The 144,179-nt window shown below is 42.6% G+C and overlaps 2 protein-coding genes and 1 non-coding gene across 10 annotated transcripts; 2 read left to right on the top strand and 1 right to left on the bottom strand.

Annotated features, from left to right (window-relative positions):
- The first annotated feature begins 12,133 nt into the window (after nt 1-12,133).
- Nucleotides 12,134-12,263, top strand: Gm25038. Its single transcript, XR_003951988.1, has one exon. It is a non-coding gene; the product is annotated as a small nucleolar RNA SNORA75 (small nucleolar RNA).
- A 46,548-nt stretch (nt 12,264-58,811) lies between these two features.
- Nucleotides 58,812-76,133, top strand: Btg3 (BTG anti-proliferation factor 3). 2 transcript variants are annotated; one of them, NM_001297747.1, is made up of 5 exons: nt 58,812-58,825; nt 62,570-62,748; nt 66,743-66,880; nt 70,984-71,191; nt 75,455-76,133. In NM_001297747.1, the coding sequence occupies exons 2-5, from the start codon at nt 62,576-62,578 to the stop codon at nt 75,692-75,694; spliced, it is 759 nt and encodes a 252-aa protein (NP_001284676.1). In that variant the 5' UTR covers nt 58,812-58,825; nt 62,570-62,575; the 3' UTR covers nt 75,695-76,133. The 2 variants fall into 2 exon arrangements, with proteins under 2 accessions (NP_001284676.1, NP_033900.1); NM_009770.3 differs by lacking the exon at nt 58,812-58,825 and adding an exon at nt 59,183-59,392.
- Nucleotides 76,134-76,207: 74 nt separating this feature from the next.
- Nucleotides 76,208-134,767, bottom strand: Cxadr (coxsackie virus and adenovirus receptor). 7 transcript variants are annotated; one of them, XM_006522884.4, is made up of 9 exons: nt 134,441-134,532; nt 134,119-134,338; nt 110,670-110,836; nt 106,835-107,039; nt 102,476-102,631; nt 101,702-101,824; nt 101,033-101,171; nt 99,622-99,805; nt 76,208-76,782 (listed from the first exon to the last, which is right to left on the bottom strand). In XM_006522884.4, exons 2-9 carry the CDS (start codon nt 134,159-134,161, stop codon nt 76,741-76,743), a joined length of 1,059 nt encoding a protein of 352 aa, XP_006522947.1. In that variant the 5' UTR covers nt 134,162-134,338; nt 134,441-134,532; the 3' UTR covers nt 76,208-76,740. The 7 variants fall into 7 exon arrangements, with proteins under 7 accessions (XP_006522947.1, NP_034118.1, NP_001020363.1 ...); NM_009988.4 differs by lacking the exon at nt 134,441-134,532 and having other exon boundaries at nt 134,119-134,322; XM_030248956.1 differs by lacking the exons at nt 76,208-76,782; nt 134,441-134,532 and adding an exon at nt 134,652-134,767 and having other exon boundaries at nt 95,238-99,805.
- Between the last annotated feature and the right edge of the window lie 9,412 nt (nt 134,768-144,179).

Here is a 144,179-nt window from a genome sequence, read left to right as displayed (position 1 = left end):
CACAAATCCCATGGGAAAGCTCGTAAGGACTTACATTGTGCAACTGATAGAGCAATTCAAAATCCGACTTCCCCTTTTTAGATGGTGCATTCTATCCTCGGGTACCTGATCTTCTAGTACAGTTCCTATGACAACGTCTCTCTGCAATGTTTTTCTGCTCTTTCCAAATATCAACGGTACTGTGTTTCTTCCTGTTCCCAAACAAATAAACAAAAATATAGCAAGTAAACTCTTAAGTGAGGGGCTGCTTATCTTTAGAAAGGAAAAATCTCAAAATGGATCCACAATGCCTCATGAACCAAGACAGGAAATCCCTTTGGAGTGTTTCCTTAAATGTTAGAAAGCCTCATTGTCACGCACTCAATTTGCAGCACAGTTATTGGTAACATGTACAAAGATTAGGTGATCATAAGGCACAGTTTAATGCAAAAAAAAAAAAAACAAAAAGAGAGAGAGAGAGAGAGAGAGGTACATTTGAATGCTGAAGCTTGAAGTATTTTCCTTGACATTTCTTTTGTCTTTACTATCTGCTTCAATTTTCACAACTGTATTGTAACATGTCAACAAAGGGAACTTTCTGTGCACAAAGGAACTCTAATTTATAGCCAAGGGATGCATTGGCATATGAAATGTGCTAATGGAATTAATATTTTAAGAACTGAATAGACAGTATTCAAAGTTATTTTTCAGAATGTACACACACACACACACACACACACAGAGGGAGGGAGGGAGAGAGAGAGAGAGAGAGAGAGAGAGAGAGAGAGAGAGAGAGAGGGAGAGAGAGAGAGAGAGAGAGAGGGAGAAGGATTTCTAGATTATATGGTATGTCTTTTAAATAATAAATTGTATATCTCAAAAAATGTCGGTATTTTTAAAATCAAAATCAAACTTACTACATAGCATTTAGAGGAATTTTAATTGGGAAAATCTATGGGCTTAAGTTATGCAATATGAGAAGTTAGGTGTCTCTATTTTTGCAGAAGCCACATAAGCAAACCCCTGCCTGGGTCAATTGTCCAGACAGAATGTGTGTTGGCCCTCCTCATGCACCTGTCTCTTCACTGAGATTCCTCCAGGAAGATGCTCCTCGAGGTTTCAAATGAAAGGTCCAAGTATTTGGAATACCCGATGGTGTCAAATTCCTGTTTGCTCAATGATACAGCCTGGGATGTGTCTTTGCTATCACTTCCGTGTAGCACTGATGACAGATAGCCATGCAGAGCTCCAGTGGTTAGAGCATCCCAGTGTGGTCCACACCTAGTGACATTTGCAGAGCAGTCACTGCAGATTCTCACTCTGCTCTTTTGCACACTTACAAGGAGACGTGTACCTAAATGTCCTTCTGCCACACTGGCGTGTGTCTTTATTGATGTGCTCATGGATTTGTACGCAAATATTTGTACTAACTTCCAGGCTCATCTTCCCCACCCCACCTCCCAATGTTGAGTAGACTTGAGGGTTTTTTTTTTTGTTTGTTTGTTTGTTTTTGTTTTTTAGGGCAATTTAAAGTTCACATTCAAACTGAGTAGAAACTGCATCATTCGCCTATGTCCCTTACTTTCCTATTTCCCGTTATCTATATTCTACTGTCTGTATATTCTATTATCTATATTCTACCTAGAATATAGAACTATCTATATTCGACTGTAAGGAGGTATACTTGTTAAAACTGGTAAGTCTACATTATTCATTTAAACTCCTGGTTTAAAAAAGGGGGGGTTGGTCACCACAAATGTAAAGACATCGTGGGCATTCATTTGAGGTTTCAGAACTGGGTAATGCCCCATTCTATAAAACAGAGTGTTGTGGTGAATAGAGAAAAGGGGGGTTGTCTTCATCTGCAGAAAGGTACTATAGAAAGAAGAAGCAGGGACACAGAATAGTGGCCATATAAAATTCACCTTCTTAATAGCAGACCTCTTAATCATGCTGACTGATAATGACTAGAATCTACCGTTATTTGGGAAAACTGTCTTATTTTAAAATTTAGTTTCATTATGTTAAACACTAGTGCTGAACTCTGGTTTGGTCTGGTCTGCTTGGGCTTAGGATCTTCATCCAAAGTAATGTTTCCTTTAAACTTAAACATGACTCACTGTCTATGGCTTGCAAGACGGTCCATTCAATGGATGAGCATTCTGAGTATTTTATGACCTAAATCCAAGAGTAATGACAAACCGAAAGTTCTCTCTGCTTTGCTACAAATATTGCGAGCTTTTCCTAGTCTGTTTTTTTCTGCTCATCTCCTGGCAACCCCTGATCTTTCTATTACTTCCTTTATAACTTCACAGAATTAATCTGCAGATAGCTCCCTAATTTTGATGGTTTAACCTACAATTTTTGAATTTACAGTGTTCTGAAAAATTGTGCATTCAATAAAGACAAAATTTTGAATTCTGACCTTTTCCTGGGCTATTGCACATGAGGCCATGTTCTCTCTTGTTGTGGTAGCAGCTCGTGGGCAGGCACACACCATTAAATAAAACAACTGATACTCTTCAGTGTGCTACGATAATAAATGGAGATAATTGGTAGGTGAGGTAAGGTAAAGGCGATTTCACTGTATGATATTTTCAGCTCACAAGGGCCTTATTGGGTCATAAAGCAAGGAGCACTCATAGTTAGAATCAGGATGGAACATCTTTTGATTAGTTCAGTTTGCTTAATGATACACATCTGCTTTCTCCATGTCTTTTTATGGCTGGATAATTCTTGCTCTCAGAGAACAGTTTGCCTTTCAGCTCACTGTTCTCTGATTCTTGTTTATTCTGAATAAAGATGCTATTAACATTTGTGTGCAGTTACGACATGGACAAAAGGTTTTGACCCAGGTAGAAATGCAAAAGCAAGACTGCTGGACTGTGTGGAGGGAACAGTTCCCTCTAAGATTGCAGTGCCATTTTTTCATATCCACCTCACCCCCATCAATAATCAATAGCTCCTGTTGCTCCAATTCCGTTATTAGTGTTCTGGGGTTTGGCCGTTCTAATAGATATCCATTGGTGTCTCATCGTTTTACTGTGCACTTCCCTAATCACACAGGAAAATCAACATTTTCAAAGATGGTGGCTGTCCTACATATTTGCCTTTTTAATGGGGTAATTTGTTTTCTCACTGCTGATTCTTATAATCATTTGTCTTTTGAGATAATAGACCTTTATAAGGTCTATCTTTTGCAAAGATTTCCTCATAGTCTGCAGTTTCCCAATCTTTTGTTTGTGTTTGGGTTTTGTCTTTGTTCTTTGAGACAGTATTTCTCTTTGTGGCTCTGGCTCTGTAGATCAGGCTGACCTCTAACTTGGAGATGCACTTGCCTCTGTCTCCCAAGTACTGGAATTAAAGGCATGCACCACCACAGCCCAGCAGTTTCTCATTCTTATTGACCACATTGATCCCTTTTTCCCCAATGTTGGAGTGTTTTTCTCACGATGCACCATATGTGCACCACATGTGCCTGTTGCCTACAGAGGCCAAGAATGGGCATCTCGAAACGAGAGCTACAGACGGTTGTGAGCTGCCATTTAGCTCCTGGGAACTGAAGCCAGGTCCTCTGCCAGAGGACCAGGCTGCATCCATTTCCAACGCAAGAAGGTGACATTGCTTGTGTATCTGAATTATTCATTTATTTTCTCCATTTGTTAAATGTGTCTTTACTGAGTAGCTGGTAATCTGTAAGACTGTGCCAGAAGAATAGACGACAGCATAAGAGATGTGCATTTGCCTCCAAGCCAAATGGCCAGAAGTGTCATGTCACCGGCCTTCTCTAAATTCACTCAACTACTTGGTCTGACTAAAGCAAAGCACTGATGTCTCTTCAGTGTTCTAGTTGACTTTCCTGTTGCTGGGATAAACTACTCCTAACAAGAGCAACTTGGAAGGAAAGGATTTTGTTTTTTGTTTCTGTTTTGGTTTTGTTTTTGTTTTGTTTTGTTTTTCAGCTTATACATCCAGGTCATACTCAACCACGGAAGGAGATCAAAGCAGGAACTCCAGTAGGAACAGAAGCAGAAAACATGGAGGAACACTGCTTCCTGGCTTGTTCCCTGGCTGATGTTCACTAGCTTTCCTGTACCATCCAGGTCAACCTACCTGTGGATGGTACCACCCCTTCAGTGGGCTGGACCCTCCCACATCAATCATCAAGACGGCCCCTCATGTACAAGGCCACGGGCTGTTCTGATTTGAATAATGTGTCAACTGAGATTCCCTCATCTCTTTGACCTTTTCCTGGGCTATTAAGCATCAGGACATGTTCTCTTGTCATGGAAGGGAGCTCGTGGACAGGCACACATCATTAAAATCAGACAACTCATGCTCTTCGGTGTGCTACGATAATGAATGGAGATAATTGGTAGGTGAGGTATGGTAATGGCGCTTTTGCTGTATGATATTTTCAGCTCACAAGGGCCCTATTGGGTCACAGACTCTAGACTGTGTCAAGTTAACAGTAAAAAATTAAACCAACACTCCCCTGCCCTCAGCTCTTGCCACATACAACAGGCAGGAGAGCTGGCCCTGCCCCTCACCTGCTGCAGCACTTGGGGGAAATGGGCCCTGCTTGTGGGTGTTTCAGGTGAAATGGCCTGAGGACATGAGCGTAGGAGAGCTGGCTCTGCCTCTTGTCTGCAGTGCGGTGGCCATGATGAGGGAGAGACACCCTCCTCCCCTCCCTCATTCCTTGTCTCCTATGGCAGACAAGAGAGCTGGCCCCTGGGGTCATGAGAGTGGAAGAACTGGCCCTGTACCTTGCCTGGATAGTAGGGTTGAGCTAACCCTGGTTGTTGAGTGAGCCAGCCCCTAGGGTGTGAGAGCAGGAGAGCCAACAGGCCGACCAGCCCTGATATCTCTCAGACCCAAATCCAGGGCTTTTAGCCCGCCCACCTAACATCTACCCCATCAATGAAGTACATGAAGGGGTTGGTTTTACAGATGCAAGACTGTAGGAGAGGAGTCCCAGTGAGGTCCTAGAATTTACAAAGTAGCAGAAGCCAGAGGCCTGGTACCAGACCAACAATTCACTGCAATGACCACTTGCAAGCAAAGACATATGGACAAAAAGATACACTGTAGGACACACCATGACACAATATGGCTTCCACAACTGGTTTTTCCCCTCTGTAGTGGGGGAGGTTGCAAGAGTGGAGGGAGGGTACAGGGGTAGAGGGAGATTAGTGGGACTAGAGTGTATGATGTGAAATTCACAAAGAATCAATAAAACGTTTTTTAAAGAATACTTTGAGATTCATAGCTCTATTAAACAGACTATTCAAGAATAGCTCTCTCATGTTCTACTACAACGTACCCTCCTGTTTTTTAACCTTGACTTTATCTGTGTGGCTCTATGAAGGAAGATGACTAGAGATATTTGAGAATTGCTCAGAAAAAAAAATTAAACAAGATGTAGGGCTGGACAGATGGCTCCGCAGTTAAGAGCACAGGCTGCTCTTCCAGAGGACCTAGGTTCAATTCCCAGCATCTACATGACTGTTCACAACATTCTATAACTCCAGTTCCAGGGGATCTGAGACCCTTACAGAGTCCTATATGCAAGTATAACACCAAGGCACATTAAAAAAAAAATCATTTAAAACATTTTCTAAAGATCCTACGATATAGAAAAATAAAGGTTAGGAAACTTTTAATGAGTAAAATAAAAATACGTAAGCAGTAAAACAAATTCACTGATTAGTCTTTCAAGTTTTCCTGCTTGGTGCCGTGATTCCCAACTCCTTGGCATGACTACTTAGACACAGCTACCCTGTTGCCGCCCTGTTACCTGCTGCAGTCGGTGCCCACTGGCTCTTACCAGGTAGGTGCTGGGTTCTTATAGGCACGTTTTAGATAGAGCCATTATTAAAAATAAAATGACGTAAATGTCCCCTGCTGACCTGGCATGGTGCTGCACACGTTTAACCTCAGCACTCAGGAGGCAAATGCTGGCTGAGCTCTGTGAATGAGACGTTAGCCTGGTCCATTCAGTGACTGGCCAGCTATGGCTGCACCCTGCACGGTGAAACCCTGACTCAAAACACCAAATCAACAAAATAATAAACTTCCATCATTTCCCTTCATCCCACTGGAGAAATCCTATCCCCATTGGAGATCCCAAAACATTTGCAAGGAGATGTGATACACCGAATCGGCCACTGCTCCTGTTTCGTGGCCCCTCTCCAGTTCCGTCTTGCCTGCCTATGGGCTCATCAATAAGTTTTCTTATACTTAGCTGCCTCTCTTGCTAGCTGGAGGCTTGGCAGGCGGTAGAGATTCAATAATAATATTGTGAGTGAATGGAGGCTAAAACATTTTCCCTTTTTGATCTCTTTACATCATCCCTCTACCCAGAAGCACTCAATTTTTTCCACGCATCACCCCTTCCTCCACCCCCAAACCTTTATACTCCTAGAAACCTGAGACCTTCCATCCTTTGATCAATCACTATCAGGACAGTTTTGTTTCCCTCCCAAAGAGGCTTTCATTATCCTGGGCTCCTTGCTGGAGAAAGTCTTTGAAATGCAGATAAAAATATAATAACAAGAAGTAGGCTAGGAGAGATGGGTCATTGGGTTATGGCATGAGCTGCCAAGTCTGATGACCTAAGTTCAATCCTGGGACCCAAAAGCAATGCCCAAGGTTGTCCTCTGACCTATACACACATACTGTACACACACACACACACACACACACACATACATACACACCATACACACACACATACACACACACATACAAACACATACGCATACACACACCATATACACACATACACACACACCATATAGACACACATACACACACACCATACACACACATACACACACACACCATATAGGCACACACACATACATACACTGTACACACACATACACACACACATACACACACATACACACACACCATACACACATACATACATACACTGTACACACACATACACACACATAAACACACACACACACTGTACACACATGAAAACACACACATACACCATACACACACACCCATACACACACATGTACACACACATATACAAACACACACACACACATACACACACACACACACACACACATACACGTACACACGCACATACAAACACACACCATACACACACATATAAACACACATACACCATATAGACACACATACACACACACACAGTACACACACACATAAAAACACACACACACACCATACACATACATGGGGTATGTGTGTGCATAAGTGTGTAAACAAAACTTTAAATACGGGTCTAGAGAGATGGCTCAGCGAATAAGTGCTCCGACTGCTCTTCCAGAGGTCCTGAGTTCAGTTCCCAGCAGCCACGTGATGGCTCACAACCATCTGTAGTGGGGTCTGATGCCCTCTTCTGGTGTGTCCGAAGAGAGCAATAGTGGTGTACTCATATGCATTAAATAAATAGATAAATAAATAAATAAATAAATCTTTAAATACAAGAAGTTTAGAAACAGAAAATGGTGCAAACATCCTAGGTCTAGAAATGGAATGAGTTTCAATGGATGAGAGTCTAAGCAGCTGTACAGGGATGTGGTCCAATAGACAAGCCTGCAATGGAAGGTCCCCTGGTTGGAAAACCCACAGCAGGTTCTTTTCCCTTCAAGATAGAAGCAGATATGGGAATAGCTGGCATGCATCATCGTTAAGGAGTTGCTTAATGCAAAACCGGCCAGGAGACTTACCCATTGCCTGCATACACCTAGAAAACACGTTTTCAATACCCTTTAGAACATTCTGGATGATTCATGACATAAATGTACCAAGCACTGGGGAAAACAAAACAAAACAAAGGTTGAAACCCATTCTTTTTGATTTCAGACTATCCAACCTCAGACAGAGAACTACTTGACCTAACTTCTGGTTCCACAAACAGCTTTGGGGAAATAGTTATTGCTTTGCCCCAGTCTTCCTAGAACAAGAACCAAATGTCCCTAAGGGCACCAAATGACACCACCACCCCACTGCCAAGCTGGCGTCAGCCAAGAGATAGGCTATTTGCAGAGCGTGCCCGCCTCTGCCTGTGCGTGGGCAATAAACTACCAGGAAGAAGAGCGCTGCCTGCCTGGAGACAAGGTTGCTAGGTGCCTCTGAAGTAGTGAGGCGGAGAGGTGTGCAGTATTGCCCCCACGCTTCTTATTTTACACAGTGACAGTTGCAGCCTGCAAACAAAGGTGACAGCAGTGGCTACGGTGTTTGGGAATAATGGCCAGCCAAGGGCCCTGTGGGGCCGAGGGAGTGGGGTTGAAGCTTTCATCGGATGGGGCAGAAGAAAGTAATGACATTTGGTTTCACCGTAATTGCTTTAAGCAGCCTGTTTGAGAACTAATTATGAGGTCATCTGGCTCCAGAGAAACCCCACCTCTTCCCTTCTCTTAGAATGCTACTAAAATATCAGCATTGCGTCACCACCCTCTGGCAGCCTTTCTTAAAGAAATCAGCGTGGTCTGTCTCTGAGCGCCCGCTGAGCTCTTCTTAGACCTAGGGATTCACATCTTTCCGTTACAAACCAAACATCCCTGGCGCTCATTCCACCTGGAAACGCAGTGCCGCTCCATTATCATTATCACAGAGACACTGTTGATTTTAAAATACAGGAGTGGTGAGCTACAGAGAAGGAAATGAAGCCTAAATTGTAAGCTTTATGTCGTTATAATACTTCTGTTGTCACAAGACCCATGAGGGGTTCTGGATTTCAGATAAAATGCTTATTGATACTTTGTCTCCTGTCCCTTACCAGACTCTAATGCCCCTAAAGAGACAGATACTTTTGCCCAGCAAGCTGAATGCATACCTTTCAAAGAGAACAGAATTAGTGTTCGCATGTCATCAGGATACGGCTGAGATTCCACGACAATATTTAATCCAAATTTAAAAATCTATAGGAAAATTAGATAAGATACTTGCTTGTGTATGCCTGCAAAGTGCAGGCTCTAGATCAGCTCTGAGAAGGAGGGGAGCTGTCAGATGGTGGTAGGGGGTGCAGGACTTCAGGCCTGGTCCTGAGGTGACACTTAGTATGCAATATAGATTATAGAATATACGATAGTTGCATGAAGGTTCCTTGACCTCTCTACCTGAGATTTAACTAGCCAGTCAGAAGGAAATAGTTCTTCTCTGTGGAGTTCCTGTAAGGATGAGGACCATGCAAATGCTTACGCCGTACTTGATACAAGATAAAGTTTGGCAAGTGTGCTAGATGTCCCTCTGCTCTCAGAGTCTCAGAGTGCCTCTGCACGGAGCACTATGGGGGTGGGGGGGTCGGTGACAAAGAGGTACACTGCGTGACTTTCCTCTTTGAAGCCATCATAGTGTGGTGAAATGGAGGCGGTGAGGAGTATGGGGGGGGGGGGGGTTAGTACTGTCTGAAAGAAGCAGTAATTAAAAACAACCCCACTTAATGAAATCAGAGCTCTCTCTGTGTAACTGCTAGGCGGGGTAGGGATTCGGCAGTTGGGAAAAACAGTGAGACAGAACAATAGTTTAGGCCACTAGAGAGAAAAATAAACACTGATCACAAACGTGAGCTGCCAACTGGGAAGATTTACCCAGAACTCTTACTTAGACTTAGCAGACTCATCCATTGAAAAGAAGCTTGTTGCATTTTACACAGATTTCTGATTGTTCCTAGAGGGATGGATTCTAAAATAATTGGGGGGAGGTTTGCCATAAGTCAGATCTGAGATGTTCCCCCCAAAGATGCACGTGTCAAAGATTTAGTTCACAACTCACTGCTGTTGGGTGAGGTCCGCATCTAATAGGCAGTCCTCTAATCAGTGGGACACAGCGCAGGGGAAGATGGCCCTCACATCTGTCTCTACCTTTCCTTCTGGGCCACAGGAAGTAAGTAGCTTGCTCCCACCATAAATTGACCCTGGCCCAAAGGCCACAAACCAACTGACCATGGGCTGAAGCCTCCAAAACTGAGCCAAAATAAAAAAAAAATGTTCTCTTTCTCAGGTGATGGCCTCGGGTATTTGCCTTAAAAACAGAGACACTGAATGTTATCTATTTACATCAACTTAAAGAAGTCCAGTCCAACAGGGTAACCTCTGAAAGGTCATAGGCATGTGTGTATAGGGGAAGGAGTTAATTATGGCACAAAGAAGACTAACTGGACAGACTTGATTTTTGAAATTCCATTAAACATAATGGAAATTTAGGTAAACAAATCATAACAATAAAAGAAATAAATAATAGGAGAGATAATAGCATGGAAAGACATGAGTGAAAGCATATTTATGTAGCTGTTTGAAGACAGCTACATCCAACATGGTGGTAGAAAAGGTAAGATGACACTAGGGATACCGGAGTCTTGAGAATCGGTGATGCTGGGTACAGCTAGACAGAAAACAAACACAAGGCCAACGAATTAGAACTTCAGGTCCCCTGCCTGTTCTCTAAAATGTAGTCCAGAGGTTTGTTTTGGCGGACAGCAAAAACAGAGGACTCTAAAGAGAGGTGAGCGTGGAAGAGCAAACAGAAAACGACACACTCAAGATGAAACCCATTCTTGCTCCCTTGACTCCCTCGTCCACCTGGCTTCCAGTGTACTGGAAACCAGAGCTGACTTACAGAGAGGAGCTCAAAGCTCTTTCTCCAGTGAACTCACCCCAGTTCAATTAAAGAAATGTCAACATCTTCCCAACAGTCATGGCAAGTAGACTGAGCTTAGTCTTCCTGCAGTGGGCCAAGAAGCCTTCATGTGGTATATGGACTGACCAAGGCTCAGTTTCTTCTTCTATAGGCATGGCAGACTACCCGTCTACTGAACTTCTTCAAAGAATGCCTGTAAAGTAAGTGAAAGTATGAAAGACCATACATGCCAACAATGGTTTGCATGTCTATAATCAGTATTTTATAGAGCGAGGTATAGCTTTTATGCTGTAACTCCAAGTTACCACAGAGATACTTACTTCAGTGTGTCAGAGGAAGTATCAGAGGTCCTTACTACAGCATTATTCACAATAGAAAAGCTGTGGAATCCACTTAGGCATAAACAGAGGAGTGGATAAAGAAAATGTGGTACAGTATACAGTGGACTATTTCAGCCTTAAGGAATAAAACCAAACAAATTGCTGGAAAATGACTGCAGCTGGAGATGATCACATTAAGTGAATTGAGGCAGTCTAAGTGGGACAAAGTTCACGTTTCTGCTCATCTATTGATCGTAAACTTTTCAGATATACATAATATATGCCTGCATAAGGCATGAAAGGAGAAGAGAAACCACCCTGTCTAGGAAACAAAGAGGTGCAATTAAAGAAAAAAAGGAAGGGTGGAAGGGAATATTTTCAATATATGTTATATACTGGAATGAAAATAACCTAATGAAACACAGTATAATCAAAATTTTACAACCCAAAACATACAACAAGAAGACCCAAACACCCATGAGCCAATGAGAAATAAATTATTGTGTCAATAAAGGTGGAACTATATAGTAAGTAATCAAAAAGAACAAGGATATTAAATAAATAATCAACCATAAAAATAATAGGTTTCAGAATACAGTCTAGTGGTAGGCTACTAGGATCGCATGTGTGAAGCCCTTAACACCTGAAGAGATACAGTAATTATTTTTAAGATTTCAAAACATGTGCGATGAAAGAGGTGAGTAGGGGTTACGAGTACTTGCAAAAGACACAAGTTCATCTCCCAGCATTCACATTGGGTGACACAACTGCCAGTAACTGCAGCTCTAGGGGTCTTACACCTGTGGGCACCTGTACTCATGGGCAAAGGCACAAATATACACATACAATTTAAAATAAGATAAATATTTAAGATTTCAAAAAGTAAGAAAAGACTTTAAAATATAATTAACTGCACACATTAAAAATTAAAGAGCAGGGCTGGAGAGATGGCTCAGCAGTTGTTGGGAGCACACATTGCTCTTACTGAGGTCCTGAGTTCCAGTCCTACCACCCATCTGGTGACTTACAACCACGCATGACTCCAATACTCTCCTCTGAGCTCCTCAGGCACCAGGCACACAGATGGTTCACAAATACATGTGAGCAAAATGCTCTCACATAAAATAAAAACGAATAAGACTTTAAAAACTCTTAAATGTGAATATAAAAATAAAATTACAAAAAAAAATAAAAATAAAAAGGTCTTTTCACTGAGCCCCTTTCTGTCAACCGGTGGCAGATTATGGATTCGCACAAGAGGAGAGAGGTCACAGAGCTAGCACTTATCTTCTGTTTTTGCAGAGGTATATTTGGTTGTTGTGTGAGACACTCTGAGACACTGGGTCCTTTCTTGACCTAAAGAGTACTGTCTGTGTAGTCACTCTATGTGGGTGACTGGTGCTTATTGTGTCACTTTAAAATGTGCTTACTTAATTTAAAATGGGTGGGAAATTAATAAAAAAATTTAAAAAAAAAAAGAAAAACAAAAAGATACAGAAGTAGAAAAGGTGGGGATGTAAATCAGAAGACTAGACGATAAATTCACATGCTGACCAATCAAATAACAAGACCAATGAGGGAAAATGATTTAAGAAACATTACAAGTAAAATTTCCAGAGCTAAATAACCAAGATTGAAGGAGTTCAGGGTTCCTGGATGATGACTCACAATGAAAGACATAAAATCACAGTCCTGTCACACTGGGACATGCACAGGCTTGGAGAGGGTGGACGTTACGGCTGCAGATAGACATCACAACAATGTTTTAAAGCTTCTAAAAGGAAAGTGTTTCCTAATGTCTAAAGCTTTCCTAGATGTCTATCTTGGGGCATTAACATGAAGAACTAAGGACATTTTCATCACTCACAGCACTGAACATTTTATGACCTTTTCAGGCATCTAAAGAAGTAGCAAAATAAGTTTTTTAACTAAAAAAATATATTGTGAGAGCCTCGTGACACAGAGAGAGATGAAAAGGTCCACATACCATGTCCAAAAGCAAACTCACGATGACAACTCTGGAGAAGAGAGTCTCAGGTCAGACTTTCCACACTAAAGGCATTTATCCTTTCTTCTTAGGAGCCTGAAATGGCAGATTGCATGTTTGGCCACATGTATTAAGAAGAACACTAGACAATTAGCAGATGTTGGAATAGATTTAAAAAAAAAAAATGAAAAACTTCCAGAGATTCATTGGCATTAAAGGTGTGTACCAAGGGTGTGTCTGCATTGCAGCCAGATCACACAGACATAGAAGGTCATTGGATGTGATCAAAGCAGTCATGATGCTGGATTAAAATACCTCTACACAAACTACTATGTCCAAGAAGGACAAATCTGTGAGTGGAAAGAATAATAATTGATCTACAGACCTTGGCTACACATAACATTAGTATTATCATCGTAATACAGTAATGCTGCTCTAAGTCAAATTATGATATAGCTTCACTAGGAAAACAGCAAATGGATTTAGGAATAGGAGATGGGGAGGATATAGGGATGAGAGATAGAGAAAATCATCCCATTCTGAAGGAGGAAGTAAGTTGTAACAGATAATGACTGAGACAAAAAGAAAGTAAAACCATAAACATAGTAGTTGGTGTAGAGGTATTTTAATCCAGCATCGTGACTGCTTTGATCACATCCAATGACCTTCTATGTCTGTGTGATCTGGCTGCAATGCAGACACACCCTTGGTACACACCTTTAATGCCAAACAACGAAGATGAAGCTAGTTTGTAGAGGAAGCATCCGCATTTGAAAGTGATGTCTAATTGAGAGGCAGACAAAGTGATGAACTGGAGAAAGATTTAACAGAATATGATATGCCCAACTCTCAGAGGAACAGAGAGACGACACAAGAGGGAGGAGTGCAGAGGGAGAGGAGATTTACCTGGACAGTTCTATAGAGACGGGTTGCAGAGAGAGAACAAGCCAGACACAAGTGAAGACAGAGTGAGCCAGAAAAGAAGAGGAAGCCAGAAGATTAGAACATTTTTCCAAAGTTAGTCTGAGGCCAAGCAGAGCAATTCAATCAGAACCTGAGAGAAGCCAGACTGAATCAGTCATCTTGGAGAGCAGGGTACCAATTAATGCAATATTAATATTCTGGGGGGGGGGAGTTGCTATGCCCCTTTTAGTCCCTTAATATCTATAGAGAACTCTCTGCCCCACTTCTGTTCATCTAATTCTCAAGTAATTGACACAGAAACACTGTAAGTGTATTTGTAAACCTAGACTATGAAGGTTCTAAGCTATTCTAACCTATACCCAAACCACAGGCCTTGTGTCACTTGCAGTTCACAGCATGCCTGGCATGTTCTGTTCCATACTGAAGAGGTCAATTCAGGACCTTTGCAAAATTTCACCAGATCCCTCCCCTTCTGGAAGAGAAAGGAACACTCAGACACACACCCCCCTCCAGAAGGGAGAGGCCAATTACATACCTCAGACCATGAGGGGTTGTGGGGGGACACCGACCATCAGCCACCTGTGGAGGGTGGGAGGCAGAGCATGTGGACTTTGTTGGACCCCAGCATGCTGGAACAATAAAATTCCTCTTGCTTTTGCATAGATTCCCCTGCTCCACATTGTTAACTCAGGGGGGTCTCCGGTAAGTTAAGGCTTGTCAGAGTTTTATAATATGTGTTCTCAGGACCAGTTTCTCTGAGATATATGCTGTGATGGTTATTATGTGGTCCACCCAGAGAGTGGCACTATTAGAGGGTATGGCCCTGTTGGAGTAGGTGTGTCACTGTGGGTGTGGGCTATATGACCCTTATCCTAGCTGCCTGGAAATCCAATCTTTCACTAGCAGCCTTCAGATGAAGATGTAGAACTCTCAGCACCTCCTGCACCGTGCCTGCCTGGATGCTGCCATGTTCCTACCTTGATGATGATGGACTGAACCTCTAAGCCAGCCCCAATTAAATATTGTCCTTTATAAGACTTGCCTTGGTCACAGTGTCTGTTCACAGTAGTAAATCCCTAACTATGACACATGCTCATCATCTATCCAGACTTTCTCTCCTCCCTCGTGATCTCTCTCTCTCTCTCTCTCTCTCTCTCTCTCTCTCTCTCTCTCTCTCTCTCTCTCTCTCTCTCTCTCTCGGGATTATTGGAGAGCATCTTTTACAATATATAGGTTAACATAGCCTGTGCCCCAGGTTGCAGTTGGCCCAGGGCATAGGCTCAGCGTCTGAATACACAGGACACAGACCAACCCTAACAGAAAGGAGTCTGAGCCAGAACAGCTGGGTTAAAACAGCCAACAGCATTCAGAAAGAACGAGAAAGTGTGAAGCCTATTCAGCAGCAAGCCTCAGAGGCTGAGCACACTCTAACCCGATGTAGGAGTGTAGGAAGGCCAGAAGCTTCCAGGACTAGCCTTAGGTGAGCAGGTGGAGGCAGCAAACCTTGGAGACAACAATTAGCACAGAGACTAAAAGTTACATTGACCATTTGGAAGCACGAATTTGATGTATCTTAGGGAAGAACATAAAAAGGTAGAAAGGGGTTGATTCTGGGTAAAGGAAAAAGGAAAGTGGATGAGAGCAACTAGAGGGTTTTCTTATTTTGTAGCAGTCTGTATTTTATTCTTTAAACTCTGTGCACCTTTAATTTTGATTTTTGAAATTATTCAGTGGGGGGAGGAGCACAAAAGAAAAAACTTGCTGTCCAAATATTGCATGAGTGTCTACTTACTGCTTAGAGAAAATTCTCTGATGGTAGCATCTTTTTTTTTTTTTATTACGTATTTTCCTCAATTACATTTCCAATGCTATCCCAAAAGTCTCCCACACCCTCCCCCACACTCCCCTACCCACCCATTCCCATTTTTTGGCTCTGGTGTTCCCCTGTACTGGGGCATAAAAAGTTTGCCTGTCCAGTGGGCCTCTCTTTCTAGTGATGGCCAACTAGGCCATCTTTTGATACATATGCAGCCAGAGTCAAGAGCTCCGGGGTACTGGTTAGTTCATAATGTTGCACCTACAGGGTTGCAGATCTCTTTAGCTCCTTGGATACTTTCTCTAGCTCCTCCATTGGGGGCCCTGTGATCCATCCAATAGTTGACTGTGAGCATCCACTTCTGTGTTTGCTAGGCCCCGGCCTAGTCTCACAAGAGACAGCTATATCATGGTCCTTGCAACAAATGCTTGCTAGTGTATGCAATGATGTCATCGTTTGGAGGCTAATTATGGGATGGATCCCTGGATATGGCAGTCTCTTGATGGTCCATCCTTTTGTCTCAGCTCCAAACTTTGTCTCTGTAACTCCTTTCATGGGTGATTGTTTCCAATTCTAAGAAGGGGCAAAGTGTCCACACTTTGGTCTTCGTTCTTCTTCAGTTTCATGTGTTTTGCAAATTGTACCTTATATCTCACTATACTAAGTTTCTGGGCTAATATCCACTTATCAGTGAGTACATATTATTTGAGTTCTTTTGTGATTGTGTTACCTCACTCAGGATGATGCCCTCCAGGTCCAACCATTTGCCTAGGAATTTCATAAATTCATTCTTTTTAATAGCTGAGTAGTACTCCATTGTGTAAATGTACCACATTTTTTGTATCCATTCCTCTGTTGAGGGGCATCTGGGTTCTTTCCAGCTTCTGGCTATTATAAATAAGGCTGCTATGAACATAGTGGAGCATGTGTCCTTCTTACCGGTTGGGACATCTTCTGGATATATGCCCAGGAGAGGTATTGCGGGATCCTCCGGTAGTACTATGTCCAATTTTCTGAGGAACCGCCAGACTGATTTCCAGAGTGGTTGTACAAGCATGCAATCCCACCAACAATGGAGGAGTGTTCCTCTTTCTCCACATCCTCGCCAGCATCTGCTGCTACATGAATTTTTGATCTTAGCCATTCTGACTGGTGTGAGATGGAATCTCAGGGTTGTTTTGATTTGCATTTCCCTGATGATTAAGGATGTTGAACATTTTTTCAGGTGCTTCTCAGCCGTTCGGTATTCCTCGGGTGAGAATTCTTTGTTTAGCTCTGAGCCCCATTTTTTAAGGGGGTTGTTTGATTTTCTGGAGTCCGTCCTGTTGAGTTCTTTATATATGATGGTAGCATCTTTCTCCAGTTCCTTCCAGCCCTCAAGTTCTCACCTCGCTGGCTCTGGAGTTTCCATAGCTTTTCTGTACTATGTCATGACTCCCCCCTCCAAATCCTTCCCTTCGGTTTCCCTGTGTCCACACCCATGTTTCACTTGCTTGCATTCCTTGTTGAGACATATGAACCTACTTATTCTGACAACTCAAAATAATTACTCTCCATGCCATAATGGGACATACATTTCTTAAGCACTGAAGGTATGTCTTGTGTTTCTTTGAAAATCTCTAACACCTGACTCCATTCTTCCCTAGTATTTTTTTTTTAATCGTGTGTGTATGTTGGGGGTGTTGGGTATCCACATGTGAGTGCACGTGAGGTGTGGAGTTCAGATGAAGAGTATCAGCTCTCCTGAACTGGGAGTACCAGACATTGGGTGCTGGGAGTTGAATGTGTGTCCTCTCCATGAGCAGGAAGCACTGTTAACCGTTGAGCAATCTCCCCCAGGCCTTTGATTTCATTCTTACAATAGTATGGACACATTTACATATTGACTTGTGACATCTTATGGACCCTATGCAACTGTGTGATACATAGGTCAGCATAATTAACGCTGAAATGACTCTACAAGAGGAGTTTTATAGCCACCATTTTGCACATGGCGAGAAGAGAAAGCTGCGAATACTCCACCTTAGCTTTGGGTAGAAGAAGTACCACGTTACCTTATGCAGTGGCCATAGGCTGTCAGTAAATTCCACTTCAATCATTTGTGGACGCCCCTTCTCCCTTACCATCTCCAAGTGAAAAACCAAAGCAAACCAAACAACAAAACAAAAACCCAGAGGTGGTAATGTCTTTTGCAGTTCCCAAGGACTCTAAAGCCCAGCTGGTCCCCACTGATAGCCACACTGGTGCTGAGATCTCCTGAGCTGTGCCCTAAGCGGCTTCCTTTTATGTAAAACAGCAGTTGCTCAGACAGCACCTTGTCTTGAGAGACTCCACGGGCAGCCTTTGCCTACCTTCTGTGGAGGATGGAGGATGACTCAGCACCTGGCTGGATAAATGCATACCACCTCGCGACTGGCGTCGCACCCACAGCGCAGGCGGCTTATGCTTTCCTAGGAGTGGAAAGAGTACCAGGCTCTGAACCTATCAGAGTGAATCGGGACTGTGGGAGCACATCGGCACATACAGTCCTATCATGGGAACCAGAGCCAAGAATTTATCAGACATCCAATTGAAAGGATGTACTCCTTCACCTGGGCCCCATAAAGACAAGGACAACTAGCACTGCAATGGAGTCAGACCCCCACGGAGCTGTCATCTCACCCCAGTGTATGTAACAAAAAAGCCAAAAGGAGAGAACTCCTGAGCATCGTGTCCCAGGGCTTAAGTTCAGTCCTGCTGTTAAGGTCTCCCCAACTAATGTCTGTCCTCCCTCCTATTCACCCGTCTGTACCTGCCACCCATCCTTTCACCTGCTCAAATATCTGGATCTGGTCCTATACTTTGCTTTTTTTCTAGGAGCTTAATTCTGCGCCTGCATCCTGACCATCTACAGCCAGCAAAGGCGGTCAAAGCTTACCTTATCCAGCTTCTGCAGCTCCTTTGTGTTCATCATCTTATCCAAGGCAGACTCTATCTGCATTTCTATCAGCTTCTCTGACTTCTGAAACATTAATTCACCTTCACCTTTTGTAAGCATTCTGGTGTGTGCGCGTGCGTGTGTGTGTTGTGAAAACTAATATTAATAAAAGAATTGGTGTTCCTATTGGTACTTCCCTCTGCCAGGGCTATCAAGAAAAGTGAGGATATCTGCCAAATTGTTGCCATTGAAACCCCTCTTATCTGTTTGTTGTTACTGATACTGCAGAAAGACACAGTGTATTCCTCCCACAAGATCTGATACTTGAAGGGAACAGTACTTCCCATCATCTTAGAGAAGAGTTGTGGAACCTTTGTCACAGAAGAGTCCATAGCCACTAGAGGACATGTTTGCTAAGAGACTGTGGCAATCCTCTGCCAAGTGAGAATAGCCAGGACCTTTTCACTGCCCCTTTTAGAAACTGCCCAAATCTTGTCAAATCCTCCCCTTTCCTGTCTTAAAGGATTTGCCACTTGTCGTCATTGCTGCTACCACTGCAGCATCTGCAAAAGGTGCTTGTCCTCTACTGTCTGGGTTGTCAAGAAACAGTCACCACCAAGATCCTAATCTCTCAAAACAAACTAAGAGAAAGGCTTTGGTATGGCAACATTTGCTTTCCGTTTAGCAACCCAAAGCCCCTGGGGCAAAAGAACACAATGGCTTGGCTACTTTCTTGGAAGGGGAAGGGGAAAACACGGTTTAGCAGTGAAAAACAAAGCACAGGTCTGTTCTGCAGGGCAGTGGGGAAAGAGAGCACTTAAGTATTTGGGGCAAGGGGAGAAAGTTAAAGAGTATAAAATACCACTGGGAGTAACAAGCTTTGAGATCTATGGCATAGCAACAGATATCACAGTCAATAACAAATAATAATGCATTTACCACTTCAAAATACTTGATAAATTTCAAGTGTGTGACTACAAAAAGTGGCAAGAAAGTGAAGATACGCTAATTAGCTAACCATTCCACACTATGTAAATATAGACATCACATAGCATCCATAAAATACATAATTATAACATCAATTATAAATATGTGCACTTCAATACTCCAATACAAGCATACATATACATTAAAAGCATAAATAAGGAAGGGTATATATACATGTATAAAATTATATTTATGAAACAATTTATAGAGTGCTGTGAAAAATGAGGTTTTTGTTGTGACAGAGCTTTTATTAAAAGAACCTGCTGCATCCTCTCTCTCCACTCCAGTACCCTTGCCTTTGAACTGCATTCCAAACACAGGGGAAAACATGTTTATAAAACTGCAAAGGTCAAGTCCAGTAATGGAAATTGATTTTACATGCTCAGCAAAGTGTTTTTAAAAACCGTGGAACAGTACAAGGGGGAAAAGAAATCTATTTAATTACTCGACGGTCTTCTGTTGTCCATTAAAAAGGCTCCAGGATTGTCTACTACCTGAATCAACTTAACATAAATCCTTCCCGTTAAAGAAGTTCTTAGAGATGGCATGGGATGACCTCTCTGAAGAGGTGAAAACTCTGGAGGATGAACTCAAACAGAGAAGAGCGATCCCTGCACCAAGACAAGCTCTTTCCATTAAATGTTTTTCATCAGCCAGAAATTTTCACTTGTTGTTCCACCTGCTACCTGAGCACCAGGCTCTTTGAACTTGTATTTTTCTCCCTTCACTTTCTCTTTGATGAGATAATGGAGAAAAAAAATCAATAGCCCCTGTTTCAGGAGCAATTATGGTCTATTTTTTACCTATAATTTTTGTCTATCATATTCAACACTAATTTTTTCTCTATATTAAAAAAATCATGTTTTAAAATATGATTTTACCATTAAGAACTTACTGCATTTTAAAGTCTTACCCTTTTAGATGGGATCTAAGGGCACAAATTAGTTTTAAGGAGCTGTAGTTGTGAGTGACTAGTTTGCTATGCAAGAAAGGATATGTCCTGAACAACAGGTCAATAGGCAAAGCAGTCCCTAGGGACAGTGTCCTGGGGATGTCAGACTTTATGTCCTTCCATAGATCGCTGTACTCGTGCAATCATTATTCAATTAATTAAAATGTCTGAAGTGCGCAGTCAGGCACTACGCATATGAATTTTAGTCATGTATCCAAATCAACTGCAATTCATTAATCATGCATGAACTGTAATATGTAATACCTAGCCAAGGAGAGTAACATGGAAACTGTGACAAATGGCTTTTGCTACAACTATTAGTTTGAAAGGCATAGGAGTTGCAGGTTGATTGATAGTCATCAAAGACTCCTTTTATAACTACTTTATCATAACTGTCCTAGCAAACTAAGTTTTTACCTAAGATAATGCTACTTGGGTTGCTTATCTCAACTGCAGTGTATCTTTTCTGACTCTTTCCCATGCAGCCCACTGAAATGATACCCACTTCCTGGTCATCATCCCAAGCCTGAGAGTTACCATATATTTTTTCCAGAGAACACTTTCCAGCCATTTCTATTTAAACACTCTGTTGGTTTGTATATGCTTGGCCCAGGGAGTGGCTCTATTAAGAGGTGTGCCATTGTGGGAATGGGCTTAAATACCCTCATCCTAGCTGCCTGGAAGCTAGTCTTCCACTAGCAGCCTTCGGATGAAGATGTCGAACTCTCAACTTTGCCTGCACCATGCCTGCCTAGATGTTGCTATGCCCCCACTTTGATGATAATGGACTGAACCTCTGAACTTGTAAGCCAGCCCCGATTAAATGTTGTCCTTTATAAGACTTGCCTTGGTCACGGTGTTGGTTCACAGCAGCAAAACCCTAACTAAGAAAAACACCCTCAAAACTTTATACTGCTCTTTTCAAATTCATTAGTCGGGCCTCTCAGCTGCTCGTGACGTCCCGTAAAGCTCTGAATTTCTTTGATACTGTCATTCTTCCACTTGAAGATGAAAACTGCTGTGCCAAAAGACAGCAGGCCATGTCCTAAGCCCAGCCTTTGTCACCTTTATATATCTGACTAGACTGGGGCTCATAAACCTAAGTGGTTCTCCTGAATTAACTAGGTAGACCTTAGTGCATGCACATATGTCCTCATAAATAAAAGGCCAAGAGAGTTCTGACACATGTGGAAGTGGTACCAGGAAGATAAAATAAAAAGACACAGGAACATGTCGCCCTTGGTGATTGGAGTAATGTGTCTACAAGCCCTGCAATACTGGCAGCTGCTGAGAGCATCAGGAAGAGACTCTTCCTAGCAGCCTCTAGAGAAAGCTGACATTTTTAACTGAAGCCCACTGAAACTATCTCTTGACTTCTGGCCTCCAAAACCCTTACAGAGCAAACTGTCAAATCACATCCAGAGAACAATTCATGTGCTAAACCTCAAAGCTATCGCAGAATAGAAATTCGTGATCTTTCGTTCTGGTTTGTTTCTTATCTCAGAGGACAGAAGCTCAAGTATGTGCCTAGAATTGAAGGTGGGTATGGGTTGGGGAGGCCAAAGAGCCAAAAGTGGCATCAGGAAAGTGGTAAAAAGTAGTAAATCGATAGCTAGGAGCAGGGCTGAGTGAGATTGTAAATATATTAAGGTCAGAGCATACAAAGCTTCCAGGGTTCATAAGACAAAAGAAAAAGTATCCCTGGTGTCTTAGTTAGGGTTTTACTGCTGTGAGCAGACACCGTGACCAAAGCAACTCTTACAAGGATAGCATTTACTTGGGGCTGGCTTACAGGTTCAGGTGTTCAGTCCATTATCATCAAGGCAGGAACATGGTGGCATCCAGGCAGGCATGGTTCAGGAGGAGCTGAGAGTTCCACATCTTCATCTGAAGGATGCTAGCAGAATACTGGCTTCCAGTTAGCTAAGATGAAGGTCTTAAAGCCCAAGCCCACAGTGACAACAAGGCCACACCTCCAAATAGTGCTACTCCCTGGGCCAAGCATATTCAAACCATGACACCAAGGGTCAATGGAAGTCATGTGACTCTGCCAGGGATTGGGGGGGGGGGCGCACATAATAGGAGACAAAACGACAGCACTAAAGAGAGGTCTTTAAGAAAATTTTATGAACTGATAGTAAGTTGAAGAAAGCATAAACCTAGAGGTTGAGATAAGCAAAGGAGAAAGGAAGCAGAAATAGACCAAGTTTAGACGATGATTTCTGGGGACGTGCTTATGAGAGGCAAATGGTGGAGAAAAGGAAGTCACACTGGGTGATCCTGAGTCACAGGGAAGTGATCCCGAGGGGTGCCAGGAACTAGAAGACCAGGATTCTAAATGGACCAAAACCTAAACATAAACATAATGTGTACAAATCATGGGACTTCTAGAATAAACAAGCATTTTTTTAAGATTTATGCCCAAATAAGGAAAATATAAAACATAACATGCAATACCAGTAGCAAAATTACAAGACTGATAAACTTCAATAAACAAGGGGAAAATGTCACTTATTTCAGTAGAGATAAATTTTCTTTACTGTGTCAGGATTTCTGATTGAAAAATAGGGGAAAAGAAAAAAAAAAGTTAAAAGGAAATAGAGATGGCCGTGCTTTGCAGGAAAAGACAATCTGTTTGCAATCAGGCATCTCCATGGCCAGCTTTGAGGTACCTGGAGACAAGAAGACACCTCACTACTAGTTGCTCAGAGGTGACACATTCCCACTGCCGCCTCTGCCCCATGTCTTCCTGCAACAGCCCAATAAAAAGCCTTGTTTTCCCCCTCCCCACCCCTTCTTCCCTTCCTCCACCCAGAGGCAGCCTCTGTGACCCCACCCCTTCCCTTTAATAAACCTCCCACAGGAGGCCTGTTGCATGGTGTGACTTCGTCGGAATTCACGGCTCGGTTTCATCACATACAACGTTAAGCATTTTAAAGGGTGTTCGATCTCATTCAGAGCAGGAAAACAGTAAGCTGTTAAATGATACATTAAAATAACATGAAGCGTTCACCCAATCACAGTGAGTGATATAGTGCTGATGACTAAGAAACTTGCCGTTTCAGACGGGTGACAAAGTTGGGAGAATGTCCTTCCATGCAGATAGTAAACACTACCTAGGAATACTTTTCTGGCAACAAAGACGCGAGTTTTTAAAACCCTCTTTCTGCTGGGAACTTTGTGCTAAGCATCTAGAAGAAATGCGACACCACCACCCATGAATAGCACATAGTGGCCTGCAGTGCTATCTTAAGCATTAGCAAGATGGGGCTAATGCTAATTATTGGCTTCTCGGGGGTCTTAAGTTTAAGCTGATACTGCGTAAGCCCACAGAACCTTTTTAGCAGCCATCTCTTCCCATATACCATTTCCTTAGACACTTCTGTTTTATTTTCTTCCTTATTCTACTATGGACTCCCTCCCAACTATTTCAACTTCAGTTGGAAGCAAGAACAATATTAAGGGAAACCTGGAGCACTGGGGGCAATTGAGGGTAGCTGATGTGTTTATAAAAAGATAAAGAGTGAAGGGGGGGGGGATATGTTCTATGGGGGTATAGTCAGGTATGGAAGAAGGGAGTGTCTCAGCGAACCCATACCAAGACATTCCTTCCCCCTGAGGGACCAGCCCCACGACAGTATAGTATAGAATTGAGTTTGGGCATGGGGAGGGAAGTTAAGAGGGTAGTAGAGATAGAGAAAGGGAGAGAGAGAGAGAGAGAGAGAGAGAGAGAGAGAGAGAGAGAGAGAGAGAGAGAGAGAGAATAGAGAATAGAGAATTAGAGGCTGGCCATGAATGAGTACATGGAGAGAGTAAGGGAAGGGAATGGGGAAGGGGCGAGGGGACAAAGCCAGAACTGGAGCAAGAAGGCAGGAGACCAAGAGAACGAAAGAGAGGAGAGGGCAAGCAGCCCCTTTTATAGTGGGTCAGGCCTACCTGGCTGTTGCCAGGTAACTGTGGGGTGGAGCATGCCTGGCTGTTGCCAGGTAACTGTGGGGTGGAGTTTAGACAGAATGCTAACAGTAGTGGGTATGGCCATATTTCACTGTATACATGTAAATATCGGGTTGGAGTGGGAGCCGAGAAATCTTACACGCTTCAGATACGGAAGCTTTAAAATGAAAGTTTTCTTTTCTGTGCCGGTCAGAAGGTCGCCAATTCAGGATCTAAATGTCCCCAATGGGAGATTGTACATTTTTATAGGATGGGAACACAAAGCAAGGGGGATGGGGGTACGCTATTGCATTGACCAGTCATATTTTGACACAGGGGTTAAGCAAGGAAGTTAACATTGTGTCTGGGCCTTAGGTTTCAGGATCCTTGAGTCAGCTTTTGCAGCCAGGTTCCCTCCTGGATTCTGGTCCGGAATTTAGAATGATAAGAGAACAAAGGATCAGGCAAGCAGCTTATAGTCAATTAAATCAAGACAGGCAACACATTTACAACTTGTGTGCTTTAGATAACGGGATAGCAGCATCTTTCCTCTTTACATCCCTCAGTGGTTAACAGACAAACATGAAACATCTGAAAAAGCAGGATAGGAGTTGGGTTTCAGGGCCTGGGAACTCGAACTCAGTTTTGATCCAGACAGCAAGGTGGACCTCGTTCCTGAGATGGCTAAACTAAGGAAACTACCTCCTAACATACACAATTTGTAAGGATATTTTTAAAAGCCTAAAAAGACATGATTATAAGATTCTGTTATCTAACAAAGGGAAGGTTGGTTGGTTGGTTTGTTATTGAGAAGCCCAAAGCCTTGCTCCAGCTGTACCCAGCCCTTGCAGGCAAGTTTAAACAGAGCTATACTAGTAATGCTCTTAGTGTATGTGGCTCATAATTCACAGTTATATATATCTGGGGATGGGGGTGGGGGTGGGGATGGGGAGGGGGGGTTGCACACACACTCGCATGCCTCTCATGCACATATGTGAAGCCACTTTGAATTTCTGTCAATCGTCTGTTTAATCTGACTACCTGTCCATGGCTGTTTGTTAAGATCCAGAAATGCAAAGGACATTTAAAGATCCAACCAAGAGAGAACATATGCTTTGCCATTGGAAGGTCAATTTCAGAGGACAGGCAATGTTAACAACAAAAGTGTTAACTCAGGGCGCCTCAGAGGCTTCACTGAGATGGAGAAGAAAGGAGAGCTTTGGGGGAGATGTTTCCTTTGGAGGTGATGCCAGGATTAGAAACATCCCTCGTGGGCTCAGGTATTCGAATGCTTGGTCGCTGGCTTTTCAAGAGGAAGTACGTCATAAGGGGCGGGGCTTCTAGAGCTTGCAGCCTTGCTCTACTTCCTGCACTTACAGCCTCCTGAACACATTTGAAATACGATCTCTCAGCTTCCTTCTTCTGCCACCCACTGCCATTCCTATCTTGCCATCCGGGACTCTCCCTCTGCAACCATACGCCAAAGTAAATTCTTTTTTCTATAAGCCGCCCTTGGTTATGTTGTTTTCCCAGAGAAGGTGTTCAAAGGCTTCTTGAAAATGGCGGACGCTGGGTAAAGACAGAAAGATCCCGTGGACAAACGAACAGGTTTGTGTTCCTTAGGATGCTTAATTGAAGATTGGGATGAGGTCATCAAGAATGGAGAGAAGGATGGGGGATAAAAACAGACTTTAAAAGCATTAGAGAGAATGCCCTAGGGCAGATCTTCAAGCAGCACTTCTTGAGTTTTATGTATATGACAATCACTGGCCTTGTTGTGAACCTGCAGATTCTCATTGGGTGAGCCTGAGATTTCTGTGTTTATTATGAGCATTGAGATCACACCTCTATGGCTTGTCTATGGCCCTTACTTAGGTAGTATCCTTACTTTGGTCTGTCCCCAAGTTCCCAGTTCCCACCTACTACTACCCTCCCTTTCCACCATCTCCATCTCAGCTTAATCCTTTAACCTCAAGTATTCTCTACTCTTGCTCCATTTCACATATGTTCTGCTGACCCTCTGTGGTGCTTTGAATATACTTGGCCCAGGGAGTGGCACTATTTGAAGGTGTGGCCTTGTTAGAGGAAGTCTATTACTGTGGGCTTAAGACCCTCATCCTTGTTGCCTGGAAACCAGTCTTCACCTAGGAGCCTTCAGATGAAGATGTAGAACTCTCAGCTCCTCCAGCACCATGCCTGCCTGAATGCTGCCATGCTTTCACCTTGATGATAATGGACTGAACCTCTGAACCTGTAAGCCAGACCCAATTAAATGTTGTTCTTATAAGAGTTGACCTAGTCTTGGGCCTGAGGGAGTTTGATGCCCCAGTGTAGGGGAATGCCAGGGTGGGAAGGTGGGCGTGGGTAAGTGGGCAAGGGAAACACCCTTGTAGAAGCAGGGGGAAGGGAATGGGATGGGGGCGGGGGCTCCAGAAGGGAGACCTGGTAAGGGGGTAACATTTGAAATGTAAATAAAGAAAATATCCAATTAAAGGAAAAAATATTTCAAATACAAAAAAAAAAAAGAGAGAGAGAGGGAGGGAGGGAGGAAGGGAGGGAGGAAGAAGAAGGAAAGAAAGAGTTGCCTTGGTCATGGTGTCTTCTCACAGCAGTATAGCTCTAACTAAGACACCCTCCATATTTTAATGGCAGTTGTGAGACTGCAGGCTTCCATGTGACTTTTCATAGTCTTTTCTTTTAAGTTAGTTTTCCCTTTCACCTTCTGATTCCCCCAGACCCCTTCCGGCTTAAGCTTTTCTGTGCCCCCCCCCTCCCCAATTCTACCTCTCTGCTCTCATTTTATCTCTAACCTCCTGGCATCTTCCACTTACCATGTCCCTTTTACCAAAGGCCCCTTTCTACTTTACTGGTTTCTGCTTGATGTTTCAAGTCAAACACCCAAAACAAACAAACCAATGAGCAAACAAACAACTAACTGAAGCTAGAATGTGCCCAGGAGAGAGAGCACCGCTTGTCTTCCTGGAGCTGAGTTATCTCCGTCTTCAGGCTTTGACCCTTGCGCATCAGGTCCTGCTATTTCCCAGCTGTTCTGGTTGCCCACTTCCTTATATAATATCTCTACCCAAGAACCATGCAGTAAACCTGTTTTGAAGATCCCAGTATCTGTCTAGCACTCAACTCTACAGACGATCTTCACATGCATCACATAATTTAACCCTTATTTTAAAAAAATAAAATAAAATAAAAAACTATGACCATGGAAATATTTCTGTGCTTGTTTTACAAATAAGACAAGACCCTAAGTACTTATATGATGTGCTCAATACCAATAGCTAAATCCTTGCTCTTGTCCTGGACAGCTTTATTTCCCTAAAGCAGAGAGAGCCTCCCCCTTAACAAAACAAGAAGTTATCTTCTAGTTACCTACCAAGTGATGTAACCTGCCTTTCCAGTTCCGACTCCCCCACACCCCACTCTACATTACACATCACCAGAATGTCCCAGTGCTTTCCCAACTCTCACGTTATTCATACTGCTCTCACCGCCTACGATGATGTCTTCTTCCCATTATTATCATCCAAGAAGACTATTTCTAGCATTCAAACTCCTGTTGAATGGCCCAGCATCTATGGAGTTCTTTCCTGACTAAATATGACAAGCTTAATGGCCGCAGCATTCCACTTTTGTCCACATGTAAGCCAACGTATTGCCTATAAAATCTAACTGCCAGAGTTGTGCCATCGATGTGTCTCGGGCTTCAGTTCCTATCAGTCAAAAGGTGAAGGATAATAGTTTCTAACTCAGTAGCTTATGATGAAACACTATGCAAGCAGCAAATTTATAACAGTGATGGAGCTGGGGAGGTTTCTGAAGCGATGGGTTTTCATTTCGGATGAACAAAATAAACAACAAATAAGGAAGAATAATGGAGATCTATCATGTTAGCTGATTAGTTGTTTAAAGGTCCTCTGAGAAGTGAAGAATGATCGGGGTTCCGTTTACTAAAGAAATAGCATCTTAGAAAAGGGGGAAAACATTTGCACAAAGACCTGGAAAAATAAAACAAGTTCCCATGCTTGTATAGGTTTCATAGCAAAAGAAAGGGAGAAAAGAATGAGATAAAATCGGAGGGACCAGGTACTTCACTAACCATGAACCAAAGAAGTATGAATGAATCTGAGCTATAATGGGAGGGCTGATATATTTTAAACAAACAACCAACATTGCTCTCCTCCTTTTTCTTCTTCCTCCTCCTATTCCTCCTCCTCCTCTTCCACCTCCTCCTCCTCCTCCTCCTCCTCTTTTATGATAGCCCAGTATTAGGTAGGCTGTGGAATAAGGACCTCAAGTATGACATCAATTAAAGTACCCAGTGATACTGTTTCAAAAAATAATAAAAAGAATGATAGGATGTGCTGATGTTTGTAGAAATGAAATAACTTACGCTCCAACATCAGCACATGAATAGGTAATGAAATTATCCCAATGTGCCAGAACCAAGAAAACACAGCCCATGTGCTCTTCTTCCAATAAGACATTCTTTAGCATCCTCTTATTGACTGCTGGGGTCTAAGTCTCAGAACGACAGAGGGATGCTGTCTATAGCACTAGTGATAACATGAGTTTCCGAATTCATCCACTGTCTTGTGGGGAAGCCAAGAAGCTACAGAGAACCACATGGAGGCATTCCAGCCACTGTCCCAGCAGAAGCTCTGGCTGCTGGACAAAATGAACCCTTAGATATTTAAGTGAAACTTCAAATGATTTTAGCCTTCAGCCTGAACCATGGCAGTGTAGACTGCAGATCTCTGCCAAAATATAGACTTATCAGCAAATTAAATGCTAACATTACTTCTTTAAGTCACTACATTACTTTGGCATGCTTTGTTGCATAGCATTGAGTGAAAAAAAAAAAAAGTCAGTCTGCTAATTGCCAGCACAACAGACTCTCTGCTTTTCCTTTCTGTGTCCAACTTTCTTTGGAACAGCAAAACTCCCAGTTAGGAAAATATATTCCTCAGATAAGTTGGCAAATGAACTGCTTCTAGGTAATAAAATAAGCATCGTAGTATTGGTCAGGACTTCCAAGAAAACTATTCCATTAAAACACACAAACACACACACCACCACCAAGAAAGAAAGAAAGAAAGAAAGAAAGAAAGAAAGAAAGAAAGAAAGAAAGAAAGAAAGAAAGAAAGAAAGAAAGAAAGAAAAGGAGGAGGAGGGAGGGAGGGAGGGAGGGAGGGAGGGAGGGAGGCAAGGCAGGCAAGGCAGGCAGGCAGGCAGGCAGGCAGGCAGGCAGGCAGGCAGGCAGGAAGGAAGGAAGGAAGGAAGGAAGGAAGGAAGGAAGGAAGAAAGAGGGGAAAAAAAGGAAAGAAAGAGAAACTGCTCACACATGGATGCATCTGGAGCCATCTTGCATGCATGAAAATAAAGACCTGCCTTCATCAATATGTAGCCTGTGAGGTCACACAGAACCCTGCAATGTGACTTGATTCCCTGCTGTCACCTTTTTTGAATTCTTTTTATTATTACATTTATTTATTTAGTGTGTGTGTGTGTGTGTGTGTGTGTATATGTGTGCATGAGTGTGTGTATAGATCAGAGAATACCATGTGGAGGTCACTTCTTTCCTTCCACTATATAGATCCCAGGAATCAAACTCAGCCTTCAGGCTTGGTGGCATGTGTTTTTACCTGCTGAACCATTTTCCAGGCCACAGGACTTCTTCATGGCTAATGAAAGGTTCGCCATCTTCATAGTTCATTGGGTACCTCCAACTTAACTTTGCTTTCTTCTTTGAACCATCCCGCCTCTCCTCCTTTCTCTCTTGTGATAGAAATTGAACTGAGAGACTCACACACGCAATGCAGACATGCAACCCCTGAGCCTTATTGCCAACCCTAAATAAGTATTTTTTTTTAAGTCAGTCAGTGTGGCAGAAGGTTAAGATACCCTTCTTGGTACTCAGTCTTGCTTTCCTGGATTACATAGTGGTTTCTGGTATCATCCTTTTTAGATAACATTAATCTGTATAGAGCTAAGACGTCTTTTATTGGTCTGTGCTCCCCCTGGTTCTTTAGCAAGGCTTACAGTAGTACAGGTCTACAGAGTCTACAGATAGGACTTTGCCTCAAAGAAGTTCCATCTATCAGGAGCCTTAGAAACATGAGTGTAGGAAGCCGCCCTCACATTTGCCGTTACAAGATGGCGCTGACATCCTGTGTTCTAAGTGGTAAACAAATAATCTGCGCATGTGCCAAGGGTAGTTCTCCACCCCATGTGCTCTGCCTTCCCCGTGACGACAACTCGGCCGATGGGCTGCAGCCAATCAGGGAGTAATACGTCCTAGGCGGAGGATAATTCTCCTTAAAGGGGACGGGGTTTCGCCATTCTCTCTCTTGCGCCCTGGCTCCTAAAGATGTAAGCTCTAGAGCTCTTGCTCTCTTGCACTCTTGCTCCTGAAGATGTAAGCAATAAAGTTTTGCCGCAGAAGATTCTGGTTTGCTGCGTCTTTCCTGGCCGGTCGAGAACGCGTGTAAGACATGAGGATTAATTCATGAGCTAAAGTAGAATAGCTAACACTGCATTTAGAGAGAGTGGATGCTGGACATTAGCCAACAAACATTTGGTAAGTGTAACAGTTGAACAAATAAATGCCCCTTCAAGTTTGTCCTCAATCCAAAGATATAGGTATTCCAAAAAACTTTATATCTCTTTATAGCTGGTTTAGAAAAACAAGCCTTCATATGTTCCTTCCCCCCCCCCCCCAATTCAAGGACAGAACTAGCACTCGTTTCATTATTTGTTTTCTTCTGAATACATGAATAGTAAAGTACAGCCATAAGTCTGGATACTGAAAAAAAAAAACCCAATGAATTCTGTGGGATTAAAAGAGATGTATAGGCATACCACAGATTTCGGGAGACACAGATATTCTGTATGATGCTCTGAAGGAGATACATGTCATCACGTATTTGCTAAGACCCATAAAACACACAATACCAGGAGAAAACTCTAACATAAACTGGGGAAATCCAGTGACGATGGTGCGTGGTGCATCGATGCTGCTTCCTTATTTGTAATAATAATAATATCCTTGGTAGGATGTCAAGAGGAAGTCTTAGCATGATAGCAGAACATGCAAGAGCTGTGTATTTTCTGCTCCTTTGTTCTGTGTATCCAAACCTTCTCCAAAACTTGCAATTAAAATGATAAAAATCTATCTAAAAGGAAAGTATGAAAAGGTATAGCTATAGCCATGGATTGACAGCCTTGAGTACATTGAAAAGACACATTTCTCTTTCTGCATCTGACTGTCCCAACATTTTATTGCTTGACGATAGTCAGGTTACTTGCCGTTTTGCATAGTTAGTGGGGACGCTATTAGGCAGGAGTTTTAATTGACTGGCCCCTCAAACAACCTGGCTGAGTGAGTTTGTGGCTTCATGACACTTCTGAACCTCAGTTTCCACATTTCTGAACTTGAGAATTCTTATAAGCCCTTCCTTGCGTCTGGAGGCAACTGTGAGGAGAAATGAGTAGGGAGATGTGAAGTGTTTTATTCACACCTTGTGCTGAATAAATGTTGGTGTAAGAGTCAGTTACTGATTCTGAGAACTCATAATGGGTTCCCTCCAGGTTTGGTGATCATGTCTCTAGTTCTCTTAGGCCATTTGTATCCTTCCCAGTCACTCATACCATATGGTTTACTGGGTCCTGGCCCCATCCTAACTCCGTGTGGTACACTGGATCCAGTCCTCAGTCGGTTAACCCATGACCCTTCCAAGGCCATAGCAGCTTACTTCAGCATATGCAACTTGGGCCTGATCCAACTCAGGCCAAGGGAATCAGCAAGAATCTTGCTTAGACTTCCCAGACGGAAGTAGATACTCTTTTCTGGTGGACTTGGAGCTAAGGAGATGTCAAGAATAAGGCTGTTTGTAGAACATGATTTTAATATTTTCAACTGTTAGTATTCAACAAGTAGAATAATCATTTTAAGATATATTTTGTTATGTCTCCCTCTTTATTTCTGATTTTATTAATTTGGACACTGTCTCCATTCTACAAACATCATGGAAATAATGATAATTTTTCTCACTGTGCTTGAAATTAGCATATTCTCAATGTTTAACTTCAAAGAATTTTTGCTATTTTGAAAATTTTTAAATATACTTATTGATAAAATTTCTTTTCTAGAAACACTGATAATCATTTTTAAGTAAACTGATTGTTAGACAATATACACAGATATATAATACATTTTAAATACTTGCTCACTATGTCAGGTGGTAGCATATAAGGGTTTTTGAATATATATATTTTTTTATTTTTTAATTTAAGACAGGGCTTCTCTGTATAGTCCTGGCTGTCCTGGAACTCACTTTGTAGACCAGGCTGGCCTCAAACTCAGAAATCTGCCTGCCTCGGCCTCCCAAGTGCTGGGATTAAAGGCATGTGCCACCACTGCCCGGCTGAATATATTTCTTAATGGTTCATTTCTAATATTTTATGCTTCTAATCTTTTACTATGCTTAATTCCCAAAGAATATTTTGCATGTTTTGAAACATTTTTGTATTCAACATTAGATATAGGATCCTCAGTTATGGATAGCATTAAACATTCATTAATGATATTTTTAGGGTATGAAAGGATATGAATATAAAAGTTGAGCAATTTTTATGTATTATTTAATTCTCAAAATACTCAATATTATTAACATGTTTAATGTATAAAATGCATTTAAATAATAAAAAATTTAAGAAAAAAAGAATAAAGCTGTCTTTATTGTCACAAAAGCAGGTGTTATCTTAGTTAGCTTTCTAATGCTGTAAAAACCACATAATTACACTTTCAGGTAACTGTCCATCATTAAAGGAAGCCAGGACAGCCACTCAAGGCAATACCCTGGAGGCCAAGCAGGAGTGCTATTTACTGGCTTGCTCAGCCTGCTATTGTATAGCACCCAAGATTATCAGTCCAAGGGTGGTACTGCCCTCAGTCAGCAGAGCCCTTCTATATCAATCACCAACTAAGAAAATGCCCCTACAGACTTGCCCACAGGCTAATCTGGTGGGGACATGTTCACCATCGAGGTTTCCTCTTCCAAAACGACTCTGGCATATGTCAAGTTGTCATCAAACTAGCCAGTACACTATCCAAGGACAATGGTAGGCCAAAGGCAAAGAATAGAGGCTGGGAAAAAGAAATTAGCTCTGATGGCCTCACCCCAGTCACCCTAGACTGACTTTCAGTTATAGGGTCAAATAATCCTTAGCCCTTGAGGCAATGTAGGTTGAGATTTCTATTCAAAGAAGAAGAGTTCTAATTGACTCAGATATATATATAATTGATAGACATTTCATTATAATTTACACCAAAATAGAAGAAACTGGACCAGTGAGATGACCCACTGGATAAAGGTGTTTACTGCCATGCCTGCCTGACAACCTAAATTCTATTCCATCTGCCCCACATAGTGTAAGAAGAGACCCAGCTCCCCCAAGTTGTTATTTGACTCCCACACAAGTATTCTGGCATGCAGATGCCTGTGTACCGTTGCTCCTGTGTGTAAGCATGCATGTGTCTGCTCATGTGTGTACACACATACAATGGGGAAAAAAAAGGAAAAATGAAAAAACACAATTAAATAGATTGAAGACACTAGCATATATTTTAATTATCTATAGTCATACTAAACTGACCACTCCTTTCATAGTTTGCAATATACAATTGGCCCAATGGCATATTACCTCAGAGAAACAGAGCTGTAGTTAAACTACCTCACCCTAAGAAAAGGCATATATGAAAACCAGCTATAGGCAGTAAATGTAAAAGATTGAATTCAACCCAACTCTCTCATATCAAGAACAATTCTCCAGTGAAACAGGGATAATAGGATTTAAGTATACATGCATATGTATGCATACATACAGAGCAAAGAATTGGCTCTTGGGATTATAAATGCTGGAAAATCCCATCATCTGTAGGCTGGAGGACCAAAAAGCCAGAGCCTAAGCCTGAAGCTGAGTCTGAGGCTGAGAACCAACTAAACTGATAATGTAAATTCCAGTACAAAAGAAGCGATAACATGTCCCAGCTCAAGCAGCCAGGCAGGACAGAGAGGAACAGAACGGGAGGGAATTCTTCCTTCCTTTGCTTTTTGTTCTCTTTGAGCCCTCAAAAGATTAGATGCCCCCTCACATCCAAAAGACCCATCTACTGTCCGCTATCCAGAACACACGCAATTATCATGTAATCTAAGTTCTTTGTGGCCCAATTAAATTGACACAAAATTATTCATCCGAGATGCCCATGCTACCTATCTCTAATCAAGACAAGAGAAAGAAATTATGAGCAAACAGATTGAAAAAGATTTAAGTCTCTCTTTATGCATAGAAAGGATGATAATCCATGTTAAAATACTAAAGAATTTGCAACCATGATATTAGCACTAAAAGTGAGGTTAGTTAAATACCAGTCTATTAAGTTAATATAAAAGACTAGTCACTGGACTAGGGGTAGAGCCCTTAATACATGAGGTCATGGGTTCCCACCATCACCACATACACACGCATACACACACAGAGACAGAGACAGAGACAGGGACAGAGACAGACACAGTATTTTCAAATGTTAGCTATGAATAAAACACTAAATTTTTATTCATATTGACATAAAAAATATGCTAAACTAAGAACTGCAAAATTTTGCTCAGAAATTTAAAAAATACCTCATAAAGAAGCATACAATCTTCCATGTTTAAAGATTACTTATTGTTAAGAGGCCATTTCTTTCCAATTTGATCTATCAGTTCAAGATTTTCCAATTTAAAAACAAAAGACAAAAACCACCAAACAGGCTACTTTACACAAGTGACAAGCTGATTTGAAAATGTAAAAAAAAAAAAAAAAAAAAAAAAGATCTAAAATAGATAAAACCGTTAAGGGAAATAATGGCAGAGGATGTGTGTGTATGATGTGTGGTGTGTTTGTGTAAAATGTTTTCCTAGAAAGTACTTTCTAGCACTAGTTTTAGAGAATGAAATAAATACATTTATTAAAATATATATTATTAAAGTACACCTTATGCTAAATACCTTTTATATTTAAAATATTTTTAAACTAAATTAGAAGTTTTCATGAACTTGAGGAAGGACCGACTGACTTGCCCCTTGAAGACCAAGTAAGGAGGAAAAGGGGCGGAGTTAAATTCTAGCAATATAAATGATGGCCAGGAAGAACTTCATCAGTAATAAGGAAATTAATATGATGGTAAGTAGAAAGCTTACTGATCAGTACAAGGAAACTATCCTGCTTTTTCACGCACCTTGCAAATACTTGATAGTTAAAATTGTGTTTTAATAACATAAAGAATAACTAACTTAACACTTACTAATAGAAGCTCCAGAAGATACGTTGAGTTAAGAATCTGCTGATATAAATGTCAGTCCTGGGTCTGTTAATAACCAAGAAGTTAAATTTGAACTAGTGACTTCATAGCTCTATATTTTAGCTTTGGTATTTTCAAAATAAGATGATAAAATGGCTGTGGGTTTTTTTTTCTTCTCCTTTTTCTTCTTTTCCTATGCATATGGGTGTGTGTGTGTATGTGTGTGTGTGTGTGTGTATGTGTGTGTGTTTGTGTGTGTGTGTGTGTGTGTGTGTGTGTGTGTGTGTACATATTCACATTGGTGGGCACATTTGTGTGTGCAGACGCACATACCCCATGGCATCTGAAGGCCTGAGGCACATGCAGAGAGTCTTCTACTACCATGCTCTGCTCTGCTCTTTTTGAAGCAGAGTCTCTCCATGAAACCCAGTGCGCTCTGCCTTTCAAGGCTAGAGTTACCAGCAAGCCTCTACACCCAAACAGTGTCTCAGGCCATTTTGGGAGATCCAAACTCCAGGGCTGTTGCTTGCAGGGCAAGGGCTTTAACTGCTGAGTCATCCCATCAGTCCTGTTTGAAGATACACACCACAGGCCCAGTGTGGTGACGCATGCCTTAATCCTAGCCCTCTGGAGGCAGAAGCCGGCAGATCTCTGAATTTGAGGCCAGCCTGATCCACAGAGTGAGTTCCAGGACAGCCAGGGCTATTACACAGAGAAACCCAGTCTCCAAAACCCAAACTCTGCCACAGATTCTGTTTATTACTATGTCAGTATTACTACGATTTGAACTTTTATAGATCCCATGTCTTCATGTCTGTAAAATCCAATACCATAAAATCATTGTGTCTATGTCCAAAGAACTGGTGTTCTAAAATCTTTTCACAAGCAGGACCCATGGAAAAGGAGTTTAACAGTCTCGAACACTGATGATGGCATCTGCTGTTGTTGGAACACTAGTTATTTATGTCTACTCATTTTCAGAGAACTTTAGTATAATGTAAGATGTATAAGTAAACTGAAAAACGGTCTATAATTTAAAAAGAAATAACTAGTTCAAACCCCAGTTACCCCTACTCAAATAACAACTGCAACCGCTCCTTTCCTTTCTTTTACAAGCCTCATTCTGTACTTAATGAAAGGGCTACTTGGTTTATAGTGACTGCAATCCAGAAAGAGTCCTGGTTAAGATATCTCTTAGTGTATAATCCAAAACCCAAGACGGTAAGAAACAGGAACCATTTTGCAATCTTTGAAAACAGCTGTGTCCTGTAGGGCCGCTGTGTGTCACCTTGGTCAGCCCAAACCGGTCTCCGGTCTGCTCTGAACAGCAGGCTCCAAGATGCAAGGCTTTGGGAGATGTTGTTTCCTTCTCTGTTATCCCAGAACATGCTATTACTGTAAATGACTTGATCATCTTTACCCCTCAGTTCACACGAAGCCATTCTAAGGTGTGTGCTTCAAGTTGTTGGTGGGATGGGGTGGGGTGGGGAAAATAAGTAACAGACTTGCTAAAAATTACCTTAGTATACCTTTTAAAAAGCAAAAACAAACAAACCAACCCACATATTCCTAGAGACTGTCTAGCCTGTAGGCTGAGTTAGGATTTGCAATTCCTGCAAAACCCATAGATTCATGCTTGGACATAAATCTACCCCCACTCAGCTTTTCTGTTATTGTGGTTGTTCCTTTGTGTGTGTGTGTGTGTGTGTGTGTGTGTGTGTGTGTGTGTGTGTGTGTAAGACAACATATCGCATATCCCAGGCTGGCCTCCACCTGGCTATGTAGTTGAACCTGAACTGCAGCCTCCACTTCCCACTGCTGGGATTACAGGCATGCACCACTCTGCCCTCTTCTGCCTTAAATACAAGCTAAACTCTAATGACCACTTGAACTGCCAGCTTCACTTGTGCATCTTAAAGACTGCCAAAAATCCTGCCGAGCCTTTGTGCCAATATGCAACTCTGTCATTCTGAGTATCACCCTTATCTGTTCTTTTAATAGCTCTTCCTCGCCTTGATCTCTCTGAAGAGAATGTTAACTCACATTGTAGTCCCTGAAGTTTTCCCCGCTGGGCCCTTAATCTTTGCATTCGGCATCCATTTAATCCGATCCTAACTACCGACTGCAAATGCTCTTGAAGAAGGGTGGGAATTTTGTCCACCTTCTCTAACTCTTTCCCTTTGTGGTACTCAAACTACAGAAGTAAATGAGTCAGTTGCCAGGTCCAAATTCTATCTCTCTCTCTCACACACACACACACACACACACACACACACACACACACACACACTCCTTTGCTCTCTGTTGAGGCTTGTAGAATGCATAGGTTATTAAGCAGCATGAACTGGTTCGTGCTCCTCACTGCCCTGCGGAGCGAGGGTAACTGATGAACCACACTAAGGGAGACTGAGCGGGGTGAGCAGATGCCCACAGCATCCGCAGATCTTAGATGTGGAAGGATGTACACAGTAACAACTTGTAGAAATGTGGAAACTAAAAAAGAGGCAAAATCAGACATAAAAAGTGAAAATCATTCAATCTGCCCTGGCGGCTTCAGTGGGCCCGGTGAGGAGCAGTTGATGTGTTTGAGTGTCTCTGGGCTCTGCAATGGTCACCACGATACAGCAGGTTTTCAATGAGATCCTGAAAATGTTTTAATATGTTTCGAATTCATAAGACGGTTTCACTTAAAAAGATTACAGAGTTTGGTATCTGGGAGTGCCACCCTACACTAACCAGTCGCCTGGCTGTACTTTTAATTGACACTTTGAAATATTTGTCTTAAAATGAACTCACGCCACATGAAGCCACAGCAAAAGGTCATAAACAAAACAAAACAAACAGCTGGGACATAGGATTGGGAAAGAGTGAGACATTTTCAGTCCAACTTTTTAATGTCATGGTCTAACACAATAAAAGCAACAATTATAAAACTGCTGTACTAAACTTTTTACCACCATTGGGCTTGGGTTGATTCTACAGTAAAGCCACAACCTATTTGAATGAAGAATGAGGTCGTAGCTGCTCCTCAATACTGTAGAGACGGTGTATTCTAGAGGTGAGGCAGAGAATAGCGATGGACGTGTGGAAGGGTCCACACAGAGCACGGCCCGCATGCTGAACCAGGTGCGAGAGGAGAGACGCTGGCAAGCAGACGGAGAGAAACCCAGGAGCCGAGCCAGCCAGGAGCCAAGAGAGGGCTTAGGAACAAAACTAAGCAATACAACCAGAATGGCTGAGTTACAGGAAAGAGAAGTGGGGGAAGGGGAGCAGCCCCTGGGTTGGAGAGGTGCAGAGTGAGCTGCTGAGAAAAGCCCCGAGCACTGAGCGAGACGCAACACTATGCTTTTCAAAAACAAAAACAAACAAACAAACAAACAAACAACAACAACAAAAAACCGAACATGTAAGTTCTGTGTTCACGTGATACTCGATTTCCCTAGCCAAGGCTGACTTTTCTACAAGCATCTTGGAGTTTCGACACTTGGCTTGGATCTGTTAAGGCCGAAAAAAGCTACATCTCAGAGCATGGCACTTCAACAAACTACAAACTTCCCATCGGGAGAGATTAAAGGTCTTAACTTGGCTGTCTTTAGAGCCCGGATGTTTCTAACCTCTTTCTTCTCCCAGGACGTGGAGAGGGGCTTTTCTGAAACGCTTTCTACATGAAGAGCTGATCTGCCAAAAAGCACAAGATTGCCTTCATTGTCTTTCCCTTGGGATTCCACTAAGGAGAAAAGATTAAACTCATATCACAGTAAAAAAGAACATGAACGTCGCTACTCCCACACAAACGCTGTCACAAGTTAACAAAGCCCTTCAGTTCACTTAGTTCTGAGATCCGGACCTGTGTTCGTCTTTGGGCCCACTGAAATCCTTGAACAATCATTTAATACCCTCCACGCATAGAAATCTCTCTCACATTATACCTCTGTTTTCACAAATTCCATTCATTTCTTTGCCTGGTTTCAGGTAGAGGTATACCCAATACCCTCTTCATCCCCACTCCCTCGTTCTCTTAATCTATATCCTGAATTTCAATTCTTTCTTCCATTCTCCTGTTCTCAAAATAGCACCGATCTGGACAGGATCTCTGATTTTTATGCACCCATGACATCCCTCGAATTCAAAGGTTAGTTCATACCAGAATAATACACTCTGAACATGAGACACTTTAAATGAGAGCAGATACAACTTCTTCGACAAGACCACTAGTCAGTAATACTATGAAGATCACAATAGGAAAGTAAGTTTGTCTCAAGACTTTAGAGACGGGATATTTAATGCTGTATAGTACCTTGAATTGTCCAATTAATCAACTGCGTGCAGGAGTTTGTGAGGCAGTTATGGCTATTTCAATGGACGGCATACATGTATATACCAAAATTGCACAATCAAATTTTTTTTTTAATTTTTCAGGGCTGAAATGACATTAAATTGTGGTGTTTTTAAAGTTTATATTTGGGAAACCAATTTTGAAGTATGTGGACGTGATGTGGAAGAATTTCTCAGGTTTGCTTCCAATAGGTAGCAAAGAAAGAAAAAAAAAAAGGGAACTAAGAGTGTATGGCAAATACGTGCTCTCTATCTGCATGTGGGTTTAACTTTTTCCGTTTCACACAAACTTCAAATCTAAGAATAATAATAAAAAAGAAATAGAGAGATGGTTCAGGTGTTAGGAGCACTTGTTGCTCTTGAAGAGGATCCTAGTTCAGTTCTCAGCACCCAAATGGTGGTTCATAAATATCTATAACTCTCGCTCCAGAGGATCTGATACCCTCTCTGAACCTTCATGGGCACCAGATATGTACATGTTATACTGACCTACATTCAGCCAAAATATTCACACACACACAAAATTTTTTTAATTAAATAATAATAATAAACAGTTTTGTTCTTAGAACTACATGTAAATCATGAATCCTAGAAAATTTCATTTAAATGTATTCTCCATTAAGAATCAGTCCAACATATTTTGGGCAGCTCTGACTTCTCCCTCAACTCTCTCTCTTCACTGTGGTGATAGTCTATCATCAGACGCCAGCTAGCTTCCCATTCGGAAGAATGTAGAGCTATCCTGGGTATTCCCATGCTGGTCAGAGACTTAATATCCCTAAAGAGAATGACACATCCGTGTTTTTCTAAAAACACTGTTTTTCTTGTGACTATATCGACTTCACCTTTCACCTTAATCAATCTTCTACTTATAACTGTATTGAGACAAGATGTTTGGAGAAGTTTATCACAAACAAGCCATAGATTTAAAATCTTTAGTTGAGTATGTGTTGAAACTTTAACTCAAAGGCAAATGTGGTGCTGTATCTCCTGCTTGGAACTGCTTACAGGACTAACCAGTGCAGAGACAATAGTGACTTCCCTTTATAGACAGTCTTCCTGTCCCAGAGTGTTCTCCTGAAGAAGCCACCCATCTAGTCGACAGGGAAATCTAGGTTCACTATAACTAAGCTTCTGTTTCCTGCTCAAAAATTCATTTTTAGGTATTGCTACCAGTTCTGGGAACTTGTCCCAGGACTCTTTCTTTTCCTGGATATCATCTCTAATGGCTCAACATAACGTCTTCTGCTCTCAGTAGCTGGGTTTAACACCATTAAAACTGTGTGTTACTCTTTTGCTTTCCCGTGTAGTCTAGTAAATTATAAACTCCTTGAAGACAGAAACTGTGATGACTAAATGAATGCATACACTTGACTGGGCTCTCGGATAGCTAGTCAAATGTCATTATAGGCATTCATGTGCAGATAGTTTGGATGAGCCTAACATTTGAATCGCCAGCTAATAAAGCTCAAATGTGGGTGTGGCTTATCTAGTTAGCTGAGGCCTGGAGAAGAGAAAACCACTGAACATCTTCTGATGGAGAGGGGATCCTATCTTTCTGACAGTCTCTAAACTGGGACTTTTTTTCCCCCCAGACTTCTAACTAACAGGACCATCAGGTTTTCCCAATTGGAACAAGACAGAGACCCACTGTCTTGGGGTTTTATGAAGAGACACCATGACCTAGACAACTGTTATAAAGGCAAACATTGAATTGGGTCTGGCTTATAGTTTCAGAGATTCAGTCCAGTACCATCATGGTGGGAAACTTGGCAGCATGCAAGCAGACTTGGTGCTGGAGGAGCCTAGAGTTCTACATGTGGATCCAAAAGCAGCCAGGAGGAGGTTATGTATCACAGTGGCCAGATGTGAGCATATATATGACATCTCAAAGCCCTGGTTCTATAGTAACACACTTCCTCTGACAAGGCCACACCTCCTAATAGTGCCACTTCCTATGGGCCAAACATATTCAAACCACCACACCCCATTATGGGCTCTCCTGGAAACCAAGAGTCTGAATACAAACACCATCCATCCCAGTGGCTGCCCTAGAACTCAGTGTCCTGGCTCATCCTGAAGCTGCCATCGCTGAGCAAGCCAACTTTTGAAGCAAGTGATTTGTATACATTTCTACCAATCTTACCAGTTCTCTGTCTCTGCGGAGCCCTGACATAAAATCATGGAATTCTAAAATCCAGAACCTGCTATAAAGTCTCACAAAAAGCAGATAGTTCTCTTTCAAGGTACAGTAAATAAATTGGTATTTAGAAACAGTATTTTTTATAATCTCCAAACATACAAATTTGATTTAATTTTTTTGTTGTTGTTGTTCATTAAAACAGGAAAAAACAACACAAAAGTTTGGGAAAGTCTGATTATGCATTGATGTGAGGAAAGGTAAATTTTTGCTTTCAAAAATAATGCAGCCAGGCGTGGTGGCACATGCCTTTAATCCCAGCACTCGGGAGGCAGAGGCAGGCAGATTTCTGAGTTCGAGGCCAGCCTGGTCTATAAAGTGAGTTCCAGGACAGCCAGGCCTATACAGAGAAACCTTGTCTCAAAAAACAAAACAAAACAAAAAAACAAACAAACAAAAAAATGCAACTACAAAGTTACTTATCTAAAGAGAGGAGAAGCCATGGGGCTTGGGTAGAACTATGAGTGTTATGTATTTTTTTTTTTTTATTTTTTACTTTTTTATTTTATGGATGTGATTACACTGTACCTGTCTTCAGACACACCAGAAGAGGGCACTGGATTCCATTACAGATGATTGTGAGCCACCATGTGGTTGCTGGGAATTGAACTCAGGACCTCTGGAAGAGTAGTCAGTGCTCTTAACCACTGAGCCATCTCTCCAGCCCTACATATTTTACTGATCCAACTTTGAGTTTGTACACACACACACACACACACACACACACACACACACACACACACTTTCATCAGTCAGGGTCTTAGTTTCACAGACCAATGATCTTGTTTCTCCTCTTGAGTCTCCTGACTGTCATCCATCTTTCATTTCAGCCTGTCCTATAGAAGCTGCAATCTAATGTCTGTAACCCATACCTTTTATATCATCCCAAAGGCTTTAGTAGCTAGCTCATGTCCACCCCTACACTCTCATATTGGAGCCACTCACAGTTTGATCACCGTCCATTCCTCTGGCTTGTCTTTCGTGGGCATTTCACAAATTAGTGATATTCTTGTGAATACGATCTCTCTAAAGTGGTTCTCTGCAGTCAATTGAGAGTTAGCCGATTCACTTTTGTCAGACCTAATTAGGAAGTGTGTTCTCGGGAGCTTTTTTTCTTTATGGATACTCCACAATCATTCGACAAATGTGTATTGAGCATTTTATCACTTATCAGGGACTGGGAATCCAAAGTGAGCTCGTTACAGTCTCTGCTTTCATGGTACTTAGTAATGAGGGACACATAGGAAGACAAGATGTAGTAAATGGAAGAAGAACTTACACATGAATGAGAGGAGACTGGAGAACGTTTCCTTCAAGACAAGACAGAGAGCAGAGTGTGACCACAAGGAGCAGACACTTGAAGGGAGGATGGAGTTAACTGTGTAATTATCCAAGGGACGAACATTTCAAGTGGTAGGACCCTGAGCGGATGGATCTGAAGTAGAAATCTGCTTGGCTGAGAGATTGTCTATCATAAACTGTAAGCAACTTTCTTTAGCTTACAGTTCTGAAAAGTCAGAGTCCCACAAATGACTGTAGCTTGCTTGATGCCATTCAGAGTAATGTATGTTATCACATATCAGGGACCAGAGAGCACATGTAAGTCACACAAAGCCACTAGCATTCAATCAGGGAGCCCCGATGAACTTGCCTATTCCTAATGATGACCCAAAGGCCCCACTTAAAAACCTTTATTAGTTAGTTTGATATAGGACCTCACTCTATGGCCCTGTCTGGCCTGGAACTTGCTATGTTGCTGACTGGCTTTGAACTCACAGACATCTTCCTTTCTCTCCCTCCCAAACGCTGGCTGAGGTTGAAGATATGGACTAGCACACTCAGGCCATTTCATCTTTTTAATTCCTTATAGTGGAGATCACACTTCAGCACATGAACCTTAAGGAATACACTCAAATCATACCTGGACCCCAGTAAGGTGGGGGCTTCTTGGAACATATGAATGTGTTGTGTTACATGACAAAAGAACCTTGGAGAAAGAATTGTTTCAACCCTCAGAATAAGAGATAATCCCCAGTTATCTAGATGGGCTAATCCTATTCACTTGAGCCCTTAAAAACAGGAAGAAATCTCCCACTGCAGCAAGAATTACTTAACACAACAGGAAATCCTGAGATTGTAAGTCTGAAGAGGATACCACACGCTGCTGCTAACTTGAAAACCTAGGGACCCACCAGCAAAACTTTGGAGAGTCCTCTAGGATGTAAGGCCAGACTCTACACAACAGCCAGCAAGGAAATTGAGACCTTGTTTGTACAAATTTAAGGCTCTGAATTTGGCCGACAAGCAGAGATAATACCTAAGGCAGCTCTAACTTCTAGCCCAGAACTTCCAGACAATGAATGTATGTTGTTTTAAGTTGCACAGTGGGGGAGCAATCTGTGATCATTTGTTGGGACAGCTACAGCAAAGTCATACAGACTATGACACTAGACTGAAATGTGGGAGGAGCATGGTAAGGGATCAGGAAAGAGAAGTGGAGGGTATGGGGCACGATGCAAGGACAAGTGAGGAGGATGCTACCATTGGGTATTGTGCACCACTATAAAGCCTTTGTCTTTATTGGAGGGATATATGGAGCCGACAAGTGTTGGCAGCAGATGTATGGTATTCTTACACTTACATTATAAAGAGACCGTTTTGAATGACCATTAGAACGATCCAGCTAGACAGATGTCACCATAGTTTATGCAATAAGAAGTCATAGTGGAGACTGAGTTAAGTTGAAGCGTATTTAGTGAGTCCAAACTTGAAAACTAAATGATAAGTTAAGAGATATGATGGGGGGGGGGCTTGTGGGGTGTTATAGAAAGAGAGGAGTCACTGTTGGCACTGTTGTCTTGGGCTTGAGCCATGGGTAGAAGAGAGTTCCATTGAGGTAACAAAGAATGCAGAGGAGCAAGTTCAGGGGAAGCGAGGGGACAGACAGACATAGGTTCATCTCAGGACTTGTTATGTAGGAAACGCCTGTCAGACAGCCTGGAGGAGAAGAATATCCATCAAGCTGCAAGATACACAGCCATGCTTTCAGGGGATTATCTGGAGCTGCAGTTATTAATGGTGGTGTTCTTTAAAGTCATGAGGTGAGCAGTTCAGAGAAAATGGGCTCCTCCCAGCTGACGCCTCTGTGAAAGTCTTCTATGGAGTGTATTGCGTTATTGCTGACTTGTGACTACAAGTGTGTGTGTGTGTGTGTGTGTGTGTGTGTAAGGAGGAGAGAGATGGTCTCGCTATGTAGCCCTAAGGTTGGCCTCACCTACAGCTCTGCTGCCTTCTGATTGCTGAGCTTACAGATGGATGCTGCTGTGCACAGCTTCAACACAACACTATTACTATTTTCATACTCATTTTCTGTTTGGGTGTGTGTTTGAGTGTGTGCACACATGCCATCTCCGTATGTGGAGGTTAGAAGTTGGCTCTCTCCTTTACCATGTGGGTTCTGGGGACTGGATCCAGGTCATGGTCATGAGACTTGGCAGCATGCATATTTCCCTACTGAGCCGTCAGACTGGCCAAAAGCAAAATGTACGTTAAATTATTTACATATGTATTGACATTTTTAAAAATAATACAATTAATTAACTAAGTCTCACTGTGACAAAAACTGAAAAGAGTTATCACTTTTTTTTCTAGTCTTTCAATTAAGATTGCACATATTGTTGAAAAAGCACATACGGCCCACAGCTACATTAAAGACAAATAAAGACATAGTAAACTGTATTTCCTCATCTGCTGCCATTCTGAGACATTCTAATGTCTCAGGATAAGACACTCTTCATGTAAAGCTTATGTGGAGAACCTGATAAGAAAAGGCATTATTCGTTTTACTTCCTCGCTGCCATAGGAACTCAGTTTTTACATGTGTGCAATTAAAACCAGAGCAAGTGAAGTGACCAGCTGAGCTCTCCAGCTTCTTTCCCTCTCATCCACCGTGTCACAGCTAGCTTGCCTCTCTCCCACCGTGTCACAGCTAGCTTGCCTCTCTCCCACCTTGTCACAGCTAGCTTGCTTTCGCTGACATTCTGCTGGGGAAAAAAGCAGGAGGAGATCTGGGTTCACTTTAGAGTAGTACGAAGACACTGACCAGAGATCTCTGTTATAATTTATTTTCCATTACCCTTAGAAACGAAGCACACACACACATACACAACAGAGAGTAGAAAGGCTCCTGCAATTTCAGAGAGAAAAAAAACCTGTCCTACTGCAATTACCCCCTAAAGCACTCCTATGAGCACACCATTAGAAAATATTTTTTGCTAACCACATCACAAACAATTATTAATGTGCTAACTTTAGTCCATGCTCTAAGCTCCTGCTAGATCGGGGGTGGGGTGGGAACACGCTCATCATGGGAAGATCTCATTGGCTCATCTGCTGACAAAGCACCTTTGCAATGCCTACCCATAATCATTTTAATTAGGCCGTCAAGTGTCAGGACTTGCTGTGTGAATTTCATTAATTCCAGCCATCTCTGTGGTGCAATTGATATTGCCTGCATTAAAGGAGTGACTCTGCCTGGGAAGCAATTTCCCCAAGTTTATGGCCTCTCCTGGCTACCTGCTGGTACCATGGAAGGCTTGCAAAGATGTCCTCACAGGTCTGCAAAACCTCCTTTCAGTTGGAAACCTAATCCCATCCAGACACACTGATAGACCTTTACTACCATTATGAGTCTTTACATCTTTATGTGGCCCTGAATGAATAATTCAACCTATAAAATGTGAAGTAGTGTTTGCATGTAGCTCTTTGTGCTGCTTTGGCAAAATCTCAGAGACTGAGTAACTTATAAAAAATTGAAGTTTATTTATCTCAGTCCTAGAGACAGGAAAGATGGAGATCAAGACATCAGCAGGAGGAGTTGTCTGGTGAGGGCGCCTCTCTGCATCCAATATGGCACCTAAGAAAGCAGTGCCCTCTCTTTGGAAGACAAAAGGTTAAAGGAGACAAACTCCATTAAGTCATTTATCTACCATGATCTTAAGTTTCAGGGAAGGGTCGCTCCTATATAGTAAAGACTTTGCAAAGCTGATTGTCCGATTAGAACTTCCTGATTGTAGAAAGCAGATCCTGAGCCAAACTGTCTTGGACTATCTGCCGTCCCCTTAACAGTCTTTCATATCTCATCTTTGCCTCTGACCTAACATCCTTTCAGCTATCGGGTGAAACTTTTTAGAGCGTATTGAATGAGCAGGTGACTAACATCCACCAACCCCAAAGCTAAGAATGCCATCAGATAGCATCTGAGACTTACAGCTGAGATTTCTCGCTTTGCTGAAACTCGCCTACCAATGTCTCTGCTAATGTATCTGGGAAAAAATGTGTTTACTTATGACTTTCTTTCTGGTCTTTAACTGTAAAAACTTCGTGAAGTTGTTTCTACATGGAAACATATTGTTTGGGACAACCTTGTCTTAGTTACTGCCCTATTGCTATGAAGAGACCCCATGACCGAGACAACTTTTACGAAAGAAAGTATGTACCTGGGGGCTTGCTTACCGTTTTGGAGAATTAGTCCATGATTCTCATGGAAGGGAGCAGACAGGGAAAGAGTTGGAGTAGTAGCTGAGAGCATCACATCTTCATCCATAGGCAGCACACAAGAACAGAGAGACTGGGCCTGGCATGGGCTTTTGAAACCTCAAAGCCCACTCACAGCAACACACCTTCACCAATAAAGGCACACCTATTCCAACAAAACTACATCTCCTAATCCCTCTCAAACAGTTCCACTCAGATAGATAAGCCAATGGGGACCATTTTCATCTAAGCCACCACAAACTTGAATCTGTGTTCCTGAGGCAGGGTCACTCATATTTGGCTCAAGAATTAAACTATCTCTTATTATCTTTAAAGTAGGATATACGTGTTTTGCCTGAGCACTGCTTTCATTTAGAAAGCAAGCCTTCTTAACCACCTACGGGAGGCCCCCACTTGTCAATATGACCATTTTGGTAACATCTGAGTTTTGGAAGGAACACACTGAAACCATACTAGCATATCTCTACCTTCGAAGAGGCAGCCAGCCATTTATTAGTTCAGCTTTGTTCTTTAGGGCTGCACTGTTCCCAGTATGGTAGCAAATCTTTGGTTACAGAGAAGATTGCTTCTAAAAACAGATTATCCAATCTTCCACACCTCTAATGTAACCATTTACATGAGGAATGGCCCCCAGCCCTCTCTGTAATTTGGGGCACATGAACACTTGGTTCCTAGTCGATGGCCCACTTTGAGGAGGCGTAGAAAGTGGGGCCTTGATGAAGGAAGTTGTTACTAGGGCCTGGCTTTGAGAGCTTAAAGCCTCACCCTACTTCCAGTTTGTTCTCTATGCTTTGTTTAAGATATGAGCCATACAATTTCTGCTCCTGCTGCCATGTTTGACTCTTATCCCTCTGAAACTATACGTCAAGTAAACGTTTACTCTACAACTTGCCTGGATCGTGGTGTTTCGTTAGAGCTGCAGACAGGTACACTCCCTGTACCTCACTCAATACCCTCACCCACCCTCTCTACCACCAGATGCCTAAAACAGGTCAAAGTTAAGAAAGGGGGAGAGAGAGAGAGAGAGAGAGAGAGAGAGAGAGAGAGAGATTGTTTTATTGTGGATTTGTGTGACTGTTTGCTGGGAAGGGGCATACATACTAGGCATGAGCATGTGGAGGACAAAGGATAATTTTGGCTGTCAATCTCAGGTACCATCCATCTTATGTATTGAAACAGGGTCTCTCATTGTTTTGAAACTGACCAAATAGGGTAGGTCAGCTGTAGCAGGATTTTTTTGCTATATTGCTATGTCTCCGGGCAGAATGCACACACACACACACACACACACACACACACACACACACACAGGAACTATCTTTGGATCCTCAAATGAAAGATACACACACATTAGCTTACTTTTAAAGTGCCTTGGCTCCCTCAAAGGCTGGGAACTCCTAAAGCTTCCCATGCTGCCCTAGGCCCAATGAGGGAAGTGGCAAGTGGCCACCCATTCAAATTCTCACGTGGATCCAAGGATACCTCTCCTGTAGCTCACCTCTTCTGTCTCACACTGCATCCACGAGATTCTCCCATTTCACTCTGTGTCCTACCCACAAAAATCTAAGTGTCCCTCCCCATGCCCAGCCATTACACATCAGCATACTTATTGATTGATCAAAAAACCAATTGGGGACAAGGACACAAAGATTCCCAATTGAATCAAAGCAGTAAAACCAATATCCAACAGCCAGCTGGCCAGTGAGCCTCAGAAATCTTCCTGCCTCTGCCTCCTCAGCACTGAGATGGTAATTATAACACAGCACCTAGGGTTTTCTTCTTTCCTTCCTTCCTTCCTTCCTTCCTTCCTTCCTTCCTTCCTTCCTTCCTTCCTTCTTTCCTTCCTCTCTCTCTCTCTCTCTCTCTCTTTATTAACCTAGATTCTGGATATAGAATTTGGGTGTGCCAAGTGCACAGAGCATTTTACAACTGAGCTATCTCTTCAGTCCAAGGGTTTGTTTCCCTATATGAATGCTGTATGTGGCTCATTTAAAAAAATGTATACTTTTAAACCTACTTATTAGCATGTCTTTGAAAAGACCTTATTAATTAGCAGTTGTTTCAGTTACTGATTTTGTGTGTCAGTTTGTTAATATAGTTCTCAGTTTGCTCAAACACTAGTCTATATGCTGGTGTGAAGGATATTTTCTAAACTTGAATAACATTCTTAATCAGCTTCATGAAGCAAAGTAGTTATTCTCAATGAACAGATCTTAGCCTCAATCAGTTGAAGGCCCAAAATGCAAAAACTGAAGTTTATCAAGTAAGAAATTGTGCCTTGATCCTCCCAGTTGACAACTGCATCAGGTGTGTGTGTGTGGGGGGGCAGATCAGGTGGTCCAGCACAGACACACACACACACACACACACACACACACACACACACACACACACACACAGCTTGACTCCCAGGAAGTCCATCATAACCAGGTTCATAGGAGGGACAGGCTCCAGTCAGAGACAGCAAGGCCAATTAACTCCAGAGATAACCAGATGGGGAGAGGAAAGTGCAAGAACACAAGCTACAGAAACCAATGCCACTTGACACCATCAGAACCCAGTTCTCCTACCACAGGAAGCCCTGGATATCCCAACACACCTGAAAATCAAGATTCTGACCTAAAATCCCATCTCATGAAGATGTTAGAAGACCTTAAGGAGGACATAAATAACTCCTTAAAGGAATACATGAGAACACAGGAAAACAACTAGAAGCCCTTAAAGAGGAAACCATGAGTCTCTTAAATAAATACAGGAAAACACAATCAAACAGGTGAAGGAATTGAACAAAACTAACAGGACCTAAAAATGGAAATAGAAACAATAATGAAATCAAAAAGGGGGGCAACCTTGGAAATGGAAAACCTAGGAAAGAGGAGTCATAGATGCAAGTATCACCAACAGAATTCAAGAGATAGAAGAGGGAAACTCAGGTATAGAAGATACCATAGAAGACATTGACACACTAGTCAAAGAAAATACAAAGTGCAAAAGGCTCCTAACTCAAAACATTCAAGAAATTCAGGACACAATGAAAAGACCAAACCTAAGAATAAGAGGTATAGAAAGAGAGTAAAGATTCCCAATTAAAAGGGCCAGCAAATACCTTCAACAAAAGTATAGAAGAAAACTTCTCTAACATATAGACAGAGATGGCCATAAACATACAAGAAGTCTACAAAACACCAAATAGATTGGACCAGAACAGAAATCCCTCCTGTCACATATCAAAACACTAAATACACAGAACAAAGAAAGAGTATTAAAATATGTAAGGGAAAAAGGCCAAGCAACATATAAAGGCAGACCTATGAGAATTATATCAGACTTTACAACAGAGACTCTAAAAGCCAGAGGATCTTGGACAGATGTCACACAGACCCTAAGAAAACACAAATGCCAGCCCAGGCTACTCTAACCAGCAAAACTCTCAATTACCATAGATGGAGAAACCAAGATATACCATGACAAAACCAAATTTAATCCACTAATCCAGCCCCACAGAGGATAATAGAAGGAAAACTCCAACACAAGGAGGGAAACTAAACCCAAGGAAAACCAAGAAATTAATCATCTCACAACAACCCCTAAATAAGAGAACCACACAAACACAACACCACCTCTAATAACAAAAACAAAAGAAACCAACAATAATTGATCTTTAATATCTCTCAATATGAATGGACTGTATTCCCCAATAAAAAGACATAGGCTAACTAACATACTGGATATGTAAACAGGACCCAGCATTTTGGTTCATACAGGAAACACACTTCCGTAACAAAAACAGACACTACCTTAGACTAAAAGGCTGGAAAAAAACTTTTTCCAAGCTAATGGTTTCAAGAAACAAGCTGGAGTAGCCATTCTAATATCCAATAAAATAGACTTTCAACCAAAAGTTATTAAAAGAGATGGGGAAGAACACTTCATTCATATTCATCGAAGGAGAAATTCAAGTAGATCATCTCTCAGTTCTGAACATCTCTACCCCAAATGCAAGGGCACCCACATTTGTAAAAGAAATGTTACTAAAGCTCAAAACACACATTGATCCTCACACAATAATAGTAGAAGATTTCAACACCCAACTCTCACCAATGGACAGATCATGGAAACAGAAGCTAAAGAGAAACACAGTGAAACTAACAAGTTGTGAACCAAAAGGATTTAACATATATCTACAGAACAATTAACCCTAAAACAAGAGAACATATCTTCTCAGCACCTCATTTACCTTCTCCAAAACTGACCATATAATCAGACACAAAACAAGCCTTAACAGAGACACAAGAAGATTGGAACAATACCATGCATTCTATCAGATCACCAATGACTAAGGCTGGAATTCAATAACAACAGAAAGCCCACATACACGTGGAAACTGAATAACTTTCTACTCAGTGATAACTTGGTTAGGGAAGAAATAAAGAAAGGAATTAAAGACTTTCTAGAATTTAATGAAAATGAAGGCACAACACACCCAAACTTATGGGACACAATCAAAGCAGTGCTAAGAAAAACATTTATAATACTGAGTGCCTTTATAAAGAAATTGGAGAGATCCTACACTTCAACTTAACAGCACATCTGAAAGCTCTAGAACAAAAAGAAGCAAACACACCAAGAGTAGATAGCGGAAAATAAACAAACTAGGGGGTTAATCAAACAAGTAGAAACAAAGAAAACTATACAAAGAATCAACAAAACTAAGAAAGAGGACTTTGAAAAAATCAACAAGATAAAGCCTTAGCCAACCTAACTAAAGGCCAGAGAAACAGTATCCAAATTAACAAAATAAGAAATGAAAAGGGTGATATAACAACAGAAACTGAGGAAATTAAAATATATATATATATATCAGATCCTACTACAAAAGCCTACACTCTCAAAACTGGACAATCTTGGTGAAATGGATGATTTTTCTAGATAGATACTATGTACCAAAGGACCAGATAAACTATCTAAACAGTCCCATGACCACTAAGGAAATAGAAGAAGTTGTTTAAAGTCTCCCAACCAAAACAAACAAACAAACCCAGGGCCAGATGGTTTTAGTGCAGAATTCTATCTAACCTTCAAAGAAGACTTAATACCAATACTTCTCAAATCATTCTACAAAATAAAAACAGAAGAAATCCTACCTAATTTGTTCTATGAAGCCACAACTATGCTGGTACCTAAACCACACCAAGACTCAACAAAGAAAAAGAAGTTCAGACCAAACTCACTTATGAATATCAATACAAAAAATACTGAATAAAATTCTCACAAAATGAACACATCAAAACCATCATTCACCACAATCAAGTAGGCTTCATCCCAGGGATGTAGGGATGGTTCAATATATGGAAATCCATCAACATAATCGACTATATAAACAAACTCAGTGAAAAAAAACAACTCATGATCATCTCATTAGATGCTGAGAAAAACAAACACAACACCACTTCAAGCTAAACATCTTTTAAAGATCAGGAATTCAAGGCACATACCTAAACATAATAAAAGCAATATACAACAAACCAATAGCCAACATCAAATTAAATGGAGAGAAACTTGAAGCAATCCCACTAAAATCAGGGACAAGGCTGCCCACTCTCTCCCTATGTATTCATTATAGTACTTGAAGTTCTAGGGAGAGCAATTAGACAACAAAACAGAGTCAAAGGGATTCAAATTGGAAAGGAAGAATTGAAAGTATCACTATTTGAAGATGATATAATAGTATACATAAGTGACCCTAAAATTCTACAAGAGAACTTCTACACCTGAAAGACAACTTTAGCAAAGTGGCTGGATATAAAATTAACTCAAACAAATCAGTAGCCTTCCTCTACACAAAGGATAAATGCGGTGAGAAGGAAATTAGGGAAATGACACCCTTCACAGTAGTCACAAATAATATAAAATTCGTTGTTGTGACTCTCACCAAGCAAGTGAAACCACTGTATGACAAGAACTTCAAGTCTCTGAAGAAAGAAATCGAACACGACCTCAGAAAATGGAGGGATCTCCCATGCTCAAGGACTGGCATGATTAACATAGAAAAAATGGTCATCTTACCAAAAGCAATCTACAGATTCAGTGCAATCCCCATCAAAATTCCAACTCAATTGTTCACAGAGATAGAAAGGGCAATTCTCAAATTCATCTGGAATAACCAAAAACCCAGCATAGCGATAACTATTCTCAACAATAAAAGAACTTCTGGGGCAAACACCATCCCTGACCTCAAGCTCTACTACAGATCAATACTGATAAAACAAAACAAACAAAACAAAACAAAACTGCATGGTATTGGTACAAAGACAAACAGGTAGATCAATGATGGAATACAAAAAAAGACCCAGAAATAAACCCACATACCTATTGTCACTTGATCTTTGACAAAGGAGTCAAAACCATACAGGGAAAAAGAAAGTATATTCAACAAATGGTGCTGTCTACCTGAAGATCTGCATGTAGATGAATGCAAATTGATCTATTTTAATCTTCTTGTACAATGCTCAAGTCCAAGTGGATCAAGGACCTCTACATAAAACCAGATACACTGTAACTAATAGAAGAGAAAGTGGGGAAGAGCCTTGAACTCATTGGCACAGAGAAAAATTTCCAGAACAGAACAACAATGACTCAGGCTCTAAGATCAACAATTGACAAATTGGACCTCATGAAACAGAAAAGCTTCTGTAAAGCAAAGGACACTGTCAAGGGGACAAAACGGCCACCAGCATCATAGGAGAAGATCTTTACCAATCCTATATCCGATAGAGGACTAATATCCAATATATACAGAGAACTCAAGAAGTTAGACTCCAGAGAACCAAATAACCCAATTTAAGAATGGGATACAGAGCTAAACAAAGAATTCTCAACTGAGGAATCGCCAGTGGCCGAGGAGAAGTATTTAAAGAAATGTTCAACATCCTTTAGTCATCAGGGAAATGCAAAGCAAAATGGCCCTGGGATTCTACTTCACACCAATCAGAATGGCTAAAATCAGAAACTCAAATGACAGCAGATGCTGGCAAGGATGTGGAGAAAGAGGAACACTCCTCCACTCCTAGTGGGATTGCAAGCTGGTATAACCACTCTGGAAATCAATCTGGAGGTTCCTCAGAAAATTGTAAATAGTTCTACCTGAAGACCCAGCTATACCACTCCTGGGCATATACCCAGAAGATGCTCCAACATATAACAAGAACACATGCTCCACTATGTTCATAGAAGCCTTATTTATAATAGCCAGAAACTGGGAACATCCCAGATGTCCCTCAACAGAAGAATGAATTTTTCTTTTTTAAGAAAAGTGGTACATTTACACAGCTATTAAAAATAATGAACTCATGAAGTTCTTATGCAAATGCATGGAACTAGAAAAATATTATCCTGAGTGAGATAACAAAGACCCAAAAGGACATACATGGTATGTATGCAGTGATAAGTGGATATTAGCCCAAAAGCCCAGAATACGCACAATACAGCTCACCAATCATATGAAGCTTAACAAGAAGGAAGGCCAAAGTATGGATGCTTCAATCCCACTTAGAAAGGGGATCAAAATAATCACAGGAAGCAGAGGGAGGGCACTGGGTGGGAGAGGGAAGGGAGGGAAAAGAGGAGGGGCAAGCCCAGGTATGGGAAGAGACAGGAGAGAAGTCCAGAGGTACAGGAGAATTCATAGAAATAAGTAGCAGGGGTGGGGTGGGGGTGGGGAAAACGGAGGTGGGAGGAACCACTAGAAAGTTTCAGAGCCAGGGATGTGGGAAGCTCCCAGGACCCAGTGGTCGAAATGCCCAACAGTGGGGACATAGAACCTGAAGAGACCACCTCTAGTAGATAGACATGGCTCCAGTGAAGGGATGGGGCCACCCACCCATCTCAAAACTTTTAACCCATAATTGTTCCTGTCTAAAGGAAACCCAGGGACAAAAAATGGAGCAGAGACCAAAGGAAAGGCCTCCAGAGACCGCCCCACCTTAGAATCCATTCCATCCACAGACACCAAACTCCATCACTATTGCTAATGTCAAAAAGTGCTTGCATACAGGAGCCTGTTTCCTGATAGATTCTACTAGCATCCGACTAAGACATATGTAGATCCTCACAGCCGACCACTGTAATGAGCCCAGGGACCCCAATGGAAGAGTTAGGAGAACCAAAGGAGCTGAAAGGGGACTGCAACCCCATAGGAAGAACAACAGTGTCAACCAAGCAGCCCCCCCACCCCCCCCCCCCCCCCGAGCTCCCAGGAACTAAACCACTAACCAAAGAATACACACAGAGGGACTCATGGCTCCAGCTGTATATGCAACAGAGGATGGCCTTATCGGGCATCGATGGGAGGAGAGGCCCTTGGTCCTGTAGAGGTTTGTTGCCCCATCTAAGAGGGATGCTGGAGGGGTTAGCCAGGAGTGGATGGGTGGGCAGGGGAGCACCCTCTTAGAGGCAAAGAGGAGGGAGAATAGGGAAGGGGTTTGAGGAGGGAAGAATGGGAAGGGGGACAACAGGTGAAATGCAAATAAAATAATTAATAAAAAAATAAATAAAAATGTGCCTTAAGGCCTTAAAATAGAAATCTTAGATATAAATTTCAGACTCAAATGCTAATTTCAATTATTGATGACTTCCAGAATGATGATGGCCTTATAGATCTTGAGATTTCCATGTGCCATAACCACTCACACCAATTCTTAAAGCTCCTCTCTCCCCTCTTTCTTTATATGTATGTATGCATGCATGATATGTACCTGTAGGCTAAACTCACTGAGAGAACTCAGACTCTGTCATGAATTGGAAAATAGGTGAGTCCTGTTGAAGAAGCCAAAGAACTACCTCTCCTGTCAGAAAGGGAAAATTGCTCTTAACCACGGAGCCATCTTGACAGCCTCCATGGACAAGTTTTGCAAAGCGTGAAAGGAGTTACAATGTGGGAGCAAAGTAAATGAGAGAGGGCAGAGGTGTTTCAGATTTGTGCAGTCTTACTGAATGTGTGAGATTTCAGGGGTTTTCACCTTTGGTTTAGTTTTTTTAGCTATGGTACTGTTGTCTGAACCACAGTGTTATATATAACCATAGATTAATAATGATTAATTATTATCACAGGGATCCTAACTGGGCATGCGAGCCATCTTAATTCACTGAGCCATCACAGTGTGGTGGCAGCACACGCTTTTAATCCCAGCATTGAGAAGCAGAGGCAGGCAGATCTCAATGAGTTTCGAAGCCAGACTGATCTACAGAGTGAATTCCAGCACAGCCAGGGCTACACAGAGAAACCCTATCTCAAAAAAAGCAAACAAAGAAAAAAATTACATAGAACATTAGTCATGAGATTTTGAAATTTCCTGGCAGTTAAAAATGTTTGTAACTACCTATTTTGTGAAACTGTAGAGTTAAGAGCTGTTAGCAGTAAAACAACGTCAATGTGATTATTTGTTTTAAACGAAAGCACATCTCCGGGAATAGTCCCACGGATGTATATGACAGCACCCCCTTTAAATTGAGAAATAGCTTTAGTTTCACAATAGTAGAAGTGCTTCTCACAAAATAGAGGCATAGCACACTAGTTTTATAATGGTTTGAGGGTTTTATACTTCTGGTAAAAAATTATTATTTTTGAGGCTCACAAGGCTATAATCACCAACATAGTCTAAATAAAGCTTTAACAATTAGTTCTTGGAATGAATTTATGAAATTCCTAGGCAAATGGATGGACCTGGAGGGCATCATCCTGAGTGAGGTAACCCAATCACAAAAGAACTCACATGATATGTACTCACTGATAAGTGGATATTAGCCCAGAAACTTAGAATACCCAAGATACAAGATACAATTTGCAAAACACATGAAACTCAAGAAGAACGAAGACGAAAGTGTGGACACTTTGCTCTTTCTTAGAATTGGGACCAAAACACCCATGGAAGGAGTTACAGAGACAAAGTTTGGAGCTGAGACGAAAGGATGGACCATCTAGAGACTGCCATACCCGGGGATCCATCCCATAATCAGCCTCCAAACGCAGACACCATTGCATACACTAGGAAGATGTTGCTGAAAGGACCCTGATATAGCTGTCTCTTGCGAGGCTATGCCCCGGCCTAGCAAACACAGAAGTGGAGGCTCACAGTCAGCTATTGGATGGATCACAGGGCTCCCAATGGAGGAGCTAGAGAAAGTACCCAAGGAGCTAAAGGGATCTGCAACCCTATAGGTGGAACAATATGAACTAACCAGGAGCCCCCCACCCCCCACCCCTCAGCTGGTCTCTAGCTGCATATGTAGCAGAAGATGACCTAGTCGGCCATCACTGGAAAGAGAAAGAGTCTTGCAAACTTTATATGCCTCTGTACAGGGGAACACCAGGGCCAAGAAGTGGGAGTGGGGGGAGGGAGGGTTTGGGGGACTTATGGGGTAGCATTGGAAATGTAAATGAAGAAAATAAGTAATGAAAAAAAAAACAATGGTAATCTGCATTTTTAAATTCTCTTTTAATGAGTGTCTTGTGTTTTTCCGGCCTGTCTGACTTATCAGCTGCTTTCACAACACTAACACCTAGCTGCCAGTTCAGCCTAAGGGACGGAAAGATGGGCCTTTCTTCGGAAAGTTTATCTTCCCTCTTCTTATGTGTTTAGTCAAGGCTTAAAAGCTACCCCTCCCCCCCAAGTCCTTGAGTTAGAAGTATCTGAGAAATACAAAGCCTGGCCACTCCACTCATCCATTGGGCCATCAGTGCTGGCAGAGACACCCCGTACTCAACAGGAGGCTGCCACGGTCACATGGAGGCACGAGCTCTGCCAGCCAAGTGTCCAGGTAAGAGTTTTACCCAAGCCATCTCACGTACAGGGAGGCAGCTAGTGACCTCACGACCGGAGGGACTTGGCAAGCCCTCAGTGCCAAGCTCCCCTCCGCAGCCGCTTCGTGCAGAGGTGGGTAGGAGGGGGAGAGCCCATCAAAGCAGAATCCGGATTGAACTTGCCCTCAGGCAGCAGAGAGGCGGGCGGATCCAAGGGAGAGAGCCCCGCGTGGGGAGGAGTGGCCGAAGAGCCAAGAGGAAGCGTCCTGCCCACCCCACTGAGGGAGGCAAGGCCCTCGGGGCTCGCGCAGGAGGCACTGCGACCTCGTGCCAGCACGGCCGTCGGAGCCCAGGCTCTGCGCGCGGCCGGAGGCAGGAGCCGGCCACGCGCACCGGTGGAGGGGGGCGGGCCCGAGGGAAGCCCCGCCCCCAGGGCGCGCGGATTGGTTCTTCGCGGCGCCGGGCCTCTCCTAGTCATCGCCCCTCCCTTCTTCCGGGCCTCGAGCCCCCCGTGGGCCGCGTCGGGACTGCGTTCGCCCTGTCGGCCGCGCGCTCCGCCGCCCGCCAGTCTGGTCGGCGCGCGCTCAGCGGCGGCGGCGGCGGCCCGACGACGCAGCAGCGGCGCTCGCGCTCGGCTCCCCGGCCACGGGACGCGGTCGCACCCGGCGAGGGTGCAGCCCCCGGAGCGGCGGCGGCGGCGGTGAGGAGAGCCCGCCGGGGGTCGGAGTCGGGGACGCGGTGGCAGTGAGGAGGGCAGGCCTGGCATAAGGGGACGCGGCGGGGACCCCCGGGCATCGCGGCGGAGGGAGGTTGGGACGCGCCCGCCGCCACGTCGAAAGCGGAGCGGCCGAGGGATGCGCGGCGCGGAGGGGAGCGGCGGCGGGTCCTCGGTGGGGTTGGGACGCCTCCTCCGGCGCGTGCCACGTCGCCTGCCGCCCCCGGGGAGGCGACAGCGGGCGGGCAGGGGCAAGCCGGTTTGTTTGCACAGGTTAGACGCGGCGCGCAGGCCGTCCACTCGGAGCGCGTGGGGGGCTCTCTCCACCCGCGCCGGGCTGGGAGGGGAGCCCGATCCGGCTGCATCTGGATCCCGCTGGCCAAAGCCGCCCGGGGCGGTCAGGGCCTCTCGGCGCGACCACGCTTGCCGTCCCCTCCACCTCGGCAGCGTCCACCTGGAGAAGTTGTGGTTTCTAGAAACTGCGAGTGGCTTTTTCGTTACTGGGGAGGGGTTGGGGGGGGTGGGGGGTGGGGAGACTGCAAAGTTAGAAACTCCTAGAAGGCCGAGCTCGTGGAACAAAGTAGAACTTGAGGAGCAGCCGCCGCGGTGACGACGTCCTGGGGTGACGTCACCAAGCGGTGTTTAAAATGGGAGCTTTGGGGGACAGTGTGGGTGGCACTAGGCGCCTAAGGTCTAATCCCCCACCCCCGGTCCCCGGTGGTATTCACACCCCCCACACACCCTCCCCCGAGGTTTAGACCTTTCTCTGTGCCTTTGGTACTTCTGGAACACTGATAAGAGGGGGTTAATTCTTAAGCTATTCCATTCCTTCAAACAGAAAAATAAATAAGTCCGTATGACTCATCTTCTGTTACAAACCAAAAAGCAACCGCTAAGTGGTTCTTTCCTTCCTTAATTTTATTTTATTTATTTATTTTTTTTAATATGAAGTTGAGGAAACAAAAAGCAAATCCCCCAAACTGTTAGGTAGCACGTACTGGCCCAGTTGGTGAATGAGAGGGGTCTAGGAATCATTACATTTCTCTAGTGTGAGTCTTCTATCTTGTTTGGAGTGGAGCGTATGCGGCTCCATCTGCGACATCCTCGCCCAAGTTGTGTATTCAGTTTCAGTGGGTTTTGCTGGTCCATCACAAGGTGCTATACATGAAGTATAAAGGAAGCTTCGGAGAGCGGAAGAGGCCTCACACTGCAGGAGGAGGGAGGTGGCACAGCAGTTGTAGTAGACTGAAGTTCTATGTGCCCACCACTGGTGTGTGAGGATTCTATCTACCGGCTGACCATAGCAGTAGAGGGTGTATTAGGCATTCTAAGCATCCAAGAGGAACGTTTGGGTGTTTTCCGTCTAGGATCCGAGTGAGTAGGGCTGCCAGGACAAATCTCAGATACTATATAGAATTTCCTTCACTCTGAGGACCCTCGTTTGCATTTGCACGCAGAGTAAAAATCACATTAGACAAGAAACTTAAGAGAGCAGTTTTAGTAAATCTTTAAAAACCGGTGTTTCTTTTTTCTCTTTCATCTTTTTTTTTTTTTTTTTAATTTATAAGACCAGACTGCCAGACTGTTGTTAAGCTAGTTCACTGTATAGTCAATACATTAGGGCCCGACATTGGCGCCCAGAAAGATGACGTTACTTAGTAAATGTTGGATCAGAATATCTCCAAGTTCCATTCAGCCAAGTGAATGAGCTCATCTCAAAGCATACATATATACACACACACACATATTCAAAAGAACGCCTGATCAGCCTTTCTGGATTAATCAATGATCAATCAGATTTTCTATTTTTAAGAGTCCTTTGATGCAGCTCCAGAATGTAACTGATTATTTCATTTAATTTTTCTGTGAGTGATCCTGAATTGATGCTCTGCTTAATGCACTTTAATGCTCACTATTTCTTGTTTTAGCTCTTTAGGAAAATATACCTATACCTGAAAGAATATGTATAAAAAGCTTCAATGCTGAAAAACTTTCAATGTGTAACAATTTTATTCAAGAGTAATAGTTTTATCTCAGCAGAAAAAGAACCTTGGACTCCCTAGACTCTTGTCTCCTGCTCCTCTGCTCCTCCTGCCTGTAGGCCACCCAGTCTATTTTCTGCCTGTATAGACTCCCCTGCTCTGGACAGTTGTATATATGGCGGAAATTTTAGTGTGGTATTGTTTGTTACCTCTGCTTGCTGTGTTATAGCACGTGTTAGTGCTTCGTTTATTGTAATTACCAGTTCTGTTGTACGTGTAAGCCATACTTTATGTGTCCAGTCAGCATTTGGGGGATATTTGGAGTATTTCTACTTTGTCATGAATAATGTTGACAAGGACCTACCTTCCTTCCTTCCTTCCTTCCTTCCTTCCTTCCTTCCTTCCCTCCTTCCCTCCTTCCCTCCTTCCCTCCTTCCCTCCCTCCCTCTTTCTTTCTTTCTTGAACATATATTTTAGAATTCCTGGGCTCATAGCTGATAGAATTACTGGAAATGTCATTGCTGTTTAACCTTTTTTTTGGGGGGGGGGACGACTCCAAAACGGAGCTACGGTACCTGATTTATTTTTTACTTTATATGCGTATGAGTGCTTTGCCTGCATGGATGTACGGCTACCACGTGTGTGCCTGGTGCCCTCAAAGGCAGAAGGGAGCCCTCTGAAACTAGAGTTGCAGGTGCTTCTTAACTGTCGAGTGCTTTGGGGGAAGTAAACCCGACTCCTCTGCAGGAGGAGGACATGGAGCCTGCTCTTCAGCCCCTAGTGCTGGACTCTTCTCTTTTAAATTTCAGGTCCTTTCCCAGAACTTTACATTTTACTTAGAATTTGATTCATGTAGTGTAATATTTACTAATATTCTTTGATATTGGTTTCTGAATTTATTTCAGTTGTCAGAAGCAATATGCTGTGTTCTTCACTGAACTACTTAAAACCAAGTAGTAAGAACCCCAGGAGTATTTCCTAATAGGTCCCTGAGGACTACAAACCATTAGTAATGATTACTGGCAAGAAAAGACCAGGCAAATTGAAAGGGAACGCTGTATAGGGGCATATTTTACAGAAATTTATTTCTCTGTGTGTGTGTGTGTGTGTGTGTGTGTAGTTGCTGTTGTTGTTTGGATTAATTTGTGTTTTGTTTCTAAGAAAACATTTATCTTTACAGGGAAAAATGAAGAACGAAATTGCGGCTGTTGTCTTCTTTTTCACAAGGCTAGTTCGAAAGCATGACAAGTTGAAAAAAGAAGCAGTTGAGAGGTTTGCTGAGAAATTAACTCAAATACTTCAAGAGAAATATAAAAATCACTGGTATCCAGAAAAACCATCCAAAGGTCAGGCCTACAGGTAAGGTGTTCGGAGAAGGTTGGATTGGACTAAATGAAGATCAGTTTGTGTAATGACTACAAGGCCAGAGGGCTGGAGGGTATTTAGAAATCGCCTACTAGGATTTTATCTGAAAAACACAAAACGCTGGGCTGTCATGGTATTTTGTTCTTGCTCATTTTAAAGTATGCATATTTGTTGATGGAATTCCACGGTTTAGCCTTGGGAGGCCAGAGCTGTGGTCACCAGTTAGGTCCTTGTGAGGAGTTTGGCTCCTGCTTGAGTAGACTTTTGCTATTATCATGAGTGCCTAGGGCTCTTCACAAATCTAGAGGACCTTAATCTCTCAGAAATGAGCGTGGCGATTAGAGTTGAGAGAAAGTAGTTTGTTTTTGTATCTAAAGGTAATGTATAGGCTGTACTTTTTAGTATTATTATTGTGATTATTATTTTATTTTATTTTTTGAAGAGGGCACTGATGACACAGGCCTTAATCCCAGCACTCAGGAGACAGGCAGGCAGGATCTCTGAGTTTGAGACTGGACTGGTCTTCAGATGAAGTTCCAGGACAGCCTGGACCATAGGGAGAAACTCTGTCTCGAAAAACCAGAAAGAAGAGAAAATGGTAAAGTAAGATAACCAGGCAAAGGCAGACAGAGTGGCATCTGCCTTAAATTCTAGCACTCTGGGCGTAGAGGCTGGAGGATTTCTGTCACTTTTGAGGGTAGCCTAGTTTACGTAGTGAGTTCCCTGACAGTTAGGGCAATGTAGAAAGACTGTCTTCAACCTAGCATGTTCTTGGCCTTTGTGGTGATGGTCTCCCTTACATTATGAATATTATATTATATTATGGTATAAGCCAGTACTCAGCTGTGTACCTCCGCCAGTGGTAAGTCCTGGGGTGAGGATTTTAAAGCGGGTCTTGAATGGCTCCCACGTTCCATGAGCTTGTGCTCCCCATAGTCTCAGCACTGAGGAGGAAGAGCGCGCTTACTTGTATTTTGATTTGTAAGTTAAAATAAAGAACTGTCGAATCTTTAAGCTGTACAAGAACATGCCCTGCCATGCTCACTTTGGTAGAGGTGTATCTGTTGAGAAGGCAGATTTCAGGTAGGTCATTTCCTAAAACTAGCTGTCATACCACAGTGGGGATTGTGGGCATTGTGGGCCTCCACAGTTAACCTGGAACATTGGTTAACTTGTGTCAACTATGAAAGTTCCCCTTTATTTGAGCATGTTGTTGTCCCTGCTTTTTGTTCCATAAACCAATACTTAGACATGCTGTTGTTGTAAAAGATTTTTGTTTTAGCAACTGGAGTGGAAATACAATTTTGTTGTTTCTCATTTGCTTAAAGCCAGTTGAGTACAGTGTACTATTCTGATAACGTTTGTGGTTTTTCATAGTTTTTATCCAAAATTTCCTAGTAAGGTGGTTAATATTATGAATATAAGTTGATATGTAGCTTTTAATATAGGCTCCGGGAAGTTTTTAGTTTCTCATTTGATTGTCTTTTTCCTGATAGTGAGCAGCTTCTGTAAGTCACTGAGGCTCTTACACGTGTCTAACTGATGGTGGGCGGGTGCTTTTGGAACTGCCAAGTTGCTGAAAACCGGAAGCACTGTCAAGTAAATAGAGCAAGGTCAGAGAGCGCACCATTTCATCTCCATTAACGCTAAAAACTTGAGGAAAACTCAAAGAAGACTAGCTTGGCATGTGATCAGAAATATCACTGAGTCATTTTGAAGCTTTTTAAAATAGGTTTTTAAAAAAACTATTAGACTTCATGGTACAGTGGGAAAAATGAATGTAAGTTTAAAATGTTTTCTACATTTTATGCAAATGTGATATTTATAAAAGGCAGTTTGGCAATATAAGATCTGTGAAAATACTCATTTTTGAACATTATGTCTCAGAATCTTATCTGGGAACAATAAGAAATGCAGACAAATACGGATGAATACAGAATTATGTTACATGTTATAATTGCAAAAAAATTAAAAGAACTCAGCAATAAGTAAATAATGTATTCGTGCAACTTGTATAATAATCTTGCATTTGAAGGACAGTTAATAGAAAAGTAGTTCCAGTATTAGGATTAAAAAAAAGTGTAAAAATGTGTGTTGTATCTAAGTTTTCTAAACAGATAAGTTACATCTAATTTAAAAGCTTAGCATCTTCATCACTCTTGTGGCAAATACAACGTATAATACATGAAGAGTGCCAGCCAGTCGCAACTGCTTTTGATGGCGTGGTACATGGGACTTGGATTGCCCTATGTAACAGTAGAATCTGTAGGCTAGGTCAAAGGTCCAAGCAACATCTTCTATATAATAAAGGACGTTTTTACTCTGGAGCTGCTAGTTTTAGTGGTACCCTTAGGAAGTGGTAGGGAACTGTGGCTGAGCTTTGGTAAGAGAGGGTTTTGTATGCTGAGGTCTAATGTTGATCAGATACATTAGACAAGTATGTTATTTCTAAGCTAGATATGAAATTTGAGGTTGGTGTCCTGGATTTGCAGTCTAAATTCACTGGTGTGTGATGTTGGGCAAATTCCTCAAACTGCTTCCTTTTTTCCCATTACAAAGTGAAAATAATATCTAGCTATGAAATTTTAAAAAAGAGTTAATAGGATACTGTTTATTGCATAGTACATGGTAAAAAATACTATATTTTAGAAATGTTATTAGTTGTTGACTTAACAAGATCTTTTTTCAGTGAAAATTAAAATGAGCTAATGAAACAATTTAACTTTATAAGCTAAATATCACATTGGTACTATACCAGTAATTGAAACACTGGTTGAAAAGTCTTTTAGTTGGATTATCATTGTTAATGGATGCTTGAGATTGAATCTGGGAACAGTGAAACTCAAGGCAGTTGCTGTACACTGGGCTATATCCACTACATTCTAAATAGCACATTATAATGGATAGTATTTCCAGTTGACTTGTATATCCATATTTATATCTTCAGATATGGAAGAGAAATGAAACGGTATAAGCTCAGACAGTAAATCCCATAAGTAGTTATAATGCCGGATTGTCTTGGTTGAGTCTTGATTGAAAGCAGTAAATATATTTTATATTTTCCATTGTAGCTACTGTTTTTCTACTTAAGCGGAGTCCATGTCTGGAGGTGCATTTTTGCCTTCATTTTTTTCTATTTTGCAACTTAGGTAAAAGAAAGTCCTGTATAACACATGGTACATCAAATGAAGCAGTGTTCCAAGATTACATTTTAGTTATGAGAATGCTATGTGCATGGTCCTTGAATTCCTTATTTTTGAAACAAGTATAGATGAAGTAAAAGCTGTCTCCTCTAAGATTTAACTTTATTACCAGAATGTAAAAACATGTTAGTGACAATAAAACTTGTCACAAAAAATTCTAGTAGTATTTGAGACACTGGTTGAAGTCTTTTAGTTTCAGATTTATCAGTTAGTCTTCAAAACTTCATACTGTCAGGGCCGGGATATAGCTCAGGTGATGCAGTATTCGCCTAATACACATGAGGCTTAGGGTGGAATCTCCAGCGTTGCAAGCACCGAGTACGAGGGTTTACACCTCTAGCCCTGGCATCTGAGCGCTCGAGGCTGGAGTATCACAAGCTGCAGGAGCAACGCAGCTCCATAGCAAGCCTGAGGACTCCTACCCTCAGCCCTCCAGAAAATGTCAAGAGTTCTGAGTAACCATTTTGGTCTCTGTGCTTAGTTGATGTTATGTGTGCAGTATGGTGGTCTCTCATAAATGAGGAGACCTGGTGATTCCTCTGGGCTCATCTTCTGTTTTTATTAGGCTGGGCAGCTTTCAGGTTGCCTTGATGTCTGAAGTTTACACTTACAAATCTCCTTATTAGGCTGGGCAGCTTTCAGGTTGCCTTCTTGTCTGAAGTTCACACTTGCAAATCTCCCGGTTCTCTATCAGGGTATTTTATTGCTCACTTTCACATATATTGATTGGTAAGATTTATGATTGGGATTCAATTATAGCTATTAATCTAACTGTTTTGTTATAGATGCATTCGTGTCAATAAGTTTCAGAGAGTTGATCCCGATGTCCTGAAAGCCTGTGAGAACAGCTGCATCTTGTACAGCGACCTGGGCTTGCCTAAGGAGCTTACACTCTGGGTGGATCCGTGTGAGGTGTGCTGCCGGTGAGTCTTCATGGTTAGCAACTGGACTGATTTTCACTACGTTTTCTCAGGTGTGGTCTACCTGGGTCGTGTCGGTGTTCTCAGAAAAGGGTTATGAAATTACCCTCTTACCAGGAAGAATTCAGAAAAGGTTCCTAGAGTGTTGCGGAGGATTTTACTATGCACCGAGAGAGGTAGAGTGGAGAAAGTGTGTACCTTACCCTCTGCCACCACGCTTCATTCGTGTGACACATCCTTTCCTCAGACAGGAAAAGCTGAGTCCAAATAAAGAAGCAGTGTGATGTTTAGTTGTCTCCATCTCTTCAGGTAGCTTAGTAGCATTTTAAAGATGTTCTCATCATAGGAATTGCATCTATCTCCAACAACTTTAAAAGAGTTAGATGTGAAATCTATTTAAACTTTCAATAAAAGCACTATGTAAACTAGGCACTTGTGGAGGTTTCAAAACTTAGATCAACATTCTTTAGGTAGTTCACAGGGTAATAAGAGAGAAGAAATAGTAATCAAATTACAACATGGTATGATTTGTGCCTTCATAGAACTATTTATAAAATAGAGTTGTAGGTGACAGGAGAAAAAGACGACTGTGTAGACGTCACTTGAGCTGCTATGTGAAGGTCACTAGGTGACAAGGCAGGGAAGATGTTTCTCCAGGAAGAAGAAACAGGATAAACTAGTAGCATGACCTTGCACATTTTCGATGCTAGCACCCATGGGGAGTTTCTCTTTGTTTTGAGGGTGCAAATCTCATGGCCTCTCTTGAGAACAGGAAGGAAATTTCCTTTTCTATATAAATCTGGCTATATAATATAGAGATGGACACTTAAAGATTTACTAGCAATAATCTTACAAAATTTATTCCTAATACCAGATGTTACAAACTTTAGGGTCTTTGAGGTGAAGGTTCCTTGTATGTAACTGACATAAACCCCATTGTTTGAACTGTCTTAATTGCTTACATTATTTCTTTCACTTTCTTTCCATGAAGATCTACACATTCTTAATAGTAGACATAATTCTCACACAAGATGCACTGTGTATGCATGTTGTGCCTGAATGTCTGTCTGTGAGTGCTCGGCATGCCTGGTGCCTGAGAAGGCCAGAATAGGGCAGTAGGACCTTTAACTGGAGTTACAGATGTTTGTAAGCCCATGGCTGCTGGGAACTGAACCTGTGTTCTCTGGAAGAGCAGCAAATTATCTTAGTTGCTGAACCATCTCTCCTACCCGTGCATTTCTTCTTCTTCTCCTTCTTCCTTTTTTTCCTGAAAGTCAAGACCTATATTGACATGGCTATGCTGAAATTCACTATGCAGACCAGGCTGGTCTCAAACACCTGTCTCTAAGATGCAGTTCTTACAGGGCGCCTGTCTTAGTCAGGGTTTCTATTCCTGCACAAACATCATGATCACGAAGCAAGTTGGGGAAGAAAGGGTTTATTCAACTTACATTTCCATACTGCTGTTCATCAGCAAGGAAGTCAGGACTGGAACTCAAGCAGGTCAGGAAGCAGAAGCTGATGCAGAGGCCATGGAGGGATGTTCTTTACTGGCTTGCTTCCCCTGGCTTGCTCAGCCTGCTCTGTTATAGAACCAAGACTACCAGCCTCGAGATGGTCCCACCCACAAGGGACCTTTCCCCCTTGATCACTAATTGAGAAAATGCCTTACAGTTGGATCTCATGGAGGCATTTCCCCAACTGAAGCTCCTTTCTCTGTGATAACTCCAGCTGTGTCAAGTTGACACAAAACTAGCCAGTACAGCGCCTTACAAGGTTTTCCATTGGGATAATCAGATCCTCATTGCTCCTTCCAGATTGTACTATGAGCAACCTTTTTTGTCAAAGCACTGTGTAAGCTCTGTGATCTGTGAGGCAAAGAACAGCCATTATCGGCTTCTTTGTCCACACTACTGTGTAATACAGTAGCCATAGCTTAACACACTTTTTTCAGGTATTTAAAGTTTGGTACCCAAAAATGAAAGCTTTGGTTGTATGGGTGTACTACTTAACTAGATGGTTCATTCTTAATAGTGCCAGATAATAAAAACCAGCTGTGATTTCATTAGAAGTATTATAAAAATCTTCACACTCAGTACCTACAAATAGGGTTGTATATGATCATGACTTTTTCCGCCAAGTGGCCACTGTAAAGACGTTTTTGTTGGGTTTTGGGTTTTTTTGTTGTCCTTTCTGAGATAAGGCCACACATCCATATCTACTCTATGTAGATCAGGATAGTCTCAAACTCTTAGCAACAACCAGGACGCCTCTACCACCTTAGCAACCAACATGCCTCTATTGCTGTAGTTAAAGGCACATACCACCATGCCTGCTGCTACTGCTTTTTTTTGTAAATGGCTAATACAAATTAGCTTAACATTGTAGCGTCTACACTCTGATGAGAACAGGTTAGCTGCATGACTTGTGTCGGTTAACAGAGATAAGAACAGGTTAGCTGCATGACTTGTGTCGGTTAGCAGAGAGCACTGAGATAGCATGGTTTTGAACCCAAACTGGAAAAAATGAATATTCTGGAAATAGAACGGTGCTGATGTAGTAGATACATAATGGAAAAATCGCTGCCTTTGAAAACAGTAACTTGGGGCTGAAAGTAGTTAGGGGCATGGACTGCTTTTCCAGAGGGCCTAATGTGGTTCCTAGCTCCCATGTAGGGAGCTCACGACTAGCCACCTACACCTCAAGCTGCAGAGGAAGGAAGGCCTCTGGCAACCAAAGGTAACGCTGCTCAGTACATTCATACCCACACATGCAAGCATCATTGAAACTAAAAAAAACTTTAAAAAATAATCCATCGGTATACTTGAGACCAAGATGATATAATAAAAATTAAGATGTATTTGGATGAAACATTCTTCCTTGCCATATAGATTAACAGAACAACATATAGCTTAGTAGGTTATCAAATGGTAAAATATTTGAAAACACAGAATAAATAATAGATCTTTTTCCTGTAATGAGAAAGTATAAAAATAGCTGATAACTTAATTGATTCAGTATTCTTTTACAACTTTTTGTAATGTCTACATTTTTTTTCCTGTTAAAAGAGCATTAGATAAGTAAAGATTTGTTTCAAAGTAACTAACTTATCCTTGATGTTTTAGCAACCCATCATTGGGAATGGAAAATGTAAAAATTGTCCATTATTAATTCTTATAAGGAGTTAACTGTGTATTCTTAATATTATAATAATACACTCAGTGGTTTCATTTAGCATGAAGTCCTCATTCCAAAGTATCACAGAGGCAAAGATGTGCAAATTAATTGGTTGTCAGAGAGATCTGAGTACACACCTGCCTTTGTTTTTGATGTCTGTTTCTACAGAGGCAGTGGTTGTTTTCCAGGACGCTCCTTGCCTTTCTGTTTTCTGTGAATTTCATAACATTAGTAGGCAAAAATGAAGGTGTACTACATATATCTGTTATGAATAACTCAGTCAAACTGTGGCATTTTAAGAATTACTAGGTAGAGCTGGAGAGGAGGCGCTGAAGTTACAAGTACATCTGGATTCCTTTCCATGGATAGAAACTAAGCCAAGGAGACTAGAGGGTTGCGTTTGCTCACACTAGTTTCAACACTCATAAAAATGTCAGTAATGCAATCTAATGTGATACAGCTCAAGCAAACCCCTACATCAGTCATCCTTATCATTTTCCCTTTAATCTTAGGAATGGTCAGAAATCTTTGTCTGTAGCTGTCAAAAACATAGGCCCTGTCAAAATAAAAAATACAAGATTTTTCTAGTTGATTTTGTACAGTGGCCATTTAGAAATACATTAGAAAAATCTTAAAGAAAATATCATTAATACTTAGTATATATAATCAAAATATGGATCCCTTGTGATGTTTCAAACAATTTTTTGTTTGATGTCAGTGGAGAAGAAAGTAGCCACTTTCATTTATACTTCAGGAGGGTATACAGAAAATTACACCCTGCGTGCGCTCTGGGTATTAAATGTGCATGGTCTAGCTCTGGGCTGATTCCTTTATTGCCTCGGAACACTGGCATGAGCAGACCTGTTTAATTGTTTTTATGAACATTTCTTGCTTTTTCTATGGTTAGTGAGTTTTTCATGTCCACCTAGGTATGGAGAGAAAAACAATGCGTTCATTGTTGCCAGCTTTGAAAATGAGGACGAGAACAAGGATGAAATCTCCAAGAAAGTTAGCAGGGCTCTGGATAAGGTGACCTCTGATTATCACTCAGGGTCCTCTTCCTCAGATGAAGACACAAGCAAGGAAGTGGACGTGAAACCCAGCTCAGTGGCGGCAACACCAAGCCCCGTGTACCAGGTAAGACCCGCCACGGCCTGCCACTGCGCATGTGCAGACCACAGGAGGGCAGCGCTTCCTTCGGCCAGCTTCTCCAGCCAATCACAGTTGCACTGCCCAAGATGGTGGAATATTTTCCGCCTCAGCTCTTCCTGTTACACACACACTAGTGGAAAGCTGCTTATCAGAGATGCAACTGGGCATTCTGGGTCATTTTATCAAAAGTGTACTCTACTACAGTGACTAGGCTAAGTATATTTTTGAAAGAAATATGCTGTCCTCCAAAAAGAGAAGTCATAATAAACAGCCCTGATTATTGAAAAAAAAAATCCTTTTATTTTAAAAAACAAAACTGTCAGCAACTTTTTAAGTCTTTTATTACTTCATTTATATCTTTAGGTTAATTTCCTTAGTATTCCCCCTTTTCATCATTAAAGAGAAATTTCACTGAATTATATTTAGGATAGTTTCTTATGTAAAAGCCAAAAGGTCTTCCTTCTTGCTCGGACCATGAAAGCATCTCACAGCAAACACACTTGCCTTACAGAGTCATTTGCTTTATGTCTGTACGTTAAAAACATGTAATGACTTTAAGGAACTTGATTAGCTATATGTACATATATATATACATATACACATGCACATATATTAATGCCTTACAGGCTTGCCTGCAGACTGAATTTTTTTACTAATTTATCTTATGTATATGAGCACACTGTAGCTGTCTTCAGATGCATCAGAAGAGGACATCAGATCCCATTGCAGATGGTTGTGAGCCACCATGTGGTTGCTGGGAATTGAACTCAGGACTTCTAAAAGAGCAGCCAGTGCTCTTAACCGCTGAGCCATCTCCCTAGCCCCTTAGTAATATTCTTAAACAGAAAACAGTTGCTTTACTTTTGTACTATTAGAATATTTGAAAGTTTATCTTCATTATTCTCAACTAGATATACTTTAGTGTGGGCAGTTTATGGTGAGATCAAAGAATGATGTAAAAACCTTATACTTAATGATTAAGAAGCTTTTGAGTATGAAAAGCTAAGCTTTCAAATTTATATAATGATATAATGAACATTTTCCACTGGAATGTAATTTTCCCTCTTGATTGTATAATTGTTCTTCCTCGGGTTGATATGGAAGATAGTTGTAGAGATTATTGCGGAGTGGATGATGGGCCTGTGTTCTACATAGCTTCCGTTTTATAAAACTTCAGAGTAGTCTGGGACTCAGAGAGACCGACCACCTGCCCCTCTCCCTCCCTCCTGAGTGGTGGGATCAAAGGCACAGGTGACATTTAGCAGAACTCTTTCTAGAGAAATTATTTATTAAAACTGTAAAAAAAAGAAAACCTTGCAAATAAAAAGTGTGGAGTATTGTAGAGTAGAACTGTGAGCTTTCCCTCCGTCTCTGGGGCCTTTCCAGGGCTGTTTATGTTTATTACCAGCCTTGCTTTTGTTTCGCTTTGTTTTAGAGCGGTTGCTTTTCAGGTTGTTTTTCAAGTGTATGGCATAAATATTTGGGGCATTTTTTTTCTCTGTATGTTGAATTATACATTTCAAATTAGTTTTATTGAATTTCCTGGAAATCATCTAAATGTGATGATTTTATCTCGATTTTACTCAGTCAAAAATATAAGTCCCAAGTGGCTGCTCTTAATTGCAAGTAAGCTGACCTTTAAGTTTAAAAATCAGTTTACATTTCCTTTTACACCAATTGACATTTATCTTTGCCCACCACAAAAGAACATTAGAATAAAAGAAAGGTGTGGAAATTAAGGTAGCTTACATGCTTTGTGGAAAACATTTGGCAGTCGACTCCGCAACAAAAAACATTTCACAGAAAAAAAGTTACTTCTGTCTAAGCCTTGGGTAGAAAGTAAATACAGTCCCACTCTAACCTTCCTGTCTATCCTGACTGATACTAATGTGTTTGGTTTTGTTGGTTTGTTTGTTTTTCTTTGTAATAAGAGTAATGTTCTGGAAACAAGTCCTTAGCTCATACATGTAATGAGAATATACCTTCTGTGATTTAATCATTCATTTTCTAATTATTCTTTTGTTGATAAAAATCTAAAGGGGGATCATCAAATAAAGACAAAAACATTAACAGCTCCTGACAGGGGAGGATCTTTATTCCATAGCATTTCTAGAAATTACTCTTACAGTCAGCTCTCTGTTTCCCAAGTGATCTGTGGACTCAGCTTAATCAGATTCCCAAAAGTCCATTTCTATTAAGTAACACATTGATTCTAAAGCTGTAAGAAACTGCATGCTGAGAGCATGAACATAAAGCTATGGACTGGGGAGATGGCTCAGCGGTTAAGGGCACTGACTGCTCTTCTAGAGGTCCTGAGTTCAATTCCCAACAACCACATGGTGGCTCACAACCATCTGTAATGAGATCTGATGCCCTCTTCTGGTGTGTCTAAAGACAGTGACAGTGTCCTCACATACACGAAATCTTTAATATATATATAAATATATATATTAAGTTATATATTATATATGTTATATATAATAGATTAATTATATATATATATAACTATTCTGTGCATCAAGATTATTAATAGTTTAAGGATATACAATATATCATTGGAACAAAAATCGAAGTTACAAAATAAGCTCACTTTTATACATTTTCCCCACTCACCTGTCCCACAGCAGAACACCAGAGCAGTTAGGGTGGAAAGTCTTGAATAGGTTTGAAAAAGAGGGAAAAGGCCAAAGTGGGTCTAAGTGTTGCCTGATAGCATGCATGGATTTGGGATGATCATGGCTCTGCATATAAGAAAACTCAGTTTTTAAAGTTATATGTATGAAGAAATGTGGAGAATTATCTTCAAAATGTCTCCAAAGGATCACCAAAAAATTGATTTTTATCAAAACTAAATATTTTTAGTCACAAAAAGAAAATGTTAGAGAGTGAATGGCCAAGTCACAGAAAGTACATTCTCATTACGCCTGTGTGTTACAGAATTGTTTTGATAACATAAAACACTCCAAAACTTAATGGGCCTGGTGAACAGTAGGAGGGTCACAGTTGACTGCCATCTTGGGCAGGTGAGACCCTGTCTCAGACTAAAACCTGGAAGGGAGCAAGGGCTCTAGGTCAATGGGGCAGCAGCTGCCTCGTGGGCACAGGCCCTGGGCTCGCTCTCCTCAGCATTCCTACAACAGTCGCAGTAGAGAGAGTAGTACAACCCAAGGAACCTAATTGATTAGGCAGTAGGCAGAAGTTATAAATACTGTACAGAAATGTTATACATGGCCAGTGAGCCCAGGTAAAGGAGTTAGAGCTCATCTCTCTTCACTGAAACAAATCAAATTCAAACAATGAAACCTGGCTTTTTCCAAGTTAAACTGCGTAGCAACTCAACTTTGAGTGAAGATCAGGCAGCCAGATCTCATAAGGAGTAGAAACTGCTGCAACCATTTGGAAAAACTGACATTCTCCAGCTAGTCTACTAGTTACCATGCTACTCCTGTGCAGTAAGAAAAACGAAAATAAGGATCTTGAAAGCCAAATGTAAAAAAGTTCCAGTGTGTATAGGCGTGTTCACGGGCACAAACACAGATCCTCTTTTTCAAAATACAAAATTGGTTCATGTCATTGTACCGTGTGCATTAAATGCTCTACAAACTCTTAACTATTAAAGAAAACATCCCACACTTGGAAGGGCAGATTAGAACCAGAAAATCTGAAACTCTCAGGGTGCAGTGTTCCAAGCAAAGAATTTGAAAATTGCTGATGAGAATTTAAATAATGTGAACTTGATGTCGCCTACCTGACTTCCAGCATACTTTTTTAAGAATGTTGAGCCCAAGTGTTGACCAGGTTACAGCAGAATGATCTGGAAAGTTCTGTCAATATACTTGGCCTCTGCTCCTCACACTTCATTATTTTTTAGTAGAACTTGGCTGGGATGTGAAAATGTGTGCTTCAGAGCTCCCTCCGTGACTTCTTGCTTAACTAACTAGAAACATGCCTATTGCCCTAAAACCTGCTGTGTTCTCTCTCGGGAGTGACTATCATTCTGTGTTTGCATCCTTGATGCGTGTAAGACTGTTTCCATTAGTCTTTTTTCTTCTTCATTCAGAAAGCACATGGGAGATATTAGTGAGATGTGGGCTATTGTTTAAGATGTTTAAATGTAACTGTAGGACTGTCACTAAGACCCACTCTTGGGGTAAGTGGTAGGTTTGTGTGGTCTGGAACTACTCGTCTTTACTGAAAAGTAGGATATTGTTTTCCTCCTAATTTACTTAATGCTTTCTCTTCCTATAGATTTCAGAACTGATATTCCCACCTCTTCCAATGTGGCACCCTTTGCCCAGAAAAAAGCCAGGAATGTATCGAGGGAGCGGCCATCAGACTCACTACCCTCCTCCTGTTCCATTTGCTTATCCAAATCCAGGAAGGAAGAATAAACCATTCCGCCCAATTCCAGTGACATGGGTACCTCCTCCTGGAATGCATTGTGACCGAAATCACTGGATTAATCCTCACATGTTAGCACCTCACTAGCTCCTTTCATTGTGTTGATGTCATGTTGCTAGAAAGGAAGACATACCTTCCTATATACTAAGAGTTCATACTTGTAGTGAAGTTAGATGGGCAAAACCATCAGACTTATTTTTATAGAAAAGCTATTGAGAATAATCTTTCTTAAAGTATATATATATATGCACTTTAGATATATTGATATAGTTTGAGAAACTTTATTAAAGTTAGTCAAGTGCCTGAGTTTTTAATATTGGACTTGAGTATTTATATATTGTGCATTGACTCTGTTGGATACAAAAACACTGTAGGAGCGGGCGATGTGTTCTAGCACCTTTGAGCATTTACTTTATGGAGAGTATATAAGTTATTTATACAGAAGGACATCTATTTTATGTCATTATTTAGAAGAATTGTGTGAAATCATGTAGTTGCAAATAAAAAGTAGTTTGAGGCATGACAATGTGTGGTTTTGTTCTGTGTGTAAGAAAAGGAGAAGGTAGAAGAGATACTTAGGAAGGAAAATAATCTAAAATGTTCATTTTAAAAAAAAAACCACCTTTTTATTGAACACAGGATCCCCAAAGGCCACATATCAAAATATACATGTAAAAAACTTCTAATTTACTGGTAGTAGCTAAATGAAAATATAAATACAATAAAACAACTTTCAGCTATCAATCAAAGTCAGTATATATGGGACCTTTGTCACGGGGATTTTGACCCATAATGATGTTATAGGACATCTGACTTACTCGCCTTCTCCCATCAGAGAAAGCAGATGTGTTCCTGTAGCCACTGTTAACCCGCCTTGTAAACTGGATGTAGTGGGAGTGCCTGAAATCCCATAACTGAGAGGCTGAGGCAGACAACAGGACATCACGGCTCACCTCAGCTGTGCGTCAGATTCGATGCTAGCCTGGGCAAGATGATATCCTAGCTCAAAACTAAAAACAAAAAAAAGTGCTGTGCTTTTTTTTTTTTCCAAAAAACAAAACAAAATATTAGTCTTTACTAGAGTTATAAAGGAAGAAGTATGGTACTTCAGATTCTTCAGTAGTCCTTCATATTTATACCACTGTAATGCCATCGGTCTTGTAAGCGTACTTGAACTACAAAGAAAAGGGAAAAAGCATCTATGAGTTTTAGATATTCTAAAGGTAAACTTAAAGAACAAGATCAGCGATATGTCCTCCCACATCACTCTATCCTTCATAGTTTTACTTGGAAATTATTCAACTTAGCCAAGAGGGACCACAAATCACTTCCTAGTAACTGATAAAAGGGGTCTGGCTATTCCAAACCATCAGGTTTCTTCGTTTCATTTACTCTTGGTTTTTTGAGATAAGGGCATAGGCTGGCTTTGAACTTACAGATCTGCCGCCCTGTGCTTCCTGGGGGCTGAAATTAAAGGTGTTTGCTACCCTGCCCAACTCTGTTGACAGTTTTCTTAAACTACGAAGATTAAGAAGGTAAGGTACAGAAGATAAAGTCAGTTTTATAGTCTAGATGTTTACCACTTCGTATTTTAAACACTCGTAATGTCATTGTCCTCTGACTTAAGCTGTAACAATTTTAGCATATTTCCAAAGCATAACATCAGCTTTTCCCCCTGAGTATTTTCCTACTGGTAATTGGCATCTTAATTTTTAAATGGGAAGGGAGTCAAAGTGTTTTGAGATGGGAGTCTTGTCTCCCACCTGCTGATGTCAAGTGATCCACCTCAGCACTAGTACAGGGACTGCGGGCGTGTGTCGTCATGCCCCACAGAAAAGTGTTGCACTCTTAAGGCCATTGCTTGTCCCCTTGTAGGTATTGGAGGATTTTATAGAGAGAGATAACAACAGACTTGTGGGCAGTTACAGAGTTGGGAGTTTGAAAGATTTTTTGTCGGGAAAGACAGCATTTGTTCTATTTTGCTTCTGTTACAGGTAAATTTCTTGGGGAATTTGAAGTATAAGAGCCACACAGGAAGAGAAGCAGTAATTTTAGCACTCACCAAATAGCTAGAACTCTTTGCACATGACTACAAAATATAAATCTGTGGTCAACGAGATGGCTCAGTGGATAAAGGCACTTGCCACCAAGGCAGGTAACAGGAATTTGATATATAGGATCCACCGGTGGTAGGAGAGCGCTGACTCCATCCAGCAGGATGTCCTATGACTTCATGGGCATGTATATATGTATGTGCATACACAAATACATAAATATGATTGAAGTAAATCCTTAATTAGCCATGGCAACTAAATGATGAATCTTGGGGAAAGCTGACATTTATTTTAGTTTTATTTTATCTGGCTGGCTGGCTGGCCTGCATGTTTGCCTGTGTCTATGTGTGCCATGCCTGGGGAAGACACAAGAGGGCATCAGATCCTCTGGAACTAGAGTTATGGATGGTTCTTTACCATCGTATGTATGTTCTAGAAACCAAACCTGGGCCCTCTGTAAGATCAGCAAGTGCTAGGGCCCTCTGTAAGATCAGCAAGTTTTATTAACCACCAAGCCATCTCTCCAGCCCTCGGAAAGCTCATTTTTAATGTAACTGCGTTTTAGATCATTTTCTGTATGAAACTGTGAACTTGATTCATCTACCTGGTTTAAAGGTTCAGTTCACGTTGTAATAAAGCCTCCAACAGTAAAGCTTTTGCAGTCTATTAACTACTGAAAACAAATTACCTCTCAGCTATTGGCTCTTTATGTTTTGGTGGGCATGGGGTTCTTGTTAATGGAACTTAAGGCTGAGTTAATGTGTCCCTTACAGGATTGATCAAAACAATCAATTAATTCACCTTAAAACCTTTATTAGAGAGTTTCAAGCAGGAGGAGTGGCTTGTGACTGAATAACGATAATTTGTTTTAATCTCCCGTTTTGTATTTGTAGGCATAACAGCAGAGCTCTAGATTATAGAGGTTAAGTTCAATGTGGATGTTTGAAAAATATAAATTCTTTGGTAAGTTCTACAGTGTTAGTAATAAAATGCAAACTTATAGGGTGTACTTTTTTTTTTTAACTGTAGCAAAACATTTTTTTTTTTTCTTTCCATTTTTTATTAGGTATTTAGCTTATTTACATTTCCAATGCTATACCAAAAGTCCCCCCCATACCCACCCACCCCCACTCCCCTACCCGCCCACTCCCCCTTTTTGGCCCTGGCGTTCCCCTGTTCTGGGGCATATAAAGTTTGTGTGTCCAATGGGCCTCTCTTTCCAGTGATGGCCGACTAGGTCATCTTTTGATACATATGCAGCTAGAGTCAAGAGCTCCGGGGTACTGGTTAGTTCATAATGTTGATCCACCTATAGGGTTGCAGATCCCTTTAGCTCCTTGGGTACTTTCTCTAGCTCCTCCATTGGGAGCCCTGTGATCCGTCCATTAGCTGACTGTGGGCATCCACTTCTGTGTTTGCTAGGCCCCGGCATAGTCTCACAAGAGACAGCTACATCTGGGTCCTTTCGATAAAATCTTGCTAGTGTATGCAATGGTGTCAGCGTTTGGATGCTGATTATGGGGTGGATCCCTGGATAAGGCAGTCTCTACATGGTCCACCCTTTAATCTCAGCTCCAAACTTTGTCTCTGTAACTCCTTCCAAGGGTGTTTTGTTCCCACTTCTAAGGAGGGGCATAGTGTCTACACTTCAGTCTTCATTTTTCTTGAGTTTCATGTGTTTAGGAAATTGTATCTTATATCTTGGGTATCCTAGGTTTTGGGCTAATATCCACTTATCAGTGAGTACATATTGTGTGAGTTCCTTTGTGAATGTGTTACCTCACTCAGGATGATGCCCTCCAGGTCCATCCATTTGGCTAGGAATTTCATAAATTCATTCTTTTTAGTAGCTGAGTAGTACTCCATTGTGTAGATGTACCACATTTTCTGTATCCATTCCTCTGTTGAGGGGCATCTGGGTTCTTTCCAGCTTCTGGCTATTATAAATAATGCTGCTATGAACATAGTGGAGCATGTGTCCTTCTTACCAGTTGGGGCATCTTCTGGATATATGCCCAAGAGAGGTATTGCTGGATCCTCCGGTAGTACTATGTCCAATTTTCTGAGGAACCGCCAGACGGATTTCCAGAGTGGTTGTACAAGCCTGCAATCCCACCAACAATGGAGGAGTGTTCCTCTTTCTCCACATCCACGCCAGCATCTGCTGTCACCTGAATTTTTGATCTTAGACATTCTGACTGGTGTGAGGTGGAATCTTAGGGTTGTTTTGATTTGCATTTCCCTGATGATTAAGGATGTTGAACATTTTTTCAGGTGCTTCTCTGCCATTCTGTATTCCTCAGGTGAGAATTCTTTGTTCAGTTCTGAGCCCCATTTTTTAATGGGGTTGTTTGATTTTCTGAAGTCCACCTTCTTGAGTTCTTTATATATGTTGGATATTAGTCCCCTATCTGATTTAGGATAGGTAAAGATCCTTTCCCAATCTGTTGGTGGTCTCTTTGTCTTATTGACGGTGTCTTTTGCCTTGCAGAAACTTTGGAGTTTCATTAGGTCCCATTTGTCAATTCTCGATCTTACAGCACAAGCCATTGCTGTTCTGTTCAGGAATTTTTCCCCTGTGCCCATATCTTCAAGGCTTTTCCCCACTTTCTCCTCTATAAGTTTCAGTGTCTCTGGTTTTATGTGAAGTTCTTTGATCCATTTAGATTTGACCTTAGTACAAGGAGATAAGTATGGATCGATTCGCATTCTTCTACATGATAACAACCAGTTGTGCCAGCACCATTTGTTGAAAATGCTGTCTTTCTTCCACTGGATGGTTTTAGCTCCCTTGTCGAAGATCAAGTGACCATAGGTGTGTGGGTTCATTTCTGGGTCTTCAATTCTATTCCATTGGTCTACTTGTCTGTCTCTATACCAGTACCATGCAGTTTTTACCACAATTGCTCTGTAGTAAAGCTTTAGGTCCGGCATGGTGATTCCACCAGAGGTTCTTTTATCCTTGAGAAGAGTTTTTGCTATCCTAGGTTTTTTGTTATTCCAGATGAATTTGCAAATTGCTCCTTCTAATTCATTGAAGAATTGAGTTGGAATTTTGATGGGGATTGCATTGAATCTGTAGATTGCTTTTGGCAAGATAGCCATTTTTACAATATTGATCCTGCCAATCCATGAGCATGGGAGATCTTTCCATCTTCTGAGATCTTCTTTAATTTCTTTCTTCAGAGACTTGAAGTTTTTATCATACAGATCTTTCACTTCCTTAGTTAGAGTCACGCCGAGATATTTTATATTATTTGTGACTATTGAGAAGGGTGTTGTTTCCCTAATTTCTTTCTCAGCCTGTTTATTCTTTGTGTAGAGAAAGGCCATTGACTTGTTTGAGTTAATTTTATATCCAGCTACTTCACCGAAGCTGTTTATCAGGTTTAGGAGTTCTCTGGTGGAATTTTTAGGGTCACTTATATATACTATCATATCATCTGCAAAAAGTGATATTTTGACTTCCTCTTTTCCAATTTGTATCCCCTTGATCTCCTTTTGTTGTCGAATTGCTCTGGCTAATACTTCAAGTACTATGTTGAAAAGGTAGGGAGAAAGTGGGCAGCCTTGTCTAGTCCCTGATTTTAGTGGGATGGCTTCCAGCTTCTCTCCATTTACTTTGATGTTGGCTACTGGTTTGCTGTAGATTGCTTTTATCATGTTTAGGTATGGGCCTTGAATTCCTGATCTTTCCAGAACTTTTATCATGAATGGGTGTTGGATCTTGTCAAATGCTTTTTCTGCATCCAACGAGATGATCATGTGGTTTTTGTCTTTGAGTTTGTTTATATAGTGGATTACATTGATGGATTTTCGTATATTAAACCATCCCTGCATTCCTGGAATAAAACCTACTTGGTCAGGATGGATGATTGCTTTAATGTGATCTTGGATTCGGTTAGCGAGAATTTTATTGAGGATTTTTGCATCGATATTCATAAGAGAAATTGGTCTGAAGTTCTCTATCTTTGTTGGATCTTTCTGTGGTTTAGGTATCAGAGTAATAGTGGCTTCATAAAATGAGTTGGGTAGAGTACTTTCTACTTCTATCTTGTGAAAAAGTTTGTGCAGAACTGGAATTAGATCTTCTTTGAAGGTCTGATAGAACTCTGCACTAAACCCGTCTGGTCCTGGGCTTTTTTTGGCTGGGAGACTATTTATAACTGCTTCTATTTCTTTAGGGGATATGGGACTGTTTAGAAGGTCAACTTGATCCTGATTCAACTTTGGTACCTGGTATCTGTCCAGAAATTTGTCCATTTCGTCCAGGTTTTCCAGTTTTGTTGAGTATAGCCTTTTGTAGAAGGATCTGATGGTGTTTTGGATTTCTTCAGGATCTGTTGTTATGTCTCCCTTTTCAGTTCTGATTTTGTTAATTAGGATTTTGTCTCTGTGCCCTCTAGTGAGTCTAGCTAAGGGTTTATCTATCTTGTTGATTTTCTCAAAGAACCAACTCCTCGTTTGGTTAATTCTTTGAATAGTTCTTCTTGTTTCCACTTGGTTGATTTCACCCCTGAGTTTGATTATTTCCTGCCGTCTACTCCTCTTGGGTGAATTTGCTTCCTTTTTTTCTAGAGCTTTTAGATGTGTTGTCAAGCTGCTAGTATGTGCTCTCTCCCGTTTCTTCATGGAGGCACTCAGAGCTATGAGTTTCCCTCTTAGAAATGCTTTCATTGTGTCCCAAAGGTTTGGGTACGTTGTGGCTTCATTTTCATTAAACTCTAAAAAGTCTTTAATTTCTTTCTTTATTCCTTCCTTGACCAAGGTATCATTGAGAAGAGTGTTGTTCAGTTTCCACGTGAGTGTTGGCTTTCTGTTATTTTTTTTGTTATTGAAGATCAGCCTTAGTGCATGGTGATCTGATAGGATACATGGGACAATTTCAATATTTTTGAATCTGTTGAGGCCTGTTTTGTGGCCTATTATGTGGTCAATTTTGGAGAAGGTACCATGAGGTGCTGAGAAGAAGGTATATCCTTTGGTTTTAGGATAAAATGTTCTGTAGATATCTGTCAGATCCATTTGTTTCATCACTTCTGTTAGTTTCAGTGTGTCCCTGTTTAGTTTCTGTTTCCATGATCTGTCCATTGGTGAAAGTGGTGTGTTGAAGTCTCCCACTATTATTGTGTGAGGTGCAATGTGTGCTTTGAGCTTTACTAAAGTTTCTTTAATGAATGTGGCTGCCCTTGTATTTGGCGCATAGATATTCAGAATTGAGAGTTCCTCTTGGAGGATTTTACCTTTGATGAGAACAAAGTGCCCCTCCTTGTCTTTTTTGATGACTTTGGGTTGGAAGTCAATCTTATCAGATATTAGGATGGCTACTCCAGCTTGTTTCTTCATACCATTTGCTTGGAAAATTGTTTTCCAGCCTTTTATTCTGAGGTAGTGTCTATCTTTTTCTCTGAGATGTGTCTCCTGTAAACAGCAAAATGTTGGGTCTTGTTTGTGTAGCCAGTTTGTTAGTCTATGTCTTTTTATTGGGGAGTTGAGACCATTGATGTTAAGAGATATTAAGGAAAAGTAATTGTTGCTTCCTGTTATTTTTGTTGTTAAAGTTGGCATTCTGTTCTTGTGGCTGTCTTCTTTTAGGTTTGTTGAGGGATTACCTTCTTGTTTTTTCTAGGGCATTGTTCCCGTTCTTGTATTGGTTTTTTTCTGTTATTACCCTTTGAAGGGCTGGATTCGTGGAGAGATAATGTGAGAATTTGGTTTTGTCGTGGAATACTTTGGTTTCTCCATCTATGGTAATTGAGAGTTTGGCAGGGTATAGTAGCCTGGGCTGGAATTTGTGTTCTTTTAGTGTCTGTATAACATCTGTCCAGGCTCTTCTGGCTTTCATAGTCTCTGGTGAAAAATCTGGTGTAATTCTGATAGGCTTGCCTTTGTATGTTACTTGACCTTTTTCCCTTACCGCTTTTAGTATTCTATCTTTATTTAGTGCATTTGTTGTTCTGATTATTATGTGTCGGGAGGAATTTCTTTTCTGGTCCAGTCTATTTGGAGTTCTGTAGGCTTCTTGTATGTTCATAGGTATCTCTTTCTTTATATTTGGGAAGTTTTCTTCAATAATTTTGTTGAAGATGTTTGCTGGCCCTTTAAGTTGAAAATCTTCATTCTCATCCACTCCTATTATCCGTAGGTTTGGTCTTCTCATTGTGTCCTGGATTTCCTGGATATTTTGAGTTAGGATCTTTTTGCATTTTCCATTTTCTTTGATTGTTGTGCCGATGTTCTCTATGGAATCTTCTGCACCTGAGATTCTCTCTTCCATCTCTTGTATTCTGTTGCTGATGCTCAAATCTATGGTTCCAGATTTCTTTCCTAGGGTTTCTATCTCCAGTGTTGCCTCACTTTGAGTTTTCTTTATTGTTTCTACTTCCCTTTTTAGGTCTAGTATGGTTTTGTTCATTTCCATCACCTGTTTGTATGTTTTTTCCTCTTTTTCTGTAAGGACTTCTACCTGTTTGATTGTGTTTTCCTGTTTTTCTTTAAGGACTTGTAACTCTTTAGCAGTGTTCTCCTGTATTTCTTTAAGTGATTTATTAAAGTCCTTCTTGATGTCCTCTACCATCATCATGAGATATGCTTTTAAATCTAGGTCTAGGTTTTCGGGTGTGTTGGGGTGCCCTGGACTGGGCGAAGTGGGAGTACTGGGTTCTGATGATGGTGAGTGGTCTTGGTTCCTGTTAGTAGGATTCCTCCGTTTACCTTTCGCCATCTGGTAATCTCTGGAGTTAGTAGTTATAGTTGACTCTGTTTAGAGATTGTTCTTCTGGTGATTCTGTTACCGTCTCTCAGCAGACCTGGGAGACAGATTCTCTCCTCTGAGTTTCAGTGCTCAGAGCACTCTCTGCTGGCAAGCTCTCTTATAGGGAAGGTGCGCAGATATCTTGTATTTGGACCTCCTCCTGGCCGAAGAAGAAGGCCCAAAACAGGACCTTTCTCAGACACTGTGTTGCTTTGGCAGTTCCCAGAAGCTGTCAGCTTCTGTGGTGCAGACTCTCACCTGTGCAGACTAAAATCCTAAGTTCCAGGGAGTCCTGGAACCAAGATGGTGACCGCTGCTCCTGAGGCCGAGGCCGTCTCCCGAGCCAGGCGGACACCTGTCCTCTGGTCCGGATGGCGGCCGGTTATCTGCGGCCCGCCCCGGCTGCTGCCTCAGCGGCTCTGTGCTTCCGCCCGTCCCAGAAGCTGTCCGGTTCTCTGGTGCACCCTCTAACCTGTTCAGACTAATTTCCTAGGTCCCGCGGAGTCCCGGAACCCAGATGGCGACCGCTGCTGCTGAGGCTGAGGTCGCCTCCCAAGCCAGGCGGACACCTGTCCTCTGGTCCGGATGGTGGCCGGTTGTCTGCGGCCCGCCCAGGCTGCTGCCTCAGCGGCTCTGTGCTTCTGCCCGTCCCAGAAGCTGTCAGGTTCTCTGGCGCACCCTCTAACCTGTTCAGACTAATTTCCTAAGTTCTGCTGAGTCCCGGAACCAAGATGGCGACTGCTGCTGCTGAGGCTGAGGCCGCCTCCCAAGCCAGGCGGACACCTGTCCTCTGGTCCGGATGGTGGCCGGTTGTCTGCGGCCCGCCCAGGCTGCTGCCTCAGCGGCTCTGTGCTTCCGCCCGTCCCAGAAGCTGTCAGGTTCTCTGGCGCACCCTCTAACCTGTTCAGACTAATTTCCTAGGTCCCGCGGAGTCCCGGAACCCAGATGGCGACCGCTGCTGCTGAGGCTGAGGTCGCCTCCCAAGCCAGGCGGACACCTGTCCTCTGGTCCGGATGGTGGCCGGTTATCTGCGGCCCGCCCAGGCTGCTGCCTCAGCGGCTCTGTGCTTCCGCCCGTCCCAGAAGCTGTCCGGTTCTCTGGTGCACCCTCTAACCTGTTCAGACTAATTTCCTAGGTCCCGCGGAGTCCCGGAACCCAGATGGCGACCGCTGCTGCTGAGGCTGAGGTCGCCTCCCAAGCCAGGCGGACACCTGTCCTCTGGTCCGGATGGTGGCCGGTTGTCTGCGGCCCGCCCAGGCTGCTGCCTCAGCGGCTCTGTGCTTCTGCCCGTCCCAGAAGCTGTCAGGTTCTCTGGCGCACCCTCTAACCTGTTCAGACTAATTTCCTAAGTTCTGCTGAGTCCCGGAACCAAGATGGCGACTCGCAAAACATTTTGACTATAGTACAGTGTAACGTTCAGCCAAGATAAATGATTTAAGTTGACTTCAAAGCTGTCAGTTTTGTGATAATTTGACCCTCATAGTCATCTCATGATTTGTGCCATGTTTATTCAATTGAATAAGGGCTCTGAGGGAAGCAAAAGATGTCCAAGGTGACAGCAAGCTAACTTAAGCCTCAACTTAAAAGCCTGTGCTCTGTGGCCTCAACACCACATCCTGTTTGGTACCTATGCAAAGCCTACCAACTACTGGAGCTTGTGAGGGTAGGTCAAGACTTGACAGAAGGAAACTTAGGCAGAGATTTATGTTAAGTGAAAATGAATTAAATGTCTATATTGGCCATTAATCTTACTTCCTTGTTACAGACTATTCAGTTATGTCTGAAAAGGAACACTAAAACCTTAGGTTGCCGGGCATGGTGGCACACGCCTTAATCCCAGCACTCGGGAGTCAGAGGCAGGCGGAGTTCTGAGTTCGAGGCCAGCTTGGTCTACAAAGTGAGTTCCAGGACAGCCAGGGCTATACAGAGAAACCCTGTCTCAAGAAAACAAAACAAAACAAAACAAACAAAACCCCAAAACCTTAGACAATGATTTCATTTATTTGAACTGTAAATTGAATTTCAGTAGCAGTATGGCCTAATGGACAAGACAGGAACTGGCCAAGAAGATCCAGGTAAGAGAAATAATATAGCAATGCCCAAGTCGGGCATTCTGCTGTTTTTTTATTATCATTTTTTTTTTTGGTTATTTAACCTAGGACACAATGTTACCAATTACTTTGGCCAAGTTTCCCCACATTTTCTCTGGCATTAGATTCTGGTTAGTGAGGCAGTACCTAGGACGCTCCCTGGGAAACACAGTATTGCCCCTGTATTATACATGCCGCCTGGGGCATTCACTGGACGTCTGTTATCCAAGGCAAATGAGGGAAAGCTGCAATTCCTATGTAAAATGTGTACACTCTAAACATTGCAGAAATGGTCACCTGCTTCCAAGTCTATAGCAGAAGGCCACCCACCTTTAACGTAAGGACTAAAACAATTATTTAATAGTTATCAAAAGCATGTGGACTTGTAAGGGTATTGCCACTCTTACTGCTCTGGCTTGATGTTTATTGCATTGTTTCTACCCTCAAAATGGAGTAGCTACAGAAAGAACGTTCATAAAGGTTAGAAATAGTCATAGGAACTTAGGAATTTCATAGGGCTTGAAAACACCGTTATGATCTACACACATCAGCAGGGCTGACAGCATACATCAGTGAGATGTGGGGACAGCATCTCTGCTGCATTAGCTGTCTGGTGTGTCGGTCGCCTTTATAGTGCTGAGGCCAGTACAAACATTTATCAGCTTCACTAGTAATGGTTGAAAGACTGCAGATGCTGGGCAAGATTATTTGCTTAACCCACGAGGCAGGAGTGATAATCCCCATTATTGTGTATTGGCATATCCCAACCTTTGAGATGTATCAGTTAGAAAACCTATCATTTAATGGTAATGTCCCTTGTTTAGAACATGTCGAAATAGAGGTTTAAAGGAATACAGCCTTTTGAAAGGCAGTTAGACTTTTAAGGTGTGTATGTTTTCACCTAGCAACTACTTCAAGAAATTTATCTACAGAAGTACTTGGATGGGGCTATCATCTATGTAAAAGTGTTTAGTATATTTTTGGGTGACAAAAAAAAATAGCCATAACAAATGAGCAACTAAATAAAATTTAAACCATCTATACAAGGTAGTATGAAAAATGCTATGTGGCTATGAAAAAAAGAATGGATAAAGTAATAATAACAAAATATTATAGGTGGAAACATGAAAGTATCCTATCTAAAATGCTGTGTGTTGTATGAGTAAAACACTATTTTGACAGTATATTCAGAAGAAGGAGAAAGGGGCTAAATACAGACAATTCTATTCTGCTTCTTTGGATTTTTCTGCTAAACGTTCATACTCCATAACCTTTTTTTAATGGCTTTTTAAAAAAAAATTTATTTTAAAGGGATATTATGATATGCTATGATAAAAACTAACACAATAAACAAATAGAAAGAAAGAGCCCAAGAGAGAAAACAAGAATCGGAGACCCACTTTCTCACACACTCAGGAATCCCATAGAACACTGAACTGGAAGCCCTGACTTCACAACCTTTTTCCTGGGGGAGTAAAAGCATCTAAAAAAGCATTTTAAGGTCAATTCGTTTATTTTTAGCTAATACAAGATGAGAAATAGCCTGTGGACATACACAAGAAATACATACTTGATATACAAAATGCTTTGTCGAAACCTTTGCAATAGTGAAGGATTATAACGCCCCCGTGTAGTGCAAGAGCATAAAGCCAGTAAAAGAGTGACCTGAGTCTGCCTTACAGAGAACGTCCTGGTCTGTGACAGGGCTGCGATAACGTGCGGAATGTCATGAGAATGGAATGTGGCATAGAGGGTTCGTTTGCTTGTTCTTGACACAAGGTCTGTGAGGCACACAGTCCTCATACTCGCCATAGAGCTGAGAAGGGCCTTGAACTCCCCCTTCCCCTGTCTCTACCTCCGAGGGATTGGGATTATGGGTAGGAGCCACCAGGCCTGGCTTAGACCTTGCTCATTGTGAAATGAGAGCTGTAAGATGCTGTGGTACCGGGCAAGCATTAACACTCAGTGTGTTTCTTTCCATGAGGTCAGGACTGATGATAGGACCTGCTCAGTACCTGCCCAGGGTGGCATACGCATGAAAGTCTCAGCACTTGGGTGCCCGAGGCAGGAAGATTACAAGTTCAAGGCCAGCCAGCATACACTGTATGGCTAGGCTTTATCTCACAAAACAACAAAACAAAACAAAAAACCTAATCTTCAGGCTTATGCAGTGGTAGTTCGTGTATATGTATACACATAATGAATTGCACCTAGCCTCTTGGGAATTAAGTACTGTACTTTCTGTTCCACCACAACCCTGTGTGTGTGTGTGTGTGTGTGTGTGTGTGTGTGTGTGTGTGTGTGTGTGTCCTGATACTGTGTGCCTTACAGAGAGAATACTGAGTATTAAACTGCCTGGTACTGTAACTAGAGAACTTTGAACTCGGGCACTGTAACTCTAGAATGCAAGCTTTTAAGAGCTGAGGAACAAAAGTTTACACATTGTCTTGCACTGTTAATAATACTATGTGATATTTTTTACTTATTTACTTTTTAAAGGAAACAATGAGGTGTTGTTTCTAGTAGATCTGTTAGGCTAGATTTTAATGAAATATAAGTTAAATTTTAATGAAAAATAAAACCCCTCTAAAAGTCATTGTCCACAAGAGGGCATCATAATCTTTTTATTGTCAGAGCTAAAGGTTGGATTCCAAGTACTGACCCCTTGATGTGAAATGTTAAGAGGTATAGCTATAGTGGTAGAAATTGTTAAGTGTTCATAGTTGTATACAATTAACATTTCTTTATTACTATGTTTTTATGTCATAGAAGTGGTAAGTACTTCACCCCTGTGGCAGATACAGCCTCTGCTGAAATGTTAGAGGAGGGAGGACGCCACGTTTCCTTCTCGGCACCGCTCTTAGATTAGCATATGGAAAAGGTGTTTTCAGTCTCACAGTTAATATGTATGTTCCTTATTGGGTTAATGAGTCTTTGTCATTTGACAGTAGGCTGCAGATCTCTTAAATGTCCCGTCAAGTATGTCACTATATAATTTATAGTGCTGATGGTGACGGGGAGTAATCACTCCAGGGGCCTGAAATGTACAAAATAATCCCCTGACTGCGAACTTGTAAGTATACAACACAGGCAAACGTGGTCATTCATGAAACTGGAAACATTGCGTGTATGTGGTATAGAGCAATAACCAGACTCGTCTCCACGGCAGTGAAAGTAAGGTGATGGGGCTGAAGGAGGCTGGGGACCATCAGCCTTTGCCCTAGAGCTCCAGCCTGGGAGCAGTCTTTAATGTGTTTAAACTGGTATGGTAGCTTATACTTGTCATCCCAACTCAAGACCCTGAGGCAGGAGGATCTACCCAAGTTTGAAGCCAGCCTGGGCTACGTAGTGGGTTCCAGGCCAACCTAGGTTATAGAATGAAGACCTTTCTCAAAAAATTTTTTTCTAATTTTTTGTGCCCTGTATGCGATCAGCGTACAGCTAGGAAAACAAATATAGCCAAGTTAGGGGCTGTACAAAATCTCTCTGGTTGGGGATGTCACTCAGGTACAGGGCTTGCCTAGAATGTATTGTGTGTATTGAGCAACTGTTCCAAACTATATACATCCTCCCAGCCCCAGAATCAGTTTTTTATTTTTTCTATTATCTCATATTTGATAAAACCAATGTATACCAGTTACTTGAAATCTTGAATCACAGCAAGTATCTGAAAGAGTTCACTCCAAACAATACTTAGCTCTTGTCAAGCACATACTACACTGGGACCACCACTAGCATCAAGACAGGGATCTAGAGCACCTATTGAAAATAGTTTCAAGCAGCTAACGGGGAGAGTGACCTTCCTGGCTGCTGTTGCCAAGAGAGACTGGTAATGGTTTCAAGAGGGTCCCCCACTAACTACCCTCCTATTAGTTTTCCTCAATGGCAAGAAAGCAAGGTTTCTAGAAAAACAGTAGACCAATGATCAGGAGATGTGTTTTGTTTTATAAGGCCTTGTGAAGTGGAAAGGGAAAAAAAAACAAAAAACCCAAAACCTTACTGGACCTTGCCTTTATTTCTGTATGTATATGATGATGAATCAAATAATATATATAGTAATATTTCTGGTAGTGTGGTTTTAATAATAATTTACCTATATCTGGCTTTAAAACAACCTCTTCTGAAATACCAATTCTTACCAAATTTTCTTCCCAAACATGTTCCCTGACTTGTAACTTCCAAATTGGCAAGTCTCCAGTAGTGAAATGTGCACGTATAGCAAGAGCCATCCTGGTTTGCAAACAGTGCCCAGATGACTATAGGACGACCGTAGCATCCTGCAGGACAAACTTCCCTCCCTTAGGTGGCTAGCTTTATGCTGCCATGCGGTCGTGGTAAGACGAAAGACAGTAAACAAAACCCATTCTGTGAGATGAGAAACTGAGTAGACCTGCATTTCTGCTCCACTGCAGGAAACTTCACGGCCTCAAAGAATTCAAAAGGAACTCCTTAAGAGAGCTGAGACAATGCTAAGGCTTCATAAGCCATATCTCTGAGCAAACTGTAAAAGGGCTGTATTTCTATCTTAGTCTGTCAACATTTTAGTGATCAGTCATTTAAATAGGCTGTTCCTGATGTCAAGGGTTGTGGAGTCAATTTTCAACTGTCAGCATTGAACAAATCATTGGTGGCTTGGACATCCTGACAGATTTCAAGTGTTACTTCAGGACTAAAGTACAAGATGTACAAAGTTAATAATGTGTGTTGAAAAGATTCCATAAATTACCACCTCAAAACTATCTGAGTCTGATGTCATTCCTGCCACTGCCACAGACATCTGTTTTCTTTTTTTTTTTAATATATTTTGTCTATTGGCATTCCCTTGTACAGTCTGAATTGCTACTTAACTTTTTTTTACTTAACTGTGGCTTCTTGTTTGCTTATAACATCGTAAGAAATTTCAAACTCATAAATTACATACTGAAGTGCTGTGAACATATCAGAACATTTTAGTTGACAGGGACGACCCATTTTACATTTTGGAGAACTTTAATCTTGATTTGCGTGGTTTCCGTGAACACATAGAAGCACTCAACTTTTGTTAAAAGCCTGGTGCTCTGTAGAAGAGTGTCAACTTTACAAGACTACGTGTTAACAGTTACCGGTCTCCATTCCTCAGTCCTACTGTCCCTGGAAATGTTCTGACTGCTGACAGTTCTGGGACTGTGAGAGGGAAACTGCCCTACTTAACATTAAAAGAACACACTGCCGGTGGCCAAATTCATGTAGGAATAGCTAACCTAATATGCCACTTCGTCATTTTCTCTTAAAGGGCAAAATAATTCATTCTTTCGTTCACTTAGTCTGTGCTGATTCCATAGAACTGTTCTGTGTAGAAGTTCCAGCAACTTGAAGAAACTCTATATACACTGAGAGATATTGTTAGAAATGTACTTGGCAGTGGCTTACTAGCACTAAAATGAGAGCAGCTGTGAATTATCCACAACTAAGACCACTGAGAATCTGCTCGATTGAACTTTCTGATGTAAACCGCGACATCTGTTTTTGTTTTTCTTCCCTCTTTTGCACGGCCTGACAGCACTGAATCCTAAATCCCAGCTCAGACATCTGAACACACAGCTCATTTCCCTGTTTCCCTATAGGGTTTGGTCTCCCATCTTCATCTACACGGAAGTATGAGCACTAACACACACACCTCCTAAGTCCCAACCTTTGATGTCCAATCCAGCACTCGCATGCTCCAGAAAAACAGGCATGTCAGCATTGCCAGCTCCCTGGTCAAGGAAATTCCTTCCTCTCATGTTCAAAACACAGTTCCGTGGCCTCATTTACGACATTTACATGGCAAGGCTTGTAACTGCTCTCTTTCCCCTCTCTATAAATTGTCTGCCATGGTTACGTGCACTGTGGGCTACCATCTTGCTTCTTCGCACTTTTTGCCTACAGTAATGATTGTTTTGTTCCAGGTGTGTAACTCAGTTGCCAGTTAATATTTTGCCTGTATTAAAGAAAACCTTCATGTCCTTTATGCCTATAATAGAGCTGTTCTCAACACAAGTCAAATATGAAGTGTTCAGTTTTCTGTCCCACTTCAGTTTTCCACTAAGTTGCTTCAACCTAAAATCTAATACTTTCTCCCTTGTGACCAATCCTGACAGTACTAACTTTTAAAAATAAATAGGATGTGCTTTAAAACACATAAATTAGCAACCTTGTGTACGTATAGGAAATCCCTGAAACAAGACATGACACTGATCATACTGATTTCTCCTTTTGCTCTCTGAATAACCTATTCACAAACTAACAGAATTTGATGTGCAGCTTTTTGGAGAGGAACTGGGAATAGAAACACACTGGTGAGGGTTTGTCTCGTGTCTCGCACTGGATCGCCTTCATTATTACTGTCTGAAACACAATTAAGACAAAACAAAACCCAAAACTAAAGAAAGCTATTCAGATCCAGTTATTAACTTAAAAAGACACACCATTTAGTTCTGTGTCTCTGCAAGTCCTTGCATCTTCTCAGCAAGAGTCACGAAGACAAACTGGTGGGCAGCTCATCTGCTTCCACTTGGCAAGTGCGAGCTTAAACAGCATCACCATCCCATTTTGTTTTTGAAAGATAGGAGACTGGAGAAAGGACAAGGCAAGTGGGTGTGTCACTTTTGTTGATAAGAAGTCATTGTAAAGTAATGGTGGGCACTGGTGCATGCCTTTAATCCCAGAACTTGGGAGGCAGAGGGGAGCAGATTGGAGTTTGAAACCATCCTGATCTACAGAGTTGGCCCTGTCTTGAAACCCTCTGCAGATATTCCATATAAATTTTGACTGGTTAGGGCCTGCCTTTGGAGTTTGCACCCATTGCTGCTATGAGTTGAGCTGTCCCCACCACCCCAAATTCTTATGTGGAAACGTAATCCTTATTGCATTAGTTGGGAGCTACTCTGACTATAGATATTATAGTTATGTCAGATGAGGTCTCTGTTGGGTATAAGTGCAGTATGACCGAGGTCCTCAAAGAGGAAATATGGACAGAGACAGGTATTTATAGAGGAAAAACAGTGTGAAGGAATCAGGGAGAAAAGACCCATGGAAAAGCCATAACAGATGCTTGGAACAGTCCACCTCGCAGCTCCTAGAGAGAGGAATCCCTGTCTCTGCCTTGACTGGCCCTCTGGCCTCAGAACTTGGAGACATCAAGTCTTTGTTACTTAAGCCTCACCAGGACTTCCTTGCTGTTCTCTTTTCTATGTAAGACTTCACAACAGTGAAAAGTCATTTTAGTAACTTGGCTCCTACCTCAGAGCCACCAGCAGGAAACCTTGAAGCCCTGAGCTTGGTTTTTGGGGCCAGCCTGTCCTCTGTTGCCATTACTGCATTTTGAAGTTATATTCATTTATGGCTTAGAAACTTATTAGACCACTTTAATTTAGTAATAAGTTACTTAACATGCTGCACTGTTTACTTGGCGAGCCAAGCTATCATCTGGTCTTTAGAGTTAGTAAGGTTAAAATGTGGTCTGTGTTAAAGGCATTCAAGTTTGCACCATATTTTCACCTGACATTTCATTGTAATGAGAACTTTAACATACAGGTGTGATATTCCATGTATCATTAGGAGCATCTCGGATATCAAAGATGAACACGAATAAAAATTGTCATCATGCCAATTCTCTAAGACCTTCCAACACTTCATGAGGTAGGGGAACTGCCACCAGTCTAAGCTCATGAAATAACAGTTAAGTGAAGCAAGCAGTAATCCCCAGCATTCCAACACAGCTTCTTTCATGTGCTGTGTTCATCATCTTGACCCGAGTAGGAAATCTTATACTCTGTGAGCCATTGTTTCTCAAGGGGACCTGATCCACCTTCTACCCTAGGCAGTGCGGGGACAGTAAGCAATGTTTAAAGACACTTTTCATTTTAACAACTGGGGTAGGGGCAAGGGTACTACTGACATCTAATGAGTAGAAGCCAGACCTGCCACTCCCATTCTACCATGCACAGGACAGTTGCTTGGCAACACTGGGGCTGAGAGAGCCTAGTAAATGACCCTGTTATTCTCCAACAGCATTCTTACCGGAACTTCAAGGCCCCATTTTCTTGAAAGCAGCATTTCAAGTCCATGAAAATAGCTTTAAACTAGGAGATCCTTGCTGCTGTGCTCGGAATGTTTATGCTCTCCTGAAATTCTCATCCTGAATCAACCCTCAGTGGCTAATGTGATGGGGTAGGGGGTGCCCTTTGGAAAATGGCCCGTCAGGAGGGATCCACCCTCTTGGTTGGAATCGGTGTCCTTAGGAAAGGCATGAATGGGCTTGCTCATCTCCCCATTCCACTTTAGGACGACACAACGGAACAGGCTCTATCAGACAATCTGGTGCTATGGTCTTGGGTTTCCCGGCTTCCAGAACCGTAGGCAGAGTTTGTTTATAGATAACCCAGAATGAGAGATTCTGTTAAAGCAGCAGGAAGGGACCAAAACGTGTTTATACGTTTAATATGTATTTATAAACACTTTTAATTCACTGGAAAAAATGTGAGTTGATTTCTAAAATTATGGAATTCCATAAGCTTCACATTGTACACTGGCGTTTGTATGGAGTGGCAAACAACATATGAATGTTTAACTAATATATGATCTTTCTTTATTCTCCTTGTTCAAGGGATGAGGTTGAAAGAGGTTTGGTACAGGAAAGCTGGAAGGAAAGACACACTGAAGCTTTGGTAGATGTCTGTCAAAGCAAAATAAAGCCACACCGCAAGGCAGGGGACTGCTTTCTTCATTTTATTTCAAAAGTACACAAGGTCACAAAACTAAGAGCAAGGTTCTGTGTTTAGACAAAACTGTTCTTACAAACTTTGAAATCTGCATCATTGAATATGTAATCCAGATATTTGAAATACAAAATCTGAAACTGACACTATAACTTTGCAAATGTGGGTGTCAAATTAGTGTTCTTAATACAACTGTGTTTATTGCCAAAATTCACGATTAGGGACAAGAATAAGTCAGTTGGTGAACTGTGGTCCTTCTCAGCACCTGTGTCATTAAACAAATTAGCAGAAATCCCAAAGCTCGTCTTTGGCAGACTTCTTAGTGTCTGAATCAACAACAAGCCCAACTGATGGCCTCTATTCTCTAAATTACAAACTGGGACATAGTTTGTAAGCCTGAACTTAAAATTTAAGGTCACATTCAAGGAAGGTAAACAAATGGTCAGCCTTCCTAAAGGAGAAATAACCACAATTCACAAATTTATTCCCTCATTCTATAATATTTTCAAAAGGAATATTGCTCAAATACAGATTATTTTAGTGTCAAAGTAGGCAAACGAGAAATTTGACTGCAGAACATGTTGCCTTTATTGCTGGAATATCCAGAGGCATTTGAAATATTAAAACTTGCCCAGAACAGTTATACTATGAAACACAATAATGTTATAAACATATATGTACATATATAATATATAATGTCGCAAACCACTTAAAATCGTGCCAGCTGTTTTCTACAACTACTCTGTAAGTGACACATTTAAAGCATTCACCACATAAAATAGGAATGTTATCTGTTCACACTGAAATAAGGCAGCTGAGAACACTCTAAACACTATTGGAAATATTTTAGAAAAAAACCCCAGAAACCTATGAATGAACATTCACATAGCTTCAAATTTACATGCTGTACACACAGAGACAGTAGTTATTTCATAAGTCACACATTAAAGAATAGCCAACTCCATGCAGTGAGTTCTTTTTAATCAAAAAGCTTACTTGCCTCTCCACGTAATCTAATTCCCAGGGTACAGTCTGAAATTCATTTCTTTAAAAGAATTCAGATTCAGACCTCATTCTTTTTGCCCATTCTAGAGAAAATGCTGTACTACTGAGTCCAGTCTCTCGGTGCCAGGTCGCTCGGGGAAGCTCAGGCTTGCTTTGAACTGGCTACTGGCCTCAAAGCCATGATCGTCCTGTGCCTCTGAGTTCAGGGATCATAGATGATGTGCACAGTCACATGTGCCAGAAATTAGGCATTTCCATAGTCTATATGGATCTTCCCCACTAAACACACTCAGTCTGTCTCCATACTAATAAATCCTTGGTAGATAACTCAAATTTAAGGAAGTACTTGTCTATGTAACTACAAAATCACAAAAATTGATGCCAGCCTCTGAGCAGAAGGGGAGGCTTTCTAACAGGAAAATACTACTAAGATTATCAATAAATTAATACTCATAAACTGTTCTGTATTCAGAACACAGACGAGTGTCATTTCACTCCAGAGATGTTTTAATGTTCTTGGAACATCACAATATGGGTTAATAAGTCTCTCGTGTATAGCGCGGAATCAGAAAGGTCTGCTGGGAAGACAGTGCTGGCCCTGAACTCACACTGGCTCTACGTTAAGATGCGCCAGCACGGCCGATGAGCTGTTGACCATTACCAACATTGATTCTAGAGCAAGTACTTGCTCCTTGGTTGACTAAAATCAGTGAGGTTGTCTGGGAAATTGCTAGTACTTGTCTGACCTTTGGGGGAAACTGAGGCTAACAATGAGAAGCGCTGCAGGCCAAAGCCTAAAAAATCAACTATGTCTCTGATTCTTGATCCTCCAGGCCTGTTGGGGTTCACAGTGTTTGTTTTTTTTTTAAACAAGTTTCTCTTTCAGATTATAGTTGCTACAGATCTAGACTAAAAATAGCGGGATACTCTAGGTTTTGTTTGCCTTTAAATAAATACAAAGTCTAGGAAAAGGAAAAGATTCCACACATCTGCTTTTGTAGTGTTTTCTACCTAGCATAATCTTCATTACCATTCTCGAAACCATTACAAGCTGCATTCCAGTTTATTCTTGTAATATCTTATAAAAATGCCAAACATCTGAAAGTCAAACATGGCTATGGTTATAAACTAGAAGCACGGTCAAAGCGTACTGAGGGTGTGACTTTCTTTTAAATCCTAATAAACAGTGGTATTATTTAAGTGACATCAAGAAAAGCAGAGGAGAGAAGGCGAGAGGGGGACTCTAAGGGTAGAAAGCCACAGTGATGTGCTTTTGAAAACAGTACCTTCACCTCTAAGCACCTTCAAGGTAGGTGATAGCTAGCTCATAGGCACCAGAAAGTCATTGTAGAAATTAAATTTACCTAAAAAGGCACAGATGAAGACAACACAAATATAAAAAGTGATTTTACGTGAGGTTTAAACCTAGTTTAAAAAAAATGCTTCCAAATATGTAAAACTGTACACGAATCCATTACATGGACATTCAGTTTAAATTCACCATTTAAAAGTATACACATTATTCTGCTTAGTCGTAAATGCATGCCAACATTAATTTATAATGTAGCATTTACCAGCACAGCACCTGAAGAGATTAGCAGGGACCAATTCCCTAGGGGAAAGGTTTTGCAGTTAATGAAATCTTTTATTACAGACCTTATCTACTATAAAGGAAATGCTGGCTCAATACACGCTACACACACTCCCTCACAATCTTAAGGGATATACAATAAATTCACTTTTTTTTTCCTACGAAAACTATATTTAATACATTTGGCAGGTAGGAGTATTCCCTTTACTCCTTTTAAAATTTCTTTTAAGAGTAAGTCACTTTCACAAAACTAAGACTCAGACTTGATTTCTGACAGCTAGAGAGAGGCAGGTGCGGCCACGGGCCAGCAAGCACATTGCTCAAGTCTGGAATTCAGGACCAGGGAAGACACTTAACTTGCCTCAAATCTCTTTGTTCACTGACTCTTAGAGGAAAAAAATAGCCTCCAGGAACCGTACTACAACTCAAAAGCCTAGATTACAACATAAAATGTGCAGTACGGTCTGCCACAAAACAAAAACACACATTTAAAAATCAGTAATTTGAGAATTCTCATCCAGATAAGTGAATTAACAGTTTTCTTTCCTTTCTTCCTTCCTTTCGTTCCTTCTGTCCCTCTCTCCCTTCCCTCCCTCTGTTCCTTCCTTTCCAATTGCAAAACCATCACTTACAGTAGAAGGGCAGTGTTTAGCTACAGACCCATAAATCTGCCACCCTCACCCTGCCTGCTCAGGATTGCAGCAGTCCACAGGCCCCGAGCGAGGCACAGACACTGTCCTCATCGATCCTCCCCCTACCCCGACCCATGCAGCATCAAGGGTTTCAGCTCTGTGTAGCGGACGCTTCTTTTGTAGTGCACTAAAGCTTCCTGCTTCCTGCTACCTCTGTAGTGTACCGGTTAAATGCTTAGGAAACTGTTCTACAGCCATACAGCCTTGAGAGCCCAGCATTCAGGGAGCAGAAGGATCAGGATTTGAGGCCAGCCTAGGCAACGAACACACTGAGGCCCTATCTCCAAACAGCAACAAAAGAAAAAAAGACAGGAAAGAAATCGTGTCATAGATGTTTAGGAATGACTTAGAAAGAAAACTAGTCATTTCTAAAACAGTCATGTCTCCTACTTTTACAGGTAACCAAATACACTTAGAATTCTCAGACTATAAAAACAAATTCATACATTAAGCAGTTTTTCCATGGATTTGTTTTTCAATTTGAGAGATACTGATGTTCATCAATAAATGAGACAGATATCCTGAAAATAATGGTAGAAACTACGAAGTATCATTTTCAGATGATTCAAGAATCAACTTGGGATGTGTGTAAACTCACAAATTTCTTCACCCATGACATCATATTCAAAGTGCTATATCTTTCTTCAGATATAAGATAAGGGCCTTAAAATCAACTTGGTAAGAAACCCCAAATTTTCCAGATGGTCAATGCTATTACTCTTAAGCCTTTATTGTTTCACAATAACCAAAAAAATCTTATGGAGTATGATTCTTATAAACTTCTTCATATATATATATGCATATATAAGTGCGTATATATGCATATATATTATGCATATATACACATGTGTACATATACGTATATGTGTACACATGTGTATATATACACATACACACACATATATATTATATATATGGGCTACTGTTAACAAAATTTAGAATAGAATAAATGTTGATATGTCAAGAGAAGAAACGAGCCACGGACAGCAGAACAGAGAGGTGCGGAGTTCTATACTATAGACCCGTCCTTGCTCTGTGCAGGAATCATCACAGGAACCGCTCCCATTCGACTGAGATTAGGGGCAGCTACCTTAGCGGGTGCCAGAGTCGGGCTCTGAGGCGCACGTTCAAAGTCTTCACTGGGGACTTGGTTATACTGCGTCTTGGAATACCCCTCCATGTTAGAGGGGGACATGGATCCCAGGGAGGAATGGTTGCTGCCAATATAGCTCCTGGCAGTGGATGTCCGACTCTTTGGAGGAGGCACATCTTCCCTGGAAAACAAAATCCCCAGCACATGCTAAAGATAACTGAGTTTCTAAAAACTTAAATTATGGATAAATACAAAAGTACAAACGCTGCGGAGGAAGGCGTCACAGCATTAACTGTGTGCCTTTCCCAATCTATTATCTTGGTCAGACCATAAGGAACAGTAACTATGGCTTTTGTACAAACGCGTATGCTTCATACTGTGTACTGAGGAAGACGTCTCATTTTCATATCCTAGCATCTATGATCATGTAGCTCAGCCTTAACATTAATACTTAAGAGCGCACAGAGACATATACATATTCTGCCCCCAAAAGGAAGGAAAGAATTCCTTTTTGCTGTGAAAGTCCTCTAAGACTTCAGCCTAAAAAGACATACTTTTGTTTTCAAAGCCTTATAATCGGTACCTAAGAATTCTCATCAAGGGCTGGAGAGATGGCTCAGTGCTTAAGAGCACCGACTGCTCTTCTGAAAGTCCCGAGTTCAGTTCCCAGCAACCACATGGTGGCTCACAACCATCCGTAATGAGATCTGACGCCCTCTTCTGGTGCATCTGAAGACAGCTACAGTGTACTTAGATATAGTGATAAATAAATCTTTAAAAAAAAAAAAAAGAAGAAGAATTCTCATCAAGCACGGACACAGACTATAAACCTCAATAACTCTGAGTGCATCTTAAAAAATAAGCATTCAGATCTCCAATTTCCAGACCTAACTAACAGCGATGTCCAAGTTGTTAAGCTGTTTAAGTCACGTGTTCTTAATTTTTAAAAGTATAACCCTAGTTAAAATCTACCAGTTTGGAATATTTAAGAAAATAAGCCATGTGTGTGTGTGCACACCTGTGACCCTAGCAGTATAGGAGACTGGAACACTACGGTTCTGACTTCAAGGGTAGTTTGGGCAACGCGGTGAGACTGTCTGTCCTAAGAAGAAAAACTAAAACCCCGTCACTTAAGTGACCATCAGGTCTTTTCACAGGTTAACAGCAGGTGTTCCTGAGACAAGCATTTTGCTGTGGCTCTCAAAACAGGAGAAGAAAACGTGAAGGCTTCACACAGCACATCCAGAAGCGGTCAGACTGATGCATCTGAACGCAATGCTTGGAAGGATCTGAAGGGAGGAATCAGGGTTCTCCCAACACCTCAGTGCACCAGAGTGCCTGCAGAACGGGAGACTCCGGGACGGGACCGTTGGTTGGACACCTGCGGAGTCTAGTTTCACTGAATTACCTGATATCATGATGAACTTCCTTCTCGTACTTCTCTTCTCTGCGTTTCCTGTGACAGCAGAAGAGGATGGCCCCGATGAGCACAAGGGCCAGCAGCGTCCCTATGACGGCGCCCGCGATCGTTCCGGCTCGGTTGGAGGCTAGCGTGAGATTGCAACAGAATTAGCAGGAGTAAGCAAACACACCACACAGGGCTTAGTACTGAAAGTATGGTGTGTGTGTGTGTGTGTGTGTGTGTGTGTGTGTGTGTGTGTGTGTGTGTGTAGAGAGAGAGACAGACTCTTTTATTGCATATATTAACTTTCAAAAGAGATCCCCAAGGCCTTTGTCTAAGCAAAGAAAACATAAAAATTATTTTCTTTTGAATGACATATATCACCCAAATTTAAAAACTAGTCTGAGTCCAACCTGTCTTGATCAGCACACAGAAAAGTCCTAAACTTCTCATACTTTAATGGCTAAATAGTGGGCCTTTGAGCTACTAAAGTGATGGTTTTATTGGTAAGTATAGTGTCTTCTCTTCTGCATGAACTAGGAACGTGAGCAAACACAGTGTTCTGTCCCCATGTGAGCATCCTTGCCGTCACAGACTCTCACAGAGCTCACAGAGTAACCTGAAGCAGGCTATGAGACGATAACAGAAGCGAAGCACACGAACGAATGCACTTACGTGGGACAACGTCTAGTCGCAGCATACACTGGTCAGAGCCCACTCTGTTTTGAACCGTGCAGCTGTATGTCCCAGAATACTCAGAACTGGCGTTCTTCACAGATATAACTGGTGACGTCATTTCTATGAAAGAAAAGGGTGGGGGAGGGCAAATCTGTAGTGATAGGATGTATTGCGGTCAGCTTTTAATAAAGCTAATGAACCAGTAAGGTTGGCAATGCAGTTAGAAGACAGATGATGCTGGGTGCAGACAAACTGCCAGAGGCAGACGCGCATGTCCAGAATTCATACAACCAGCCTGCAGGTCCTACAGTTACCCGAACCCCTCAGCCACAGGCTCAGCTAAAGCAAGGTGACTGGTCTACAGCAGAGTAGTCATACTAACCACATGAATGGCTACATTAGCCAAGTGGTAACTTTTTAGCTCATGCCCCGTCATGGGTAAATTACTAGACCATCAGTAAGAATTCAGGCTGAACCACCTGGATACTTTCGGTAGCCACCGATTTGTGACCGTGCACAGTTCTCAACATTAAAAAAGATCTACCACATCAACCAATTACAATATGCTAAAGGTAAGATCTTTATAGAAATAGTTCTTCTTTGAGGACACTTGGTTGTGTTTATAAGATACGGAGTTAATTTTCATGGCAATTTCGATGATTCTATATAGACCATGGAATTTAAAGTATAACACACACACACAAACACCGCTGGGTTGAAATCTCAATCAAGGACACAGGGAACCACTTTGGTTCCTAAGAGGAGCAGCACCTGCCAGCCATGGCGTAGGCATTGTCTGGGAGTCCGACAGTTTCTGCCATTCAAACTGTAGTGGAAGGGAGCCTTCCTTGGGTTCACATTTTAGCTTGAAGTCATTTCCAATCTCTTCCGATCCATCCACGAAGCATCTTGTACCTGAAGGCTTAACTGAGAGAAGGGAAAAGAAATTACAACTTTATCCAAGGGAACGAACGGGACTTGTCTTTCTAATGGATTGATTGTGCAAGCACGGTAAGCAGAGTATGATGCGGAGCCACTCACCCCTTCATCAGCCAGTATGGGGCTCAGGATGGACAAGGGAACAAGGAATGATATGTTGTCAAACCAGCTTACGCGGCTTTATCAAACACAAGACAGGTAATGAGCTCAGGCAAGCAGCCATTGCATAAAGGTTGGTGCATCTCAGATGCAGCTCGGCTCTACGCACTGCCATTCCAGAGGCACATGTCAAAAAAGCAGGGATGATGCGGCCGGGGGATGATGCTCCCAGAAGCTCCCGTCCTTACCTAGTCTCTGTCCTTGAGAGGCCGCCATCGGTGAGTACGTGAGTACGTGCCAAGTCACGCCTCTCTAGGTGTCGTTACTGGACAGTCGGGGCACTTATTAATGACACTGATCACCGGGACGACCCGCTTAGTGCAGCAAAGACCATTTAACATTATGAATTTACGTGACTTCAAATCCATTCAGACGGCAGAGTCATAAAAGGTAAGGGGGAGATTATCTTCCAGACCTCTGAGCCATGGTTTAGAGTCACAGCTAACCTCGTTACCTGCCACCTACCCCAACTCTGGCCTAAAACCTTGCCATCGCATTGCTTAATACATTGAGATGTGACATTTATGAAATAAAACTAATATGTTAGTCAAGTGGGTTCAACAGATGTGTGTATATAGTCATTGTTTGGTACTTTAGTAGGTAATTGGTTTCAGACCCCATGGGTACATAAATACGAGGATTCTCAACTGCCTTACATAAAATGACATAGTATTTCACTTAGCCATTCATGAAATTACCTACAGATTGCTTGTAATACTTATTGCAATGTAAACGACATAGTTTTTATAATGATTAGAATTGGGGGAAAATCATTAAGTCTGTACTTACACACAATATACAAATACATATACACAAATGTTTCCAAATATTTTTTGATCCGTGCGTGGTCTGCTCAGTGTGTGGATGTGAATGAAGCCCAAGGATCGAAGGGCTAACTGGATACCCACTAAGCAGGAGTCCGAACTTTTTTCAAGTTCTCTCATGGTTTGAAGCCTTACTTCAAACTGGCTGATCAGATTCCTATCAAACGTCATAGATCTTTTCTCTTTCTGGAATCAAGATGTGAACAGTAAGGTTAAGGTACTGTTTTTGGTCCATTCCATGAGTTTCTGAGAATGAGTCACACTGTGTGTATCAGTAATCATCTTCATTAAGTGCTGATTTCTGTCCACTGTGTCAGCACCAGTCAAGGGTGTCTCCCCAGTCATATAGTGATGAACCCCATAGTTTGGGGACACCTCTAAGACCTGCTTACACAAGCTCACCAGGACCGAGTGCGCGGTCTATAAAGTCAGAAGGGAGAGCCAGGGAATTATGATCACTACTACACAAGAGGCAAGCATCCGTAAAGGATCTAGGGATACTCTCAAGAAAGCAGAGATCAGCTCGCAGGCAGCTATTTCTGAAGGGAGAGTGGGGACTGAACATGGAGTGGGGACTGTCAGGAGGGAGTAATTAGTGACCTGGTAAAGGAAGGCAGGTAGTGCAGGGCCGGTCTGCAGGCAATGCTGGCCAAACACTACGTCATTATTCTAGTTTTCCTCTAAGACCTCGGGAAAACATTGCTTCTTCCTATGAAGTCTGCGGCTGGCTTTGCTGTCTGTCTTCCCAGCTGATAAATGCCAGGGCTATTGATTTCTTTCCCCCAGTCTAAGTTGGTTCTCATGCTTTCTGTCCTACGTGAGTTTTCCTTGTTTAACCATGATGAATAAAAGTGCGATGACAAGACGCAGACACACACGCACAGGCACTTCTGACTCAAACGATCCTATCCCCCCCACACACATACACACACACATACACACACACACACACACACACACACACACACTAGATTTTAAAGGCCATTCCTGTTGATACCATGATTGTGCCTAGCCACTGGGCCATCATCAGTGCTGTTCCATCCAGTTATTCTGGGAGTAGCTATGTAAACCCCATCGCTCCCAATGTACCTTTTCCCAAATTTTGCTAGCCAGCTGCTGTCAGTGATGTCATGAAGCATATGAATACCAGTGTGAAACACTCTACGTGCGCCTGGACTCAGAACTAACTTCCAGGCTAGTAGGTAGTCCCCACAGAGTCACCGCATCAAGATCTGAGTAAGTGTTCAGACCACGTGTTTAAAGAGACTGCTGCCAGCTTATACAGTTTACAAACATAAGCTCAGTCCACATCTCCATGATATAAACATAGCTAGTGTTTGCAATGATGTCATAGTCCCTTCTCTGGGTTCTTATTCAGGTTCACTTTCACATCATAAAAAATACTTTTAACTAACCAATTTAAGATAGAATCAATTTAAGACCAGGGCCCCTTGTGTGTATCAGTGAGGTGACCAACAACCAAGCCAACCTCTGCCATTAACATTGGAATGCAAAAGCAATCCCAGTTACTGCCCCTAGTCCTTGTCTGCTTACACAGGTATGCTATAGAAGAGGCCCTGGCTAGGACCACTTGCCCACCCTAAATTAAAACCAAGTCTAGAGTTTGACAAGAGGTAAATGTCTTACTTCATTATTCCCAAGAGTATCTTAAGTAATTCTAGCAACCAGCATTTCCTACAAAAAATGAATCTCCCTGAACTCTGAGACAGGCATGACAGGGAAATCACTACCGTAACACAGAGAGCTAACAGTTGTGTTTTACTTCATAAAGTTAGCACACATTGTGTGTACAATCTACCACAAGGGAGTTTTAGACAAAGAGCTATAGAAAGCTTTAGACAGAGAGTTACAGCCTTTCTGAGCATCCCAATTTTGAAGAGATTAATTGTATACATTATTTCAGAGTCTAATAGATAACTGAGTTGAGTCTGACAGCTTACTAAGATGTTGAAGCATCACCTTTGTGACTATCCAGGGAAAGCTACAAGGCACCCCAGCAACTGTCTGATCCCCTTAGCCGAAGAACATAAACAGCGGGAAGGAGGTGGGTAACGTGAGTCCACATTCCAATTCATTCTACCATGGTACATCTCCTCCGATTGAAACATCCCAGTCATGTGGGGCTGGAGAGGCAGCTCAGTGGATAGGAGTATGTAGTAAAGCTCTTCCAGGTTACCCAAGTTCAAGTCCCACCATGCACATCTGACAGTTCCTAACTGAATGTCCCTCCAACTCCACGGGGATTGGATGCCTCTGGCCTGCGTGGGCACTGGTCCACACATCCATACGCACACACAGACATCCACACGCACACACAGATATCCACATACACATAGTTTAAACGAAATCTTAAAAAAATACAAAGAAATACTCTGAGTAACTAGTCATAGACATCTCATTTATCCTTAAGAAAGTAAAAGATTAAAACACAAAAACATTTTAAAGCTGAATGAGATCTTAGACTTAATAATAATTAAATCTTTGTTTCAACATGATAGGCTGAAGTCAAAGAAAATGAAAAGGTTTAATTCCCAGGGAGTGCAGGGGGGAATCTTATACCAGTTAAGGTAACTCCTCACTTAGTCAACTTTTTGTTTTCTCTTGTTATAACAAAATGTCTGAAGCTGAAGCTAGGTCACTATTTTGAAAGGAAAATTGTCTTTGTCTTATAATTCTGGCGGCCCAGAAACATAGGATCAAGTGGATCGGCTTGGTTTCCGGTAGGTACTGCATTACCCAAGCAAAAGTGGCATTTGAAGAAGGAGGCTCCGAAGGGGTCAGAGAAGCCAAGCAACTGTAACCACCTGCTTTCGGGGTAACTCATCTAGCATCATTGGAACTACATCAATCCCGTCACAAGACTGGAAGCTCCCTGACCTAATTACCTAAAAGCCCCACCCACTTCCTAAGCCTCAGTGAGTTTTGGGTCACAACCCTCAAAACACAGCAGGAAGGTCTACCTTCCTAACCTTTACCAAGTAGGCAGTCCTCTTCCTTTCTCCATTCAAAAAGGAGAGACAAGAAGCTGTTTTCTGCTGTCCAAGGATATCATAAGTACTTTAAGGTGAAACCAGCCTTGTCTTCCATGGGCGTTGCGACTGTACGCTCTAGCCACCTTCCCTGCCACCTTGTAACTCCGCACCCCCACCCCACTCCACCCCTGTGGATAATAGGAACGATGACTTACCAAGAACGGTCAGCAGGAATTTCTTATTTGCAACCCCAGGGGCTTTCTTCACTTTGCACTGGTAAGTGCCAATGTCCGACAGCTGCAGGTTGGTCACATTTATAGATGCGTCGCCAGACTTGACATCGTTACTCGTAAAATGTACCCGTCCTTTCAGATCCGGATAGTAGTTATCATAAATTTTGTCTCCAGAATACAAAATGATCTGAAAGCAAAAATAAGGAAAGGAGATTAAAAAACAAAACAAAAAAACCCACCTCATTTCATAACTGTTCACATTTCCCACTAAGATCCCTTGTTCTTAGCCAAAGAACGGTACCAGAGGGTCACAGCGGGAACAGCTCCAGGTGACTCTCTTATCTGAGTAGTGTGGGGAAAGGGGAGGGAGGAGATAACACACAAGACTATCTTTTTCTCCCCAATGTTAATGTAAAATGCAAAAGCAGGAAAAGCCTGAGTTAGGAAGACACCAGCTATCCAACCACATACAGGATGAGAAATGGAAGGCACATAGGGGCTGAGTAGTAGCTCTCTGCTCCATTTCTAAACCAAAGAAGAACAGGGTCAAGGATATGCCTTATCCAAGAAAGATATCCCTTGATACTAGACATAGACTCTATCTTAAAATAGAACAAAACAGACAAAATAGGACAGACAGGAAAACACAAACACAAAGACAAAAAACCCAACACAATTATAATCTGCACAAATTTCTCGTCTCAGACGCCAACTATGTGCAGTATAACTGTTCCCAGGGATGTCTCCCAAGGATCTTTTTTTCGGAAGGAACCTCTGGATTTTTCTGTATTTGACTCAAGTGTGTCCGCCCCATCCTGAGTCCACACACCGCCCGTCACTGGGTCCCATTCAACATCAGTTTGGTGAGTACACACAGGAAAACAGCTGAACGCACTGGCCAGTACCTAGCTTGCCACACCCGCCCGTCAACATCAATCAAACTTGGGCAAACCAGATGCTGACTTCCTGCCTATTAAACCTCTCCCTCATGTTCAAACAGCTGCACCTCAGAAGCTTGCATACATCTCATACACATCTCACCAGACGCGTGGTGCCCGTGATGAGCGACCTTGTAAACCACCATTGTGTTTTCCTGTTTCCGAAGGAAGGACAGGTTAAGAAATGGTACAACAATCACTTACCTGACGATTTTACTTGTCTTCGCTGATCTCTCCTTGCAATGTGTCAAGGATGGTGGGACATCCTTGTAACATTTACCCTAAAATAGTGCTAACTCTTGTCGTAGCAGTTTAAATCCTTAGCTTTGTATCAGCCAAACTTTTCACTTGGCACAGTATGTGACCGTTTCTAAGGTGACAAAATACTTGTGCGTGCAGTATTTTGTTACATTCTGCTAAGGAGTGGCTATGACCTATGTCCCTTTTCTGCCACATGAGGAAATGTGTTTATGGAACGTGGGAGACGAGGAAGGAAGGTGCAAAGGATAACAACAGTCACAGCTGGGACAGCTCCAGGTAACTCTCTCACGTGAGTAGTATGGCGGGAGATAGCATACAAGAATATCTTTTCTCCCCAATGTTAATATAAAATGCAAAAGTAACATTAATATATAACATTGGATTAAAAAAAAGAGGTATGAGAACTGGCAGAATTCTGGGTTCAAATCCCACCTACTAGCTGTGTGACGTTGGGCTTGCTCCTTCACATCTCTGAGCCCGTTTCCTCACTTTCATAAGCATAGCCACGCTCATCTGACAAAGTCTGGTTAAAGCTGGAGTGCATACAGTCACGTGCTGCATGGAGAAGCTTCTGTCAAGCCAGGAGTGTGTCTACACGATGGCCAGGCCATAAGACGACTTACGTGATAGCCCTTGTGTCTGTGTGTGCATTATGATGCCCAAATGATTGTAAAAGTCATATGGTGACACTCTCGGGAGACATCCGTCATGCTGAAACAGACATGACTGTATAACCAAAGACCACCAACAGTGGCCAGGATGTGGTACACGGTAAAGGGACACACGGGGATAAAAGTAGACGTTTCTCCAGCCCAGTCTTGCAACTTCAAAGTCCTTAGCTACCATCTATTAGGTTAAGTGTATTCAAACAGGACTTCAGCTGACACATGGCACAGTTAGAATTCTATGGATGCATGCTCTCTCATAGAGAGGTCTCCTTACCTGCCATCTTCCTTTTCATTGGATTTTACTGTGTATTAATTATATCGGAGGCCAGGCTTTTAACCCAGAAATGCTCACTCCAGAGCAAGTTTTTGTGTTTCATCCTTAGCTGGCAAGACTTGGGACCCTCTCTCCACGAGCAGACAGGCTATGTATGGGCTTGGGGCGCACTATGCTTGCTCGCCTCTACACACACCGGTCTCCTGGAACTCAGAAGGACTGAGGACTTTTGCTCTTCTACGCTAACCGCGCAGGCTCAGACTCCTGAGCAGGCCAAGGAAAGGACCTGCCAGACGTCATTAGAAATGTGTGCTCAGAGTGCAGACATCTTCACAGTGAGAGACGGGGGAAGGGAAGTAAGAGTGAGAACGGAGAGGACCACCGGGGCTGATGAGAGTAAAGAAGGCGCCTCTGTTCTGTGGGGTTTTGGGGGTGGGGGTGTGTGTGTCTTGTCTTGTTTTTGTTTCCTTAGGAAACAGTTCTCATCACACAATCAGACCAATCAGAACAGAGGAAACCCAGAGCCCTGGTCACTGACAGCTAAGGACACCGACAGCTGCTTTATCTCCGTCACAGACGTTTGGATTTATCAAAAACTACTCATTTCCGGGATCCACTACTCCATCACTTAAAAGGAAGACTTTTGTTTTCAGTTTTAAAATAACCCCTTCTCTCTTATTTGGACAATAAGTAAACTTGTGACTTTTTTTTTTTGAAAAGGTCACATTATGTGGTGCAGGCTGTCTTCAGCCTCAGCACTGCTCTGCCTTGGTCTCCTGTGAGGGAACGGCAGGAGGCGTACATCGTCTTGCTCGGCTCTGACAGCTAACGGTGCATTCACATACTTACATCACTGTACCCCGTGAAAACCGCGCTCACTTCCTTACCTCGGCTCTAATACAAATGAAATATATCAAATGACCTTCATATGTAACGTTCCATTTAAGTGAGGATGTTCCAGCGTTTTGTGCTGTTGCTGCTGTTGTCCCCCGCTCCCATCTTTTATTGCTTTTGTGTGTGTTCTAAGAAAAAGGCTCTGGGGAAAGGAACCTATCACCGAGTATGAGTACCTGCCTTTAGCTCCTGGGATCCACAGGATGCAAGGAAAGTCTCAACCTCCAAAGCTGCCCTCTAACCTTCACTGGCTCACCCCTGTGTCACACGCATGTGCACAGGCCCACAAATAAATAAAAAGTCAAGGTAGAACAACAACAAAGATCTCATTTCCTTCTTAAGTAATTCATTGTACATGATATTTAGCTTGAAGAAATATGGAAACTAGGCCCTAACAATAATACTGTATACCTTTCTTATAGTATATTATATCTTGTATCTTCTTTAACAAGCTTGTTTTACTCAAAGTCCCTAACAGGTATGTACACTGCTGTGTGCCTGCTCCAGATTCCCACAATTCCCTGCTCTGGCCCCTCACATGCACACCCAGACTGTCAGAGGCTTCCCTTTGTCCGTGAAGCACCTTCCACTCACTGCCCCTTCATGCGTTACATATGCAGTATCTTCCGGGTGTGTCAACAGCACACAGTATGACAGCGTTCCTCACTAACATCACACCTGAGCAGCTGATTGCTTTCTCCTAGGCCCCAGTCTATGTGAAGGCACACCCGAGACACACGCTGGCTTGGACCGAGGAGGGACCAGCAATTGATCAAACTCACCACTTGATCCACTATCTGGTTATCAGACGGGGATATCAGCCATTCAATGTCCAGTGGTCCCTGGTCTTCGGGACTGAGAGTAAACTTGCATGGTAGATACGCAGTTTCCCCTTTGGCTTTTTCGATCCTCTGTTCGGGTGTAGTGATGCTCAAACCACTGGTGAAATCTGCAAAAAGAACCACACATGTGGGACTAAGCCTCTGCACTCGGCCCCGGGGCTATTCATGGGAGCAAAGTGATACAGGGTTTGGGTTCCGTGCAATGGAGTTCAAGGGTTGTGGTACCTTTGTAATGAGTCCATTGATGCTATGATATCCAAACAATTCCCTTCAAAAGTACTGTGAACGTCCCAGGTGCAAGTAATAATAAATAATAATAATAATAATATACTGTTTATGGGCTAAAGCCTGGAACTCATAATCCAGTCTCCCCTACCAAGAATTGGGATTATAAAGGTATATTACCAAGCCTGACTTTAAGCCTAGTTTTGCTATAGCTGAAGATGGCAGCTCAGTTGCCTAGTTCGTGCACAGTCCCACACTTAAATCTCAGCAAGTGAACAGCTGGCTTGTTGTTTGGTTGGGTTTTGGTTTTGGTGTTTTGGCTTGGTCACTGAGCATGTGGTACACATCTGTAATTACCACACCAGGGAAGCAGAGACAGGAGAATGACAAGTTAGAGGCTAGCTTAGGACATACAGCAAGACTGTCTCAGAAACAGGAGGGGAAAGGTTTGCCATCAACTGTAGTAGCACATTCCTGAGCCCTAGTACTAAGGAACCAGACAGGAGGACCGAGAGTCTGAGCGCCCACCCTCAGCTTCATAGCAAGACCCCCTTCTCAAAACAGGCAGGCGGAAGCCAACACCCCATTAGAGCACTTGCCTAGCGTTTAAAAGGCTCTGTGTGTTCGTTCCCTGGGCACCATTTAAAAAAAAAAAAAAAAAAAGCCAATATTGGTTTTCAAATCAAGATCCAAGGTATGAAGAGTCTAGTCGTTAGCTTGATTTACAACACAAATTCATCTATAATTCATCGGTTATATCTTTAAAACTATTTACTGCATCATCAAAGTTCCCCCAGCTCCAGTTTGTCCTGTCTGCTACTTCTTCCGTGACCACCTTTAGCTTTCTTTGGTTATTCCGAGTCCGGGTCTCCCTCATCATGAGACCCATAAATAAACTCCAGGTTCCAGCCTGATCTGGAACTCACTTGGAACTCTAGGCAATCCTCTTACCTCAGGGGCCCAAGAAGCTGGTATTTTACAGGCCTGAGCCGTCACCAGCAACTCCAGTAGAGTTCCTGTGTATCAACGCAATCTTCTCGCTGTCTAGGGCATGAAGGGTCACCATTTTGTGCTAGGAAGCAGCAGCTTTAAACCCCGTACCCTTCCGGGACTCGAAATGTCCGGTGTTGGACAATTACACAACAAAGTCTGGACACTGAGATTATGAACGGTACCCAGGGCTTGCCTCTCCCCACCCCCACACTCTGTTCACCTTCCCCGCCTCCCTTCATCTTGTGCTTATCCTTAACACACTGAACAAAAATTAGGAGCCAATCAATCCCAAGTGACTCACTCTCCACAGTGACTATCTGATGACGTTTCTCCAATAACGTGTGGTATTATTTTCTATTAGGTGAGAGTTAATCTTAATACACTATCTATGAGAAATAATACAGTGTTGCTGAAGCTGAAGCCAGGAACTAAAGAGAAGCCACCATCCTAACCTTCCAACAGTATCTAAGGACATTCCTCAACCGGAATAAAAAACGCGTACAAACCCTCTGCATTAAGTCTGACCAGTGAAATGTAACAACGAATGCACTGGGCAAGATCCAGGGTGAGGTCTTGAGATGCCCCGCTAAATCCATTCTTGACTTCTGAGGAACCCACCTTGCAGAACAAACCCTGTGGGAAATAAGTGGGGTATCTGACCAGCAGCTGGAACTGCCCAAGATAACAATCACACCAGACCACAACACCCCACTTCTAGATCAGCTTCCTGATCTAGATCAACTTCGTGGGTGAGCCCAGAACTTCCTTTTTCAGCCTAGCCTATCCCAACACCCACAGATTTCTGGGTTAAGTCTCTAAAGTTGGGATTGGTTTTTTTCACACAACAAAGGTTGATGATCCTCCCCCCCCACCCCCATCTAAACCTACTGACTGAGACCAAACAACTGCTTAGCATCGTCTTCAAAGACCTCTGGCCTTCGATCTGCCTCATGTCTACATATTTATTTTGTTCAAATATGGTTTAACACTGGCATCTCTAGAGTCCTTGCTGAAGAGATATTGGAACTTTGGGGTCCTATTTCTAATTTCTCATAAATTCAGGCTTCAGAACACAAGTCTACAACCTCACCACCTTCCAGTCAGTACGTGTTCTGTCCTTTCGTCTAGGAAGTACCTCACCTGTTTCCAGGTATGACTATCGGGCCTTCACCTCCCGCTGGCATGAATGTTTGTTTTCCTTTAGAAATCTCTGGCATTCTTTAGAAATCTCAGCCACACTCCACTGCATTTCCTCAGTACTGGGCTGTTCTTCCTCCCAATGCTGCCTTGGAGTTTTAAGACCCGTTAAGGCAGAAATCCTGACTTATCATTTCATGATTAGGTTCTTAAAGGGGGGCGGGGGGAGGGGGACCTGGAACTTCAGTCTCTTAAAATAGCCCCTTGTTAATTTGCTGGAAAGAATGTAAGACTGAATTATATTCTGTTCAATTTTAGAACTGTCAGGGAAATGTAAAATTTGCCTGAAGAAAGTCTCACATTTCAAGCAGTGCCTGTCTTGTCTTTCCCTTTGCTGATGGACAAGGTGCTTAGGCTATATGCAAATATGTGCACTACACGTGGGCACCCTCAGATACCAGGAGATGCTATTCTGCGTGAGATATTTAAAGAGGCTTCGTAAACGGCTTTCAGTATTTCTTTTTTTGAAATGAGCTTGCTCCTCCCTGGGCTGTACTAAAAATGAACTAAAATCTCAAGACCCTCACAAAATGAGTTCGTGAGTTGCCTAGCAACACCAAGAGCTCTCTCCAGAGGCATCCTTTATTTTTTTTTTAAGTGCTGAAGTATGCACCAGTCAGAATTGTATAAAACAAAAGACAGATATACTCGGTCTCACGCAGGGACTCTGTAAACTGTTCATACTGTAGTAAACTGCACTGAAAGACAGAGGAACCTGAAAACTACTTGCAGGTTCAAACGGCGCTTGAAAACTAAATCAAATATAATTTTATTCGAATTGACTGTCCGGGTTTAATAAAATATAGGGCACAAAAATTCAAGCCACAAAGGCCTTTCAGAGAGGCCAGTTCTGAGTGCTCAGAACCAGAGTCTATAAACAAACAGTGAAGCCCATCCCACGTGGACAGGAATTGGAATAACATCTTCCAACCTTCTGCTTGCTTTTCTTATCTCCAATTTCTAAATCAATCGGGTCTTTGGAGATTCTCTGCTGCCCAGGCTAAGGGGACATCAAAGCAATGAGACTTCATCAAAGAGTATTATTCTTCAGCCCTTGGTGTCACCCCCTACTAAGTCCTTAGGAGATCTGATGCTACAAAGAAAGGCATGTAGAGAAATGGGAGGAGCTACTTACTGCTCTAAGGGAGGCAGTCCTCTGGATGGCCGCGCACTGTCCCAGAGTAAACTGTCTTTTCAATTTTAAATATCAATGGTCCTCAAGGAGCTTTCTCTTTCAATCAGGCAAAGGAAGAAAGTGTTACGGAGATTTAATGTCGATAGTTTTCGTTCTTGGTTTGTTTATTGTTGTTTTTTTATTTTTTTCAGAAGTAAAGGTAAGAGTTTTAAATTATTTTGAGTAAGGCTGCTTAGAGAAAAGTTTGTGTTTTTTTTTTTTTTTAAGAAAATGGGAGGAGAGAGACGGCTATGATGGGAAAGAAAATATTTACTATAAACACTTGAAGTTGGAAATTATCACTCTGCAAAACGACAGAAGAGCTTCAAAAACAAGGGGATTGAAAATGAGAAACGGAGTACCTTACGTGGTGTCGTGAATGACAGAGGGGAATGGTGAGTTTATAGTGGAGTTTATATAACATACCACTTTAACCAAATGGCCAAAGGGACTTTCACTAGACCACCGAGGAAAGCATGTGGCTCCCGATTCGAAACACAGCCTTACTTCTAGAATAACACCTACCAAGTTAGAAATGCATTCGCTTACCATGTCGACAATTAAGGTATATTTGCAGGGCCGGGAATAGGGATGGATGCCCCCCTTCAATTCCAGGTTGTTTGGGAGGCTGACTCTGTGAGCCGGAGGCTACACTGACCTCTATCTAACAAGTGTCAGGCCACCAAAGCTACATACATCCTGAGACCGAATGACACAAACCAAAACAAAATAATAACAGGGATACTGAGAAAAGAAGTCAGAGAGAAAAGTGACGATCTCTCTGATTGCAACCACCTGACTTTCTACAAAAGGGACAATTTATTAGCCCAGTGAGAAGTGACTAGAGAGCAGGGGGGGGGGGATGGAGCAGGTTTCTTAGAGCCACCCTACCCAATGCTACAATCACACATCCTACCCAACCCATCATTGTGCATTTGTTCATTATCTGTGCAATAAATAGAACCATAGACTCTGGGTGATAGGAATATGACACAGGCTCATCACGTCTTAGCAGGGACCGCTGAGACAGAAAGGGTAAAATAAAAGGCTGTGTAAAATAACCTAAGGTGTGCAGGACCTCCTTGTACCTCACACTCAATCTAAAAATATAATCTAGGACTACAGGGATATAAATTAAAGCAATGTGATGTTGTATTCACGTATAAAGTTGATTAAGGGTTTAAAAAGCAAATTTGCCAAACACGACGGTTCACAACTATAATCCCAGCACTTGGAAGCTCAAGAGGTTGAGGCTAGCCTAGGCTTCATAGCAAGTTTAAGGCAAGCCTGAACTACATAAGGAAGGAGATTCTGTCTCAAAAACCAAGGGTTGGGATTGTAACTCACTTGCCTATCAAAAAAACAAAAACAAAAAGCAAACAAACAAAAAACCCTCTGAGGTGGTAAAATTGAATCTCACTTCCATTAATAAAAGTATAGCTAAATATCATTGGTTTCATTTCATTTACCTAATGATTTTAGTCAAATCATAGCTTTCAAAAGAAACATAGGCTTAGGCAGACAATATATACAGCACACTAATACTAAGTTCTGAAAACTCCTGAAGAACTAGTCTAAGGTTGAATGTTCCCAGAATCCATGTGGGAAAGTCCCTGTGGTGACTTGGAGACACTGCCCGTAAGGTAAGATCTGGCTGAGCGCTGAAGAGCTATCAGGGCTCTCCATCTGGTGGGGACAGAGATCAGACGATATCTACCTCCAGCGCAGAGAGGCCTCTCTCCAGAAACAACAATGGCTGCCACCCTGGTCGTGGCTTTCATGGAACACAAGTAAGAACTTGTAAGAACACAGGTTTCTTAACTTAAGCCATCCTCTCTGGTACCTGTTACACCAGCCTGCATAGAAAGATCCATGGAACGGGTGAGCTGTTCATTACAACGAAATCTCCTCAAGTATGTTTAATATTGAGAAGTCACACCTCACCAATGCATGTCAGTACTTACGGGAGAGACCATCTAAGCGTGAAATAACTTATGCCCAGGGAGATATAGAAACTTTATTAATTGTATTTCATCAAACTTCATTAACTTTTTAAATTAAACTTTATTAATTTCTTATGAGTCAGGCATCATTCTAAGGCTGTAAATTCACTTTCAAATCCTGCAGAATAGACACTGCAAACAACACTAGACAACTGTTTCGAGTATGAAATATAGTTGATGTTTTATAACACTGTCACCTTATTAACAATGTGTATGGGGTAGAGGGACTTAACAGAGGACAGCAGAAGCACCAATAGAGAAGCTGGGACTAGAGGCATGTGCCATGACACCCCACTTAGGCTGCGCTGGGGTTAGCACCCAGGGCTTGGCACGTGTTACTTACATCAGTATCCTATCACCTCTCCACTGAGGTGCAGTGTGAGACGCGTGTGGTTTTAATAACTGTTTGCATCTTCTGACACTGCAGCTGAAAACACTATTTTTAAACCAGGTTTTGTAACACTCAAGGACTCTGCTTTACCTTATTTGTTTTTTTTTTTTTTTTCAAGGCCACCTTTTAAGTACACAGACTTCCTTGTCATTAGGAAAACTTATGTATGTTATTAACAGAATGTCTCCCAGGCCAGATAATTTATACAATTCTCCACTCCCAGGACTGCCTGAAGCTGAGTGACCAGGCCACCTTGACACAGAATACCCTGGAGTACAGGAGAACTCCCAACTGCATCTTCATGTCCTCCAGTTCATTTTTAGTACAACCCAGGGAGGAGCAAGCTCATTTCAAAAATAGAGGTCTATCATTGCCGAGGTCTTAACTCTCTTAAAATCAGAAACCTGCATGGACCCGAAATGGGTTTGTGCAACATCAGGCTGTCTGCACCTGCCGTAGCGCCAGGGAGACAGCATTCCTCAGGAGAGCAGCAGTCCCTTCTCCGAAACATTGTGGAGCTTCAGACTGATACTTCTGGCATTTTCTTTTCACTTCCAGAAAGTTGGGGTCTGCTTTTAAAAATTGCTACACAACACATTTATGTGAAAGGCCAGCCATCACCTAAACTTCCCTTTTATAGCATACCATAAAAACTACATTGGGGGATGGAGAGATGGCTCAGCAGTTAAGAGCACTGACTGCTCTTCCAGAGGTCCTGAGTTCAATTCCCAGCAACCACATGGTGGCTCACATGTGTAATGGGATCTGATGCCCTCTTCTGGTGTGTGTGTCTGAAGACAGCTACAGTGTACTTGTATAAATAAAAATAAATAATATATTTTTAAAAACCAACTACATTGGATTTTACAGTAACTTTAAAGAAGGGGGCAGGGGTGTGTGGAGTTTCTAGCTGAATTTCAAGAACTAAATCAGACAAAGCAGCAGCCCATACATGAAAAGCCTTGGTAAGAACAAGCACAAGTTAGTAGTTTATTCACAAATACTACAGACTTGCTAATGCTGACCACATCACAGATGAGTCAACCCTGGGCCAAGAGAACGCTGTTATCTACGCTATTTCGATTGATCCCTTCCTGTTTCACTAACCTGTGCCAACCTTCTCGCCAGAAAATTCCTCTATGATGAGTCATGCTTAGAAAAAGTCACCTGACTCTCCCTGTTTCTATCATAGAAGGGGGAGCAGGGAGGCACTGGGCCGGGCTGATCGGAGTGGCACACACATGTAATCCCAGCAACTGAGAGAGCCTGAGACCTCGGATGGGGAGTTTGGGGTGAGCCTGGGCCATAGCAGGAATTTCAGACCATACTGACTTAAGCAGAGACCTCTCTTGAGGAAGAAGAGGGGAGAAGGTAGGTAGAGAGCCACAGGAGTAGTTACATATGTTAATATAATTACTTCAGTTACCTCTTTATGTGTTGCTGTGGGGAAGAAGAAATCACTCAGAGGGAAGTAGAAATTACAGGCAGAGGTGGGGTTGCTAAAGTTTAGTCGTTCAATTATCACTTACATCTGCTAAGATAAGGATAGTCAGATAAATCAGCAACAATAAGAACCAGCCCGGAGACACTTTTATATTTTATAAATAGCTAGAATCGATGCCCTATACCAACGAGAATCCCATACCAGGTACCAGGGAAATAAGATGGGACGGAAACCAGTCTTTTGCAGAGGAAGTTGACTTTTTTGAGACAGGGGTCTCACTGTGTAGCTCAAAGGGACTTCAACCTGGAGACCCTCATATCTTCGTCTCCTGGATCTAAGATTAGAGCTATGTACAACACCCAGCTTGGAACCATCTTAATAAACTGCAAGAGTATTCATTAACTGCCTTGTGCTTTTCAAAATGCTCTACAGAGATTAACTCTGAATTCTCACTAATAACTCCAAGGCAGAGGTAGTCACAGGAGTCCCTATTTTGCAAAGCAGAGACACCAAGGGGTAGCCTAACTTCTAACGGAACAAAATCAGATCAATCTGGCAATGTCTCAGCCACAGTCAGCCTGTATGGAGGTGAGGATGGAACAGGGCTCCTCGGCTTCGAGCACCCTGCGGGTAGACAATAAAATGTTTCACCTCCCGCATCACTGGAAAATGCAGGGAGTCCGCCATCAGAATCCCATCTGACCTGTAGGGAGAGGATTGGTTAAGCATGCACAAATCCTCTTCTACACTAAGCTTTGTCCCTAAGTGCAGTGCCCTCAAAGGCCAGAAGAGGGTATCGAATGCCTTGGAGCTGGAGTCCCAGGCAGTCAGGAGCCAGCCACACAACATGGGTGCTAAAATTTGAACTTGGGATTTCTGCAACCGCAGTAACTACTGAGCCATCTCTCCAACCCCTATGTCAAACTTCTAAGTCGTGTCTCAGGTAGAACACGTGATTCAAGGGTCTGGGTGGATTGTTCTTTTTAGCAGGGAATTAAGTATCAGACTGGAAATCTGTCGTCAAATTTGGTGCACACCTACACATAGACACAGCTCTGTGTCATATTAAACAAGCTGCCTCTCTCTGGACTCAAGCGTAAATTGAAGGTGTGGAACTACATTTTCTATTTCAGAATTAAATGCCTTCAAATTGTAGTTCATTGATCAACCAAAAAGATGTCTCTGCCCTCTATCATCCCCTCCCCAATCCTCCCATCAGCAGCTCCACAGCTCAGCAGCTCCGATCCTGCCTCAAGAAGTGCAGTCGAAAACATCAGCCTGAATTACGGCAACAACTTACCCAGCGAGTAGCTGGGGCTCTAAGGTCAGATCTGAGCTCAGCCTTAGTGTTTGTAGCCTCAAGATGATGTTTTCACACCTTAGATGAGAACTAATAACCATAATGCCACCTAAGTACTGTGGAGGCTGATGCAGAAGGATCGTCCTGGGCCTGAGACTAGCCTAGGCTATATTTGAGAGTTCAAGGCCAACCTGGGCTGTGCAGTAAGACCTTGTACTGAAAAATAAATAATGTAATGATGCCTAAAAGCTAAGTATCCCTTTTATTATAATTTTTTTCTTTTACATAACTTTTAAACCTAGATCAAGTAACCAGCTATCTCTCATCACAGGAAAAGGGTCCTGCACATTTCAACAGGCAAAAAGTCTCAGGAGATATAATTGCCCCATTACAATTTCCCGATTTTCTTGAGTATACTGGAAAATTGATAGAAAGAAAGGCAGGAAACTAGCCCTGCAGCAAGGCTGTAAGACCTCACTTAGGTTGTTGGTATATAGTTAGTTGATTTTCTTCCTCTGAACAGGTACAAGGGAGGTCCAAGTGCTCTATGCTGATAATAAGTAAATATACCAAACCAATCCCTCCTGATTGGATGTACACCCTACATCATTATAGGATCAAATGAAAGAATGCACATAAGCCGGAGTAGCCTAGGGTCTGGAGAAGGGGCTCAGTGGTTAGGAACACAGTGCTCTTCCAGAGGCCCACAGTTCTATTCCCAGAACGCCTGTCAGACAGCTTACAACTACCTGTAACTTCACCTCCAGATATTCTATGCTTCCAAACTCTAGGACAGACAGACAGACAGACAGACAGAGACACACACACAGAGATACATTGTTTAAATGTTTTTAAAGGACAAGCTTAAGCACACACCATTATTCTCTCTTCAGTAGACAGCAGGAAATACATGGCCACCTCAATAGCCCATCTCAGGCAGGCATTACAGCTTCGTAGAGACCTTGTCCAGCATGCAAGAAGCCCTCCTGGGTTAGACCTCTACCATGGCATAATTCAGACATGGCAGTGTGTGCCTATATGCCCTAGGGTTTCTACTGCTGCGAAAAAACACCACGACCAAAAAGCAAGTTGGGGAGAAAAGGGTTTATTTGGCTTATACTTCCACAGCACTGTTCATCACCGAAGGAAGTCAGGACAGGAACTCACACAGGGCAGGATCCTGGAGGCAGGAGCTGATGGAGAAGCCATGGAGGGATGCTGCTTCCTGGCTTCCTCCTCATGGCTTGCTCAGCCCGCTTTCTTAAAGAATCCAGGATCACCTGCCTAGGAACGGACCCACCCATTCCTTTCCCCATCAATCACTAATTAAGAGAATGCCTTACAGCAAATCTTATGAAGGCATTTTTCTCAATTGAGGGTCCTTCCTCTCAGATAACTCTAGCTTGTATGTCAAGTTGACACAAGACTAGGCACACAATATATAATAAATAAATATACCAAACCAATCCCTCCTGATTGGATGTACACCCAACACTTAGTAATAATGTTTTCCAAACAAAAAAGAACTCAACTTATTTTGAAAGGAAACGACACTGGTCTGTTATCTACCAGGTGTTATGATCACTAAGTGACCTAGGTCAGCTCCAAGTTAGCGACACTATTTGGCTACAGAATGGGACAGATCTCACTAGAGGGGTGGGGGAGGGGGATCCAAGCAGCAACAGAAATGACTGCTATATTAGGGAGCGTGACCTTCAAGAACAGGACAGAAACAGTGGACAGACTGAGGTCCTGTCCAAGCAAGGGGGGTTCGAAATGAGAAATGTCAAACACGCTCATAGGTCAATAGGAAAGAAAGGGAAATTGAATAAAACACAAACACGCGCACTAGAACACTCACACGTAAGCAGGAAAGCGTCAGAGAAACAAGACCTTGGAAGCACAGGATAGGACCCCTTAAAGACAGAACTACATAGTACAATTACGATTCAGTTTACACTGGGGCGTAAGAAATTCAATAAAAGAAACTTGTACCTGCTAGCCTGTATTTCCTCCATGACAAAGCAGGCGTACACTCACTTAGAATAAAAGTCACTCAAAATAAAAGGCGACGGTAAACCTATGTCTGACCCCTCCCCAGTCTGTGCCTTCTCACCTCTTATCTCCGGAAGCCCACTGCAACACCTGGCTCAAAAATAACGCACTATTTTCCTCAAACTTCCATGGGAGTTGAAAAGATTTGTAATGAATACTGAACATAGAATTTAGAAGCCAGGACTAAGGAAAACAGTCATGGGAAGGCAGGCAAGGGGCATTCAGATATCAGCGGCACTGAAGTAGATCCCCCCTCCCCCACCCACAGCCCTCACAAAGACCCTCTCTTGAAAGGCAGCATTCACTTTTCAACTATGACCAGCCCCTCTCGTCCTTTCCTATTTACTAAATAGCAACTGTTTTCTCGTTGGTCTGTAATTCAAGACTGCTAATTTCTAATGTCTCTGACTAAACAAATGCAAATAGGTTGTTTTGCGTTATGTGTAAGTAAGAGTCGACGGGTTTTCATGGTGAATATTTTCATCACCTTCATAAAATGCTATGTAACACTGCGTCTTAGGAAATGTCCTTTGCCCCGCTGCTCATGAAAACCTCCGCTCACTCGCTTCTTCTCCCTTCTCATTAACACAAGGCTGGGACGAAGCTACTTGGCAGAAGCAGTAAGGAATCCTTCAAATGAAATAAGGAACATAACATAGACACGCACCAAAATCAGGAAATAGTGCTTCACCCTATATAAGAAATGCTCGATCCCACAGAGGTCGCACTCACCTAAACTGGCTGCTTTAATTATAGTGGGAATGCTTTCCTAATGTCCCGGAACTCCTCCTCAACCATTACCAGGGCCATTGTATCCAGTTATTTGGCACTCCGCCATGACTGGATTTATTTCCCCCATGAGCAGGTTTAAGACAATAATTTTCATGCTTACATTTTTTTCCTGTCTTCTCTGTAAAACGTGCAATGTTCGTAATTATCAAATAAGCGGTGCTGACATAGTTTTGTACACATGTGGCAATTGCTCTAACGAGTGAGTAAAGGAAACTAAATAAGAAACGGGAGGCCTTATTTAGCTCGTTGCCAACAGAAAGTACCGTGTGACAGAGATAATTATTTGAAAGGTAAAACCTCCCAAGAATAATAGAAAGCCATACTCCATTAGCGTTGAGGACACACTGCTCTGTGCATGTTCACAGTCGGTGTTTGTTCTAGGGCTGACCACAGCAGAAGTATTGCTTTGAACTCTAGATCTCTGGTGGCTAACATGGCAACTGCCAGCCACTGCACAAGTGGCTAGCGCCTGAAATAGTAGCTGAAATGAGCTGCTTATAAATAGAAACACTCACCAAAATTTCAAATTTCAAAGGCTACATGGAAAATATTTAATCTCAATCAATATGTTTAATGTGATCACGCATGGAAATGTGTTTGACATAAACCAGGTTAAATAAAAGTTACTCAATTAACTTTACCTTTTCTTTCTAGATAAGTCTGGAAGAAAGTGTCAAATGGCCCATGCAGGTGGCATTTTACATTATTTCTGTTGCATGGCACTGTGTGACATCATGTTACTGGATGCATGCAGGCTTTGATTCCTGCAACTCTGAGTGATGGCAGTCCTTCTTACCCTGAAGACAATAGATTCAAATAAAATCGTTTTTCAGAAACAAGGAACCCTGAGTGGCAGCATGTCCCTACAATCACAGAGCTCCAGAGGTGGCGGGGGTGGGGGGTGGGGGTGGGGGGTTGGGGGTAGTGGTAGTGTGTGTATGGCACTGTTTAGGAAGATCAACTCCAGCATGGTCTACACACAGAGCCTGCATCAAAGAGACAAAATCAAACCAATGGGCTATATTCACTCTCCTATCTCGGACTTAATTCATTCAAGATTGGTTTGAGCTGATCCTGTTTGCAATGAACAAGTTAAAGTCTTCTTGCTTCTTACTGCAATACTACTCTGGTTCAAAATGAGGTGAAAAGTTTATGTCTAGTCCAAAAACATGGGAACTCTCCTGGATTTCCAAGTTCAAAACTTTCTTTACTGGTAAGTCTGAAGGCACTGGTGACAGTCATCAACCTAAGGACTTAGCAAAGATACTACGTACTTATCATATGTGACTCAGAGTTTCGAGATAGCCCTTAGAAATCCTTGACAGAGGTTCATCTCTGCAGTCCAAAGTTCTTTAGGCATCCTGCAATCCTAGAAAGTGCATTGAGGGAAGCATCCCTGCGGCTTCAGAAGATGAAGCAGTATCCAGAAGTCTCCTTCCTTCTTGTAGGCTAAGCATCTACACATCACATCAAGGAAACTGACTTGTTTCCAAGAAATGTGTATTTCCGCAGTACGTACAGTTAGTTCATTTAACCGTGCCAGACCTTTTACTCAAATACTAACGAATAAACATTGAATCCTGACACTGGTGTCATATACTACACCCTTCAAAAAACCCGACCACCATGGTTGGCCCCTCTTTTCCTACGCCTCCCTGCAACAGAGCAGGAAACAGGATTCTCGGAGCAGCCTGACAATTACAATCAAGTGCTAACACTGCTGACTCTAGGGGAGACCTTTACAACTTAGCTAAGCCCTCATTCCAAATCAGACTGGGTAAGACAACAGAGCAGAGCAAGGCTCCAGAGGCACAATTGGGAAGGCGTAGGGGAATACCCTACTCTCCTGGCCTCATCAAACGATCGTCTGCTGTCACTAAATGGAAACCATCTTTCACTTTGTCATCCCATCACCCAGAAGTCAGTTAATGGACTAGGAAAAGTGAGTCTGAAGAACAATATTAATAACAAGGTTCCCACAGAAGCATGAAGCAGGTTCCGGTTGTCTGAAGAAATCCTAGCACTGCATCAAGGGGACCGACCACCCACTCTGCTCACATTCCTCCATCAGTAATTTCAAACCAAATTTAGAAATTCAGAAAAGAAAGGGCTCAGAAAAGGCACGCCTCTTTAGTCCCTAGTGTCTAGGAAACAGTAACTCCAGAGGTGGGATTCCAGGAAAGGCAAAGCCCAATGACCCCTAGTTCTCACACGGACTAAGTTACAGAACGAGACGCTGTAAATATGGACAAATAAAACCTCTTTTGAACTACGTGTTCATAGGTTGTCTATGTGTGCAGGGAGGATCCATGTATGTGGAGGTCAAAGGGCAATTTCAGGTCTCATTCACCAGGTGCCATGAACCCAAACTTTTCTTGAGACAGTCTCAGGTCTAGGAACTCATGAAGTAGGCTAGGCCAGTAGCCAAGGAGCTATAGAGACCCCCTATCCTGGCCTCCTCAGGGCTTTGATTCTAAGTACATGTCACTATGGCTGACTTTTCTTTTTATTCTTTAATCTTTTATAATAGTCTAGTTTTTAATCTCCCTCTGGGTCCACCCTCTGACTGTTCTCCATCCCATACCTCCCCACACCTCTCCTCAGCTCCCATTTCCAAGAGGATATCCCCACATCACCAGACCTCACCACTCTCTGGGGCCTCAAGTCTCTGGAGGGTTAGGTGCATCTTCTATGACTGAGTCTAAACCCGGCAGTTTGCTGTATATGTGTCAGAGGCCTCATACCAGCTGGTGTATACCATCTGGTGTATGCTGCCTGGTTGGTGGCCCGGTGTCTGAAAGATCTCAGGGGTCCAGGTTAATTGAGACTGCTGGTCCTTCTATAGGAAGGATCTCCCTCTTCCTCAGCTCCTTCCAGCTTTTCCCTAATTCAACCACAGGGGTCAGCAGCTTCTGTCCATGGTTGAATATAAATATCTGCATCTGACTCTTTCAGCTGCTTGTTGGGCAACGGGCAACCTGGGAAGTAGAAGGGGGGGGGGGAACCCCTCTAGAATGTACCAGAAACCTGGAAGGTGAGAGGTTCTCGGGACTCAAAGAGAGAAACCTTAGATGAAATGATCAACAGAGGGGAGAGGAAACTTGTAGAGTCTACCTCCAACAGGAAGACAGGGTATCAAGTGAGGGATGGGGTTGCCTTCCCATAGTCACAACTCCGACCCATAATTGTTCCTGTCTGAAAGAACTACAGGGTCAAAAAATGGAGAAGAGCCTGAGGAAAAGGAGGTCCAGGGACAAGCCCAAAGTGGGATCCAGCTGGGGGGGGGGGGGGGGGCAAGGCCTGGCACTATTACTGATGCTATGGTGTGCTTACACATCGGATTTTTCACGAGTTAGGTAATTGAACTCAGCTCCTCATGCTGACAGCCCGACCAGCTTCCTGACTCTGTTCCTCTCCGGCTCAAGGAGGAAAACCAATCATCTAGCAATCACTTTAGAGCACTGGTTCTCAACCTTCCCATTACTGCAACCCTCCCACACGGAGCCTCATGTCGTGGGGACCCCACAACCCTAAAATGGTTTAGTTGCTACTTCGAAACTACGTTTGCCACTGTCATGAATCGTAAGGTAGACATCTGATATGCGACTCCCAAAGGGGTCGCGACCCCCATGTTGAGAATCGCTTGTCTTACACTGTTACTTTTACTAGAGTGTATGTCGGATGAAAACCGGGAAGTCAAGGCTCTAAGGTCACTCTGGTTAGGCGTCCCTTGCTTCCTGGCTTAGTCTAATTGTCATCTCAGCATTCACATGAGTGACTTGTTGACCACTGAATGGACAGTCAAAATCCCCGGCTTAAATATTTCCTTGATTTACTCACAGAAGGATCCGTTCTCACCTGATGGCTTGGGCGCTGACTGGAGAAACGTGGAGACCGGCAGAAGAAAAGAACAAGTCGAAACGGATTCCTAAAGTTGGGGCTGGAGTAGAGACACACTCCTGCTATTCCGGAGCACCTAGATGCCCCAGAGCTGGCCAGTTGGTAGGAAAGACACAGCCCAGCCTTGCTCAAGTCTGCCACCACACCATCTCTGACCTTCAAACGCTCTCTCCACTCTAGAGCCTCCCCAACGGTCCTGCAGGCCATTCTGTACCTATCCAATGAATGTGCACAGCTTCGGTGTAAGCCAGAAGGGTATATGCAGTCCCTTATCTCACAAAAGCGTGGATCTCTGGGAGAAAACCAATTACACAAGGTGTGACCTGGTGTTAAAGGGATGGGCCTGGAGCACAAGGAAAACATCACCTCACCAAGGTCAGAGGTAAAGTCAACAAGGTTAACAGCATGGTACTATGACCTGAACAAAACGGCTCATGGCTAGAGGGACACACATGATGTCTCAGAGCAGGATGTGAGCCTATGAGAGAGTCAAGTCGAATCCTCCACAGTTCTGCCTGACACTTTTTTTTTTCTTTTTTTTTTGGTGGCTGAGAAACAGACTTTGGTGTCAGAAGGAATGGCACTCAGTGAAGTGTGAGTCTCCCTGGAGACAGCAAGGGTGACATGATGGGGAAAGGTTGTGATCGGTGAGACATAGACCAGACGCTTGGAAGCGCAGGAGGGGGAACTTCACTCAAAGCGCAGGGCTTGAGGGGTTAGCACTTAGGGTCCAAGTAGGAAGCCAAGCACAGCATACCAAGGTGAGGAAAGATATTAACAAAGAGGCGGGAAAGAGACGGAGTCTCAGGGTGGGAAGTAAGAAACAGTTCAAGAGGAGGATGTTCCTTAATAAGGTTCTTTTTTTATTTTCTCATATATACATATATATATATATATATATATATATATATATATATATGGCTATTTTCCTATATATACATCCGTGTACCATGATGTGTTTATAAGAAAATAAAGTATAAGAATATGTTCTTGGGGTGTGGTGAGGTATGGGGGAGAGGGCGTGCCTTGGTGGGCCCATGACGAGGCATCCCTTCCTGCTGAGGGACCAGCCATGCGACGGTACAGTATAGAGTAGAGGTTGCCCAGTAACTGTGGGGTGGCATTTAGACAGAATGCTAAGACTTAGTGCCTAAAGAGGGTGCTAGATTCCCCAGAGACTAGAGTTACAAATTGTTGTGAGCCCCCATATAGGTGCTGGGAATTGAACCTGGGTCCTCTAGAAGAGCAGCCACTGCTCTTAGGCACTGAGCCAACTCTGTAGCCCCAACAGAGCTATTCCTACCACAAGATTTAAGACGGGTGGAGGTATGATTTGGCCAGATGTCACCGCCCTTTCACAGAAGGAATGTGACTTGGGAAGAGACAATTGAGGCAGTAAATGCAGGCAGCTGCCTCAAAAGATCGGGTTAAGATAGGAAAACAGAGAGCAATGATGAGGGAGAAATACTGGCTTGAAGGCATACGGAAGAAGATGCTGAACACTGATAAGGTCTAGAAGTTAGGGATGAGATAGAATGGTGATCCTTGAGCAACCAAAGGATTCTAGAGTTCACATGCAGGAGGATCAATGTTCAAATAATGAGGTTTTTGAGATTTTCAATCTGGAGGGAGAAAAAGGCAAGATCTGCTTGCTTCTTTCTGGTTTGGAGTTAGGGTTCAAGGGGGCAATGGTCAAAGTCCGGTTTCTATTCTCCACTAAGCCAATACCCAGTCGCCCTATTAAAACCCAGCTTTCCTCTCACCACTTTAGATAACGTCCTCACACAATCCACTGACCTCAATTGCACAATCGCTTGCTGGTAGTAGGACTGGCCTCACCGCTCTGTGGGTCTTTAGGACAACCTCACACAGTCTAGCTCTCCACAGAGGTCCTTCTTGCTTCCATGTTCGAATCTCGTGCTGCTTATTCCCAGACCGATGCTTCTTAGCGTTACCCGTCCCCTTAGCTGTTACTCATGGCTGACACCTCTCAGCCTTACCCGTCCCCTTAGCTGATACTCATGGCTGACATCTCTCAGCATCCTTCCATCACCTTAGCTGTTACTCATGGCTGATATCTCTCAGCATCCTTCCATCCCCTTAGCTGTTACTCATGGCTGACACCTCTCAGCCTTACCCATCCCCTTAGCCTATACTCATGGCTGACATCTCTCAGCATCCTTCCGCAGTTCAGGGCTGCAGGTCTTTGACTCACTCCTGGGATCAGCCTTTTATCTTATTTTTTAAAATCTCGCCACCTCGTGGGGTCTTCGGTTTGGGTTTGGTTTTTGGTCCCCTACCCCCTCGTGGTTTAAGACCCTAGTCAAGGGCTGGAAAGATGAGATGGCTCAGCACTTGATCTTGCAGAGGATCTGGGTTCTGGCAGTGGTGGTGCACACCTTTAATCCCAGCACTTGGGAGGCAGAGGCAGGCGGATTTCTGAGTTCAAGGCCAGCCTGGTCGACAGAGTGAGTTCCAGGACAGCCAGGGCTACACAGAGAAAACCTGTCTCTAAATACCAAAAAAAAACCAAAAAAAAAAACAAAACAAAACAAAACAAAACAAAACAAAAAACTTGCATTTGTCGGGCTGGAGAGATGGCTCAGTGGTTAAAGAGCACTGACTGCTCTCCCTGTGGTCCTGAGTTCAATTCCCAGCAACCTCATGGTGGCTCACAACCATCTGTAATGGGATCTGATGCCCTCTTCTGATGTGTGTCTGAAGAGAGCAATGGTGTGCTCATATACATAAAATAAATAAATAAGTCTTTGAAAAACAAACCATGGAAAAACCTTGCACTTTTCATTATTCCCCATAGAGATTGTGACACCACCACAAAAATCAGAGCAGAAGCTGTACTGCTGCTCTCCCACAGGGAACCAGACAGAACCTTTCATATCACCCAACACAACGTCCAAAGACCCACGGGGAAGCCCAGCATTGCTGTGCAGCATGTCTACAGACACCGCTCATGCTCAGAACAACCCGGGTGTCCTGCTAAGAGCGGGCAGTTCTGCCCACCTCCAGAACGGCTGCACTGTTAACCATTCGAGAACTTTCACAACCCCCACAGCTTCTCAGGGCCATGGGTGTGAGGGGCTAACTTGACCAACCTATCATTTTCTCTCAAGCTCTCCAAACAGCCTTTACATCTTATCCACTAAGCCTAGTCAGCAGTGACGTCATATGTCATTTGTTAACATAAAAAAAAAAAATCTCTCAGGCCCCACCCTAGGCCATCTTGAGTCATGTACAGTAAGTTTCAAAACAGTATTTGTTCCATATTTTACATCCACTGAGCTTTCAACCCTCAAGAAACATCATATCCCCTTCACTGCACATCTTTGTGAATACATTTTACAATTGCAATGTTAAACAAATGCAAGTTTTTTGTTTTGAGGAGGCACCCAGCCCACAACATAGTATATGTAGTATACCATAAATACTTGAATGAATGGACGTTTTGATCAGCTAATTAATGGGAAAGTTTACTTAGGAACACAGCACGGAACATCTAAGGTACTCAAATGACAAAGGGCTGTCAGACAGTCAAATGGTTGTGGTGGCTTATGCCTTCAATTCCTGCTCCTGTGGGCTGAGACAGAAAGATGACCATGAGTTCAAAGCTAGCCTGGGCAACAGGGTACATTTCAGGATAGCCAGCCTAGCAACAGAGACTTCAGAAAGAATAAAAGGAAAATTGAGACGGAAGTGGGGCAAGAAAAGGAAGGGGAGGCAGGAAAGGGGGGAAGGGAAGAGAAGGAAATAGAAGTTCAGATTCAAAGCCAGCTGAACTGGAAGTCATTTCCATGTCGTGTATCAGTAAGCTGAAGGTTACCGTGATGCTGTATGAGGTCACCCAGGTTTAGGGCAGAGATTGTAAAAAGGACAACGTGCCAAACCATGGGGACAGCTGACACAGAAAGTGTGGAAAGACAAGTCAACAGGCTGGGAAGAACACACCGGCTATCTTTCTTTACCTTCAGTGACTTCAGCCGAGAGGTTAGGACCGGACAGTGAGCTCGCGCTGTGGAGGCACACTCCCACATCCCACCACCTCAGCATTCAGGAAGGGGAGCCATGAGCATGACCGTCAGGTCAGGTCAGCCTGCCTACGTAACAGTACAAGTGACCTAATGCGAGAGAGAGCCAGAGGGTGGATGGGAGGAGGGGGGCAGAGAAGAGAGGAGGAGGGATAGAGGGACCATGCATTGCAGTGCCCTCTGGAATGACTCTATCAAGCCAAGTAATTGACAATTACCTCATACTTATTTTTTTGTGTGGTAAGAACAGTTAAAATATCAGCAATTTCTCAAGACTGTTATTAACTACGGTCAACATGTTCAGCAAGAGGTCTCCTAAACTTCTCCCTCTGATCCAATGGAAACAATGCATCCTGTGACCACCACCACCTTCTCAATCCCTTCCTCAGATCTATTCTGGACACACAAAGCAACTGATGTATACTGAGGACCTGGCCACCATCACAAGGCAAGCGAGTGAGGGAGTCAGATTTTAAGTTTGACTCACATTGGAAGAGTGAAACCCAGCAGCACCCTGTCACTGAACAAACCTTCAGAAATGCTGGCGCTGAGATCAAGCCACAGATGGGAAGGACTGTATAATGCCTCACCCCAGCTAAGGAGCTTTGGCGGCTAAAGGCGGTCAGAAAGTCAGTTAATTATTTTCGGGGAACTGACCCCGGTAGGTTGTCCATGCTCCAATGGATGGTTCCACACCCAAGCTTATATGAACAGCACTGACTAGACTCACTGGATTGTGAAAGGACATGAAGTAGCTGGCAGGGGTGGGGGTGGGGGTCATCTGGGAAGAGTTGAAGAGAAAACAGGAGGCTGGTAAGATCAGAACAAACCATACACATGTATGAAACCCTCAAAGAATTAGGGTTTTTTTTGGTGATTTGGGGTTTTTGTTTGTTTTATTGTGTTTTGTTTTTGAGACAAGGTCTCTCTACATACCCGTGGCTGTCCTGAAACTCACTATGTAGATCAGGCTGGCCTTGAACTCATGGAGATTCACCTGTCTCTGCTTCCCGATTGCTGGGATTAATGTCTGGTGCTGGCTAGGCACGGTAGTGCATACCTATCTATAATCCCACTACTGGGAAACAGAAGTGGAAGAATCAGGAATCCAAGGCCCATCCTTGGTTAGAGGGCAGCTTTGTCTACCTGAGACTCTCTCTGAGAATAAAACTTGAGGTACGTGGGGTTCACTCAGGCAGATTAGTTTCCAGCAGTGTCCTAAGTGTGGAAAAGTCTCGGATTCCTCAAAGTGACTCAAAAACACTCAACCAAGACATGGAATTAAAAGGCTAACTCATAAAAGCCTTCAACATGTGACACATGGTCAAACCGACAACAGGTTCTTCCTAAGTGATGGGCGACCAGCGGCAGATCGGAGAATGTCAATTACAGGCAATCAAAGAGAAAAGTGCCCGTTTCGGAAGTATAATCTCACAGTGACACGTGCCCAATGAACAGCAAAACTGTGACGGCTGAACATTCATGTGCACACTCCTCCGTGCCTCAGTTTCTCCATTCATACAATAGACATGACTATAATCCACACCTTGGAGAGTTTTTGCTTGAGGGATTAAAGGAATGGAGAGACAGCCCATGGAGTCGGGTGTGGGGAGCACACCTGTAAATCCAGCAAGCAGCAGGAGAAGGATGAAGGAACACACTACTGGTAAGTTTGCTGTCTACACATCTGAGTTCCAGACCAGCCTTGGAAAGAACACGAGCCATTAGGAAATGTACCACTTACACATACAGCAGGGGATGTGTGTAGCTCAGTCAGGAGAGTGGTTGAACTGAGCTCCTAATACTAGCCCAGGAAAGAGGACGAGGACCAAGTGTTCAAGGTCATGTTCAAGGTCATGCTCCAACATAAGCTGGAGGTCAGACATACTGGCAAAGCGGGGGCAGGGGCACATGCTTAGTGACTGTTTAACCAAAGGCTTAATTTTACTACTGTATCTTATAGCCTCCACTGCTATTCCCAATCCTATGACTTTGAACTACAGAGGCAATAACTATACCTCCAGAGTCCCATCCGCATCCAGGACATCCTATCAAACTCTTTAGAACTTGCAAAGACAGTCTACAGCAGTGCAGTGTTTAATGAGTAAACCTTATTTTGCAAATAGAAGAGTCAGTGGGTATGAGCACGAAATTTCTCACCACTACACTAAGAGTCAGATCTACAAAAATTATCAAAGTCATACATCAATAAGTTTCTGAGGTCTTTGGAACTTGGGTTTAGCATTTATTTTATTTGTTGGTTGATTGGTTGGTTGGGGGCTGGGGGTCAGTGTCAGCTGAGAAATTTGAGTTCTGAGGCAGAAAAACGGGAGTTGAAAAGAGTTGTCCTGTTTAGACAAAAAAACATCTGTCCTTCGAGAGTGTGCTCACATACATTATATGAATGAAGAGCTAGGTATATTAAAATAGCCTTAATGGAAAGAGTGACCACCAGAGAGGTATTTCAGAAGAGGAAGAGGGGGAAAAAGCATTACTTCATAAGAAAGAAAAAAGAGGAAGATAGTTCCCTGCATCCTCTTCATTCCTCCAATTTCTGCTTTGGATGTATTCAACTTCGGTTTGTTTTACCAAACAAAGGTGGGATTCACCGAGCAGACTGGTTCAACGACCCTTCCTGTTTTTCACAAGATTTAATTTCGAAATTTCAGCCAAGCCTAAAAGATCTGTATCCAAAAAAAAAGGTGGAGGTGGAGGCGGTGTGGTAGCCTCAGCTCCACAGATTAGACTTGTTAATAGAATGTTGATCCCATGAGTAATGTCCACAGCTGTGGCATCCAACAATGGAATTAACATTTCAGCAGGAAGCAGAGAGAGCCATCCCAGTAGAGCTGAGGCAGATCCAACAACCTTCCCAACTCCCGCAATCCTAAGCAATCCTCTTCGGAGGCTACGGTGTGTGTGCGCGTGCGTGCTTCCCAGAGTTGAACGTGTAAATCTTTTACATGACTCACTTGGCTCGAAAATTCCTCCAATTGCTTAGTATTAGGAAATGAGACCGACTTGTTAAAAACACACTTAGAAAAAGATTAATTTCTAAGTGCTAGAATGCGTATGCGTCCTGGGGTCCAGGCATTTTTTTTTTAATGCCTTATTTCCTGAAAGAGACGCTCTGCAGCTGAAAGATGTACTGGGCGATTTCTACCACCACACGCCTCACCACCTGAACGTCAATCATCATACAAAAAAAAAAAAAAAAAATCAACTTATTACAAACCCGGGCTAACTCCTCCCCAACAGCGATTTCAGACCTTCGGCTCCTAATACCTCGTCTCGGAGCTGCTGGGTCGAGCTAGCCTGTTCTTTGAGACTAAAAACCAGCAGCTTCGGTGCTTCTTTCCTAAAGGTAGCCAGGGCGACTGACACCGAACGGCTCAGTCTTCTCTCAAATAATGGCGTTGGTAATTCAGCCTCCCCGGCTTGGACTACCCGATACCTAAAAACTCGCAGCCCGGAGCTTGGAAATCGGGGAAGGCTGGCGGCACACAACACCCAGGCAGACGCGGGAAACAGACAAGGGCAGATAAAGCCAAATGGTCCCCAGGGTAAGCTGCCCTGGAGGCGCGCCCCACACGCCCCTGGGCGAGCCTCCGCCACCGCCACCGGACGATCGGGTCCCCGCTCCGCTGCCTCCCAGACGCCTCACGCCCCCTGCGCCGCTCCCGGGGACCGATGCATTCTCCGGGCTGGCGCGCGTGGTCCGGGGCAGATCACCCTGTGCATGGGTGCCCATCCGCCACTACCACGGCAGCGCCCCCCAAATTGAGCCGCCCCCTCCCCCCACGCCCCATTGTTCCCGGGAGGCCGCGAGCTGGGAGCGCAAGCGACTGGGACGGAGAGGTGCCGCAACTCACCCGCGATCCCGCACAAGAGCACGAAGCACAGTAGGCGCGCCATGGTAGCTGCCGGCCGGGTCGTGGCTTGCAGGTAAACGATCTCGGCTGGGAGCCCTGGTTTTCCCAGAGCCTGGTACACTCCCGACTGGCTCCCGGCGGTGGCAGCAGCGAAGGCACCTCTGCGCCCCGCCCCAGCTCGGCAGGTGAACGCGTCACTTCCGGCAGCACCCGGGAGCCCCTAAGCAAGAGCCCACAGTGTTGGCGCCCTGGGGTTGCCATGGAAACTGGGATCAGCCCGCGTCCCACCCCCCCTCCCCACCCCCACTCCCCTCTAAGGAACCTTCCAGTCCCAGCGGTCTTGCGCGCTGTACACCTGCTTGCGCTAGCAGCCACCTCCAGCTCTCCCGACTCCTGGTTAAATCGCTTTGTGAGCTGGGAAGCAGCGAGCCAGTCTCACTGCTGAAACAGTCACGCCCTCCTCCCCAGAGCCCAGCTCCAGGCCGGAATTGCTCCCTCTCCCTAAACCTTGAGCTAGGTTTCTTTCGACACACCACTAGCCAGCAGTCACCGCATCCTGTGGTCAGGGGTGGGGACCTCCTGGCACCCGTGTTTCCAAGGGCGATCAGAGAGCCCCGCCAATATCTTGCCTTCTTTTTGAATGGCTAGGTTCCTATTGAAGGCTCAGGAGAGGCTTTTCTTCCGCCCCTGTATACACTAGACCTATAAATTGAGGCGGCAGGTTTAACAAATACTTGGGGCTTTTCTCCTCCTTGCGATTATGAGTCGTTCCAGCCCTGAAGTTAGCCCACAGGGACAAAAGAACTTTAAAAGTGGGACCGGTTGGGGATGGCTAAGTGAACGGGAGTGGCTCTTGGAAATTAGGAATTTGAAAAGCCAGTGCAATCCCGCCCTGCAGCTCTCCCAAGCTGTTATCCTCAGACTTGCCTTTGCTAACTATTCTTGGTTGCTCTTCCCAGATTTTTTTTTTAACTGTTAGAAATGTTGAAATTCACAAGAGCCCCATATTAGGAGGTAGAAAACAGAAGAAACCAGCGTAATGGCCAAGAGTTAGGGGTCTTGGTGGGCAAGTTATTTAGAAGTGAAAGTGAAATCGTGCATTAAAAAAAAAAATGCTTGGTAGGTCCAGAGATGGCTCAACAGTTAAGAGCAATGGCTGCTCATCCACAGGTCCCGAGTTCAACTCCCAGCAACCACATAGTGGCTGGCTCACAACCATCTGTAATGGGATCAAGTACCCTCTTCTGGTATATCTGAAGACAGCGACAGTGTATTCAAATATATAAAAATAAATAAATCTTTTTTAAAAAATGCTTGCCCCCCCCCCCACAGAGCACATAGTGCTCAGCAAGTAGGGACTAATAAAGGAATATTGGGAATGCCTTGTTGCTTGTTGAACCAGAGAAAAGAGAGAAGGCAGGTGTAGGGGGTGATAGGGATGTCCCCACAGGCTCATATATTTAAATGCTTAATCACTATTTGGAAGGATTAGAAGGATTGGGTACTGCAGCCTTTTGGAGTAGGTGTGGCCTTGTTGGAGGAGGTGAATCCCTGGGGGCAGGCTTAGAGGTTTCAAAACACCCATAAGATCCTGGCTCTCTCTTGCCTCTTCCCACCTCCTCTCCTTTCCGATCAAGATGAGGCTCTCAGCTTCATCTGCCTCATACCTGCATCATTGCCTGTCTGCATGCTCCCTGCATGATAATTATGGACTGAAAACGGTAGGCAAGTCTCCAATTAAATGCCCTATTTTGTAAGAGCTGCCTTTGCCGTGGTGTCTATTCATAGTAACAGAACAATAACTGGGACAGAAGAATAACCAGACTTAAGGCTACAGGCTCCTACGGGGGAGGGAAAAGAGTAGAGTCCAAGCAGAGGTGCGCTACCCTGCTAAAGAGCTTAAAGCGTTGGCTAATTCAGTCAAGCAGAAGCCTGGGAATGGACTTTAAGGGGGTGAGACAATGGTAGAAAGAACATAAAACTGGATTAGGCTGAGTTTACTGACATGGGTGCACTGAATGGAGAGTCTAGGTTTAGTATGGAAGCTTGCACAGTCAACAAGGATGCCAGACGTCTGACTAGTTGGCTGAGGCATTTGTTCAGATGCTAAAAGATGGCCTACTAAAAAGGAGTTGGAGATGCCCGATATCCGTTGGCTTAATGTTGATGAAGGGATTTTAAGGTTCAGGGAAATGGCAATACTAGAGTGTGTGACCTTGTAAAAACCCAATCTCCCACAGGGGGAAGGTCCAGAAGACGTGCCCTTCAGTAACCCTTTAAACTACAGAACTGTGAGAGGGGCACCAGCAGATCTGAAGGGCTTTGTTGTCAACCTTAGGGTTGAGACACACAGGGCTGCTCAGTTCGATGAATTAAATGCAATGGGTTTAAATTAGGCTTTGAGGTAACGGAGTCCAAGTGGCAACACTGACTTCCCAGAAGCAATGTGGCCTTAGTCAGGCAGCATTGACAGATCAATGTCCAGAATGGCCTGACCCATAATGGTCAGCACAGGGTCCATTAGATACTGGTTCCGAAAGACCCCCCCCCCCCAAAAAAAACTATTATGGCCCTCCAATTAAATTAAGAGTTTAGGAAGATCTAATGGAGTTTTTGGAGAAGTCTTACTCATAGATAGGTCCAGTGGGTCATCCTGTGGTTATTTCCCCAGGATATATAATTGGAATGAATATACTTAGAAGTCAGAATACTCACATTGGTTTCCTGACCAGTGAAAGGAGGGCTATTGTGGTTGGAAAGGCTAAATGGAAGCCTTTAGAGTTGCCTCTGCCAGGGAAAACAGTGAATCAAAAAACAATACTTTGTTCCAGGAGAAACTGTAAAAATTAGCAGTTGAAAGATGCAAGGGTAATGGTTTATACCCTACCTCCTTTTAATGCGCTGATCTGGCCAGTGCAGAGAGAATGGGTTGGCTGGATATCAGGGACTTGGAAAGAGTACGATTGGAAAACTAGTGAGAAAGACACCTGGAGAAGAAGTAGGTGGATAGATCTCTCCAAATGGGCAAAGGATGTGAAGAGACTGTGTCCCATGTAAATGCGACTTCAAAAGGTGACTTCAGCTGAAGAGTTTAAGAAGCGAGAAGACAGAATAGCCCCTTCTGTAGACAGTCAGCCTCTTTGCCCAGCCATTCTTGTCATTGCCCAACGGACCCATGAACAATGGGGCCGTGATGGCAGAGACAGAGATTATGTGTATGCTCAACAGCACAGACTTCTACTCACCAAGGCTGACCTGGCTACAGCTATTGCTGCGTGCCACTTCTGCCAACAGCAAAGACCAACACTGAGCCCCAGATATAGCACCGTTCCCTGGGGTGACCAGCCAGTGAACTGGTGGTAGGATGGACCACTTCCTCCATGGAAAGGACAATTCTTTGTCATTACTGGAGTAGGTACTTATTCTTCTTATAGATTTGCCTTTGCTGCATATAACACTTCTGCCAAAACCACCATCCGTGGACTTACAGAATGCCTTAGTCACTGATCATGGAATCCACTTGTCTTACTATATTCCCCACCATCTTGAAGCAGCTGGCATGATAGAAAGAGAAAATGGCCTTTTGAAGATATAATTACAGCCCCAATTAGGTGACATCATTCTAGAGGTCTGGGACAAGGGTCTCCAAAAGGTTGTATATGCTTTGAGTCCGTGTCCAAATCATATATGGTATGTTTTCTCCAAGAGTCAGCTGTCTTAGTTAGGGTTTTACTGCTGTGCACACCACGACCAAGGAAACTCAGTGACACACCTATTCCAACAAGGCCACACCTTCCAATAGTGCCACTCCCTGTGCTGAACATACACAAACCATCACACCAGGATCCACAGGTCCAGGAATCAGTAGGTAGAAAATAGAATAGTTCCACTCACTAATAGTGACCCACTAGGAAATTTTCCCTTTCCTCCTCTAATAACCTTAATTTTTGCTGGCCTAGAAGTTTTGTTTCCAGAGCATGGTGTACTCCTGCCAGGACCCACACCAAACATTCCATTGAACCAGAAGTTCAGACTTCCCTCAGGCCACTTTGAGCTTCTGATGCCCTCAAGCCAACAACAGGCTAAAAAGGGAATAACGGTGTTAGGAGGGTTGATTGATTTGGATTACCAGGGGGACATTAGATTGCTTCTCCACATGGAGGTATGAAAGAAAATGTCTGGAGTGTAAGAGGTCCGTTAGAGTGGCTCTTGGTACTAACATGGCCTGTGATTAAAGTCAACCAAAAACTACAACAACCTAATCCAGATTGGATGACAAAGAGCACAGACATGTCAGGAATGAAGCTCTAGGTCCCTTCTTCTGGAAAAGAGCCATGGAGGGAATATAGAACGGATAATTGGAGGAAGACAGTTAGAAATACCAGCTAAGGGTGTGTAACCACTTGTAGAAACAAGGATTATAATTGACATCTGTGTTTTGTCTTATTTTCTTCATGTGTAAATACACAGATATTTGTGTTTTCTTTCCATGATTTATTCATCATGTAATATAATGTCAACTCAGAGAATATCAGTGGATATTATATTTAAGTTTGAGATCCTAAAAGAATGCCCCTCAAGGGATATTGCCACCCATTCTAAACCTATAATGCATTTGCATTTGGATGTGGGATAGTCATACCATGTTAGGTGTAATTATGGCATGTTATTGTTGATACTTGGAAATTAAACATGGCATGAAGAGATATCATTGTGTGCCAAGTTATCATGTGGCGGGCTTGTGATGGCTATGCTTGTTTGTTAACCTGACTACATCTGGAATTAACCAAATGGTTGGACATACCTGTGAGGGATGTTTTTTCTTAATTAAATCATTTGAAGTGGGAAGACCCACTTCTTTTTTTTTTTAACACAATATAATACAATATAATAAGATAAAACAAGGGCAAGCAAAAAAGTCCTGGAGACAATGGCACAAGAATCTGGTTCGCACACTGCGAACTATCCACATAAACTGAAACCTGTAATATGTACACATCGGGCCTGATGAGTTCGTCTGTGAGTTCCTTTGGGCTTTGCTTGGTTTGTTTAAAGGACTTTATTCTTCTGGCATCACCTCACCCCTCTGGCTTTTACATTCTCTCCTCCTCCTTTTCCCTGAGTCCCAAGGGGAGGAATTTGATGGAGACACCCCACCTAAAGATGTATGTTCCAAGGAGGAAGACCCACTTCGAAACCAGATCTTAGAGGAGAGAAGATATCCCTTTAATCCAGATCTTTTGAGGTTGGAAGGTCCAACTTTGATCTGGACCACATCTTGAGCCATGGTGGGTGGCGCCATCCCCGGGCTGGTGGTTCTGGGTTCTATAAGAAAGCTGGCTGAGCAATTGCACCAGGAGGAGCAATCCTGTAAGGAGCACTCTTCCATGGCCTGTGTCAGCTCCTGCTTCCAGGTTCCTCCTGTTTGAGTTCACGGTCGGATTCCCTTCAATGAGGAACAGTGGTTCGGAAGCAGACTTGGAATAAACCGTTCCCTCCACAGTTGCTTTGCTCTTGGTGTTTTCTCACAGCAATAGTAACCCTGGCTATGACATTGACGATGGTGAAATCCCAAACCTCTGGCTTGCCCTCAGGGCCCTAGCTATTGCTAAAGACATGACCCGCAGACACAACCGACCTGCCGGCCTCCGGGTGCAAGAGCCTGTGCTGTGAATAAGAGGACCTGCTCACTTTCTCTCTCTCTCTCTCTCTCTCTCTCTCTCTCTCTCTCTCTCTCTCTCTCTCTCTCTCCCCCCTTGTGTTCCCTGTGTCCTCTCTATCTGTTCTCTGCTGGCACCCCCCTTCTCTGTCTGCCTTCCTGCTTCTGCTCCTGTCTGTCTGCCTCCATTTCTTTCCCAGGCCTCCACTCCTCTCCCTTCCCCCAACAAACCTCTTCAACACCAGAACTGTTGCATCCCAGGGGCACACCTTGGCATGGGCCTGCCAGAGACGCTTCCCCCTACCCCTGCCCCGCCCCACCCCTCCCCACCCCACCCCGCAAGGCCCACATTCTATTTCAGAACCCTGCAGTGTTGCACTCTCCCTTCCCCATGCCCTGAGCCTTGGAAGCCCAGCTGAACTCTGTGGTTGTGTGCCTGCCTCCTCCACCAGGAGTTATCACTGACTTCTAAGATATACTGTAATCATTATGTAATGGTGTGGTGCGGTGGAATTTGGTGTGTGTGTAGGGAAATATATGCTCCAAGTTACTATTAGTAATTAATTTTGGATTAAAATAATCTGTGGTTGCTAACTAGCAAGAGAATTCAGTACTAAATTGCTGCCCAAAACAATCAAACAACTCTGTCTCTGTCTCTCTCACACACATGTATGTACACACACACATGCACACACAAATCGATGTAACTTATAGACTTAGTCAGTAAATTCTGATAAATTCTGACAAAATCAATAAACGTGTCCATTTGTGCTCCAGGTATGGTGTATTCACAGAGAGAGAGAGAGAGAGAGAGAGAGAGAGAGAGAGAGAGAGAGAGAAGGAAGGTGGGGAAGAAAGAGGGAGGGAGTTCTGTAATAGTTTCCTCTCCTCCCAGATTAAAACATTCCGTTCTGCAAAACCTTTCAGAAGAAGGTTAATAACTGAAAAATCTTCAGGAAGTTTCTGAAACTGACCAGTTGGCCCCCTCCCTGCCCAGAGTAGCAATAAAAGCTGAAAGCTCTAGAACAGGAGAAAGCTGAGCTGCAAACAGGTCTCTCAGATAAGCCAAGTCGCCAAGCCTCAGCTGAGTTTAACTGCAGACTCTCAAGAGGAGCAAACCCGCAAGGCAGACTCTGACACCAGAGCAGCTGCCTGTGAGAGATTTGAATCAACTCAGCCCCACCCCTCCACCCCTCCAACAGCCACTTTCCAACCTGTTGAGCTGCCTGCAGGCTCTGTGTGGTGTGCTCCAGGTCCTCAGCTTTGTGAGCTGTCACCCACACTGGGGTGGCCTTTGGTGATACAGCTGTCTTTGAGTCATTTCTGCTCCTGTAAGTAACCCCTCCTAAACCCCTTGGTTTACTAAACTGCACCTTGGTGGTATCTGCACTTTGATCTAGTGTCGGTCCCCCATCTGGGGTGAGTAGACTTGTGTGTTGTGTTTCCCCAGGGAAAGCTTTGTTACACAACAGCGTGTGTCTCTCCACATAATTCTAGTTTAACCTGATTTGTATAGAATCCTAGCTTACCTAAAAGGAGACCAAGTATAATGGTGGGACAGTCTGAGCAGCATCTACAGACGACTCTTAGCTGAGGACACAGACCTTCTAACTGTATAGCTGCACATATATCAGATACATAATACTTGAATCTGAAATTTTTACTCACAACCTTATAATTTGTGAAATTAAGCCACGAAATGTTAAGTGTAGAAGCCGTTTGGCTCCCTTTCACAGCAGGGGGAACTTTTCTTGGTATTGACCTTTATGGTAGCTGTGCCAACTAATTTTATGTCAACTTGACACAGGCTCATGTCATTTGAGAGGAGGAGGAAACTTCCATTGAGAAAAATGTCTCCATAAGACTGAGCTGTAGGCAAGACTGTAGAATATGTTCTTAATCAGTGATTGGTGGGGGAGAGCCCAGACCATTGTGGGTGGTGTCATCCTTGGGCCGGTGGTCCTGGGTTCTATAGGAAAGTATACTGAGTAATTCAGAAGAAGCAAGCTGGTAAGCAGCTCTCTTCCATGGCCTCTGCATCAGCTCCTGCCTCTAGGTTCCTGTCTTTTTGAGTTTCTGTCCTGATTTCCTTCAGTGATAATCAATGATGTAGAAGTAGAGTCAAATAAACCTTTCTTCCCCTAGTTTCTTTGGTCATGGTGTTACATCACACCAACGATAACCCTACTCAGACTCAGACAGTAGCTCATGTTTGTTATTGTTGTCTTGTCTATCTCCTGCAATAGAAATTAAACCCACTCTGCAGGAACCATGTTGGTCTCTTACTGCAGCAAATCTTAGAAATTAATTCAAAGGGACACTTCTTTGATTCTCTTTCCTGATACTTTTAAAAAAGTAGTCCTCATGTTTTACCTACTAAGATGGGCATTACATACCTATTAATTATGTCTCTTACTCTGAATATTTCTCAAAGTTGATTTACATCAGCTAAGTACATAATTTGTATTTATGTCATTTATATAAGCTAAGTACATAGGAGGCTCCTTATCATTTGAATGGAACATTTTCTATATCATGTTGATAAAATACTTTACATATTCCAACAAATCACTGCACCTTGATATATCTTTAAGAATGTATATTTTATTTATTATGTGTATGGGTGTTTTGTCTGCATGTATATCTGCATTACCTGTGAGCCTGGTGCCCTCCGATGTCAGAAGCCAGTTTCAGCTCCACTGGGACAGGAGTTAGTAATGATTGTGAGCCTCAGTGTGGGTCCTGGAAGTCAAACCTTGATCCTCTAAACACGTGACTAGTGTGCTTAACTGCTGAGCCATCTTGACAACCCTTAGAATTTTTTTCATGCAAATATTACCCATGCTCAGGTATATAACCCCAGTATATGGGCAGTAGAGGCCATGGGAATCACGAGTTCAAGGTCATCCTTAGCTACATAGCAAGTTCAAATCCACCCTGGTTCTACTTAAGACCTTGTATCTCATCTTGACCCTCATCTCAAGATGGATTTTACTAAATCCGTTGTATACTTCTTTATATTAAAGAATACAAAACTTTGAGGGCACTTAAAATTTTTTTAACCTAAATTTAATTAAGAAAAGAGCAGTTTATCTTACTCAGGGGACTATTGTTCTTCAAAAAGTTACGTAAAGTTACTTTTAGACTCTGGGTTCTGACAAGGTTTTCACATAAATATTAAATAAAATTATGCAGGTAAGTGGATCCTGCTAATGACACCTTAACCTGCCTTTCTGCCCGTCAGCTTAGAAATTATGCCTCCTAGAAACTGGAGTGTAATAATCTCATTAACTCTGGAATGCGCAATTTACTCATTGTCTGGTATACTCAAACCAAACAAACAAATGATACCCAACCATTATATGGGTTTCTCTGTCATCGACTACACCTCGCAATTCTGTATTGTATAGCCTCTAAGCTAGCAGAAAGATGAAGAGAAGGTAGCAATTAGACAGACATAAATTACTCTGTGGTTAATAAACCATCTATCCTTTCTCGAATATCTCGGCAGTAATGGAAATATCAGGACACCCACAGGTGATTAAAATAAAATAACCAAAGTTAACGTAGACTTGATTGAAATGATTTCCTTCTCTTTCCAGTTTCAGATGTGTGGACCTAAATAGGTACATTCTACCACACATGGCTTCTGGAAAATGAGATACTGCTCTTAAGAAATCAAGGCCTGTCACTAGGATGTTGTATTGATATTACCAGAGCATTGGTTTCATATATAAATACCACTCAAAGACTTCATATTAAGCCCTAAGATATATATATGTATACATATATGTGTGTGTGTGTATACATATATATGTGTGTATCTGTATACATATATATGTGTGTATCTGTATATATATATATACATATATATATACACACACATATATATATGTATATACAGGTATATATATATATATACACATATATATATATACAGGTATATACACACATATATATACACACACACATACACACACACACACACACACACACACACACACATATATATATATATATATATATATATATATATATGACAGAAATTAGTGCTGGTGACCCTGAGCATTTCTTAGGTTCCTAATAAAAATTGATGCATGAGTACAAGATTTAGAGACCAAAACTCAGGATTTATTGATGGGATTTTAAAATATCCTTACCCAAGAAGAATCTGTTTCTTTCCATTGCTTTCTTTTCTTCAGATCTCCAGAACTTCATAGTATTTTTTTTCTTATTATTCCAAATTCTGGTACTTCATAGTTTTTGACTCAAAGGTTAAACAAAGTGGTGGGGGTTGGGGGTGGGAATGTGTATTGAAATCACTTAGTTAGACATGGTACCACACCACGGTAATAAGTCAGTACTCTGGAGGCTAAGGATTGCCAACCCCAGCAAGTCAGCC

This window comes from Mus musculus, chromosome 16, assembly GCF_000001635.26.
Source record: "Mus musculus strain C57BL/6J chromosome 16, GRCm38.p6 C57BL/6J".
Lineage (NCBI taxonomy): Eukaryota > Metazoa > Chordata > Mammalia > Rodentia > Muridae > Mus > Mus musculus.
The sequence above is the reverse complement of the archived record's forward strand: the minus strand, read 5'-3'. Positions and strand labels throughout refer to the sequence as shown.

Excerpts from the sequence above, each read along its gene's own strand:
- Btg3 (NM_001297747.1), top strand. The coding sequence starts at position 62,576 with ATGAAGAACGAAATTGCGGCTGTTGTCTTCTTTTTCACAAGGCTAGTT. Across the intron at positions 62,749-66,742 it reads TCCAAAGGTCAGGCCTACAG|ATGCATTCGTGTCAATAAGT; the intron begins GTAAGGTGTTCG and ends GTTTTGTTATAG. Across the intron at positions 71,192-75,454 it reads CACCAAGCCCCGTGTACCAG|ATTTCAGAACTGATATTCCC; the intron begins GTAAGACCCGCC and ends CTCTTCCTATAG.
- Cxadr (XM_030248956.1), bottom strand. The coding sequence starts at position 134,161 with ATGGCGCGCCTACTGTGCTTCGTGCTCTTGTGCGGGATCGCGG. Across the intron at positions 107,040-110,669 it reads ACCAGATAGTGGATCAAGTG|ATCATTTTGTATTCTGGAGA; the intron begins GTGAGTTTGATC and ends TTTTGCTTTCAG. Across the intron at positions 99,806-101,032 it reads GAAGTTCATCATGATATCAG|GGAAGATGTGCCTCCTCCAA; the intron begins GTAATTCAGTGA and ends TTTGTTTTCCAG.